This window comes from Silurus meridionalis, chromosome 1, assembly GCF_014805685.1.
Source record: "Silurus meridionalis isolate SWU-2019-XX chromosome 1, ASM1480568v1, whole genome shotgun sequence".
NCBI lineage: Eukaryota > Metazoa > Chordata > Actinopteri > Siluriformes > Siluridae > Silurus > Silurus meridionalis.
The window spans coordinates 17,784,648-17,928,274 of NC_060884.1; the positions used below are offsets into that span (position 1 = coordinate 17,784,648).

Below are 143,627 nucleotides of genomic sequence, written 5' to 3' on the forward strand. Positions count from 1 at the left end.
GGGAGGTAGGTTGTTACTGGTGTGTGACTATGTGATGTGAACTGCTCTTTTTAAATTGACCCAAAAAAAAAAAAGAAAAGAAAATTCCTATGCCTCCCAGGCAGCAAATAAGTACATCGTAATATAGGTCAATCAAGACAAAGTAAAAAAAACTCCCAAAGGTCCGTGCTTAAAAGTGAAAGATTTCTTCCTGAATGCATAAACAACAGCCTAAATATGTGTTCTAGTCTTGGCATAGGTATATCTCTTGTGGAAAAAATTATATAGATAGATAGATAGATAGATAGATAGATAGATAGATAGATAGATAGATAGATAGATAGATAGATAGATAGATAGATAGATAGGTGTGTGTGTGTGTGTGTGTGTGTGTGTGTGTGTGTGTGTGTGTGTGTATGAGAGAGCATGTGATTACAGATTGTTCAGTCTGCATTTAAGTTATAATTTCAAGAAGATTCCAAGCTACAGATGCAGATGAAGCAGTGTTACTTCTATATAATGTGTTAAGTGCCTTACCGTATACAGCATGGTCGATAAGTGGAAACCTAAGAAGTTCAGCAAGATCCTATGGATGAGGTATGTAAATCCAATCCAGAAGCTATGCATTTGGCCTACACTGCCGTTCCAACATGGATCTCAATGCACAATCTTATTCATATGTTTTTCCATTAAGAACAGAATCTTATGTCAAAAATAAAAATATATTAAGATCGGATCTTGGTTGCCTTAAAATCATCTACAATGATCAGCACCACAACAGCAATGTCCAGAATCTATTACTCTTATTCATTAATGGCATTTATTCATATTTTTTTTAATTCAACTGATTTATGAATAATCAATACTTGTGCAGTCTCAAGGAATGGATAGAAGAAAGAAACGGAGCCAAGAAGACACTTAAGAAGGCTGTACGTTATGGCGCTTTAAGGCATGCATCTTGTTTAAAAAAAAAAAAACATAAATAAGCAGTAAAGGTGCCTAAGGAATATTGGGTCCCGAGTAAGTAAGTAAATAAATAAATAAATCTAACACAACAAGTGAGCTAGTGGAGTAAAAGACAATGATTAAACAGCATGCCTGATACATGACCTCTTGTTTAACAAAAAAAAAAAAATGGAAAAAAGACGAGCTGTAAACATGATCATAAATACCCGTGCGTTTTTTTTTTTTGTTTTTTTTTTTACTGGTTTATAGGACCTGTCTAAACCAAGAAATAGCTTCCTCTTAAAATGCACGCCCACTTCCTCATACGCTGGCAGAATACATCCCGTAAACAAGGGCAGTAAAAAAACACCTTCCGTCACTCGATTGCTCTTTACTTTATTTGCTGTTTACCTGGAGCCTGTTACCTGCGCAATCGCGCCATGGGATTGGCTGTGAGCACCAGAGGGCGGGACTAACCAGGGGACATGTCCCTACTAGGAAAGGGAGCCGTCACTACAACAACCTGTCCGCCTGCCGACAGACCATTATAGACGTTCATTTCTATTCATATATACCTACATACTGTAATCGAGGACTGTGACAAAGGTAAGAATAACTTAAAAAACGATTTTCTTTATGCATCAATTATTTACATGTGCAACACTTCGCACACGACTGCTGTAAAGGAAGTGTCAGACACAAGAAAGAGAAAGACACAAGTGGACACTTGACACTTGACTTTGTAAGAATATTAGACAGGGTGTAAAATATTGCAAACTACAGAAAATGTGTTCAAATATATGTTGTGGAATATGATAAATATGACTACACTCCTGAAAGTAATATATATTTCTTTTCTTTCTTTTTTTTTAATATAGCTAAAATCACTATGGTATCCATGGTGTCTCAAATGGAGCAGAATGCACAGCCCAGGCCCCAAGTGCTGCTTGTGGGAGCCAAAGACAGCAAAAGGCTGCTGGAAATGTATGTGAAGAGAAGCCTGAGCCTTAATGATGGCTCACACTTTCCAGCTCGAAGGGAACGGAGAACCCACAAATGGGTCACACCTGCTGAGCGAGATAAGCGAGAGCGTAAACATTCCAGTGAGATCATTCTTTCTCATAATTCCTTGGGTGCAGAGGACGACATCGAAGACGAGGCATTCTCAGACCTAGAAACAGACCAAAAGGACCAGTTAGAAAGCGATTCCACAGAAAACAGATCAAAAGAACTGGTAAAAAAAATCATTCACAGGAGAAATGACGGATCCTCTGCCTCTGACGGGAAGGCCCAGAAATCACGTGTGCATGCTGATAAAGATAATCCTGATGAAAGGGAACAAAATTCAAAACCCGTTCCTCACTCTCAACCTTTAGCCTCAGAGGTCGATATTAGTAAAGATAAAGAAGAAATAGAACCAGTAACAGAAAATGAAACCTTGGATAAAGTCAAACCTAGAAAGAAAAACTCTCTTGTCAGAAAGGATGGCTCATCTGCATCTCAGAATCCTAATGAAAAACACCGGAAATGGTTTTTAACTTTTGATAAAGAAAAGAAGGATGGTATGCTATCTGAAAAAGGCTTTAAACTTAACTTGGAAGAGCCAAGGACTGAAGACCATCTGCTAAATAGATCAACTGAGGTAAAGAAGACCAAAGAGGGCAAAAAGAATAAGAAGTCCTCAGTATGGAAGAGTTTTCTGGGATTGTTCTCCAGAGGAAACACTGACAAACAGGATGAGCATGATGATGAAGAGAGAACTGAAAAAGTGTTTCCCACTGAAGAACCTGCAACTCCACCGTTCTCCTGCCTGCCCCTCACTACCGGTGATGGCAGCGTCTCACGCAACACCAAAACCAACAAAAGAAGGCGATCTCAGAGGAGGATCTCGTTTAAATCTGGGCGGCCGTTTACTTTAGAACTATCTACTGATGCCCACAATTCACAGGTCCAATGTACGTATATTACATACATTTCAGGCTATACAATTTGACTCCCAAAGCTTATTTTAAAACAGAGTATGGAATATTGCCTGTAAGGTCACATTTTCAGCTAAACATAAATACTCACCAGTTTAAACTTTTACACACATATTTGCATTACAAACAACAATGGCCCACAAGGGCAAACATACAATATTACATATCAACTTTAGAAATATATACATTTCTACAGATATGTATGAGTAATCTCTCTATCATAATACCAAATATATTATCATTCTTTTAGTGAAGTGAATCAGTATATATGTTAATCATAACAGAATTTACTTATTGTGCAGTTTTCCTGTTTCATTTTCCTAATGGCATATTTGGAAATGTCTGTTTTATCCACTTTTATCCACTTTTTGCAGCAATTGAAGAGGTAGAGGCCACTACTTCTTATTATGAAAAAATGTCAGAAGAGCTCAAGAAGATCGTGAATGAGGTGAAAAACACTCCCACAGAAGAAAACAAAACTTTCATTGATTCAGTTCAACCTGCAGACACAGATGCCTCCAGTGAGTATTGCATAAACCAGTTATGCTGTGAATAAAATAGTTCACTTAAATATAAAATGTTAAAATATTTCTGAGTAAGCTCTTAACGTGAAATATTAGAAAAAACATTAAACAACTGTACCTGACTTGTAAATCCTATTATTTCTGCCTCTACCCCTGCAGAGTCTCAAGAGGAAATTATTAAAAGAATCATTGTTTTGATAAAACAGGAAGGTGATGCTATAAATGGCAAGGTAAGGATTTTCTAATACATTTTTACCAGTTTTATACAAAGAATTGAAAAAATGAAAACAAGGAACAAACTTGACCACATCTCTCTATTCCCTACAGCTAAAGGAGAATGCTACTATAAGTTCCTACCTCAACACAATCACCTATGGTTCCTTCGAGCAATTGGCAGACCAGTATGTTAAGTATGAAGTCCCACAACAAAAAACTCAGGGGTCTGTAGTAGCTCCAGAGCTGGTGAAGTTTGCCTTCACCCTAGACTTCACAGCAAGAGTGGCTGGTCTTTCTCGCTATGCTCCTGGACACATTCTTGGCTTTGGGAACCAGTACCTCATGGAGCGTTTTAGTTACATGTCTGAGAGTCACCCTTACCTCAGCGATGTAACCCTAGAGAAACAAGAGACAGTTCAGACACGGATAAATGGTGAGTTAAACACTTTCTAAAGTTAATCTTCAAATCAGTTGAGCACCTTAATTACATTTACTGTTTAATTTTTTTTTAAATCTGCTATACAAATTTATCATTGATTAGCAGATAGATTACTAACTAGTTGCAACATGATTTATGGGTTTTAAAATAATTATTTTTTCTTTCATCATAAGGTTCTGAAGACCATGCAGAGGGCAGCCACCTCCTGAACCAGATAGACCAAAACATTACTTGAACGCTATACAGGCTACAAGTTATTAGAAAATCTTTTTGTCAGTGCATTCAGTTGAATCCTGGATGTGTTGGAAACCTAAACCACATCTTTCTGATCAAGCTGATCAGGGAGGAATATGCAATAACAGCATACATTAAAAGCTCTGTAGTGTAGCTAAAGAAATACTGTGACATTTATAATACCTAGTGAAGTTTTTTTTTTTATTAATAGAGCTATGAACCTGATTTCAATATGCTGTAAATGTGTATGCAGGCATACACCATGTAATTTAAATATTTAAATAAAATAAAAAAAATTGCTAAATTATTCCCTAAGTGTGATGATTTCATAGTGATAAAATCTCTACATTTGGTTCTTCATATCAAAGCAAACAACAACAAAAAAAAGCCGCCAAAAGAAAAATGCGGGGAAACTGGTGACACACAGATTGCATCTGAACAAAAGATCCTAACAGAGTATGTTGTTGCTGGATGTCTAAAAACAGTGGGTCTGAAGCTGCCACATGTCCAAGAATAGGTGCTTACAGGACTTACCTGTTTAACAAGTCTTTTCATCTGGGTCACCAAAACTTTGAGCAACACAACTAAACATTTTCCAGACACTTTATATCATTCAACTGAAGCACACTGGATAGCAAAAATGGGAAAAAAAAAAATAAACACTGAACTAAACATTTAAACAAATACATTTTAAGGTTTGGCCTACACACACAATGTGTTTTCTACCTGCAGTCACATAGATCAAGGTCCATTACAGTTCTGAAGGCTAATATCTCATATGTCAGAAGGTGCTTATTAATTAAGTAACAGCAGCTGACAGTAGGGCTGGGTTTAAAGTAAATCACTACAGAAGACCAAGAATGCCATATATATATATATATATATATATATACACATATATATATATATATATATATATATATATATATATATATATATATACATACATACATACATACATACATACATACATGCACTATAGTTCCAAAAGTATTGGATCACCTGGTCATAAGTTTGGTATGTGATTTTTGAGCTTTGCATTCCAAATTTAGTCCCAATTTGCTCTTATAATTCACTTGACTCTTCTAGAAAACTGTTCCACTAGATTTTGGAGTGTGGTTATGGATATTTGTGTTCAAAGGATATTACAAAAGGATCAGCCACAAGCATATTACAAAAGGCAGGTACTGATGTAGGTGCAGAGGTCTGGGGTGCAGTCAGCGTTCAAATTCATCCCAAAGGTGTTTAGTAGGTATGAGATCAGAGCTTTATAGCAGGCCACTCAAGATCCTTCTTCCTCTCCAAAGCATGTACACCAGATCTGCAAGGAGCTCACTTTGTGCACAGGAGCATTGCCATGCTGGAACACGTTTGGGTTTCCAAGTTTAAGTGAATGCAAAATTGTATTTTGGCACATCTAAAGACGTCCTAAACAATTGAGTGCCTCCAGCTTTGTGGTAAGAAGAACCAGATGTAGCAGGAAAGGTCAGGTGACCAAATACTTTAGAAAATATAGTGTATATAAACGTGATCATTCTTGTCATGAGAAAAATATCTCGTGAAGAAATACGTCTGTCATCTCGAATGATCACACAGAGATGACAAATGCTTACAAATAACTCGTGGAATTTTTGGACAAAATATTTGGAGGGATATTCCAGAATGTCAATTACTAAATACTAAAAACAAATATCACTACATAAAGTACCATATATGAGCAAAAGTGTGTGGACACCTGACAATCATACGCATATCTGGGCCTTCCCAAATGATGTTAGAGCACCACAAGTGACCTGAAAAACATTGTTTAAAGAAATTGCCTAAAGCTCGTCAGCACATGATTTTAGGAATGCTAGGTGCACAATGGGGAAATCACATCGCATGTTTATGCTCACAGCCCTCTTGCTCAGCTATTCTAGGTAAGTGCAAAAGTAAACTATAAAGCAGCTTCATTTCCGCCTCCGACACAGTGATTGTTATGACTGATTTATAGCGTAGACGTCATGAATCTTTCAGACTTGCACGTGATGTGAGGGGCAAATCCCACAGCAGAACCGACTGAACTTGAAACTGACAAGTTCCAGGTTTCACACCAGGAAAAAAAACAGAAGGTGATACTGGGTATACACGAAAATGTGCAGGAGGAAATAAACATGAAGTAAAAAAAAAAAAAGTGGTTAACATGACTCAGTTTGTGCATTTGGAGTACCCCCAACAAAATGGTCTTTTAAGTAGTGTTTAATAATCACAAAGTTGCTGTTTAACTGTGGTTTCATAGACACTTAAAATATAGTAAGTAAAATACCCAAACTTTTACATCACACTCTTGATGTCACTCAAATGAGGATGGTTTCCCCTTTTGAGTCTGGTTCCTCTCAAGGTTTCTTCCTCATAACATCTAAGGGAGTTTTTTCTTGCCACAGGCACAATGGCTGCTCACCCGGTATAAAATGCACATTATTCACCTTAACTGTTGATTTCTGTAAAGCTGCTTTGAGACAATGTCTGTTGTGAAAAGCGCTATGGAAATAAACCTGACTTGACTGATGTAATATATCCAGTAGAAAGGATCACAACTTTTATTAAAAGATCTTTTTTTTTCTGTAGTGGTTCCGCTCTTTTAAATGTGATACTTTCAGTGCATAATCTAGCCTACAGTTGGGAAGGAAAAAAACAAAAAAAAACCCACCTTGTTTACACCTTAGTAAACAACATGATACCAAATTGAGCAATACTAATCTGAATTCTAAGGCATCAAAACAATTAAGGGTACAGTACAGAACACACCTCAGTGCTCCCCCGGGACCCACAGCACTGCAAACACACTTCACCGCACCACACAAAGACGCATTAATACAGAACTACATATAAACCAGGTTTTACATTATAACCAATAGATAATTAAAGTTCCAATGTATTTGGGACTATTTAATGTATTATAGAATTCAGACATATAGATGTCTGAGGAAAATCTAATCCCAGACAGAAGTAAACCTGTATAAAACTTACAAATGGATGAAAGAAAGACAATATAGAAATAAGCCAAAGTTGTTTTTGAACATTTTTCATTTTTATTGTTAAGGAAAACAAGAAAGATTAATCAAAGAGGCCAAAGCCCATGTCTTCATCAGACTCTTCAGATTCTTCTTTCTTTTCCTCCTTTTTCTCTTCCGCTAAAGAGGAAAGAAATAAATAATTTGATGTTTAAAGAAATACTGCATTAAAATATTTACACATATAAACAACAAGCTGCAGTTAAAAATTTAAGCAAGTGGTTTACCTGCAGGTGCTGCTCCAGCTGCAGGAGCCCCACCACCAGGCGCAGCAGCAGAGACTGCCACAGCACCACCTGCTGGCACGGAGGCTAACTTGGACAGGCCTACAAAAATAATATTTGCTTGTAACTATTTTTCACTCAGAGATATTAGAGGCTACAGTTCACACTAAAATTGCCTCAGAAGAAGCCCAAATAAAATGAACAAAAAAACCTACCTGCATTCATAACTTCATTGATGTCCTTGCCATTTAATTCACTGACCACCTATCAGAATTAAAACAATCAATACATAAGAACGACATGCAAAAAAGAAAATGTCTTCAAAGTAGCTTCACTACTGCACTTCCAGTAATATCCTTCATAATCACATGTTCCAATGTAAAAAAAGATTGTACATGCTTGCAATGTGGTAAAATTAAAGCAGGTGTAGTACTTTATTGAGTCGTTCATCGTCGGCCTCAATTCCTACACTCCCCAGGATGTTCTTGATATCCTTGGCGGAGGGGCTGGTGTTACCACCCAGCACAGCCAATAGGTAAGCGGCCACGTAACGCATTCTGAAAAGAAAAGAAAAAAAAAACATCCAGACCTTTCGTTAAATACTGGCACCAAAAAAAATCTAAATACAATTGCTTTAGCTCAAAAATTCATCTCAACCGGATGTGTGCATCTCTGCTGATTTCGTTGCTTTATTTAAGACTTGGCGCAAAACAAATGTTTAGTGATTTAAAAAAAAAAAAAGTTATTTTTTTTTTATATCTGAATGAAGAAAGGACATCATGACTAAATGTGTGTTGATGGTCTAATTTCACCTCTTCTATATTTATGTATGTATATTTTTAATACAAATTGTTAAAACAGAAATATGCACTATATTTAGAAAAAATTTTAATTAAAAAAACACCAAAATGCTGACAGCAAAACTGGTCTTTTGTGATCCCCATATAAGACATGTAACATTGCCTTTGTGATTTTTAAATAGTAACAATATAATAAAAAAGAGATTTAAAATGCCAACTTGATACCAAAAACTGAGAAAAACACTGATTTAGAAAAATGTATAACAGCAAACACATTACAAAGGAAAGTAATGAAGAATGCCAATCACTTTAATTAATAAAATATAAGTGACTAAACATTCTCGTTTAAAATCACATTTTATTCATTAAAGCATACGTGAGTAAACATTCTAGTTATGTCCTCATGTTGCAGAAAAGTCACAGACGAATTCAACTATACTTTTTATTTCATTTAGACAAAAATTGCTGCGTGTCAGTGAAACAGCAGTTTATAGAAACCGTGCCAACAGTGGAAACAGTTTTTATATATTTATTAGGTTAATGTAGAGTATTTATCTGTGTATGAACCATCAGTATAAAAACCGTGCATTTAATATGCCATAGAAACTTAACTACAGTCTGAACTGAACAATCAGACCTGAGGCATTGATTGAGACTCACTGTGCTTTAAAACAGGAGTGACTCAGTCTACACAATGTTGTGCTCTGTAAAATATTTACACTTTTAAATAGTTTACACGATAATTGCGGGGTTTTAAAAGTGTGACTCCTGGCAAATCGATTTATCTACTGAGCTCGCTGGTGTCTTTATTTAGCTCAGGCCTTGTATGGCCAAGACAACATACTTCTTCTAAACTACCGCTGAAAACTCCAGACTAATAGTAAATTGTACAATAATAGTTGCAAATACCAAACGTGTCATAATAATCTAAGGATTTGTCGCCAAATGGCACAAAATATCTATTCCGAGCTGTAATACTTTGTAACAAAATGGAGTAAAGCACGGCATGGTCACCAGGCCTACTTAGAAACAGCATGCCGAGCTGTTTACAAGGTTTTCTGGGAATTTAAAAAAAAACAGGCTACTTTATCTGTACAACGTAAACATGCCCACTGTTCATAATTATATTTAGGTAAAAACGACAGTGTTACAATGAAAATAGCTTACTTTAAGTCTGTTAAAGACCCGAAACGTTGGACACGCTGCACTTTCCGGAAAGAGAAGAAAGAAGACAGGAAGATATTGTCGGTATGAAGCCGCTTCCTGCAAGCTGATTGGTTTATCTAAGTGTCTCGTCAATTTTGCAGCTTGTGATTGGCCAGAAAACAATTAGGCAAAAAATCCCCTTATTCCTGTAAGTGACTACATACAGACGTGCTTTAAATATATTGTATCTTTAAATCAGTAATACAAGAAACAAAAGAAAATATGGGAAAACAAAAATTCCTCGTGATTAATCAACTTAAGTGTAAATTTGTATCTGTTTTAAATGTACCTTAAATTAATACTTTATTACTTGAATAATTAAGTTTTTAATACTCTAGTCAACATGGCCATGGACAAATATGGATGCAAATATATGTTTATTATTAGTAAAACCAGACTTAACAGCATGAGCATGAAGACAAAATATTATTGTAAATGTTTTAAAGGAATTATGGTGTTTTATATTATTAAAATCATCAGGACACCTAACAGAATTTTTGCTGTTTCCAAAGGGACAGTTTTAATTGCCGGACATGTGCATCTCTGCTGATTTTGGTGCTTGATTTGAGATTTGGCACAAAACAAAAGTTTAGTGATTAAAAATAATTTTTATGTAGAGTTTATATATATTTGTAAATCCGAGTGAAGAAAGGACGTTGTGACCGAATGTGTGTTGCGTTGAAGGTTTAATTTCGCCATTTATATATTTATGTATATTTTGAATAAACATTTTCAAACAGAAATATGCGCTGCATTAATCATGCTTTAATAAAATTTACAGCCCAATGTGCCTCATGGTAGGAGAGGAATAATCTAACTATCTCTCTCTCTCTCTCTCTCTCTCTCTCTCTCTACATTTATATACAGTGAGGAAAATAAGTATTTGAACACCCTGCTATTTTGCAAGTTCTCCCACTTAGAAATCATGGAGGGGTCTGAAATTGTCATCGTAGGTGCATGTCCACTGTGAGAGACATAATCTAAAAAAAATAAATAAATCCAGAAATCACAATATATGATTTTTTAACTATTTATTTGTATGATACAGCTGCAAATAAGTATTTGAACACCTGTCTATCAGCTAGAATTCTGACCCTCAAAGACCTGTTAGTCTGCCTTTAAAATGTCCTCCTCCACTACATTTATTATCCTAAATTAGATGCACCTGTTTGAGGTCGTTAGCTGCATAAAGACACCTGTCCACCCTATACAATCAGTAAGAATCCAACTACTAACATGGCCAAGACCATATATATATATATATATATATATATATATATATATATATATATATATATATATATATATATATATATATATATATACCAAGAAAAACATATAATGTATTAAATTTCAATATAGCAAACTGATTGCATTATATATTTTTTCCTTGACTTAATTTATATCAGGACATACAGGAATATATATAATGATCCAAATAATTTCTGAATGTTAATCAAGTATTGAATTGTAAAAAATATGATTCAATTACTTGGTCTACTGTGTGTTATATCAAAATATTTCTGGTATTGAAATATCAATTCAATTAAATAATGCGCTATTCATAGAGGCCTACACTAATTTACAAAGTAAAATGTAATTAAAAAGTTTTTAACCTGTTCATGACCAAGGAGTCCATGTTTAGATGATTTTTAAAAATGGGAAAATTAGGAAATAAATAATAATAATAAAAAAAAAAACTCAGACGTTGGAAATTCCAAACATGTATCTATTTATATACATATACAATTAGTACTTAAAATGTGTTGAAACAACTCCATTTTAAAGTGATAAAACACATAATGATTTATTAATGTATGGCAGATACAGTTCAGTTTATATTTCCAGTAATCACAAATTATCTGTGTCATGTAGTTACTGTTAAAAGGAACATGCAACAATTTTTCAGGCAAAACATACAGGTAAACAATCAACTATTCACAATTCAAGCAATTCTTCCTCCTTCTCTTGCAAAAAAAGGTAGGAGACAGAGTCAAGTATAATCAACAAAATCTTTCTCCAGTTGGTAACATACCAAATTTTATATGCTGCCTCTGAAAGTACAAACAGGGTGAAAATGGCAAGGAAAACTAAAAATGTCCGATCCAGGTGATGCATCAGCTTCTCCTTGAATGTGCGTTGTTCCCAGGGTAGGCCAGCTCGGGCCTCACTGTATCGGCCGAAGTGCAGCAGAGCCTCCTCTTCACTCATCACTTCTTGTGCCTCCATCTCCCTCTCCTCCGCAGCTTCATGACGATCAGCCATTTTAATTAGAGCTCCAGAATGTGTAGGAGAAATGGAAAGACTGGCCACAGGAAAGAAAATTCTTCTTTTGATACTTTTCTTTTCAGCTGCCTCAAAACACAGCAGTATATCAGGACAACCAGATCTTGTTTGTGCTTTCTTCTTACAATTTTAAGAAAGCAATTCTTCTTTGATGAAAGATCGTGCTCGATCCAACAAAACTGATCAGCTAGACGTTGCAGTTTACTCCGAATGCACATCTGACAGGGAAAGAAAACGCTGGTGCTTAAGACACCTCATAAAGAGGATCAAGGAGATTTAGTGGCCCTTCAGCAGTTTCAAATCCAACATGTAGGTTAAACAGATGGCTAAACAATGCTCTGACAACAATGGCTTCTAAATCTGAGCTAGCGACTAAGGGTGCTAATAAATGCACAGGATGTCTGCTCTTAAAAGTTCAAAGTGGTATTAAGCAAGGATTCCAGTCCGGGTGTTAATTACACTTACACTGGCGATCAAAATTAGAGAACAATTTATAAACAATTGAACAATTCTGAAATAATGTCATCTTCACTGCTCAACAGTTGAAGGAGTTTTTGTCCTGTCTATACCATGCTACCAGAACATCTTTTTTCACAAATGAACTAAGGCATTTTTAAAAAATAAACATAATTTTGCAGAAAACACACTGATCAAAATTAGAGAACACTTTCAGATACCTCCCAGTTATTGGTGTTATTCTGGTACCTGGTGCTAATTTCCTTGATTTTCTGTCAACCCCTATTTAACTGGCAGCCTAACTTCCAGTTTCACTGACTCTGCAAGATGGTGGGCCGTTCTAAAGTGAATGAAAGCCTCCGGCAGCAGGTTGTCCAGATGAAGGCCAAAGGGATGACCCTATCAGCCATAGCAAGATAAGTTGGTCGTTCCAAATCTGTGATTTCAAGAATATTGAATCTTTACATCATCACAAACTCATTCAAGTCCGCCAAGAAGGCTGGTCGTCCACGGAAGACAAATACAAGAGAGGACAGGATACTGCGGAAGATCTCAATGGGCAATCGTTTCCACACTGCAGCTGGAATTTCTCACCAGTTCAGCGCTGAACAGGGTAAGGATCTGTCTCACCATACATTGTCTCTACGTTTAAGAGCATTTGGACTGAAAGCCCACTCTGCAGTGACCAAACCTCTCATTACAGAAAGAATCAAAAGACTAGACTAAACATGTTGTGTGGACAGAGGAGAACTGGTCCAAAGTTCACTTCAGTGATGAAAGCAATTTTAATTTATTTGGGTCAGATGGGAAACATTATGTTCGGCGACAAACTGAAAAAAGACTGAACCCAAAGTGTGTAAAGAAGTCAGTGAAAAGTGGAGGAGGAAGTGTCATGGTTTGGGGCATGTTTTCTGCAGCAGGAGTTGGGCCTCTTATACAGCAACATGGCAGAGTGAATGCAAATGTTTATCAGAACCTTCTTCAACAACATATGGTTCCTTCCCTGCGTTTATCACCCAATCAGCCCACAGTGTTCATGCAGGACAACGCTGTCACACAGCAAAACGGGTAAAGCAGTTCCTTGAAACTGAAAACATTGAAATAATGACATGGCCTGCCCAGAGTCCTGATCTCAACCCAATAGAGAACCTCTGGAAAATCCTTGGCGACAAAGTTATGGCCAAGAAACCCACTACAGTCACCGAACTGTGGAGGAGACTGGAAGAAGAGTGGACCAAAATCACACCAGAGCAGTGTGAGAGACTAGTGCTGTCCTGTGGCCGCAGATGTGCTGAAGTCATTCAGAGCAGAGGCCTGTACACTTCCTACTAATTGCTGACTGTTGTAACCTTCAGAAAATTTTGTTGTAATCTTTTTCCATGCTACAGTCATTGTTGTTCTCTAATTTTGATCAGTGTGTTTTCTGCAATATAATGTTTTTTTTAAATGCCTTAGTTATTTTGTGGAAAAGGTGTTCTGGTAGCATGGTATAGACAGGACAAAAACTCCTTCAACTGTTGAGCAGTGAAGATGACTGAAGATGATTTCAGAATTGTTCAATTGTTTATAAATTGTTCTCTAATTTTGATCGCCAGTGTACAGCTCCACAAAAAAAAATCCATGTCAGGATTTTATTTGATATAGAAAGACGTTTTCCCAAAAACCTGAATTTAAATTTTTTTTTTTTTTTTTTTAAGGCTTTTGATCAACTTTGAATCATTCACTTAATTCACGATTTAGTCAATGACTCATTTTAATGAATAACAAAAAATATTTTATATAATAAGTCCTTTTAGCATTTAAAAAAACAATAGGGGAGGTAACATTGTCTAAACCTGTGTAAACACTACAAAGCAAACTATCCCTAATAAGGCATTTGTAAGCCAAACGAGATTGGAAAAAACTACTCATACAAGACAGTGATCCTCATCAAATTATTTTATTTCATTGCACATTTACATGTACAATTTTTTGACTCATTCTTTACATAGGCTTAGGAGGAGCTCTGGGGGGAGCACCCTGCAAAAAAACAACAAAAAATGTGTTTAGTTTGTGCACAAATTGTGTTTAAAAATCATATAGTTGTTATTAAGATAATCAGATGCTTACGCTAGGCCTAAAGCGTGGAGGTGGTGTCCTGTCCTTTCGGGCCTCCCGAGAGCGGTTCCTCACCACCTTACTGTGGATGGCACAGCTCACGCAATAATGCAGTTTGACATAGAGCTTGGGCAGCACATAGGCTATGTGAGGGAAAGAACAGAACAATTGCAGACACAAATTACTGACAATAAATCCGAAAAGCAGTATTTACATATTTTACCAAATGCACATTGATTATTACTACAAATAATTTCACATTATTTTATAAGGCCTCTTATGGGGCTTAAAAAGTAAACATGGATGACTTACAGTCAAATACACTAGCCTCCGAGATGTCCCTCACGGCTGCAGCCTCAACGATGTTCCTGATCACAAACTTTTTGATGGCCTTGTCTTTGGGTACACACCGAGCACAGTTAGTGCAGCGTATAGGCTGAACATGCCCACGGCCCTTCTTGGCGCGTCCGTTATTCCTTCTCTTCTTAGTCTGTTTTTTTTTTTTTTTTTTTTTTTTTTTAAACAAAAAATAAAAAATTAATACATAAAAAAAAAAAGATGCAAATTTAAAACAGTATTCACATGAGAATTATGTTTTAGAAATTTGCCAAACTGGGTAATATGAGCGATTTTATTTTTGCTAAAATATAGCAGTACAATCACAAAGCAGTCAGAAGTCAAAATCACAGAAATCTGACACACTGATGTACAAAAAGCCCAGCTCTCCAAGTAAAGAGTAAAAAAAAAATTCCCATTAGCATTCCGCCTTTTCATTCATATTTATGATACAGATTTGCCAATGACCTTTCAGCATTTTATATATATATTGAATCTAATTTTATTTGTCACATACATACAGAGTATGACATGCAGTAAAATGCTTTATACAACTGTCTGGCATTAGGGAATATGATGGGGAGAAAAATATAAAGAAAAAGAAGGCAGATAAATAAAGTGTGTGTGTGTACATTATATACACATATACACACTTTAAATCATTCACTTAATTCACAATTTAGACCATGACATATATATAAATTCTGCCAACTTTTAAAACATTATGAATTAATTTGGCTGATTATGTAGCTGTTTATCTACGACTAGATGAGTATTTGTATGATGCTGAAGTAATGCAGGGAAATAGAAAATCAACAGAAACGTTCAAATAAGTATGACAGCTGAAAAATGTAAATAAATAATAAAAAAATAAGTAAACAAGTAACAAAACATTGATTGCCATACAGGTCATTAACAAGACATTACCAACAGGAGTGGTGTATGAAATGTTCATATCTGTTGCTTATACACTGTCATACATAACTATACAACGTATAGATAAGAATAAATGTGTGTATAAAACAGATGTACACACTAGTTAACAGCTAAAATATAAATGATTCCTGACCCTATACAAGTGATGGACGTGATTTTGCTCATTAGATGATTTTTCCTCAGTCTCAAACAGTTGATTTGGTATTGTTACTTGTATAAGCTTATGTTATAGCTAACAATACTTTATCAAATGAGCATTTTATCTGTAATTAAGTTATGAAAACATTAACAGCTGGTAATTTAAAAGTATATTAATCCAATACGGATTACAAAACTCCCAAATTAAAAATTACATGGAATCATAATATGGAAATAACTATTCATTGTTAGTCATATCCTCATAACTGCACGTCCATATGTTAAAATCCTACCAGCTAGAAAATATATTTAATTACTAAACTTATTTTCTCTCAGTAATAACGCAGTAATACCTCAGTTCAGGCTGCACACTGCGGCCTGCTGCTAACATGAGGAGCGGCGCATGGTGTTACTCTGCCGCACTCTATTACTCTCCTCTCAAAATACACCACATACAGCACTTATTATTTATATCGAGTTCACTCAGGACATTAATACAACAACCAAACTTCACCACAGCACACTTTCTCTACCACAGCACCGACATATGTAGAGTTTATTCACATTCACGGAGCTCGTCAACACGTTTCACTACTCACCATCTTGGAAAGGAGGCAGGAAAGAGGACCGGAAAAGGCGGACCGGAACTGTAATACGTTCTTCCGCCGCAAAACGTTCCGCGTATTTTAACACCAGAAATGTAACAATGATTTTAAAATAAATAGATAATGTATTAAGTAACATAAATATGTTTTGAAAGTAATAATCTGGTCAACTCGTGATCAAAATGTGGCAATTTCTTCTGAGCTCGAGCTACTTCGTGGCGGAAGGATATCGTGCTGTTGTCATTATGTGATGAGTCCCGAGTTCTTTGTGAAGAACAATTACGTCTTAGACGGGCAATCTTGGAATAAAAAAATAATCAGTGCAAAAAAAGTGATTATTAAATGTTATTATTATTATTATTATTATTATTATTATTATTTTAGACTGTCGACACATCAGATTGTCTTAAGCATTTTGAAGCTGCTCCCTTTGCTATTATAACATCCTTTAATCGTCTGGAAAGTCTTTTCACCAGATTTGTGTGGTTTTTTTTGTGTTTTTTTGTATCAAATAGTGATATTAGGCACAGAGGCCTTGTGCATATTTGATGTTCCAGTCACTCTCCATGGAGATGAGATCGCAGCGGAGCCTGGGCAGTGGTTAAATTACATCTGCATACAGTCTGTTTCAATAATTTATGTTTTTTTTTTTTTTTTGACTCTTGTTTATTGGTCAATGCGAATTTAGGAAGTGGTTTAATTTTTAATGCTTTGTGCATTTCAGTTTACTAGTAACTCGACCGGATGTAGGAAACAGCTTGTAGTTGCCTAGCAACATTCAACAGAACAGGAGAGCAGTAGTATTCGGTAAGAACTGGACTACAGGGCCGAGTTTAATTCATTATTCAGGTTAGACATTACATCTTGGTTTGTTTGTTATATAAACTTGTGTTTCACTTGTAATTTATCCGTGCATTAATCTTCTTTAACTGCTATGTGCATGTTACTTGTCATAGTTTTCTCTGGCTCTCTGCTGTTCTGGGGGATCTCTTTATGTGTTTATACAGGATTAGATGATGTGTATTTGTTAAAATAATGCAGGAAACAGGAAATCATAAATAATAAGTGTTTCAATGAAGCATGACAGCTAATCTCAGGTATTGTTTCAAACCTAGCCAATATAAAATAAGTCATAAATAACATTCTCAAAATGTTTATACATTACTGTTATAAACATCTAAAAAAGAAAAAAAGAAAAAAAAACATGACCCTGTATAAATGATCCACACGAGTCTGTCTGCAGAATGAGTTGATTCCTCTCAGTCTGAAATAGTAGCTTTAGTATATTTACTATATATCTTTTACTTCAGTTTATTTCCTTGGCACTGTTCATGTTCTCAAGTCTCTGTGATTCTAGTTTCCCTGTTACCTTTCAAGTGTTGCCATCTGTCTTCTTCTGTCATGCTGTTTATAAGTGAGTTTCGCATTTGATCATTAAAAGCAATAACAACTGCATACAACAACTGTTCTTGAAGTCATGTAATCTATGTACACCAATCAGACATAACATTAGGACCACTGACTGGTAAATGAATAATACAATATAATCATCATGGCACCTGTTAGTGGGTGTGGGATATATTAGGCAGCAAGTGAACATTTTGTCCTCAAAGTTGGTGTGTTAGAAGCAGGAAAAATTTGCAAGCGTAAAGATTTGAGCGAGTTTGACAAGGGCCAAATTGTGATGTCTAGACGACTGGGTCAGAGCATCTCCAAAACTGCATCCTATCAAAAGTGGACCAAGGAACGAACAGTGGTTAAACCAGATGGGTGGCTAAGGCTCATTGATGCACATGGGGAGCGAAGGCTGGCCCGTGTGGTCCGATCCAAACAGGCTAGCTACTGAAGAAGTTAATACTGTTAATGCTCGAAAAGTCAGGGCTGTTTTGGAAGCTAAAGGGGGACCAACACAATATTAGGCAGGTGGTCATGTTATGCCTGATTGGAGCATACTGTCTTAACAGCGCTTCAGTGGTTCTTGGAGGAATAGAGCAGTTATGCCGAAGAAAGGAGGAAAGAAGGGTACAGAGGAGGAGAGAATGCTGAAGGCCAAGGCTGAAGAAGAAAGTGGCAAAATAAAAGAAGATGTGCTCACACAGTTCCTTAAGGTGTGTGTTTAATTACAAAATTTAAATATAAATATAATATTGGTCCACAGACTTGCTGGTGCTGTAGGTTTAACATCAGATCAGGCCTAATGCTGTTTCATCATGTTTTGGTAGGATAAACTACAAAAGGAAGAGCGGAACAGCAAAGTCAACCTGCACAAGTTGAACCAGCTGTGGCGTGTGAACCTGCGCCAGACTCGAGCAGCAGAGCTGCGTAATGATTTTGCGATACTCAGCCAAACCTTCGAGAGAGTTGTGGACTGCAAGGACAATGTCATCAAGGTGGGAAAGTCCAGACGTTGCAGATAAAGTGGCAAATCTGTTTGAAGAATGTCAATCTAAGCACTAAATGCTTCTAACAGGTGTGTAAATGTTGCAGTTATTGGTGTGTGATCTGAATGAAGCAGAGCAGCAGTCAGCACTGGCTCACCGGTCTCATCTTCAGTGTGTAGATCGTCTTCTTGATGTACAGAAAAGCAGAATAGCAACAATTGAATCACACTGGAACACCAGTATTAAGGAACTCAGTACTGAGTGCAACACAGATAGGTATTCAGACTCTTTTTCTATTTACACACATACATTATAAATGGTTTTGTATATCACAGTCGTAGCACTGTAGGAAGTACAAACCTGACATTATAAGTAAAGCAGATCTTTATTGTCACAGTGTTCAGTGAGATAAAATAACATATTTCTTAATCACAAGGTCCAAGGTACTATACTATCTATAACATATACAGTGCTGGCAGGACATGAAGTGCAACAGGAATAGGAAGCAAGGTAGGGATATAGGAACAATATGTAAAAAAAAAAAAAAAAAACACATCCAGTACTTAGAGTGAATACATTTTTTTTTTACAGGGAACACATTTTGAATCAGCATCAGCAGGATATTGAATACCTGGAAGCAGGCACCTTTGCCATAGAACAGCATTACACTGAAATTGAAAGTGAAGCCCGACAGGACTATCAGAGTTCACGTGATGACATCAAAAACCGGGTACTGTTTTACTATTGGCTTCATTGAGAGCAAAACCAGACTACGTTCTAACAACATTTGCGATATTTACAATTTAGTTATTATATGTGTAGAATGAATTATCTTGATTCAGGTTTGGTCTGTGTTTGTGCAGGACATTGAGGAAAAGCACACACTGCGCATCCAGATGGAAGGCAAAGTGGATAAGTTGTGGCAGCAGTTTCAAGAGGAACAGCAGAAGTACACTGAAGCCACTGAGGATCGACAGATTGCTTTTAATTCACTCCGTGCCACAGACCAGCTCAATGCTCAAGAAGCAGACCTGCAGATGAGGCACATGCAGAAATTGCAGGTCAGAGAATAAAACATTTCTGAAACCATACTTATTTTTACATCCAATGTATGTAAATTAATCTTTACAGAGATTAGGTTACAAATTTGTTTTGTGTAGCTGCAGCTTATGTCTTCTGCGTTTCATACAGGCAACAATTAATGCTCTACGTTCTCATCTGAGCTCCAGTCAGAGGGAGTATGAGGCATCTGCAAATGACCTTCGTCTAGAATGCGAGGACGTTGGAGAGAAAGTCCAACAGCTCAGAGCTAAGCTCAGCTCTGCCCAAGCAGCTGACAGAACACAACTAGCTAACCACACTATGTACAGCAATAACACAATTAAAAAACTACAGGATATTATTGGAAAGGTACACACACTTTTACACACTCGCACACTGCTGGTCATAAAGCATAAACAGTAAAAAAAAAACGAAAAAAAAAAACATAGCAAGCTGGATATTTGGCAGATTTTCAACATGTTCAACCCCTTTGTTTCTTTTCTTCAGGGAGAGATGTTGTTACGTGTGGCTGATGTGTGTCGTAAGCTTGAAACGGAGCACGAGAAGGTGCTTCCCTTTTACACGTCATCTTTAACTGCCGAGGAACTGAGTCAGGAGAAGGCACATGCTATGGAGGCGATGTCTGAAGAGTTAGCACAGGTAAAATGCACATTTTCACAAATCACTTCAGTTATTATCATGTTATACCTCAGACATCACACTCCTTAACCACATCACTCACCGACTTCCAAAACACACCGAACTTTAAGAAACTAAACAGTAGCACTTTTGAAACATTAATAATGAAGACTTCATTTTTTTCCATCTCTTTCTTGATTTTTTTTTTATACATTTGACCCCTTACTTCCTCTCTACTTTTAGACAATGATGGATTATACAGATCTAGAAAAGTTCTGGCAACGTTACAACAAGGTTCGACTGGAACGTTTGTGTTTAGAACGGGAGAAGAAGGTCCTAAGATGGGAGAACCAGCAGCTAAGGATTCTTCTTAAGCAATACCTGGATGGAATCTCTGTCAGTGACGAGATACTAAAGCAGCAGAACTCGCTGCTGATGTTGTCCAGCCCATTACTCCAAACCTCTCCCCCTTTAAAAACTCAAACACACACAGACAAGACAGTCATAGAGGCGGCTTATGTAGGGCAGCAGACACTTCAGAGAAGACACACATAAACACATATGTCTAGACACAAATCTTGATCCAAAAAAGAGTCAGACATGCATGATAGATGACAAACATGTGAATCAATATCAAAAGAAAACAGGCACAATTCAGGCAAGTAACACGCATGTTTTAACACATTCTTCGAGAATATTTTGGTATTACACTGTATATACCTGACAGCAACATGATTATAGTTCATAATTATTCATATAGTTCATATCTTTATAAAAATACTTAGACAGAAATAAGATGCAAATTTCATTTTGGATTGTTTTGATAAATCTGTGATACAAATCAAACAAGAAAAACGACAAACACCAATAAAACTAGAAAGATGGCACTCCAGACATTTTTTTCCCCAGATTTTCAAATTTTTTATTTAAATAGTTTATTGTTCCTTTTATATCCTTTTTTTTTATTTCTTCTTGCTCTTCTTGTCCTTGCTCTTCTTCTTGCCTTGAGGTTGTGCGTTGGCCTTCTTGTAAAGGTAGAAACCCACCAATACCAGTAAAGTGGGAACTAGCGCCAGACACACAAGAGGAAAGACATCATTTACCAGCTTCTGCCAGGGTGTCTGCTGCACCAGGGAGATCACCTCTACCTCGAACTCCAGAGTTGAGTCACCTGCAGAGAGAGAAGTAAAACATTCTAGATGGCAAATATTGATTTTATTCTCTTGTTTAAGCTTGAAGATTAGTTCTTACTCATTAATCACATTTATACAGTATTGTAGGAAAATGCTAATTATCTAAATGAACATTATCATGTTAGCTATCCCCTTCTCTACCCTCCCCATGGTTCACTTCTGTGCTAAATAAGGAAAAATATATAAAATGCAATTAATTTCTCCTTTTACCTTGTGGCTCCATAACATCTGTTACTAAATTACGTTTATTGCATTTTCTGAGCTTCTAGGCTATCCTTATAGAAGGACTCATTGCTATTTCTTAATCTTATATAATAGAAATCTCACTTATTTATATTCCCTACATTTTTTTGTTACATAGTTAGCCTGGCTTGTGATCATGATTTTTTTATTATCATTATTATTATTATTATTATTATTATTATCAGTTGAATTTATGCCAATTCATAGCACTGGTCTTGTCAGCAGTTACCAGATTTAAGTACCTAAAACACATCATACACCTGAAACACACCTCTAGCACATCATTGCTGTATTATTTAGATCTATCACACACTATCAAAACCCAAGTCATTTCTATAGATAATTAGGAAATATTTCATACTTTTATGCACATTTCAAACATGAATTTTTGTCAACTTTTACTTCACTACATTTTCAAAAGTAGATACTGTCACTACAATACTGTAGCTTTAATTATTAATGGATGGTAATCATAAACTTGAAAAAAGTCTAATAAAAGAATACTTGCTTTGTCTGTACAACATATCTGGGTTATTGCTGTGCTGCTTTCACTTCATTTGATGACTAAATTATTATTTTACTGTATTTATTTGACTATTCAATTGTGTTATATTATCATGAATTATCGTATAATATCAGTTAGCTGTCCAGAAATGTACATACACCGCTTCAGTCAGTGGGTCACTGAGCTAAATTAGATCGCCCTAGAGTCCTTTTATGACTCATGCTGAATGGATGGTTTGAGCTACTTGTTATTTCATCCTTAAAATATCTGCCAAACTCTGAACTGTTTTTGTCCACACACAAGTAAAATAATCTGAAAATTAAATTAAAAGCTCTTGGAAAAAGCTTTTGACAATATTTATATATATCTATATATAAAGCATAAGAACATGAGTGAGATTTTCAAATATTTTGTCAGTACAGTAGTACTAGTTATATTAATGCATCTACTTGAATAGTTAAATTAGATATGACAATATTTTAAATAGTCATTTATCAGTGAGGAACTTTAATTTGACTTTGTGTACTGTACTTTATAATGGTTTCCAAGGCAAGATCTTAATTACCTTTTACTATATAATCTGTTGCTAAAGACTGAGCAAAAAATACTTCTCCAATACTTTTTTCATTAATCTAACACACACATATGCAATATATATATATATATATATATATATATATATATATATATATATATATATATATATATATATATAAATCCCCCATTTATCGCAGTGGTAACGTTCAAAAACCGCCCACGATAAACATAAAAAACATTACTGTATACAGTACTGTACTGTATTAATATTTTACTTCATTTTATAATTAATAATTATATTTATTGTTATACATTTCATTATTTTAACATAAAACTCCATAAAAAACAATTCTCTATAAGTTTTTTGGTCTATTGTGCTATCCGTGAGAGACTGGGAAAATCAGCGAAACAAATATGTGTCAAATGCAATTTTATATATATATATATATATATATATATATATATATATATATATATATATATATATATATATATATATATATACACACACACACACATACACACACACACGTATATATATACTTGCACATCTCAGCACTGTATGTAGATCAGTGAAGCGTAACCTTTACCTAATTGTTTATGTTTAAATGTACAGTAAGCTATAATATACAATATAATATGTTAAAATTATTGGAAAAGTTTCCAGAAAAATATATATATTCATAAAAAAATTTAAATAAATGTATTATGTGATGGCATCAATTCAGGAAACCAAGTGTTGCCATGTTACCTGGGATAGTTGGAGGGTATCCTTTTTTTCCGTATGCCAGATGTGCAGGAATTGTGGCCTTGAATTTTTGTCTGAGTAAAAAGAAAAGACACAATGATTGTGTTAATGGGCGAGCCAAGAAATATCACCTTGTACCAGATTTAGCACAAGCATATAAGTACACTTTTATACATTTTCATATCTAAAATATATTAATGATATGAGCTTTTGAAGTTTAACCTTTTATCAAATGCTGGAAAGAAGCTTTCCCTTAAATAGGTCTGAGTGCTTTTAAATAATTACATGAATCACATGCAAAGTCTAACAACAACTTCAGACATTTTGCATTAAAGCACTTGACACATACCCTTCACAAACACCAATCAGGGCTTGTTCTAGACCTGTGGGATAAAGAAGAAGAGATGATAATGTTGTTCCAGAACTAATCTTTGTTTCTCATTACTGAATACTGCGATACTATATGGAATTAGCATTAGAACCCTTATAGTAGTAGACAATTATTCATTCAGTATCTCCTTTATCCTTAAAGTCACAATGTTCTGGAAAACTGGGTTTAAGACAGGAACACACCTTGAATGTGACACCAGTTCATTGCATAGTCCCATACACACATTCTCACACACTCATTCATAGCTAGGGCCATTTTTGCTGAAGCCAACCCACCAATGAGAATGATTTTGGCAGGGGTAAGCAATTATATTAGAAGTGGGTCATTGCGGAGAGACATTTATAACCTGCAAATGCTAGAGTCAGAATAATAAAAAACAAGATAATGACATAAACAAATATTTTGAGTATTTTAAGAAGGTTTGGATGTTTGTTGAATGCAACCTTCAAATTCAAGTTTTTCTATTGCAGCTTCCTTTTGTTTGTATATGCTACTTATCTTTCTGCAAGAAGTGTTTATTTGTTTCTAGCTCGGATGTTTAATATCGCTGTATACTCATTGCACTTTTTTTCTATGTGGAAGAAAGCCAGAAAAGGTTTCCAGGTCAGAGGAAACTCATTAAGACACAGATAGAGAATTCACAGAAACTTCACACGGACCATAACCCAAGCATATAATAGAACCAGGGATTGTGGAGCTGCAGGAAATGAAGGGTACAAGCTTTAACATTGTTATGTGTACTATTTTATTTAGCTATTTATTATTCATTTGCAAAGAACTTTCAAACAAATTTTCATTGTGCAAGAAAGGTGTGCGTTAGACAGTAAGGTAGAGTGTGATGGCTCAGTATTAAAATACTTCATTCATTTTACATAACACATACCTGAGATGACAGTTCGCTTGCCAAGTTCGACCACCAGTGGATCACGGGACAGAGAGGAGTCTATCACCTTGCCATCCAAAAGCCGCCCCTATATACACAGTACAGCCGCTTGTTGAAATTTCTAGTAAAAATCAATCACATCAGGATTAAATGTTGTATCCCAGAGCACTAGGTGTGAGTAGAGTGGATTCTCTTGATCTAGTGCGCACAGTTGTGTGTTTGGACTGCTGCCAGCCTGAGCTGGAGTGCTGACGTGTTGTTCCTCCTCCTGGAGCCCAATGTTCCTCATAGTGTAGACTCCACACTCGTCACACAGAGAATAGGATTTCTAGGCCAGGTCACGTTTTCATGCTGACACATCACTATTCCGGTCTATTCTATGGATTTGATTCGGAGCTCGCGAAAGCACACGTCACCGTTTTAGAGCTGATCGTGGCCAAGGCTCGGCTGATCTACTCTCTCATTTAGAATCCACACTCTACAATGAAGCTTCTCAGACTAACGCGAAAACCACCACATGCGGAACGCAACATCTGGATTTCATCATGTGAAATTATTAAGCACTCTCTATATTGTTCAGCACTCTTTATTGTAGTTTGATCTGCTTTTTTCTTTAAAGAAGCAAAGTCCACTGGGCGGTGCCTAATCTTTTTGTTTCACCCATTTCCAAAAAAAAATACATTTGCTTTGCAAAAGAATCTGCTGTCTTACCGTGTAATGGATATGAAGCGTGTCCCCCATCACTGATGCAACTGTGCATGTTTCCGGCTTGGCCTAAAAAAAGCACATCCACATATGATTATGTGCATACGTGTAAGTGGAAAATTCACTGCTCACTGCATGTGCTACTGGAAAGCAAGCCAGATGTTCAAATGCAGTGCAGAATGTGCTGGGTTTTGCTGCATTAGAGGATGAAATGAGGTAATCATGATCCGACAGAACAAACTGTCCGCACTAATCATTAAAAGAAAGAAAGAAAGAAAGAAAGAAAGAAAGAAAGAAAGAAAGAAAGAAAGAAAGAAAGAAAGAAAGAAAAAAAAAAACTTCACGCAACTCACCAGCGTTTCCACCTCCAACTCCGCAACATTACTCTCCGTCTCACTGTCATCAGCTGCAGCCAAAACCAAGCCAGCGAGCAACACGAACAAAATACCACGCCTCAGCAACATTATATATATATTTCAATTTAAAAAATCTTTCAAAAATACTCGTGGAGCTTCTTAACTTCCGTAAAATAAATGATCCTCACTGCGTAGAGAATGAAAGGCGACGGCTTTGCACCGATGATGACTCTTCCTGTCTGTCTCTCTCACACACACTCTCACACTACTTAAATAGCGTGAGGCCCGATGCCAGTTAAGGCTGATGTGTTATTATACTGCAATGATAAAAGCAAAGCAGAACCGCGATCCTCGTCCTAACACCTGGTTATACGGAGCCCCGCCTCCAGCATTCCTCCAGCATCCCAGAAGTCTCTGCACGCCTCTGTTACTGGCGGCGCAGTTCCTGCTACAATCACCAAGTGGCGACAGAGAGGCGTACCAGCTCAAGATCCGGTCTTTAACACTAGACTGTTTAATACACGAGTTCCGTTTGAAACGTGTAGGTCTAGTATTTCCGGCAGATTTGTTTGCATTCGTGGATCAGACTAGAACAGCAGCATGTCCTTCAGGTTTCTCTAATAATTAATGATCCTTTATTTCAACAGTGACAGGGCGTCAGGGACAGCAAGTCCTTCAATGCTGGCTTAATCTATCAGAGTCACTAATTTAAATTTTTTATATTTTTTTATTCATGAATATGTATTAAATTATGCCCAATGGTATATTTATTTCATAGCGTTTCTCTCAGATGTGCTGCTTCTAGGAGTGTCTGTTTACGTTAAATTAGATTTCAGCCTTCACATCACCAAGCATCCAAGCCTTCAGAATTAAGAGTGAGGGAATGTTGCTTGAAGCTGTTGTGTTAACCAATCAGATTGCGAGTTGGCAGCATTGGGGTCCTCTAGAAGGCATCCAATCATGTTTATAGTCCTGTGATTGGATGGCCAGAGAGCGCACTAATCCTAGCTCGCTAATCGCATCTGTAGCAAGCTGCACAAGCTCAAATATATTTGTGTGTGTTTAATAGCTGTTTTTTTTTTTTATTCCTTAATGGCTGACAAAGGAGAAGAAAATGATTTGATCACATTTCTTTCCTGTATCTAAGAGCATGTGACACTTCACCAAACACAAGCTAAACGTTGTTTACATTGTATGGCCACATTTTTCTGCTAAGAAAGTGATTTTAAACATCCAGGCTACAAGTCTTTACCATTACTACTACTTCTCTCGTGTAGACCCACTCGGTCTCAACCAGATAGTAATACACGTCTGGATATGGTACTTTAGGTAAGCGTGTAATGTTATGAGTGATAAGTTGTTGCTTCATTGTCTGATTTAAGGAGCCTGGTAATTTAAAATCATTATCTTCTTTTTTTTTTCTTTTTTTTTTTCTTTTTACAAAAATACCTGTTCTGTTTTAGCTAAACTTTAAAAGTATGTGTAAGTCATTTTGCTGTGACATGTCCGTGCTTTATGACCAGACATGTGCAGTATCATCACAACGCATTTGTTATTGTTTGCATCATCGAAATGGTCTATATTCTGTAACATATAATTTAATTCATTGTTAGCCTGCTGTCAAAAACTAGGCTAGCTCACATTATTTCTGGGGAAAATATAACTAAAGTTGTGCTTTTATAATAAATAGCCTAAGATAAATGAGTAGATTTTAAAAACTGTTAAAGATGTGATTCAAAACTTCCTTCATTATATTTACAGTTGGCATTTAGATTTGGGGCTTTTAATAAACTGCACATGCATCTTTTCTACATATTAATGTGTATCAGTATCACGCAAACACTTGATATACATTGCGGATGCTTTTGCAGATTGCAGATCTTGCACTTGACAGGTCTCTAATAAAGTTAAAACATCTTAGATGGATTGAAATGTGTTTTGAAATGAAAGTATACTTGTGTAGTTGTCTTTCTCATGAGGCGTTAACAAAATATTTCAATGACACTTATGGAAAACAATAAGCCTACATACTGTGCATAACCTAATTATAACTGTGCACATACTGGTCAAAACCGCCCAACGCATCACTGGCACCCAACTACCTGCCATTAAACACCTTAATCACAGAAGATGTCTGCACAGAGCTCACAACATTATCAAGGACTCTTCACATCCCAGTCATAATCTGTTTAACCTCCTTCCATCAAGAAGGAGATACAGGAACTTATGCACCAGAACCAGCAGGTTCAGGGACAGCTTTTTTCCATCCACCATCACACTACTGAACTCTACACTACACCGCTAAATCACTACAAAACAAAACACTGTATATAACCTCTGAACAATATATGTACATGTTACAAACTATATCTTTTTTACTCCTCAGTACATCTGCACTATTTTATCTATACGTATCTTTATCATTACTGAACATTCTGCCCTACATTTCACATTCATTTATGTGTATATAACGTATATATATATATATATATATATATATATATATATATATATATATATAGACTGTTTATTCAGCTTGCTAACTCCTTAAATGCAATAATCTTGTAATCTTGTAACCTTTCACTTCTGCACATTCCTCTTCAATGCTATAGCCTTAGAACCATTTCTGTAATTCTGTAATTCTTAATGACCTCATCCACCCTTTACCCTCAGCACTGGAGCTCCCCAGGGTTGTGTTCTGAGCCCCCTGCTGTACTCGCTGTACACATATGACTGTGTGGCCACATCCAACTCCACCACCATTATCAAGTTTGCTGACGACACTGTTGTGGTGGGCCTGATCAACAACAATGATGAGACGGCCTACCTACAGGAGGTTAAAAACTTGGAGAGATGGTGCCAGGAGAACAACCTTCTCCTGAACGTCAACAAAACGAAGGAGTTGATCGTGCACTTCAGCACAAAGCGGGAGCGGTCATACCAACCGCTAAACATCTGCGGGACTCCAGTGGAAAGAGTGGACAGTTTCCGGTACTTGGGTGTTCACATCACACAGGATCTGTCTTGGTCCTGTCACACTAACACCCTGGTGAAGAAGGCCCGTCTGTACCATCTGAGACGCTTAAGGGACTTTAAACTACCCTCTCAGGTGCTTAAGACTTTCTACACTTGCACCATTGAGAGCGTCCTGATGGGTAGCATCACTTCCTGGTTCGGGAACAGCACCATGCAGGACAGGCGAGCCCTCCAGAGGGTGGTGCGTTCAGCTGAACGTACCATCCACACCAAGCTCCCTGACCTGAAGGACATCTACAGCACGCGGTGCAGGACCAGAGCCAGGAAGATTGTGAAGGACCTCAGCCATCCCAACAATGGACTCTTTTCTTTGTTGCGTTTAGGGAAACACTTCTGCTCCCTGAAAGCGAACACAGAGAGATTGAGGAGGAGCTTCTTCCCACAGGCCATTCGGTGTTTAAACCAGGAAACACCCAGGATCTAAAAGCTGGTCCACTCTCTCCATCATCACACTTCTTCTCTGTACAGATCTCACCTTTCGCACCATGACACTTAAAACTCTGGACTTGCACAGCAAAGTGCACTTTATATTTATTTATTTTATACCACACCATTCTGCACACGGACACTTTACACCACACCATACCGCACACGGACACTTAATGGACACTGTACACCACACCATACCGCACACAGACACTTACGGACCCTTACACCACACCATACTGCACACGGACACTTTATGGACAACCCACCACTAAAATTGTCTATTGTTAACACTTTTTTACACATTGTTTACTGTTTCACTGTCTACTGCCATAAGAATTTTTTTGTATATACATTTTTCTCTTTGTTTCACATACATATCTTTATATATCCTTTATATCTTATATTCTTATATTTTATTTTATATAGTTTTTATACTTTATACTTTATTTATCTGCTTATTTTCTCCCCACCCTATTCCCCTCATGCCAGACCGTCGTATAAAGCATTTCACTGCATGTCGTACCCTGTATGTATGTGTATGCGATGAATAAAATTTGATTTGATTTGATTTGATTTGATTTGATTTGATTTGATTTGATATCTATCTATCTATCTATCTATCTATCTATCTATCTATCTATCTATCTACCTAGTTATACTGATTCTATCTTACCTGTTGAAAAGATGTGTATATATACAAGTAAAACTACAAACATTTTCAAGGGACAAACGTTAAAGAGCCTCCAGGACAGTGTAAACAAGGAGAGACTTGCTTAGAATAATGTGGTATGTCACTTTAAAATGTTATTTTACTAGAACATATCCTTATCCACTAAGCTCATGCTTTAGCACATAAATGCCTACATTATTTTTTTCTCATAAACACATTACTGAATTTGGCATTATTATATATACTAATTACCATGCATATGGTCAACATAAATGTATGCTTTATATCAGTAGAATATCAGCAGAAGAGAGAGGCCTTCATAATGCAGGCTTACAAATTTAAAAAAAAAAGAGAGAGATAGAGAGAGAGAGAAAAAAAAAAGAGAGACCAAATTTAACAATTATTCAAAATGCTGAGAGAAGCATCGCGTCTTCTGTAAGCATGACTGGAATTGTAAGGCATGAGGAGCACTCCACTGACTTATCGCGAGAAAAGTTGAATTCTCAGCAGGCCTACAGCGAGATTTCCTCCTACTTCTCCTTATGCGAAATCGGCTGGTGTCATCTCCGAAACAGGTAAGGTAGGAAATTAGATTATTTTAATTGCCTTCTAATGAATTCATTTGTAGTCGTTGACAGTACACGTGATACACGGGAAAAGCAGTTCCTGAGTTAATTGCATTTATTTAAAGGCTTTTGGAGAAAGATGAGGCGGGCGAGGGGCGTTTCAGCACCCCGGCTCTCCGGCTAGCGCCTCAATGTCGCTAAATGAATGAAGACACCGACCCGCGACTTCGCCATTGCGGCTTCTATTCCTCTTTCTATTTTTTTTATCTAATGCATTGTTTCATACCATGGCTTTGACATTGTCGTTGTGTTTCTATCTGTCTAGCCAGGCATCACTGCGTCCAGTGAAGCGTGGAGACATTTGAGGAAAAACCTAATCGCAGGCTTTTTTTCCCCTCTGTAGCCTGTGATAAAGCCCACGCCGACATTCCGTGATGCCTCATTGTAGCCCGTAGTTTGCATTTTGTTGATCTAGTAAAGCCGGTAAAGCAGGCCTATACTGAGACTATTTGCGTCAGTCAGTTGTTCAGGCTTTGCGTTTAAATAATTGTGAGGTCTTGATGCTGTTTGTCTGTGACACGCGAGAAGAGCGTGTAGGTCACGAGCTTCTCATTAATCCGACAGTGGTCCATCATCTTGGTTGCAAGATGGTGTTTATTGTCCATCATATGCTCTCTCATTGCGTTAAAGGTACAGAAAAGCTTTCATATGGCCTGGTGTAAAGCAGGGGAGGGCGGAGGTGTAGCTCAGCACCACAGCCTGCCTCCTATAGTGTCCTGTATGTCTCAACCATATTAATCACTATCAGATATTAATCACTGATATAATCACGACACAAAGCGTATATTAGGCACATTTGTTAATCAGAAGAGCAGATGGAATGTAGGGCAGTGTTCACAAGCTGGATGTTTGGTTCACTGTAGGGGTGAGTGATTTAGTCTGTGGTTATTATTTATATATTTTTTAAGGTACTACTAAGTTTTATGGTTTTTATATGTAGTATATGAAAATGTTCCATATACAACACTTTTAATACTGAATGAATTAACATTGTTGTATTTGGAACATTTTCTGTATGGGAAATCCTTCGTGTTGGGGTTCAGTATAAAATCTTTAACAGTCCCCTAAAAACTGAAAATCATTTTAGAGTAATAAATAAAATGTTTTGGAAAGTGTATCATAAAAGATGCTGTTTTCAGTCTAATAGTAATATTTTTAAAGACGTTTCATGAGTTCCAGATCCACTAAGCCAGTTACTGATAATGAATGTATGAATGTTTGAGAGCAGGTTATTTGCTAACATGTTTACTAGGGGATGAGCACAAACACAATGAGTAGAAAATCAGTGTGTGGGCATTTTGCAAATGAAATGACCTGTGAAAGATTCAGTGTGTCTGAGAGATACTGTATGTGTGAACAAAGAAGAGAAGATCAAACAGAATGGAGTGCAGCTCGAAGGAATGGCAAGCTCACATCTTATGTGTGTGTGGTGTATATGAAAATTCAGTTCATGGTAGTTTTACTTATAGCTTTGAGTCTGTACAGTATTCTTTTATTCAATAATTCAATAATTGTGTATATTTACCTTTCTGCTTTTGTTTTAATACACTGCACATCGACAGATTGCTATTCTGAAGAAGCTTACTGCTGAATCATGGGGAATATTTTTGGTAATCTGCTGAAGAGCCTGATAGGGAAGAAGGAGATGAGGATTTTGATGGTTGGATTGGATGCAGCTGGTAAAACAACCATCCTGTACAAACTCAAGCTGGGGGAGATTGTTACCACCATTCCCACAATTGGTAAGAGCTATTTTATTAATGTATTATAACTTAGAGTAAAGCAAAGTCTGAACCAGCACGTTGTACGTTTTTCAGCTTTTACTGTGTTTGATGGGACAGGGTGTGGCCCAATGATATTAAACAAATGTATTCATTGTAAACAACAAGTGACTAAGATAAAAAAAAAAAAGACTGGATTGCCTTACAATCCAATATGCATGCTGTATATAACTAAATAAATGTTTGTAGTTGACTTTCATGCTTTAATATTAGGATTCTTTCTACAGTTTCCCCAAAATAAATAAATACACATTTTTTTCTCTTTCTACTTCCCTGGTGGTCTAGTGGTTAGGATGCGGCCCTCTCACCGCTGCGGCTCAGGTTCGATCCCTGGTCGGGGAACCAACCCCAGCCACTCTTAGTGCCGGTCCCAAGCCCGGATAAATAGGGAGGGTTGCGTTAGGAAGGGCATTCAGCGTAAAAACATGTGCCAAATCAAACATGCGGATGATCCGCTGTGGGGACCCCTAATGGGAGAAGCCGAAAGAAAGTCTTTCTCTTTCTACTCCATTCTCTCTCCTTCCCTACCTATTATTTTAATAACAGGTTACACCACCTGACTTGGCCCCTTTCTCTTTCCACCACATTTTCCATAAAAACTTTCTTTCGGCTTCTCCCGTTAGGGGTCGCCACAACACTGGATGCCCTTCCTAACACAACTCTCCCCAATTTATCTGGGCTTGGGACCGGCACTGAGAGTGGCTGGGGATGGTTCCTTGACCGGGGATCGAACCCGGGTCGCAGCGGTGAGAGCGACGCATCCTAACCACTAGACCACCAGGGGTCATTTCCACCACATTTTCCATAATACAGAAAATTTATGAAGAATAATATACAGTAAAATACAGAAGTGAATCAACCAAAAGCTTACATTAAATATGAAATAGACACAGGAAAACAACTGAAGTGGTTTGTGCAAAGTAAATGTTTTTGTATAATTCGTGTTTCTCAACTTTTACAATATATTATATATATATATATATATATATATATATATATATATATATATATATATATATATATATATTGTTTACAGGATATTGTATATATGTTTTTTTTTTTATAATTTAGGAACTTCAGCTAGTATAGTAATAGATACAATATAGCAGGCTAGAACTGTTCAATAATATTCAAGTAGTCAAAAACTTGAATGTGTTTTTTGGCCCCAAAATGATACATTTAGTATTTTTTTCCAGGCTTTAATGTAGAGACAGTGGAGTATAAGAACATCAGTTTCACTGTGTGGGACGTTGGTGGCCAGGATAAGATTCGACCTCTCTGGAGACACTACTTTCAAAACACACAGGGTAAATTCACTAGCCAGTCTTCTTTACAGACTCACTCTCTCACACACACACACACACACACACACACACACACACACACACACACACACACTTTTCTAGTATAGTTTCTTCTGCCTCATTCAGTTTTTCGCACACCAGGATAAGAAAGCAAGCCCTTTTGATAAGACAGACTTACTTCAACAAATCTGGTTAATTTCTATCAGATTTGCTTACAGGGCATATGCTTTTGGTAAAATCCTGCATGATTTGATTTTTAGCTTAATGAACTCGATTGGCTCAGGCTTCTGCTTTCATAGTCAAGCAGAAACAACACTAAGGAACAATTGTTCTGCTATAGTGAAGTTGAAGGCAGTATAAAAATATATTTCTCTCTCTCTCTCTCTCTCTCTCTCTCTCTCTCTCTCTCTCTCTCTCTCTCTCTCTCTCTCTCTCTTTTCTCAATGAACTGAAAGCAAAAAAGAAAAAGAATCCAAAACAATAACAACAGCACATTGTGACCCGCAAGCAAAACATGACATGTAAAAGCACTCGATGTGCTGGGAACAATGACATGTACCAAGAGAGGGAATTCCTGACAGTGAGTTTTATTTGCTTGCAGGTCTGATCTTTGTGGTGGACAGTAATGATCGAGAGCGAGTGAATGAAGCCAGGGAGGAGCTAATGAGGATGCTGGCAGAAGATGAGTTGCGTGATGCTGTTCTCCTTGTTTTTGCCAACAAACAGGTTCGCCCTTGTTCTCTCCATTTACTGCACCTGGAAACTATCTTTAGGATGAATGCTTTAAATGAAAATGCAATCTAAAAGTGCTTTGGGTTAATCATTTGTTCTCACTGTAACACTGTGCTCTGTCTTCACCTTGTAACAGGACCTGCCTAATGCAATGAATGCAGCTGAGATCACAGACAAGCTGGGCCTCCACTCGCTGCGTCACCGCAACTGGTACATCCAGGCTACCTGCGCAACCAGTGGCGATGGCCTGTATGAAGGCCTTGACTGGTTGGCCAATCAGCTAAAGAATAAGAAGTGAGGGGTCTCAGGCAGGTGTAGAGAGCTTATTTAGGGCAAGGGGCGGGTTTACTTGGGGTTATCGTATTATTTGGTTTGGTTTCGTTTGTTTACATTATTTTTTATTTCTTTTGCAAAAGTGTGGTTATTAGAGCCTTCAGATGGTCTGTGTAAATGGACTTGTCACACACGTTCACACATCAAAAATATATATGGACACACGGACACACGTGCACCTCGGCAAACACATAAGCACACAGCACATTAATGTCTCTGCTCTTTTTGGCGGTTTCTCTGTATTCGGTGTAAAATGGACCCGGAAACACACTCTCAGTCAAGTAAACAGTATAATATAACACCCCAGAATAGTCATTATCTATCCAGGCACTGTTTTCTCTGACACTTGGTTTCTCTGTATTAAATTTTTTCACACATTTTCTCTTAAATATCAAGTTGAAGCAATTTCATCTGTTCGATGTTTCAATTAGATTTTCTATGGAGTATGTTCAGTTTGTCTCAAACACACACACACACACACTCATACATACACACACTAACATTAAGCAGCTGTCTCCTTCTCCTGCTGGTTAGTAACTGTGTTAGTCAGAGTTGAGTACACTTTGTAAACATGCTCCCCACTGTGTCCTCCTGCATGGCTTTCTCATTCACTGTGGCTCATATAGTCGGTGTTGTGGCTCGGTAGACAGTAGATTGCATGTATGTGTGTTGTAGAGGTATAGATCTGCTCGGTGTTGCATGCTGCTTTGACGTGATTTGCAGTGTTAGTAGGCTGGTATCATGAATGGCTGATCATTTAGATGTTAACGATAAAATTTATAAGCAAGTGGAGTAGCAGAAACGGTGGAATACCAATAACACGGTTCGCTTTTTGGTATTGTTAGCTGCTGAAGCATTGAAGCAGCACAGCATGATACAGTTCCATTAGAATCTTGAGGCTGTGTTGTTTTACGTGGGTAGAGTGTCGGGGAAAAGAAACAGGGCGTAAGATTGTAGTGTTATTTGTTCACATGAAGCTGTTGTCTGCATGGCATGCATGCTGCCCAGATAGATAGATAGATAGATAGATAGATAGATAGATAGATAGATAGATAGATAGATAGATAGATAGATAGATAGATAGATAGATAGATAGATAGATAGATAGATAGATAGATAGATAGATAGATAGATAGATAGATAGATAGATAGATAGATAGATAGATAGATAGATAGATTGATCATTGTTGTACATGTTGCATGTGAATGTTTGTTTATTAAATTACAGGTGATGTCATTTAATGTGATTTTTGTGAATGTTAGTTTATTGAATTACAGGTGATGTCATTTAATGTGATTCGCTGTTGCATTTAATGCTGTGAGAAGCTGAATAATGTTAGTAAATAAAAGAGCAAACTACTAGTGCACACACACACACACACACACACACACACACACACACACACACACACACACGTACACACTGTATTGTTTTATTTCTTGCTATTTCCCTCTGTTGCCTGTTAGTCTTCTGCTTGTAATATTCGATGTAAGGATTTTTAACATATCACTCCCACTGAATGTGAATTCTGTGTGTTTTTTGTTTTGTTGCTAATATTGTGTCACATGGTCTTTATTTATTGTATGTATTTGAATATTGTCTTCAAGTAGAAACAGAATGATTATTTGAATATTTATGCAGCAGGGTTGTTTTTCGCCGAAGGTTTGTTAAATCAGTTTTCATACAGTACGTATCCATTTCACACAGTGCTGAAACTCTGTGTAAAATAAAAATATCGTGTTTACCAAGGCATCCAGACGAATAGTAATGCATGGTCTTTTGATAGCAGACTTACTACATTAGGCTGCAGATGCTGTGCTAAAGTAAATTTTGCTATAATACTCAGACTATATTACTGTAACATAAACGCTGCTGTTCTGAACTCAATTCTATGCTACAGAAAAACATTCATAGTACTAATACCACTGTGAGTCATGTGCACATTTTCAAATCCTATAGATTCTCAATAAACAGCTGTTAGACCAAGTAAATCTGTTGAAGGCGAGGACTTAATCTGAACTTTACACTTATCCATGTCTATCTGACTGAAGTGCAAAGTGTTCACAGCTATAAGACTTTCTTTTACTTTCACTGTATTGTAACTCAAATAACCTCCTCTTCTACATGCACACACTTTTTAATACAGATGCTTTTTAGCATTTTGACAGTATATCTATATCTATATCTATATCTATATATATATATATATATATATATATATATATATATATATATATATATAACAATGCTGGTGCTTTACAGTACTGTGTAACTGAAGATGTTCCAGATCAGTGGAAATAAAGTCATAGTGCAAGCAAAGGATTGCTGTTCATCCATTTTACTATTTTTGATTTTTAGTACCATTTACACAAACTATCTAAAAGTCTAATTCTACATTAGATCATGTGTCTGTGCTATCCACACATACTGTAATGTGTGATCCACATCGTATGTGCCCAGTTTTTTGTGGCCTTATATGATGTATTACTTAAAGAAAAAAAAATAAATACTCATATAAGTTATTGATTTTGTGAATTAATAAATAGATTTTTTTGTGGGTGGAAAATAATTGGGAACAAATCTTAGCTGTGAGTTTTAATAAAGTTTAAATTGAAAAATAAATCTTAATGTCAGTAAGTTGTTTTGTGTTTGTAGTTGCACCAGACACACTGTAATGTCATTTATAAATTTGATGTCTTTTTACCTGTTTCTGTTATTATTAGAGAAGTGGTTTTTTATTTGTTTTGTTTTATTTAAAAAAATAAAATACTTTCTTTTTTTTTAAAGATTAATGATCTGAAAGAAAATCTAGGTAAAATAGACCCTACATGATACACTGACTGTACTTTGAACCCAAACTGAACTTGTAAATTGAACTTTTTTTATTGTCTGGTTGTGGCAACCAGCAATCACTTTTCCATGGCCTTTTTCTGGACAATCAATAATTTTTCAATATTGGTATGTAAATTGTATATTATTTATTTACCTTTGTGTTTTATGTGAAGAAAATTCATAAAGAATGTCTCAAAATAGTGCAAGCTTCTATTTTTGTTTTTCACTTGTTGCTGCAATGATGAAAGCTCTGATGATGTACGTTTATTCTTCATTAAAGCCTGAAGAGGGCGCCAGATTCCCACAAGGAAATAAGTACATAACCAGGTCTGACTGTCATTTATAAAACAGCAAAGTTAAACCAAAATAAATCTTGGAAGAATGGGATTTGGGTTTGTATCCTCACTACTTTATTAAAATCCTAACTTAATCTTTAAGTTTCTGGTGCATATTTACCCATCCCACCCATACTTTAATCTCCAAGATTTTCATTTCATAAGGTGTTTTTTGTTTTTTAAGTTGAGTTTCTCATGCATGCAATAAAATGTTGACTGTTTCTTTGCAGCACGACAGCAATGTTCTGCACGCGCGTTCAAGGTAACGTGCCCGGCGCTCGGCGCGTTCCCGCAAGAACATTTAATGACCAGTAGACGCCGATGTTTGCATTTACGCTGTTTATGTAGTGAACTTCTCTATACGATCTATTTTAAGCTGCATTTTATATGCCCTCTATGGTCACAACATACGATGGTCACAGATTCTGGCGTTACACCGGCCCGCGAGATGATTTTATATAGATCTATTATTGTTATTAATGGCCTGGCGCTGATAACACTAACTACAGATCCCATAATGCAGCGCTTCAGCTGCCTTACCGAACGCTAGACTACCTGGGAACATTCCAGCGTCAATCAAGTTGAGCTTCTGTTGATGTATTTAACCCTATTGAACAGTTATTGTGAAACAGCGCCTCACAGTGGCGAAGAAAAAAAGTTGATTCTGAAAACAGAGCCTTTCAAAACCGATGGGATTCTGAGTGTATGTTTACTGACACTGGCATTATTAAGATACAGAAAGTAGAAGAGTTAAAGAAGAATCTGACATTTCAGCAGATGTTTTTCACCAGAGCAAAATCACAAAGTGAAGCTGGTGTGAAAACAGAGGAGAAATCAGAGTCCCATCAGCTGGTTATTTACTGAGGGAGAGTTTCTGAAGAGCTGCATGATGAAGCTGTGAGGCGTCTGGTGTTTGACAGGAGATATTTTTATGGAGAGCAAAATATTTTAAGTTATTTAAAGTTTAAGTTTATTTATTCTGTAATAATATTCCTGTCTGTTTTAATTCATATTTATGTTAAAAAAACATTGTTTTAGTGTGTTCAATAAATGTTTATCCTGTTCGGCCCACAACCTAAAGTGTGCTTTGAGTTTTGGCCCCCTGTGCAGTTGAGTTTGACTCCCTGATATAGATGAATATCATTAATTATTAATAATAACATATAATTAAAGGTAAATTGAGGAAATTTGTTATTTTAGAAGTGTGTATCAAACTGGTAGCCCTTCACATTAGTCGGTACCCAAGAAGTAGCTCTCGGTGTCAAAAAGGTTGGTGACCCCTGTAATAAACCTAGAGGCACCACAGTTACAATATGTTGCAACTTACTGTAAAAACCTAACCCTGACACCCTGAAGGATTCACATGAGAGGTAAGACTTGGACAACTGGAGTGAGGTTCCAAAGACACGAACAATCAGGTGGATAACTGTTCCAAAAGCCGCAAACAAATCCAGCAAAACGAACACAGATGACTTAAAAATTGCTGGAGTCACAGAGCCTTAATAACCAAGAGCAGGACAGTCTTAGTTGAGTTTGGAAACCAGACTAGTACAGGAGGTTGCTCTGTGTGAGCAAGCACAGTTTCAACATGACATTCATTAAATGAATACAATTGTCTGCTGCAGTGTTTTATTGATAAAATGTTAGTTTTTTAATATAAAAAATACAATATACTTCAAGAACTTTTTTTTTAATTCACGACCCATAGTACATGTACTCATGGTCCCAGTTTACCCACAAAAGTAATGTAAATTTAATGTAATATTAGTTATTATACCTTGACTTTAATACCGGTTCCAAAAAGTTCAAACTTTTCTACCCTTTGATGCCTCGCCACAGCCAATCACAGCACTTGATTCAGGCACATCAAGCATCCTGCATGTTGAAGTGTTACATTTGGTATCAAACAACAAGACATTTTGGTTTCAAAGCAATTGGGTCAGTGCCTAAGTAGTATTGAAAACGATCCCCAGCCCTACTCTAAGCCCTCCCCCTTATGACCCATGCATAAAGATTAAACTATTACTACAAATAATAACAACAATAAAAAAGTGGATTTGTGCTACACACCTTTGGCATGCTTTTCTGCTGTAGAGCTCCACAGTTTTTCCACACGATCTAAAACCAAGAACAATATTTATGACTTTGTATTGCAGTAACACATTACATACATATGTTCCACTGAGACAATGATCCAAAATCTAAGCTGGAAAGGTTCACATACATTTATATAACTTACTGTGACTTAGCTGCTTCATTGTATTACAGAGGGTTGTTACTGTCTAGAACTGTCTAAGATTCTAGCACATTTTCACAATCCAAACGATTTAATATGTAATGAGAGTTTACTTATCCAGCCAAGATGTACTCTCATTCAGAGTTTTGCCCTGACGCTGTCGTCATGTGACTGTATAAAATACTGAATATAATACTGCACGTTTTAACTTCAAAACTACATTTAACAACAGAAATGTGCAGTCACTATAAAATGTGCTTCACATGTTTTGAAACACGTACCTTAGTCAGCTTGATGTCTTCTGTAGTATCCTCAGATTCTTGTAGTTATTATCTTAAACATTTCCCAGAGGAACAGCCTGAAACTAATTCAAACCTTTGTAGGTGGAGCTAATTCGGCGGCCAGCATTACGAAAATGGCATGCATTAATAAACAAAACAGAAAATGACAGATGATCAGTTAAACTGTGTACACCCATCTTAGTAAGATGAAAGCATCTCTAACATCTGTCAACAAATATATGTTTTCTAGACCCTAGGAGGATGATATGAGCAGCGTTGGTGTAGGAGACCAGGAGAACCCGTGGAAGGAATCCAAAAAGAGTTTTTTATTGGTTGGCACTATTGATGTTTTTAAGTGCAGGTTGCAGGTTGTTTTTTTTTATTTTATTGCTTTTATTTATTTGATGATTTTTTAAAAGAAGCTAATTATTTTGAGTTCTTTACTGTTCTTTACTGTTTAAAAATGTTAACATGTAAGTTTTTTTTTTTCAGTCCATACTGGACCAATGACTTATTTTTAAATAAAAAAAAATAAGTTTGTAGTATTTCAGATTTGAGTTCTGTGTAATTTTTTAAACACTAAATTGTATTATATTTGATTAAATTTTTGGATATTGTAGGAATTGTTACTGAAAAAATATAAACCACAAAAACCAAAATTATTAACTTTTTGTTTACTGGGACATGGGCAAATACCACATTTAAATTTTTATATAAATGTAGGGTGAAAAACAGAAATAACATGTCTTTATGAATGATATATGTAGTTAGGACCTATGGAAAAAATGTAATGCCAAATAATTGTTAATAGAAGCATTTATTTGCAAGACAAGCTTAAAAAAAAAAAACAATGCATAATTTTACTGTATGTAAAAATACTATTATTTGACATTAATAACTTCGCTTTAACCTTCATATGATTAACTGTCTTTAATGGTAATAAAAACACTGACTTAATGATTACAAGAATAATCTGTAAATATTAGATATCATTCTATGTAAAAATACAAATTACTCTGTGAAAATACAGCTAATTTCTATTTTAAAAAAAAACAGAAAATTTCTAAAATATCAAAATACAATCAATTTTTGATGAAATTTAATGAAGGAACGTTAAAATACAGAAAATATATGTAAAATAACAGCCATTTTGTTGTAAATTGAAAAAAAAGGTTCATTTCTATAAAATAAATACAGACATTTAACTGTAAAAAGACTTTTTTTAAACAGTGTATATATATATATATATATATATATATATATATATATATATATATATATATATATATAGCAATGCTGGTGCTTTACAGTACTGTGTAACTGAAGATGTTCCAGATCAGTGGAAATAAAGTCATAGTGCAAGCAAAGGATTGCTGTTCATCCATTTTACTATTTTTGATTTTTAGTACCATTTACACAAACTATCTAAAAGTCTAATTCTACATTAGATCATGTGTCTGTGCTATCCACACATACTGTAATGTGTGATCCACATCGTATGTGCCCAGTTTTTTGTGGCCTTATATGCTGTATTACTAAAAGAAAAAAGAAATATTGATATAAGTTATTGATTTTGTGAATTTTTTTTGTTCTGTGAATAAGTTATTGATTTTGTGAAATGTATTTATTGTTATTGATAAGTTATTGTTTTGTGAATAAGTTATTGATTTTGTGATTTTTTTGTGGGTGGAAAATAATTGGGAACAAATCTAAGCTGTGAGTTTTAATAAAGTTTAAATAAAAAAAAAAATCATAATGTCAGAAAGTTGTTTCGTGTTTGTAGTTGCACCAGACACACTGTAATGTCATTTATAAATTTGATGTTTTTTTACAATCACTTTTCCATTACCTTTTTCTGGACAATCAATAATTGTTTAATATTGGTATGTAAATTGTATATTATTTATTCACCTTTGTGTTTTATGTGAGAAAAATTCATAAAGAATGTCTTCCAATAGTGCAAGCTTCTATTTTTGTTTGTTACTTGTTACTTAGTCCGCTGTGGCGACCCCTAATGGGAGAAGCCAAAAGAAAGTTTACTTGTTGCTGCAATGATGAAAGCTCTGATGATGTACGTTTATTCTTCATTAAAGCCTGAAGAGGGCGCCAGATTCCCACAAGGAAATAAGTACCTAAGCGCCAGGTCTGACTGTCATTTATAAAACAGCAAAGTTAAACCAAAATAAATCTTGGAGAATAGGATTTGGGTTTGTATCCTCACTACTTGATCAAAATCCTAACTTAATCTTTAAGATTCTAGTGCTTATTTACCCATCCCACCCACTCAACTATGTTCTTTAAGGATTGGATCATGTTTCAGTTAACATTCAGCCACTTCCATAGAAAAACCTTCAATAAACATTAAAGATAAAGTGAGAAAGAGGTACATGCTGAGTTTATTATTTATAGGTGAGATATTAACTTATCAGGTATATACTTCAATCTCCAAGATTTTCATTTCTTATCTGTCATTAAGCTTTGAGTTTGTCATTTAGCATTTTTTCCTCAAGTTACTACACATTTTCAAACTAGTTAGAACAAATATTTATGCTTTTATTATTGTTGGCAGAAAATGATTTCATTATTTATTTTGAGTAGTTTGGCACTTTGTCACTATAAGTAGTAACACCTTTGTCAGCAATGTGTTTTTTTGTTTTTCAAGTTGAGTTACTCATGCATGTATGACGACATTTGTCTTGTTTATATGATGTTAACAGATTTCTGTTTAAAAAAACGAGTCATCCGTGTGTGTGTGTTTGTGTGTGTGTGTGTGTGTGTGTGTGTGTGTGTGTGTGTGTGTGTGTGTGTGTGTGTGTGTGTGTTGTTTTTCAATCAGTGCTTTTCTAAAAAAAATAATAAAACCGGTGATGCAGGAAGTGCCAGTGTTTGTGAACCCGTTTATCCACTTTTGCACTCACATGTGGCTTCTGTTTAACAAGAACTCAAGCAGCATCTAAACAAAAGGCCAGTTACAGTGGTGTGTGTACCCAGTTACCAAAGCAATGATGACCCTAAGTTTAAACTACAACATGTTGATGATGAAACTTTTATTTTATGTATTTTAACAAAACTTCACTGATGAGGAAAAACAGCTATGTAATACAAACAAAAAAATGTGGGTTGTTGGGGTGCACAAAAAAAACAGCAAGTGGTGCAAGAATGATCATCTTCATCTCTTTCTTTTTGTCTTTCTTTAAAAAATGAAAAGGTGAAATTTAACATCCTTAAGTGAGAATAAGTTCTGTCTTACTGTTCTCACTGATGAAAGCTACAGACTAATCATGGAAGAGTTCAAATTGGTAGTGAACTAACATGGTTTAATTACATAAAAATATATACATTGAAAGAAGCTTTAATACAGTTTGATTAGCAGATAGTTAAAAAATATGGAATATTAAATATACTCTGTGGTTGTATCGATACAACCACAGATACAAGATTCAAGATGCATTTGCATCAGTGCAGATAAGTTGTGCCGTTTGTGTCAAATAAGTAGCAAGGTATATGTTATGTACATTATATTGTAAAGGTTTATTTGAGATGCAAAATAGTTTGAATAACAATGAATTTTCATAGATTCTTATAGATTTTGGGGTCATTTAAAATAAATTCAATTTTATTTTAATATAGATTATATATTAGATCATTAACAAAGAGGCCAAATGTTCATTTGAATGAACTGACTGTAGACCAAACAATCTGATGTTCATACATGATGAAAGAAAATATTTTTGAAGAAATGTTTAATTATTTATATAATGACTCACAATGAAAAAGAAAATGAGTCAGAAAGAGATAGGATTGTATCACACCATGAGAAGTAGGACAAATTCTCAAAAGTTTTTCAAAAGTCATTCACTGAAAAGAATCATGAATATTAATGTCCATGAAGTTAATGGTGACATTATTTGGATAAATGTCCCAGCTTGTGTGTGTGTGTGTGTGTGTGTGTGTGTGTGTGTGTTGATAAAATATGCTGATCAAATAAAATAGACTATGTCTGTGTTTGCTGTTAACTGGGGGGCGAAACTTTTCAACAATGTAGTTATTCAATTTAAGTTCATATTTTTTTCATCTACAGCATTCACACTAGGAACTGCCTGAGTATGCTTAATGTTTGGACATAATATATTTTGTTACTTATATGGACCCTTTTACTACTTTGACTCCAAGATGAATGACTTTTGTGTTTGAGTGACGCACAGCAGATTTTTTGACAATGTCTCTGTACAATGTGGCCTTTCTAAAAGTCCAGGGCTTTCAGAAAAAAAAACAGCACACACAATGACGCAGTTCACTTCCAGCGTTTCTCCCTCATCATTTACCACTGCTAATCTGCAAGGACAGGAGAAAGAGAGAAAGAGAGAGAGAGAGAGAGAGAGAGAGAGAGAGAGAGAGAGAGTGTAAATGCATTATTTCTCCTCACTCTTTGCTATTCCCCGATGTCTAGTAACCTGTTCACCAAGGTGCATCAGTGCAAGGTTCACTACATAGTAATGGCATTTCGACGCTCGCGATTCTGATTGGTCCATTGATCAGACAGGGAGCCAATGGGCTTTCAGAGCATTGATACACACACCGCAGTAAACAGGTAGGCATATTTACCACGAAAGTGAACCGAACAACATCAACTCTGTCTCTGTCCTGAGGATTCTTTTGTGTTTTTGTTTCATTTTTTAGCCTTGTTCAATACAATTTTTGAAAGGTTTATTATATGAGAAAGGAGTGACGACACCTGGGTTTTACCGCACGGGCGCGCCGGCTGAATCACGGCACGACGAGTGAGGGTTGAGGAGCAGCAGGTCGGACGCGCGAGATTATTCCGCAGGAGTTAAAGAACATTAAAGCCCTGGGTTATGCTCTTACTCAGAGACTGTAGTAGATGTATGTGAGAGACCGGAAACTGTGTGTGTTTTTCTCTGGGATATGAGGACCTGAGTGCGGGATGTGTGTGGAGCGCAGAGTGAGGAGGAGGATGAGCGCGTGGACTGTGCAGGTGCTCGCGCTGTGCGTGGCGCTGCCCTGCTTGTGTCTCAGTACACCTGCGCGCGCGCAGTCTCCCGATAACAAACAAGGTGCGTGACTCCTGACACACATACAAACACATGAATACATTTAAATATATATTCTTTTGGTTAGTTGATGGTGTTTTTTTCTGGTATTTATATATTCAGTGTGTGTGTGTGGCTGTGATTTCGGCATGCTTTTCGGCATGCCTCAAAATCAGTGCTCGCCTCTGGCAAGTGCATAAACCAGTCAAACCTGTCTTAAGATTGCACGAGCTCCACAACTAATGATAGACTGTCGCGTGTGCGTGTGTGTGTGTGTGTGTGTGTGTGTACGTGCACAATTTTACAACTTGGTGGAGCCAAAATTTTGTATCCTTGGAGGATAGTAATTTATTTGACATAGTGCATGCAAAGAATTTTTTTTTTTTTTTTTTTTACCAAAAATGCAGGTTGTATTTAAAATAAAAAATAATGGATGATACGTGGAAGGTCCTTATGAGACTAATAAGGCAAATGTATGTGGGTGCATTAAGTGCAAAAAGGACAATTACTTCATTTGAAAAAGAAAATCTTTCCATGCATTAAGTGCAATGCACTATTTGACACTTTTTTGTTATTAAACATTTTTTTAAAGCAGTGGATATAGAGGAAAATGTTTGCTTTTTCATCTGCTGATTGAGGAAGAGGGAGAAGGAAAAAATATATGAAGTGGCGCATGATCTTTGGCCCGTAGATTATGTTCATTAAGCAGGGTGGAGCAGCACAGGTACTACAACAACAACAGGTGTAGCCCTGTTGATGTCACTTACTCACACACACACACACACACACACACACACACACACACACACACATAAACACACACATAAACACATAAACACACACACACACACACACACACACACACACACGTGACACTGCTGGCAGGGCTGGTAACAGGTTCCCAAAACTACTACATAGTGACCTTTGAATATTTGGGGTTGTTCTATTTTATTTCTATTTATTATTACGATGCATTTGCCTTTAGAAACTGACCTAATTTATTTAACAAGATAACTATGGCTCACGTGTTTTGTTTTTGTTGTTGTTTTTTGTTTGGTACATTATGTTTGCCAAAATATGTATTGTTTCTTTACACATATAAATGCATTAATAAATATATTAGCAAGGATTTTTCTTAAAGCAATAAAAATTTAGATCAGTTCTACACTCAATTTCTGAACAATGAGTAAAACTGTGTGTGTGTGTGTGTGTGTGTGTGTGTGTGTGTGTGTGTGTGTGTGTGTGTGTAGTAACTATAGCATTCTAGGTCCAATGTAGGTCCACTGTACATCCACTCTGTCTGCATTACAGAGGTATTGTTCCGTATTAATTTATACAACTCAAAACCAAATCATATCTGCTTGTCTGTCAGTGGATAGGTCAAGAATAAAAATACTTATGACTAATAAAAACTGGACTGGATTGTTTTCAGTTTTGAATGTCTGGAATGTATTTTGCTGTTAAAGGAGTCACTGGGTACAGAGGGTTTAAAACATGTTGCTCTAACAATTGTAATCCTTTTCTATGTTGTTATATGTTATATACTTTGTATTATGCAAAATATCGATTTCTTAGCCTTCTTATTCTTCCTTTGTGAAGTAAAGCAATTTTCTCTCAGTAAAACATTCCACTGCCAAGAGCACTTGAGTACTTTTAAATTCCTATTACCAACAGCTAGGTGAAAAAAACAAGAAGCCGTACTGACATAAACCTAAGTATCATAATTATGGAATTAAAACTGAAAGACCTTTGGTTAATGTTATTATAAGAGGTAGCATGCAAATAATAAACATGGGAGGACAAAGGATTAGTCTGACTTTGTGTTTGTGTTTGCCAGTGGTAACAAAAGTGGGAATACAAATAAGATAAGATCTAAAACAGGCAGGAGCCAATTCTCTATTGCCAATACTTATAGGGCAGGAAATGGTTTACTGAGAAAGCATAATTTTAATAATGCACCAGCTATGAAAACTGAACTTTAATGTTGCCAAGCAGTTGTTGTTAACCAAGTTGTGAGATTGTTAAGGTACAACACTTTAGGCAGTAAAGGAATCGAGATGGGTTGATACATTTCCAGTCAAACAGGATCGTGGCCAGTTTTCCTAAAACCGGTGTTGACAGCAGAATTTGCAGTAGCATTTAGTGTCAGAGATGAATAAGAGAATGAACTGACAGATGGGGCCAAGATGTCAAAAAGACATTTCATGAGAAGTTGTCTGGGGGGCAGAGAGCTAATTATGAAAAGGATTTAGGGCTTAGTTCAGTAAAGAAAAAAATAGTTCTCCAGCAGCAGTTTCAAAGATTTATCAAGGGCACTTAGTGCGGTGGAGTAAAAGAGTAAAGGAGAGGGTAATCCTAATCTATGAAAATGAATTAAATGCTTTTTTTCATACATTTTCTGAGTTTGTTAATGATAGTAAAATGAGGTTTGGGGTTACGACAAGGTCTCTTATTGAGGTGCATGTGTGTGGTCTGAACAGTAAGATCTGATGTAGGCACTCAAAATTCCGAGTGCTGTGTTCAATGCCTGGAGATCATGAGTAAATAATGGAAAAGAACAGTAATATGAATGTCGTAATTACAGAAACAGAGCAGAGGGGATCAACTCCCACACATGACTATGAGAAAATATATAAGGCATAAACAAAAATGCAGGTGAGACAATAGTTTAGATGGATATACCACAAGCCTGGGTATAGCACTATAGTTGGCTGATGTGAGTGATTCAGTTCCAGCTTAGAGTTGATTCAGCTGAACAATACATGTTGCCTTGAATTCAAATTTTATTACATTTTGGAAATCACAGTGGCTTGTTTTTTTTTTCTTCTTGGGTTTAGATATAACTAAATAATGGGGGGAAAAATGGATGGCTGTTTTCTGTAGGTGATCATTTTGTGCTTGGCTCATACTAAAGGTTTTATTTACATTTAAATCAACAAAATCTGACTTCGCTAAACCTTAAAACTTTTCATACGCAACATTTTCGTGTTTAAACTCTTACCTGCTTTGAAAGATCGCTCTAAGACAAAGTGGTGACAGAGTGTGTCGTAAGCAAGCATTCTTATGCTGTTTTGACTTTGAGAACAATGAAGACATGACTGAACTTTTTGTGCCATAGCTGTTATATACACAGATATGTTCAGTTGCCAGTGGTCTTTGTGAACATGGTTCTGAGTCAAAGCATTGTGTGTCAGAAACTCCCACTCAATGTTAATGCCATGCCATGTATCATGTCAGGGAAGACGGCATGTACTGTGTAAGCCTTCTCATTTGCCTTCAGACTAAATGGTCATTGTATTAAAAAACATTTTATACACGGCCATAATAAAGACTAACAGGATTTTTTTCTTTCATTCTTTATTTGTTTGTAGAATCCTTGTGGTTTTTTTTATTTACCTTTATTTATTTACTTCACTTTAAAGATTGTTGTTTTCCTCATTCTGAGCATTAATATATTTTGCATTCATTCCACAGGCACTTGGCAGAATTAGAATAAAGTACTGGTAAAGAGTAAAGAGTGTGTGTGTGTGTGTGTGCGTGTGTGTGTGTGTGTGTGTGTGTGTGTGTGTGTGTGTGTGTGTGCAGCGAATCACTGCAAGAATCTTTATGATGTTGTTTAACTAGATAAGTTTTGAGTCACAGCAGTTATAGCTGACAGAGACTAACTGATCCTGACTAACTTCAATCCGACTGAAAACTACGTTGAAATAAATTAGGTTACGTGATTTGCTAATAGAAAAAGCTATATATAGCTTAAAAAAAAGCCATGTTTGTGCCTGTGGCTCTGGGCAGTTTTAGGGGTTAAATCTGATAGTGTGCTTCTTGTGCATTTTTTTCTGTCAGCAGCAAGAAACAGAAAAAGACAACGTCAGCTATATGGAATCGAACCCAGTTACCCAGTACAACAAACACACACACGCCCCAGCATGAATGCATGCATGCATTCGGTCACACACACATGCATACTCACACATATGCATACACAAACACACACCTGATAAATCAGGAGGTATTTGACCACACCTATCCTTGCACTAGGAACAGAGTGACCTGTGAACTGTCTCCTGAGTACAAAACAAAGTAATCAAACAAAGTGTCTGTGCTTGTGTGTGTTTGTGTGTTAATGTTTTTTTTGTTTTGTGTTTTTGAAGTTTCTTTGGACGGAAGACAAGTTTCTGTTTACCATTGTTATCGTTCCTGTTTTATTTAACTTGTTTGTCCCATGTGCTTTTTTGTCTATTATTCTTTTCTTCTTACACCAGTCTTTTCCCTTCTCTCTCTCTCTCTCTCTCTCTCTCTCTCTCTCTCTCTCTCTCTCTCTCTCTCTCTCTTTATCTCTCTGACTCTTGTTTTGTTTTTTGGTTATTTTTCTGCTTTTGTATGTTTGTGCATGTGCTCAAATGGTGTATTCTGGACTATGGAATAAAGCAAAGCAAAGCTCTCTTTTGAGAGAGAGAGAGAGAGAGAGAGAGAGAGAGAGAGAGAGAGAGAGAGATTAGGCAGGCGAGTTGTGGAGGACATTTGGGCGGGTTTCTATACTTGTTTTCGCGCTCTTTTAAAATGAATTCATTGTGTTTTCTCTCTTCAGCCACACACACACACACACACACACACACACACACTTACAGTACATACTGACCTCTCAGAGATAAGCCTGACCTGCTTTAGTGAGCAATTGAGTCGCTATATAATGCTCCAGGTTAATATTTATATTTATATGTTTAAGATAATCATTTACAGACTGCAAACCTGCGAATGTAATAACGACCAATATTTCTGATCTGACTAATTCCATATGTTCAGTAATAGTTTTTCTATGTTTATCTTAATGTAATATAATCAGTCTAAAGGATGAATATGTGTTTTGTGAACCGTGTTATTACATTTTTTTTTTAAATATTATCATTATTAAAATTATTATTTTCTTGAAAGGCTGCTGTTTTTAAAAAAAAAAGAAAAGGCAGCAGAGCTCAAAATGAAGACCAAGTGTGATTTTTCTGTTAGTAGATTGTTTGATTCCCATTGAATTTCTATGAAAATGTAAATTTGAATAGCAAAGTAGAATTGCCTACCTATTCAATCTCTCTCTCTCTCTCTCTCTCTCTCTCTCTCTCTCTCTCTCTCTCTTTCTCATGCACAACTCTAGTGCTATCACTTTAGATGCCCATGCCAATAAATTCCTCTCTCTTTCTCTGTACAGTCATATGCTCAGGCACTCAGAACATGTTGAGTGTGACAGGGTCTTCATATTTGCAGTACCAGCGGATGAAAGAAATGTACACCGGCTGTCAGATCGTCATGGGCAACCTTGAGGTCACTTATATGGAACACAATCGTGATTTCTCCTTCCTAAAGGTAGGGAAAGTGGTGTGTGTGTGTGTGTGTGTGTGTGTGTGTGTGTGTGTGTGTGTGTGTGTGTGTGTGTGTGTGTGTGTGTGTGTCACAAACTCACTAATCATTCAATGGTGAGCTGATTCTATTATAAAGCCTCACATTTGTATTACTTTTTTTCTGCCCGTTCTTCTGTTTCTCTGCTTCCCTGTATCTCTCTCTCTTTCTCTCTCTCTTCTTCTAGTCAATTCGTGAGGTTACAGGTTATGTTTTAATAGCGATAAACCAGTTCAAATACCTGCCTTTGGAGCAGTTACGAGTGATCAGAGGAACATCACTGTATGAAAAGCACTTTGCTCTCGCAGTCTTCATTAACTACCAGAAGGATGGAGAGTATGGGATGAAGGAGCTTGGCCTTACACATCTGACAGGTACACACACACACACACACACACACACACACACACACACACTCACTCACTCACTCACTCACTTACACATAGATTCTATCAGTGTACCTATTTTTTTCTGTGCCCCAAATAGTTACAAATTAACACATTTTGTAACTGCTTCCTTCTCCACTTTCCACTTGGAGACAGGTGTGGCACTAAGTAAGAACAGACAAAGCCAATAAATGTATTTTCATTAATGTTCTATAATTTGGACAACCAGACCAGCAACCTCATTAGGAGATTCTTACGTAACTCTGAATTTTTTTTACTGAAAATGTACTATAATATAAATAATAGTTGTTCAACAAATAATGCACTTTATTTTTACTGGGTTATACTAAATAATTTAATTTCAATACCAAATTCTTGAAAAAACATTATTTTTTGTTTTTTAAAAAATTATGCAAAATGCACAGACAGTAACCTAAACTCAGGATCATACCAGGCAACCTGGAGCTGTGAGGTGGCATCACTACCCACTTCACTGCAGTGCCACCCAAAAACTGAGGGTGTGAGAAAAAGAGCAACCACACAAGTAAAAACGACACTAGAGAGGATTAAGTCAATAATACAACAGTAATATAAAAAACATCCAGTTTAAAAAAAACAAAGTTTGTGTACCTATACAAAATGTATATTCGCTCTCAGTTCAGAAACCAGATGCCCTACATTGTTATGGATTGGACCGTGAATGCATCACGACACAAACACCTATGAAACAAACCAAATCTTACAAGAAATTCCAGTTTTTTTGTTTATCGTGAAATCTGACCTATAATGTAATGTATACCTTATTTTAAGTTCTACAGTAGGTGTGTGTTTTCAGTGTGACTGTTAACTGTCACACAGATAGTTTCAGGGACAAGCCCATGCCTGCTCCAGTCAGGCATCTACTGCAACTAGGAAGGTTTTTGTTACATACTGCATATGCGGGAGTTTGTAAGGGTGAGTGCATTGGTGTATCTGGGGGAGTAGGGCATCCTGCTAATGTGTGTGTGTGTGTGTGTGTGTGTGTGTGGTTTGGTATGGTGTGACATAAAAACTGGTGCTCTATGTTTATCAGTTTACCAGGTCCAACATAGATAAAAGAGTAGTTAATATATTTTCCCCCTCACTCTGCATTGCAGCAACTTGTCTAAAATTTGACATTTGCTCCTGCAGAAATAATCCTTGTTCAACTCTTACCCTTTTCTTTTCATTTCATCTTTCAACTCAACTATACTGCAGTATTATGCGATGTGAACTTGCAAGAAGAATGCATCTGTAGTTTCTGTAGTTTTTTTCTATATTTATTTAATTTTTACAAATATCCAGTTGTGTGACAATATTGAGCATACACAACTACAACAGGTAACAGATAGTGTTGTTATGCAAAACAAGATTGCACAACATTCCATTGCTATGTTTACAGACTAAAGATTCTGACGAGCTTTGTTTCCTGGAGTCTTGGTTGTGTATGTATTAGTGTTATTAGAAAACCCTGTCAAATGTTTTTTTTCGATTGTTCTAGATCGTGTGTGCTGTTTATTTGAAGGACATCATTTCTTTGCCTTGGCCAATGCGAAGGCTATTTTGAGCATTGTGCTGTTGACGTGTTGACCTCCTCACAGAATAATGACTTATAACACTGTAATAGCGAGTTTAATAACCGTCATACTTACGGGTTCTGTCATTGGATAACACAGTATTTACTGTGCTAAACACATCACTAGCAATTATAGTGTCAGTGTGAAGGGGTAGCTCAGGGGTTAAAATGTTGTACTTTTGCTCAGAAGGTTGTGAGTTCGAATCACAGAAACGCCCAGCTGCTACTGCTGGGCTGTTTAATGAGGCCTTTAACCATGTGTGTATTTTGTAAAAATTAATTATTTGTAAATCCCACTGAATAAGGGCGTCTGCTAAATAATGTAGTTGCTGTATGTGTAGACATGCTCAATGTGTTTTTACATTCATTTTTTGTGTGTGCGTAGAAATTTTGGAGGGGGGCGTACAGATCATCCAGAATGAGTTCCTGAGCTATGCGCCACAGATCAACTGGCTGGATATCGTAAAGGACAGCAAAGCTAAGATCATCATTCAGGACAATGGACCAGAGCGTAAGCAACATTTATAGCAGTATACGGCCCTATGATGTCAAAGTCACATTAGAGTGTTCATTTGGATGATAAAATGACCTTCATGTCAGTGCAGGCATGACATAACTTTGCCGCATTACTACTTTAGTTAGGCGTTAACCACGTTTTGCCCGTAGGCACTCAGTTAAGTATTTTAGGGTCAGAAATAATTATGTATGCACAGTTGTGTGTTAAGTGTCGTAGATGGCATGCGAGATTTACTTAGTCTAAAATTTCTATCCGATTTTCCTTCTCTGTTATGTGGATGTGCACTCGTTTTGCCGAACCACTTCAATGTACATGGAAATATACATTTTCTTTATTCAAAAATAAGCCTTAATAAAAGCCTTATTCATAGCAAATAAGAAACATCAAGATCCAGAGCTGTGACTCCCCAAAAGGAAATCAGACTTAAAGTAATTATTGCCATTGAGGTTTATACATGTCCGTCAACACCTACACAAAAGCACACAAAAATGAGTTTTGTGGAAACTTCTGTCTGCTCAAAATAGACAAATTAGATCGAATTGTATATCATTATGAAAGTTTTACTGAACTGCTTACTCACATTCACAATTTTTTCACATCACATTTTTTTCCCAACACTTGTTACTACTTTCTGTTTACTGCTACAATCTTATGTTTTTCCTGCTTGTGCCATGATCAGGAAATAGTGGCTAACAAAGTTCATACTATATCATACTAATACTAATATCATACATACATACTAATATCTGGACCATGAAATTTTAAGATTTTCTCTGACAATTCTGTGTTTTTTAATTCTCTTTTCCTGTTTAGTTCCATGTCATGAATCTTGTGATGGACACTGCTGGGGATCAAGCAGAGACAGCTGTCAGACTCGTGAGTTTTAACATCTCTACCTTCACTTCCACATCTTTGTTCTGTCTTCTGTCAGTATGTGTTTCTGCAACTCATATATAACATTTACACTCAGCCATTCTCTCTCTCAGTGACTAAACTGGTGTGTGCACCCCAATGTAATGGCCGCTGTTTTGGCCGAAGTCCCAGCGAATGTTGCCACATGGAGTGTGCAGGAGGCTGCACGGGGTCACAAGATACTGATTGCTTTGTAAGTTAAAACACACGCATCCACACACTCATAGTTTCATAACCTGTAGCTTATAAACGTCATTTTCAGATAAATTATGGGAGCTATCAGCATTGTTATCAAAGCCCCCACATACATCTGTAAATAGCAAATAACCCTAATTATGAGCTGAATCCAGTACAAAGTTTATAAATCAAAGCTGAACTTTTTTTTGTCATGTTTGTGCATATGTGCAGGCCTGCAGGAGTTTCAATGACTCAGGCTCCTGCGTGCCCCTGTGTCCCCAGGGCGTGATATACAATAAAGTAACATTTAAACTGGAGCCGAACCCGAATGAGAAATATCAGTATGGATCAGTCTGCATAGCCCAGTGTCCCCGTAAGTTACACTTCTCCTGATTTAATCATTTCTGCTTCATAAGTTTTTAAACTCATTAAAAGAAACGATTTCAATCTCATTTAAACCAGAGTTTACTTAAGTTAAAGTAAAAAAGAAATTAATAATAATTGAATTATAATAATTGAATTATGAAAAGCAGCAAAGCAATTAATACATTGATTATACATACTAGAATATCATGCCCTGAAAGTAATGGTTTAATTACATGAACTGCCTGTTATGTCTTTCCACAATTTTTTTAGCTAACTTTGTGGTAGATGGAGGTTCATGTGTTAGCAGCTGCCCTTCGAATAAAATGGAGGTTGACAAGAAAGGAGTGAGAAGGTGTGAACCATGTGGTGACATTTGTCCAAAAGGTAGCATACAAACACACAGAGACAGACACACATAGACCCAGACACATACACATACACACATACACACACATACACACACACACACACACACACACACACACATTTACGCATACCCACACCCACCCCAACAGCAAACAGTGAACCTATTCATAATGCAGACAGATTAATACAATCTCACATGCTTTCAAGTTCATGAACTCAAATATGACATCTCTCTCTCTCTCTCTCTCTCTCTCTCTCTCACTCTTGCACACTGTTTTTGTGTCTAGTGTGTGAAGGTACTGGCTCACCCACCAGGCAAACAGTGGATTCTCAAAACATAGACAGTTTCATAAACTGCACTAAAATTCAGGGCAGCCTCCATTTCTTTTTCACTGGCATTAATGGGTGAGTAGTGCTAAAGGTTGCCAGAAGCAACTGCAACTGCACAAACATAATTGCTGTAGGATGAGAATGCAGGCATGTGTCTGTAACCTGTTGCCTGTGTTTTTCTCAGTGATCCATATAACAACATCTCTGCTCTGGACCCCAAGAAACTAAAAAACTTCAACACTGTTAGAGAAATCACAGGTTTGTGGGTGTGTATGCGTGCGTGTACATGTATGTACAGGTAGTCGTCGACTTACGACCTATGCAACTTACGACCATTCGACCACAATCCCTAGCCGTGGCATACAACAGTGCGTACCAGCTTCCAGCATAATTTCACAGTACTGTACATATAGCCTACTCTATGTACGACCAAATCAAAGTGTTACGTAACCGGTCTGTCGGTCCCAATCGTGGTCGTAAGTCGACGACTACCTGTTGTATATATACAGTAAAACCCTATTGTAAGAGCAAATTTCGGATATTTCGCTCGGTCGCTCTCGTTGTTCAGTGCAGCAAAAATGTAACTTTTTTTAGTGTTATATTTTTATTTCACTAGAAATCTTGAAAAATGTCTACCAAGAAAATCAGTGATGGTGCTGGGAAAAAGAAAGTAAATAAAATTACCATTAAAACCAAGAAGGAAATAGTCGAAAAGTACGAGCGTGGTGTGTGTACACGTGACCTATGTCAGCAGTATGGGGTGTCTAGCTCTACCATAAGCATCATAGTGAAAAATAAAGAGAAGGTAAAGAGAAGGAGATTCTCCTTCCAAAAACGAACTTCCTCTCTTACCATCCACCACCATCTCACACTTGCAATCAACCACTACCACATGGGTAAGTGTTAAATTATGTTTACCGTACGGTACTGTATTTTTATTCATTTATCTTTATTTATTATTACAGTATTTTATTCTCTTATTATTAATAATGTATTTCTTTATGTCAATACAGTAATTTGCGGTGTATTTGTTTGTTAAAATAGGCTACAAATACTTTTTAAGTGCAGAAATAAGCGATCAAATGAGGTCTCAGAACGGATTAAATCGCTTTTACATTAATTCTTATGGGCAAAATTAGTAACTTACGAGCAAATGGACCTACGAGCAATTTTCACGAACGAATTATGCTCATCCAACGGGGTTTTACTGTATATTTATATATTTTTATATATATATATATATATATATATAATCATTTCTGGCACTAATGCATGACCCTTGTCATGGTTTGCTTGCCAGATTATCTGAGTATTCAGTCATGGCCTAAGGAGATGGAAGATCTGTCAGTGTTCTCCAATCTGGCAACTATACAAGGCCGAAGTCACTACAAGTAAGACCAAGCACAGTTGCACCACACCTGTGTTTATCTGTGCGCATGTCATCTTTCTTCTCTTTTATATGGCAAAAACTTTTAAGGCAACATCATCTGTATACAACAACCAGGCATAGTTTTAGGGCCACAAATCAGGCAAAACATTATGACCACCTGCCTAATATTGTGTTGGTCTCTCTTTTGCTGCCAAAACAGTCCTGAGCTTCCAATCATTAACAGCATTAACTTTTTCAGCAATTTGAACTACAGTAACTCGTGTGTTGTATCGGAACACACGAGCCAGCCTTCGCTCCCCATGTGCATCAATGTGCATTTCCTTCATTAGACCACGTCTAGCCATCACTATTTGTCCCATGTCAAACAATTCAAATCTTTACACTTACCCATTTTTCCTGTTTCGAACACATCAGCTTTGAGGACAGAATATTCACTTGCTGCCTGATATCCCACCCGCTAACAGGTGGCATGATGAAAAGATAATCAGTGTATTCACTCAACAGTCTTAATTTTCTAATGTCATAATGTTATGCCTGGTCAGTATAAGTAAACATAATAGTAAAAGATTTTGTGATACATTTATTACCATAATTTTTTTCAATCTATCTATTGCTACCTTGTTAGAATTGTTTTGATTCCAATTCTGGAATTGTTATGGAATTGTTTATCATAAATTATATTCAAATGGTATGCAAGGGTATCACTGCAAATAACCCATTTTGGAAATAATATGGTTAATGTGTCAAACATGGAAGGATTTTTATCTTGCTGATCTATTGTGAAATAGATGCAGTGTTTTAAAGATATATTTTACCATGTGTTTCACATGCTAAATCCTCCTCCACTTTTTATTTGATCATTCTTTCCTTGACAGAGGAGTAAGGATCAAGAGGTAAGATTCCTTGATTTGACTAACGTTCTTCACCTTCTGCCTGACCAAGCAGAAACCTTAAACTTGTCTGTTTTTCATTGGGTGATCAAATGACTGGATCATATTCTCTTTGTCACTGTCTGGTTCTCATTTCGCATATAGTGCATGGTTTTCATCTGGTTATTTCATTGCTTTCACTGAATATGAACATTTCACATACTTCATTACAAATACTATTTACTTTTAAACAAAGATGGGAATTAATGATGTACAAACACTTTGTTACTTCATTTAAGTAGATTTTTCTGGTATCAGTACTTTACGTCACAATTTGTTTTAGACACCTTTTTGCTTTCACTGATTACAATTTTACACAAATATCTGTATTTTCTACTCCTTACATTTTCAAACTAGGCTCGCTGTTTTAGTTTTCATCTATTTGGTCACGTGCACCATTGTCAGCCCATCAACCTATTTCTTGTCATTGCGCAGCTTTTTCAATCTACCACTGATGTATCATTCCCTGGCTCATGCACACCACAGATGTAGGCTAGTTTATGAAGAAAAAAAAACAAGCAAGAGAGAAGTCAACAAGAAATATGGTTAACGTGGATGAGACCGAGGGAGTCAGTGATGTAAACATGACTGAAAACAGACATTCCTGATTACCTGATCATAATAAACTTTGCTCCGATTGTGTTCTATATGGTGGTTGTTCAGCCTGGACACATTCATTAGAAAACAACATTTTAGGTTATTTTGTATTAATATTTTAATATGATGTGAGGTCTAGTTTCTGGCATGACACTAAAACAGATAGGAGTAATAGCTCATTTTTACTTAAGTACATGTCAGAATTCAAACTTCTTTACTTTAACTTGAGTGAAAAAGTATAGTCAGTACTTTAACTTTTACCAGATTTTTTATACAGTGAAAAAACATGAGTTTCTGTACTTCTACTTGAGTGAAATATGTGTGTACTTTTGCCATCTCTGCTTTTAAATGCAATCCTTTTGAAAGTGGTGGTGCAATTTCATACTTATTATCTATTTTGTATGTCTCACTGATGTGCTTATACTGTGGTCATGATTGCTTTTTGGTGGTGGTGCAAAATCTTGGGGTGGTGGATAACCATGGGGTCTTTTAAATCATGAAGCCTAATATAGAAAAAAATGCACCGTCCTGAAAAAATCACTTTTGTCTTTGACACTAGGGGCTACTCTCTGCTGGTGATGCAAATCAAAACACTAAAATCGTTGGGTTTGCGCTCTCTGAAGAGGATCAACGATGGTGGCATCTACATTGCAGACAACTCCAATCTGTGCTACCAAGAAACTGTCAACTGGACAGGCTTGTTTGGCCTACGTGCCCAGCGTCAGCAGAAAACCCTTGATATCAGAGATAACCAGTCTCAAGATAAGTGTAGTAAGTGTGTGCATATATATACTCTTCAACAGATCTAAGGCTAGACAACGCATAAACAGTATTCCATTAGAGCTTGTTTTAATTTGCAATTTTCACAAGGATACAAATTGCAAATTAATAATCCTGAACATGTTATTTAGATTAGAAGAAATTCCACAAATATACTGTACTATAATAATGTCTATTATATAATCTGAAACAGCTACTCACATACAATGATGTATAGCAGGCTGTGGAAAATGTGGAAAAGATGTGGAAAGTGTGCAAATTTATTAGACAGTGACAGTGTGCATTGTGTATGTGTGTGTTCCTGATAAACAGTCAGTGAGGGTCATGTGTGTGACCCACTGTGTTCCTCCAATGGCTGTTGGGGTCCTGGGCCGGATCAGTGTCTCTCTTGTAAGAACTACAGCAGGGGAGGAACCTGTGTACCGAACTGCAACTTTTTAGAAGGGTGAGTCCTTCTAGTTCATGTGTGTTTATTCTAGCTTAGTTTTGAAAATATATGTGTAGTTTAATGCAATTCATTTTATTTAATTTAATTTAATTTAATGCAATATATACATATGCATTTTTCATGACAGGAACAAAAGGGAGTTTGCTGGGCCAAATGATGAGTGTATGCCATGCCACTCTGAGTGTGCAGTGCAGGAGAACAGACACACCTGTAGAGGACCGGTACTATTGCTGCTTATTTTGACAGTCACTTTTTCTTGCATTTCTCACTTTTCTGCCATTCACATTACATTGGAAGAACATTCACACATTGCTGAGTATAAATGCAAATGCAAAGTTATCATTTAAAATCAACATACTGATATATTACTTCTTGGTAAGTCATTCCCCCCCTCCCCCCTCTCTCTCTCTTTTTCTCTCTCACTCTCTTTCTCTGTGTCTGTTGTACTCTAGGGGGCAGATCAGTGTTTGATGTGTGCCAATCTGCAAGATGGGCCCCACTGTGTCTCTTCATGCCCACAGGGTGTTATGGGAGAAAAACGGGTTGTTGTTTATAAATTCCACGACACTCAAAGCAAATGCCAGCCCTGTCATGCCAACTGCACCCATGGGTGAGGTCATAGTGTGAATTATACTCTGAGATCATTTATAGTGTGTGAAAAACATCGAACACAGATACATGTTTTTGTGCTTTGCTCAGGCTTCTTATCATGTCATTTCTCAGCGCTGTTTTTGCTCATTAATATAAATTCAGTACTTTTAATTATCATGTTTTACTAAACCAAGAAAAATCCATGGACATAAATAAGGTATTCGATGGAAATGTGTTTTATATATACTCACTGACCCTACAACGTATCTCCTAAATGTAACATTATATAAATAATAGTGTTTAAAAAGGTTTTCAGCAATTTTTGCAGTTCTTCAGGGCTATTAGGTTGAAAAAACTAGACACACTTCCTTTAATACAGAAAAAACGGACACCTTAAAATTACATCCATTATAGGGTAAAGATTATGAAACATCTTATCTTGTCAGCAAAAAGAATGTCATGAAAGAGTTGTTTGTGCTTGCCATAAGGTATGATTCATTCAAAGACAGCATGTAGGTGCTACCTGTAATTCATGCTGCATTGTTTATCAACTCCACCCCTAATTGCTGCCAGACCTGCTGCCATATACTGTCATAATTAAAACAAGTAAAGATTTAAAAGCTTTACTTTAATACAGTGGATTAATTCTTATGACTATGGGTTTCAGGTGCACAGGACCAAGTTTGAGAGACTGTATGGGGTCACCCAAAAGAGCATCATCTGGGTATGTGTTTTTTTCTGCTGGTCAAAAGCACTATTACATTCTGTTTTTGTATTGCACTTTTAGTTCAGATTAATAGTCTTTAACTGACGTGTGTGTGTGTGTGTGTGTGTGTGTGTATACAGGGTTCCAGTGACTGCCATTGTGTTGGGTGCTATAGCCTGTGTGCTTTTGGTATTATTTGTGTTTGTGATGGCTGCTCTCTATCGCCGCAGTCTGGCCATCCGACGCAAACGCGCTATGAGGCGATATCTTGAAAGTGAAGAGGTTTGTATGTGTTGCTTGACTTAAAAACATAAGCATGTAATTGAAGGGAGGTAAAAACAGCAAAGGTGTAATTCTTATAGCTTGCTGAAACTTGTAGAAACTAAAATAAAAATAAATAAATAAATAAAAAATTATATACAGTATATAATATATATATATATATATATATATATATATATATATATATATATATATAGATATTTTTAATATATTTTTATATATATTTTAGTTTCTACAAGTTTCAGCAAGCTATAAGAATTACACCTTTGCTGTTTTTACCTCCTTCAATGACATGCTTATGTCTATATATATATATATATATATATATATATATATATATATATATATATATATACACACACGTATGTTCTATAGCAGTACAGATTTACTGTTCTCTGAAAATAACTCAACATAAAACCATTATTGTCTAAATAGCTAACAACTAAAGTGAGTACACCCTAAATCATAACAGCTGTAATACAAATTATACAACTATAAAACTTTGTGTATCTTGTATTAAAGCAGTTAAAATTTGGTGCTTTGATTACAATTCTCTCATTCTAAACACTGGATGTTCAAAATGGCAACTCGTGGCAAAGAACTTTCTAAAGATATAGAGAATTTTAATTGTTGCTATGTATATAATATCGGTAGAAGAATGCGGAAAAAAGGAAGGCCAAGAGGTTTGTGGATGTAGTGAAGGAAGACATACAGATAGTATGGAGACAGATGAGCCGCTGTAGCCACCCCTAATGGGAGCACCCGAAAGAATATATATATATATATATATATATATATATATATATATATATATATATATATATATATATATATATATATATATATATATATGTGTTTATTCCTTTGTATTTTTGCAGAGTTTTGAGCCATTGGATCCTGGGGAGAAAGGGACAAAAGTCTACACTCGCATTTTGAAACCGTCTGAACTACGAAAGCTTAAACCCTTGGGTACAGGAGTGTTTGGTAGTGTCCACAAGGTATTTACCCCTAAATAAATAAATCTAATATAATTCTATCTTAAAACGCTAATATCAAACAGCTCTTTCAAAAATAATTCACAAATATGTCTCTTATCTTCAGGGTGTGTGGATTCCGGAAGGAGACACAGTAAAGATTCCTGTGGCCATAAAGACTATTCAGGATCGCACAGGTCGACAGACTTTCCAGGAAGTTACTGATGTAAGACACTCACTTACTGATACATACACACACATACTCACACATTCAATACCCTTCCAAAGTTTTGGTGAGTGAGCAAGTCCAATTCTATTGTTTTTGCTACACACAGACATTTATTCAAAACACGAATATGAGGATAGATTATTATTATGTTATACAACAGAACAGTGTTTCTGTCTGAACCAATATTTTTTTTAAGTGATACAAAATATTGGATTTTGTGACTGACAGGTGCTTCTTTATTAAACAGGTAATAGCTTTGAATGTCTAATTTTGGGTTGAGCGCTGGGTTTCACCTGTGAAAGACTGCATTTCTTGTTACATTGATCTGAGCCATTGCACAATCATTGGGAATAGCCAAAGTCAACATTTAAAAATGTTGAATTTGTAGAAGGTTTTAAACTGACTCAGTCAGTAGTTATGTGTAATCAAATATTAACTGTTATTAACATTAACTATCTGTTCCAAATCTTTTTGCTCACCAAAGAATTAGGTGGTCTGCCACCAAAGGTGCAATGTTCCTAGTGGTTTAACACCTCTGCATAACAATGTCAAGCAACTTATGCTGAAATTCCAATCTATTTTGAGCTCAAATCCAAGTTTCTTCAGTGTATAACAAAAACCAAAAGAAATGGCACTGAATTTTCAATTCTTTTACAGGAACTTGATGTATCCTGAAATAATTGCTAAGCAACAGACAAATATGGACTCTTCATTGTCTTAAAAATCAGCCAGTCAACCAGTAATTTCTTTTGTCTCATAGCACATGCTGGTGATGGGCAGTTTGGACCACCCATACATTGTGCGTCTCTTAGGCATCTGTCCAGGCTCCTGTTTGGAGCTGGTCACTCAGTACATGCCACAGGGTTCCTTACTGGAACATATCAGGCAACGTAAGGACAATCTCAACCCACAGAGGCTGCTCAACTGGTGTGTGCAGATCGCCAAGGTGAGCAGTCTGCGTGTTTGCATTTTTGTATGTGTATTATTTAATGTATGTAATACACTATTTTAATGATTAATTATTTTTACATGTACTGTTTTTTAACTTGATGGTTTATTCCTCTGAGACATTGTCATGTTATAGAGAGCACAGAAAAATTGCTCTGTCCTAAAGATTCTTTTGTAGCTGAAAACACAAAGCATTAAAAATCTTCTGACATTAGATATCGAAATAAATATTACAGAAAAATCTCCCCATAGGCAGAAATATAGTCTATGTACTATTCTTTCTCCTCTTTTCCTTTGGACCTCATTGTCTCATATCTGCTTTTACTCTATCTCAGGGTATGTATTATCTTGAGGAGCAGAGGATTGTCCATCGGAACCTAGCTGCCCGGAACATCCTTCTCAAGAGTGATTTTATGGTCCAAATTGCCGACTATGGAATTGCTGACCTGTTTTACCCTGACAACAAGAAATGTTTCTACGAGGTGAAGGTGAACCAGACACCAATCAAATGGATGGCCCTTGAGAGTATTTTGTTCCGCAGATATTCACACCAGAGTGATGTGTGGAGCTATGGTGAGTGTGTGTGTGTGTGTGTGTGTGTGTGTGTGTGTGTGTGTGTGTGTGTGTGTCTGTGTATGAGTACAAGAGAGACATTAAAAAAAAACAAGTCTTATGAGTGTTTAATGAGACATTTATTGTCATCATCCCCCTTGTGTAGGTGTAACTGTCTGGGAGATGATGTCATATGGGGCAGAGCCTTATGCTGCAATGAAACCACAGGAAGTTCCAGACCTGTTGCAGAAGGGAGAGCGTCTGTCTCAACCTCAGATCTGCACGATTGAGGTTTATATGGTTATGGTCAAATGTAAGTCCCCTCAATCTCTTCACCTATGACATTATAAAACATAGAATGCAACATTATTAACTAAAGTTTTTAAAAAGGAATATTATGTGAACATATAAAACGTTTTCTAGAAAACAGTGCGTAATGAACAACCCCAAACACACAATTTAACAGTTAGTACAATCAGTATTTTAGATGGTTTAACTGTATTGTGTCTGCATTTTCAGGAGTGGTTGTGTTGAAATGCATGTACAGTATAACTATAAATGCAGTCACAGTGATTTTTAATAAAACTCCAGTGAATTAAATACACTTTTAATGAAAACAATAATATATAATAATAATTAATTAATAATAATTATAATAATAATACTTATTATTATTATTTAAATATTAATGCCTATATATTTTAAATACTGTAGTGATTGGATGTGGTAAGTGTGGTAATGTGGTATTGATAAACTCCAAACACTGCTGATGTGTTTGTTTTAATGAAAAAGCACTACAAGTGGTTTCTTGTGTAGAAAAACACAATAAAGCTGTTTTGATTTATTTTTCATAGCTTTAATAACAGAATCATGGTATTACTTGCTTTAGTTTTTGACTGTATTGCTGATTTTATAATGAAACATTACTGTAAAACTGAACATATTTGACTCTCCCGGCAGGCTGGATGATTGACGAGAATGTTCGACCGAGTTTCAAAGAGTTGGCCAGTGAGTTCAGCCGTATGGCCCGAGACCCACCTCGATACCTTGTCATTAAAGTAAGGCATCCAAATAATCTGACAGAACACTTTAAAACAAATTATATCAAACTATAAATATTTAACTGTTTACACAACTATAGCGATGATAGCAGGCATATGACACTGTACATTCTATTTTGTTAGGGAGAGTGCACTGCTCCTGACCCTGTCTCTGATGAGCCATATCATCGTGGCACTCAAGTGGACATTCTAGGTGTGGGGCTGGAGGGCCAAGAGGATGAGGCACTGGACGACGGCATGACCACGCCTCCTGTGTACCTCACACCATCAAGAAGCCTCTCTAGATTGCGTGTGGATACCAACAGGGTAAGAAACTCATAAGAAACCCCAAAAAATTTTTATAAAAATCATATTCTAAAGTGAGCGTCCAATAAAAATTAATTCGTGTAAACTGAATCTTTTTGACTATGCTTATTCATAATATTATTAATATATATTTTAATATTTTTCACAGGCTAGCTTTACCGCTGCTGGTTACCTGCCAATGACCCCCAGTGTAGAAGGCTCTATGCCGGTATGTCTGAATGTGGTACACTGCCTACTGTGAATGAATGCTTTCTTGGCACTCTGATGTCATGTTATATGACACACAATGCTCCTTGTTTTGCTGTAGACCGTATGGCCATCGCGTTCACGCCTCAACTCAGCACGCACTATTTCTGAAGGTTCTGAGGGGCATGGCACCCTGGTAGAGCTGGAGATGAATGAAGACGCACTGCTAGCTGGCAACCTAAGAGGCGTGCAGCGTCGAGAGGACAGTGCCTATATTTCGGACAGCCTATCGGGCCCTCCGGACACACCCATTCCTGACACACCATCTCCATGTAACGAGGGAGAGGAGGACCAGAATGGATACGTATTGCCAGGACTAAGTGACAATTCAGACAGAGGTTTGTGAGAATAACCTTACTGTTGCATTTGTCTTATTGTGTCTCACTGTTCATTTGAATTATTTATTAACCACAGGCATACAGTCATAATAATATTGTCTAACAGCAGCTTTCACCCTTTTCTGTTTAGAAACGATGTGTTCGATACCTTCTCGTGTGACACTCTCTAATGGAAGGATATCTTCTGGTCATTCCCGTGAACTATTAGAGGAGCATGACAGTGGAGAGGAAGAATATGAGTACATGAACAATCAAAACCTCCCCCTTAGACACCTGAAAGGCTGGAGCCAAAACTGCTGTCAGCTCACAAATCGCAATTTCAGCATACACAAACCTCCAGGTAACAATAGTAGGTTATCCATGGAAGGCACCGAAAGCAGTGGAGGTCTCTCTCAGTCCTCCTTGGATGAAAGAAGTCATAGCAATGCTGACCTTCCATTTAGCGAAGCAGAGTATGCAGAGGCAGACCTGGACCAGGACCTTCAGTATGAATACATGGACATTCGTAGTGGCCCGGGAGTCACTGCACCAAATATTAACCACAGAATGGACATCCTAAGACAAGGAAGCCATATTTCTTCCAAGAAATCTCTTGAGAAAGAAGAGTGTGAAGATGATGAGTATCAGTATACAAACTGCCAACCACGGTTGAGGCGCTCACTCCTGGTTCAAGGCTTGATGGAGGGGGAGGCAGAGGTGTATGAATATGAAGAAATGGACTCTCAGGTTGCAGGGGTACACTCAGGGGCTGAATACGAGAATCTCCACGAAGCAGGAGAAGGAGAGGAGGCCCAGGGACAGCCCCAGCACGGAGATGGGCAATATGTTAAAGTACATACAGGGAGGAAAAAGGGCAAGGATGGGGCAGACAGATGTTTCGACAATCCTGACTACTGGAATAGCCGATTGTTTTCCAAAGCAAATGCAGTGCATACTTAGAATGGGAGAGCAATCATGAACTTCTAAATACAGTAGTGAGATGGAACTGAGTATAAAGAGTATAAAATGCTATCAGCAACAAAGTATAACCAAAGTAGCAATCAGTAAAGCACGTATTGTTTTCTTTCTGTTTTCTTGACCAAATTAGACTTGGCGATAAAGAATGATTGTATGTTTAACCAGCGAAAACCTCTGAAATTACTATCACACATACAGTACGTAAAATTTGGATTTATTAAAAAAAAACTTTTTTGCTAAAATGTAGAAAGAATTACATTAGCCAACTTTTACAAACAGTACATCGATCATTACATACAAACGTATAAACCTCAGTCAATACTGAACAGCCACCAGACCTCAGGATGCAGATCAGGCTTTATTTTTTACCTTCCACTGATGGATGCAGGTATTGATTCTATGTAGATAGTTTTTTTTGTTTTTTGTTTTTTAACAATTCAGTATGTCTGTTACAGGTGTTTATTCAGTCTTCACATTCATCATGGCAGCTTGCATTGAATCACATGACCATATTAACAGTGAGTCAGAGATGAATGCTTTTGAATTCTTATTTTGTACAGAATGTATACCAATGTATATTGTAGTTGTACCACTATGTAGCCATTTGAAATAGCAGTATCAACAACATTGCTTCAAGCACTTAAAGAACACAGACACAACTGTGTATTTTTCTTTGGGGCTTTTTGTGTTGGAAAGTTTTATATCACATGAAAGGAACATTTGATCATATTTTCAAGGAAACTGTCATGTATTGTTTTATGTTTCACAAGAATTTATTTCTGTGAAGATTTTTTTTTTAATTATTTTTACCTGATGATTTGTGGTGTCATTTTATACATACAGTGTGTCAGAAATCTGTACTTCATATATGAAATAAATGTTATATTGTTATAAGTTGTACTAGTCTACAACCCTCTGTCATATAATATTAATGCTATATGTAATTGATGTAACATGTGGCAGGCTGTGCATTTCATACCTAGGCCTTTAGTGGTGTCCTTCCTGGATCAGTCCACATCTTAATACCATCATTATGGCACCATGGATAAAGAAACCATCAATAGTATAGGGAAAAGCCGTAGAAAAGAGTGCTGCATTAAAGACAGGCCAAATAACACAATTCAACAAGTCTCCTTTCAGTGCAGCCACAGCTGCACTACCTGCATACATCATCTTTAGCAATCATTGATATTAATCTCATGACCCCCTGGGGTTTTCATGCATTTCTGTAGTACTTTAAAAGTAATTTGATCATGGAAAAAATTATGGTTTTCCTGGAGATTTGAAATTAAAGCAAATTGTGTGAGTTTGTGCACATTCTACAGGAAAGAAAACACAAAAGTATAAATGGCTCTTGGAAAAACTTTACATATATTTAAATTTTTTTTGGGTGAAGTCTGTCTTGAAAATGGACTTGTAAGTATATCTGTGACCAAATCGATTTCTTCTTATCTACAGATCCGAAATCTGATTGTTAAAGATTGTTGGTTAAAGCAACAGTTTTACTGTCATGTACTTGAATGTACATGTACTAGAATGGTGAGAGAGGGACGATTGAGGTGGTTTGGTCATGTGCAGAGGAATGATATGGGTTATATCTGTAAAATAATAATGCTGAGGATGGAGACGGCAGGCACTAGAAAAGAGGAAGGCCAAGGAGGAGGTTTATGGAAATGGTGAGGAAAGACATGTAGGTGGTTGGTTTGAAAGAGGCAGATGGAGAGTACAGAGTGGAATGATCCTCTGTGGTGACCCCCAGCTAAAAGAAGAAACGTGAGGATTACAGCAGCGCCACAGAGAGAAACCCTAGGGAATGAAAAGAGTAGACTATTGGGAAGTGTTGAAGAGAGCAGAGAAGGCCTTGCTGGCCCTGACGGCCTGCCACTGTAAATGATTAATATCAAAACCTATAAAATCAAATTTTACATATATATATATATATATATATATATATATATATATATATATATATATATATATATATATATATATATAATAAACTTTCTTATAGTCAATAAACTGACATTTTTTTGACGTTTTACTCAGACTGGTGTTCAGCCTGTATTTTGGCGGTTGGTTGTTCTGTGCCGTTGGGTGACGTATGCGTGTAGTGGGCGTGGTCTGGGCGGGGCTAAGAGAACGAAGCGCGGTGGCGGTGAGCGGCTCGGTGCTCTGGATGATCTTGCTGCTCCACTGATCGGATCGGGATTCGGCGAGAGATACGCTACAAAGATGTCCGACGACGAACAGCAAGAGCAGACCATTGCCGAGGACTTGGTTGTGACCAAGTATAAGATGGGCGGTGACATTGCTAACCGTAAGTTGTTTCGTGGAGACTGGTGATGAGGTTCATGGACAGTGTGTGACCTGCTGCTGGAGAACGTGACGGCCTGTGTGAAGAGCCGCTCCATGCGCCATGTGGCCAGCACGAACACGCAGCTCAGCCTCACTGGAACTCAGGGCTGATCCGTAGCGAAACATGACCAGTGGGGTGTATTTTATTAGTATTTCACGTGCTTGTTCGTTTTGATCTCTGATGAATTCCCAGATCTCCATTAACACCAGTCACTAAGAGCTAGCAAGCTAATTTAGAGTCAGCGTAAATGACCCATGTACTGCATATGACCTGCACTGTAGAGTAGGCGTTTGGGATGGTCGCCTTATGGACTTCTGCTGAACATTCGTTTATTGATCTTACATCATGAGGTTCTCCATATTTATCTGTTCTGCCATTGTGGACATTTAACACCATTACTCTGTGTACTCTAATGCTAACGTTCCAGCTAACTAGAAGGCACGCGCTTTCATTCCTGTACTCATATTCAGAAAAGTCCCGCCCCTCGCGCTGTGATTGGCTGGTCGATCGTTCCCCGGGCTACAAGTACAGATCTGCAGAAGAACTAATATGATGATATAATATTTTTAATAGTTGATTACTAGTGGGACAATACATTGTACCTTGTATCAGGCATTGGACCTTGTATCGGAAGGTCATGAGTTTAAATCCCAACACCACCAAGCTACTACTGCTGGGTCCTTGAGCAAAGTTCTTACCCCTCAAGCTCATTTGTTAGTCGCTTTGGATAAGGGCGTCTGCCAAAGGCCACATTTGTAAATGTAAAGTAGTGATTTAACTATTAAAATAAGATTTAAACAAGTTCAACTTAGTGAGTATCAAAGAGCTGATAGACATTGTAAGGGGTTGTAGAAAGCAGCAGGTGCATCAGTGGGACCCCGGAAGCACGGTCTCTTCAGCATTACACTGCAGTGTGTACTGCAATCACCACAGCGCAGCGGTCCCTTTCAAAAGCATTACATCATCAAATGTTATAACGTTACACACAACGTAGTTTCCTAACATCATCTGGCAGATGGTTGTTTTGGTGCACTACATCTCAGTATCATCAGTGTCATGTCTCTATTAGCTTAATTACCTCTTTTCTATATTTCCATGTATTTTCATTAGTTGTCGTTTTTTTCTCTCTCTCTCTTTTTCTGTTGCACTTCTATAGAGGCACTACGTGTAGTCATCGATGCGGCCAAGTCCGGTGTGTCCGTCCTCAGTTTGTGTGAGAAAGGAGATGCGTACATTATGGCAGAGACCGGGAAGGTCTTCAAGAAGGAGAAGGACATAAAGAAAGGTAAGTGGGAAAAAGTGAACGTCTTATTGCTTGTGTGTGATTCCTGGAGTGAATAGGACGGTGGGTAGAACCGACCTTTTTGGCGTGTTTTCATTTAGCATTTCGTGCATATTCGCAGGGGTGGACAACTCGTACGTTTATTAGCTAGCCCTCTGGACAAGTGAAATGTGGTAGCCACCATGATTTATTAAGCTGTCACAAGCTTGTTTGCTAGTTAAGTGCATTATTACCACATAAGAGGAAAAAACACTGAGACTAAAAGTTTCTAATTTGTCACCCTGTTCGCAACAAAACGTTAATAGCAACCGTTTTGGTTATGAGTTGTTGTGTTGCCTTTCACCTACATGTTCCTTTTTATTTATTTATTTTTTACATTCAGTCATGTGTACATGCTAATTAAACTAGTAGATTATCTCTGGTATCTGGGCTACTGATTTATCCACCCCCGAAATGTTCGACAGGTGGTTATTAGGGATGCTCCGATGCTACTAATCATTTTAGGAACTGATTTGTCTTTGCAAGCTTCATTTGCTACATTTTGCAAAATGCCAGAGGACTTTGTATTGAGGACTGGTGATTGTTTTCTTGCAGGCATTGCGTTTCCAACCAGCGTGTCAGTCAATAACTGTGTATGCCACTTCTCTCCCTTGAAGAGCGACCCTGACTACACGCTTAAAGACGGAGACTTGGTCAAAATGTAGGCAACATCACCTTCAGACAAGTTGCAAGCCTGTGTCTAGTCGTCTTTCTTCCCTGCCTTTTCTCCCTCCCCTGCATTATTTTGTCTTGTGTGTGGTTCCCCCCCCACTGTTTTTCTCAGTGATGATGTAATTTTGTCTTGTCTTTCTTGCTGATCCCTTGCTGTTTTTCACCTTTCCTGTCATCTGTATAAACTGTGCAACAGTTGTGTAGGAATTATGTGTCAGATGAAGTCTTTGTGGTTGTGTTTGAAATCATTTGAGTTCCTATATGCTTATCCATGATCATAATGTTAACACAGTGGTATTTGAATGTGTGGTAAGGAGAACACCCACAACCCATGTGATATCTGCTGTATTTCTGTACAGCCCCATTACATGAGCATATATAATTATTAATATATTGAAAGAGATCAATAAGTGAAACAAATGTGTACTTTGAGTACAAATGTGTATTTTGAGAAATAGATTTAGAAAAATCATCTTACAAACTTTTCCTTCCAGCAGTTCTCCTGCAGCACAGTTTGAATAACACAGCTCTGATAACATGAAGCCATTTGTTTTGTTTAAAGGGAGTACTTTAATCTATTGATTGTCAGAAAACTGATTATTGGTGGTTTGGGTAACCTGGGTTTTGCATGCTGTCTTTACCCACCTTCTTCTTGTGCAGTGACCTGGGAGTACATGTGGATGGATTTATCTCCAATGTGGCACACAGCTTTGTTGTTGGGGCCAGTAAGGTGTGTATAAAATGTATATATTATTATTGTACTTGTTCTTATTAATGTCCTCCATGTGTGATGTCATTTTTTTCTCACTGCTTGTTCCAGGAGGCACTTGTGACAGGCAGGAAAGCCGATGTCATTAAAGCGGCCTACTTGTGTGCAGAAGCAGCACTGCGTCTTGTAAAACCTGGCAACCAAGTAAGTGCAAGTGATTTATAGGCCAGTCGGACCAGCCAGTTCTCCATATACTGCAGACAATCAGTGCTGAAAAAGTCTAATTAAATGGATAAAGACCACTGGTGGAAATATGCAAATAAGGAACAAGGTTGGATATAAGTCTGGGCTGTATACAGAGGATGGAATTGTATTCATGTCTCTCTTCCTGTTTGTCTCTGTTCTCTCTCCAACACCTCCTCAAAGAACACGCAGGTGACTGAGGCGTGGAACAAGATCGCCCACTCTTTCAAATGCAATCCAATTGAAGGTGAGCATCTGTGAAATTCGGATCTCCTATTTGACAGGCTCTTAGTTTGCCAGCAAGACTGGATTCCCAACCACGTTCAGACCTGCATCTAAATATAACAAACAGCTTGCTTATGTAATGCTTATTTGAGGATAGAAATCTCAGCAGTGATCTGGAAAGGTTATGTTGCCTGATGTGATTCTTGGTGTTCTCCGCTGCCTCTTTGTAGGTATGCTGTCCCACCAGTTAAAGCAACACATTATCGATGGGGAGAAGACGATCATTCAAAACCCCTCAGACCAGCAAAAGTAGGATACACACCTTCGTATTCTGGCTGGCTTTAAATATGATGGGTCCCAAACATTGTTAATGTTTTTTATTTATGAAGTGAAATATGAATGTGTTTGTTTTGTGTTTCCTTAAAGGAAGGACCATGAGAAAGTGGAGTTTGAGGTCCATGAGGTGTATGCTGTAGATGTACTGATCAGTACTGGAGAAGGAAAGGTAATAATGTCTTTGGTGTGACTGATTACATGATGCACTAATAGCAATAAATGTCATGTAGAGATTGATAAGGAAACCTGCTAAACCTACTTACTGTTAACCTAATGCTGGTCCTGCTGTTAGCATCTGCTTGTGCCTTGTCTTCAGAACCTCAGAGCTTGATAACGTGTTTCACATCCTATCTGCTGATGTGTCTTTAACAGATGTGATATTTAGATCATGAGCTAAATCACACTGTGGGGTTTTTCCTCTAAAGAATTCTGACAGTTATAGTTAGAAACCACCTACTGTATTAATCTCATTTTCTCTTTTAGACAAGAGACGGAGGACAGAGGACCACCATCTACAAGCGAGACCCCAGTAAGCAATATGGGCTGAAAATGAAGACCTCAAGAATGTTCTTCAGCGAGGTAGAAAGACGCTTTGACGCCATGCCCTTCACTCTCAGGTAGCAAATACTGCTCGGCCACCTAGACAAATACTGATTACAATTAATTTGTTTACCAAAAAAATGGTAGTGAATAAATAATTTCCATCCACTAGGAACACCTTTACATTTTAGATATTATTAAATCCTGTGAAGAAAATTATGCAGAAGCAGTTCAGGTGCTTCAGTTAATGCTCACGTCCAAAATGGGGGTGTGGGGGGATGCAATATGATTAGACCGATCAAACTCACTGATCATGTTTGGTATCAGATTGGTAGGTTTGTGTATTACAGAAACTGCTGAGATCTTTATGCACAGCAGTCTATATTGGGCCTCACCAAAAGCAGACAAAGGGTAAAATCTGTCCAGTTTCAGTAGTCTATAAGTTCCTTATTTTGGCTTAGAGGAGTTAAGGCTGATGTGGTTTTCTTGCGTTGTAACTTCTCTGCCCCAAGGTGAGTTGTGCTTTCTGAGATGCTTTTCTGCTTGCCACAGTTGAAAAGAGTGTATGCGAATTACTGCATCAGCTTGAACCAATCTCCTCTGACGTCTCTCGTTAAAACATGGTTCTGCCTGCAGAACTGGCAATCACTTCATTTATTTTGTTGTATAATCTAAACTCTTTGTATGAAATACCCAGAACAGTATTTGTTGAGCATAAAATGCTCAAAAAAGCCAGTCTGGTATCAACATGTAAAGGTCAGAATGAGTGAGATTATGTTCCTGCAACCTACTACTTGATGTAAACAATAAAGTGATGACTTTGTACTGCTGCCATATCATTGGTTGATTAGATAACTGCATGAATGTGCAGGTGTTCCTATTAAAGTGGCTAGTGATGGTATAAGCTATGTTCATTTATTACTCTGTTCTGTTCTTAATTTCAGTTACACTACAAAAGTAATGATACAATTTAATATAATTCATATAAATATATGTATCATTTACACATGTATAACTTGTACCGTGTATGTATTAGTAAAAGTATTAGGCATTATAAAGGTAGTTGCAGAGATCATGAGTATGTTTTCTTCCTGCAGGGCATTTGAAGATGAGGGAAAGGCCCGCTTGGGAGTAGTTGAATGTGCCAAACATGAGCTGCTGCAGCCCTTCAGTGTACTCAGTGAAAAAGAGGGTAAAAATCTGTGATTCACTCACATTTTACATACAGACGCTTCCCACCTTCAGGACGAGTTACGTTCCGAACGACCGTTCGTAGCATGACCATGTTCATTATTGACTGCGCATATCTCCTAATGATGAGAGCTATAAATACTATCAAACAATTAAATATACTAAAACAAATCAAATTAATTGAAATACTGTATACAATATTTTGTATTAAGTAATTATTATTATTATTTTTAATAATAAAAAATGCATTCCAGTGTGCATCATGTAAACTCGCTGCGGGCGGCGACTCTCCGCCGTTTAGATTTTTTTCCGACGCCGAACAAATTTCACTTTGAGGACAGGTTTGTTCTGCCATAAAATTAAATTAAATCTGATTCTTCTTTCTCTAGGAGAGTTTGTGGCTCAGTTTAAGTTCACAGTATTGCTGATGGCAAACGGTCCTCTAAGAATCACCAGTGGACCATTTGACCCTGAGCTCTACAAATCTGAGCATGATGTTCAGGATCCCGAGCTGAAGGTATTCAACATTAACAGATAGCTGTTCAAACAACTCGTGTACCACCGGGTTGAATTTTTTTCAGTTCTAGAATTGAGAGTTGCTATTACAAACATTTTGTTTCTCTCATTTCTCTACCAGTCCCTGATACAGAGCTCCGCAAGTCGTAAAGCGCAGAAGAAGAAGAAAAAGAAGGTGAGGCCTTTAGTTAGTGACTGACACGATACACTGTAACAACTTTGTGATGCCACTTGAGGCAAGTCAAAAGCTTTGAAATAGGACTTCTTAATTGCTTTCTTTTTATTCTGTTCTTTTCTTCTTCTTTTTTACCCACAGGCTTCCAAGAATGCAGAAAATGCTACAGGACAGCAAGCAGAGAATGAAGTTGCAGCTGAATAATTCCCATACACTCCAGAAAATTGACACATTCTCTGACACAAATTTCTTTCTTAGAAATTTGAAGACCTAAATTTAAAACCTTTAATTTTCCCATAACCTGTTGTCCATTGAAACCTGTGACAAAAAAAAAGCCATCCACTAGTTAGTGTGATTTGCAAATAGAAGAAATTGAAATTGTCAGGACAATGACTTTGTATTGATTTGTACTGATCTATTGGCACTTATCTTTTTTGAAGCACTAGGTTTACACTGAACTGGAACATGACACCTTTTGGAAATGGATTAAAAAACAGCAATTCTTTTGTAGTATTAAAGTTTCCATTGTGTTAATCTTCCCAATTAAATAAAAAATGGTGGTCCTTGTAAGCTGTTGAAACTGTGCTAGGTTAATATCGAGGGGAGGTCTGTTTTAGCCTTTTAAGTATTTGGGAAAGTTTCCAAATCCTCCTCATTCCTCAGGGCTGAGGTTTCTAAGCAGAGCCTCCCACTTTTTAAGGACTCACAGGTCTATAAATTGGATTTAGAACCCTTCCATAGAGTATTGAAATGCTTATTTTGGGTGCACAGGATTATTATACTGTCACGTTCCTTTTGAAACGGGGACATATTTGGAACTATGGTACACTTATTATTAGTAACTGCCATCCGTGTTTCCCTTCTAATCTAACAGGGATTTAAACCAGAAGATAGTCAGAGAAATGTATCACTGAGTTTCCTTCTCTTTACAAGATCATTTTTGTGTGTCTCATTTTACATTTTCTACTGAATTTATTCCAGTTCAAACTGGACATACATTTAAAGTACTGGATATCTAGTAAGCGCAACAGGTCTACATTGTTTTTGAGCGCTTTTTATTATTATTTTGTGTGCATTTTTTTCCAGACCATATAACCCACTTCCCCCACCAATAATGCCTATTAAATATTATTGTACTGGAAATCTTGCAAATGTACTCCAAAGTCAAACCAGAGCAGTGAGGGGATACTAAAGGACTGCCGTAGTTAACATAATTATATGAAATGGGAGGATTATATTTCTCAAAGTCTGTGTTGGCCTAGGACCAGTTCTGCCCAGGTTCAAATGCATTCTGATATTTTATAATAGAATAAAAAAAACAGGACCTCTATTTAAAGCTATTGCTAGTTGAATCAACTTGTTCAACAGTAAAGTAATTGTGCTTTGGTTCTGGATTAAAGCGACTGGGCAGAACAGGTTGAATATGGAGTGATGTTACTCTGTTGAGCTTGTCTTTAGTTACACTCCCAGATCTTCCTCCTCAGCAGGCCTGTGTTTCTGAGGACAGTCCAGATTCATACTATTCTGTGGATTTTAACAGGAAAAACTAGTATATGGAACTATTTTACATCTACTGAAATAAAACAAGACTTTGAATATTTTTCTTCTTTAAATTCATCGTGTCATTTTGAAAGATCTCACTAGCTCTAAAGGCTGGTATAGTATAGGAACCACACAATGTTCAACTTTCTGACTTGGACAATAATTTTTTATTTTTTTAAGACTAAATATTAGATGTGTATGAAAATATTGATACACATGAGTATCGTGATAATCTGTGGTGATACTTTTCTAAATCTCAAAAATGCAACAGAAATTTTATTTTTTAATTCGTACAAGATCCATGGCAGTTGTTTTGCTTTGAGTTTATATCCCAGCTGCTAGATATATAGTAGTCTTCTTATTTCTGAACTTAAACAGTGACAGGAAGTACTAGCATAAGTGCACCCCTCTAATGTGGTGTGAAATTGGACTCTACTTAATGTCTGCTACAATGATCCAGGACTACAGCTACGTGCATTTGAGCACTACACACCTCAACAATGTTTAGCAGTAATAAATAGAAATTCTGTTCCACCCAGTTGAGAATGAGTTCCCTCTTGAGTCCGGTTTCTCTCAAGGTTTCTTCCTTATGCCATCTCGGGGAGTTTTTCCTCGCCACATTCACCAAAGGCTCGCTCATTAGGGACAAACTTACGATTAAAAAGAACAATCTTATTCTTTATTGCCACATTATCTGTATGAAGCTGCTTTGAGACTATATTGTAAAAAGCACTATACAAATAAAAATGAATGCTTTGTTTATGTGCAGTTGCTTTTAAGGTGGGAATATGTTAAAATGACATTCAAAAGCTCAGGAACAACGTGCTGTTTGTAGCACTTTTAACCAGATGTAATTGAATTGAATTAATTTGTGGTTTAAAGAACAGTGTTCAAACTTAAAGTTAGTTTGGACTGTATTTGAGAGAGTGCATGCCTGTCTTTCCTTGTCTGACTGCATTCTCTTCCGTTATAGAAGAAATAATACTTTCTTAAACTTTATTTTCTTAACTCCCAAGGACTGTAGCATTCAAATGTAGTGCTCAGATCATGCTTCAACTACTAGCCTAATAATAATAATAATATAATACAATAATCATCATCAATCCCACTTCGTATTAGTTGTCTTGAACGACTATGTGCATATGATAAAAAATAATTAACATGTTGTATACAATGACACTAATCGTGTTCACACTTGATGCTAAAACTCAACCCCAGCAAAACCGAACTGCTGGTCATCCCAGATGATTCATCTGCTCAGGATCTCAGAATAACTCTTCAAAACTCTCTGCTCAGCCACTGCTCGTAACCTTGGGGTAACAGTGGACAAGCAACTGTCCTCCTCACATGTTGCTCATGTGGCTCGTTCTTTTCAATTCCTTTTCTACAACATCCAAAGGATTCGACTATTTCTGTCCACACAGGCTGCCCAGGTGCTTGTTTAATCTTTTGTCATTTTGAGACTGGTCTACTGCATCTCTCTGCTGGCAGGTCTTTCTCTGAACAATATTCATCCACTGCAAACGATCCAAAAAACACAGCTGCGAAGTTCTTTCACACCACCCCACTGCTGCGCTCATTTACATTTATATTTGACATTTCCGGCATTTAGAGGACACCCTTGTCCAGAGCGTCATACAAAAGTGCTTTGAGTGTCCACTGGCTTCCGTATCAGATTCAAAACACTGATGCTTGCCTACAAGGCCAAAAATGGACCAGCACCATCTTACCTCAGAGACCTCATCACACCTCGCATTGCACCACGCACAGCACTTTCCAAGTTGGTTTTGTTTAAAAAAAAAAAAAACCTCAACAGAGTTGTAGACTGAATTATCTTAAGTTGTAATCTGGCGTACCAGTGTATATTTATTCATTGATAGAGACTCAAAGCACTTTTGTAAGCTAAATGCCGCAAATGTAAATGTAAATGTAATACCACTGTGGTGTGATACAGACACAGATCCCTCTGTGTTCTAGTTAAAAAGTTTGCATATGGAACTATGTTCTTAATATCAGCTTTAGCAAAATTATATCCTATTGCTAAAAAATCCCAATTAATCGCCCTGCTTAAAGTATCGCAATGGAGCGCAAAATATCGTATCGCAGCTCCTGTACCGTGATACGTATTGTATTGCTAGTTTCTTGCCGACACAAAGCCCTAATTAATATGTTTGTCTATTTATTAAACATAACGAGATAATAACGATATGGCAAATGATTATGTGGTATTTATTTACAGACACATGTTCGCTAGGGGTGAAACTGAACGACGGCATTTTTAACTGACCTGCAACCATTACGTAATTTCCGGTTGAAGCTCCGGGCTGAGCTGAGGTGAGTCCGGTAGCAGGAGTGTGTTTAGAAGAAACAGCAGCCCCTGTATGGACCATGGAGTGTGTGAGTATCTTCTGAAGTAGCCTCTTTTTGTATTGGTCAGGATGAGCAAATGAACATGAAGACCGTTTTCCATTATTATCTAACCCAAATAAATATAATCCTCTCTCTTTGCGTTTAAGAGTTTAATCCAGTTGGGGAACTAGCCGTGTGTTAGCCTGAATGAAAAAGTAGCTAGCTAGCAAAGATTACAGTCGCCTGGCCTGTACACTGAATAGTTTTAGAAACTAGAAAACGGGTTGTTACACCAACAGCAATTATCATGTGCTTCTGACTAGAAAGAAAAAAGCATATTGTCAGATTCTGCTAATAAACAATCTGGTTAGCTACTGTTTTCAGGCACCTGACTGACTGATGGTTTCCAGCCGCACTGTAACATGAAACGTTTTGAAGTTCGAGCATTTTCATTGTCTATTTTGTCTGGAAACAAAAAACAAATCCTATGTGTATCCATGCATCCATGTAGTTTAGCTCATCTTAACACCAAATCCTGAAGAGATCCCATTTACCGAATCTTTAGTTGATTATCTTTGTTTGTTTACCGGTGAGGACTTCACATAGGGAGGAGGAAGAGGAAGAGGAGGATGTGTCTGGATGTCGCCAACATTCTGTGTCATTTGCAGTAACATGATAGATTGCTCAATAAACCACTCCAACGTACTGTTTTAACTTCCTGCCATGAACTAGTGCTTCCTCTAAGTCTTCCTCCGTGTGGAGGAGTTCGTGGGTCATGATTGTGAAATGCTGTGTGTGTTTAAGTGATTTTTTGTTGTTGTTGTTTAAAAACAAACATACGAACTAAAAGGAAATTAATAAACGAGGCCAATTCTACTACAGATAATGAGTTCAGAGAGTTGTAATGACATTGGGTTAGTGCTCAATACATATTGGCATCAAGTCACATGACTCATAGAGCTACTTGTCTAAGTTTCCTCCTGCTCCACACACCTCATCCACAAATTAGCTCAGTGTGTGTGTGAGTGTGGGAAGGAAAGATAGAAAACTTGATTCCTTCTTTCTAACTTTTACCAATTAGTGTATAATCATTTCCAAAAACCCTCGTGATCACAGTGCAGGTGTATTTGTGAGAACAGTGGGTCAGATATGTACCATATGAATGTATTCAAAGCATCAACACTTTCCATTCATTCAGATTTTAAAAAACACCAGATCATATTGTTTTGTTTTAATGACCTGTTTTATTGCATTTTAGATGTGTTTTCATTTTCAGTGACTGCAGTTAATCTCACAACTATGAGATGAAAAATAACATTTGCAACCTTGATATTATTTGATAAAAACATTTACTATTATTGTGTGGTTTTAAAAAAAAAAAAAAAAAACTTTCCATCTCATACATTCACCACTTTGAGCACAGTAGGTCAAGATAAGTGATGTAGATAACGGGCAAATCTGGCCAGCAATGAAATAATATGACTAATGTTTTATGCACAAATACATCTCAGGGCATCCAATTGCTGCTGACGTTGCTTTCCAGTGTGCTTTCCTTTGGTTTTGAAAAAAAAAACAAAACAAAAAAAAAAAAAACCACAATTGCTGATTAATGCAGGCCACATATAATACAGACCAAACATCATCTCAAATTCGTCACATTTCTGGATTTAGGTTTAAGTTGTTAATCGACTCAAAATAAGACAGCTTGTTTAGTATTGTTTAATTTTTGTAATAAAATAAAGGCAAAAAGAGCAATGATTTGCATACAGTTTTATAACTCCCTCACAAAGGAAATAGGTCAAGAACTGGAGCAAAAAAGACCATCCAACAAAGTGCTTTTGGTTTATTTACACACTGTAGTCTGCAAGAGAGAGGGAGTTAGAGTGTGTGTGTGCGCGCGTGTGTGTGTTGAACAAATAGAGGTTGATTTGTTTGTGTTATTTAATTATTTATGACTTGGGTTTCGTTTTTTTCAGGTTCCCGCTATTGTTGATGAATTTGAGTATAAAAAGGAGACACACATAGATGGTAAGAAACTCTATACTACATTGTGATTGATGCTAAGATTAACAAACCTTGATTTATTATTATTTTTTTATTTCATTTAGATCCTGAACACAATGTATACACTCGCTTTATGAAGTCCCACCGCTGCTATGATCTGGTGCCAACAAGCTCCAAATTGGTGGTGTTTGACACTTCTCTGCAGGTCAGTCAGTGGTGTCCCACCATGGATTAGGGTTTGGCAGACATTGTTCCAGCTTTCAGTTTTGCAACAAACAGAAAACACTTGCACAATAATAGTGTTTAATAGTGTGGGTTCCCTCTACAGTAAAACATATAAAAGATTTATTTTGTGTGTGTATCTATTGATTGAAAATCTACATTTGATTTGCTCACCTCTTTGGACACAGATCACCCTTAAGTGAAGATAGAAAAAGAATTGCAGTCTAGAAAAGCTGTATTATGAGAAAGTTATTGGTAAGAGTATAAATGTTTTTGTAGCACAGTGGGAGACGTGAGAGACTGGGGCTTGTGTTTGCTTGTCTAAATGATTTGTTTCAATTCCTGTACCAGGTGAAGAAGGCTTTCTTTGCTCTTGTCTCCAATGGAGTGAGAGCTGCTCCACTCTGGGACAGCAAGAAGCAGTGCTTTGTTGGTAAGTGGGAGATGCAGTATGTACATTTAACCATAGTATGTGTTTTCCTTTGTGCTGCATTTTAATAATACATCTTTTATAGGTATGTTAACCATAACGGACTTCATCAACATACTTCATCGCTACTACAAGTCACCAATGGTAAATAATCTCCAATAATGAGCAAAATGGAGTTTCACATCGTGCCTTGAGTTACTAAGCGTAAATTGAGTGTTGTAGAGAAATTATCAAGATCATATTAATGCACTGAATGCAAATCTGAACATTACAGATTAACTGTAAATGACTGATGATTTATCTGTGATTTATGGTTTAGGTTCAGATATATGAATTGGAAGAACATAAAATAGAGACGTGGAGAGGTAAGAAAATCTTTTGGTTTAAAAAATAAAATAAAAAGTTATATACAATTAATGTAATATTGATTAATATGTGTTTATCTTTATGTCCCTTATTAGAGGTCTATCTACAGGACTCCTCTAAACCTCTTGTTAGCATATCACCTAATGCCAGGTACCGTACATTACATTATTTATGTATGTATTATTTATTTATTTATTTTTATTTAATAAATTTTTTCCTTAGGAAAATGTGAATAGATGTATTTATTTTCTCTCTTCTATTTCTCCCCATCTCTTCAAGTCTGTATGATGCAGTTTCCACTCTACTAAAGCACAAGATTCACAGGTTGCCAGTAATCGATCCTCTGACGGGGAACACGCTGTACATCCTTACCCACAAGAGGATCCTCAAGTTCCTCAAACTGTTTGTAAGTACAGACTTCGGATGCCAGTCTCCAAACTTAGTTCTCAACACCAATAATGCACACAAAGTACACAAGTGAGCAGAGCTCTATCACTTATGCTTCCAAAGCTTCATTTCAGCTGCTGTTTGCGTGAGTGGATTCGGTTTGTATTGTAGCATTCTTTCGGGAGGAAGTAGAAGGTGCAGTGTCGCTGTTACAACATTACTGGGGCTGTTTTCCTGGTTGTTGTTTTCCATCATATTGATCGTCTCTTCCTGTCATTGTTACTGCCGGAATTAAAATTGGTGGCTTTTTTTTTTTCTTTTCTGATGACAAGTCACCAGATACTGCTACTGTGTTTATTTTTAGAATTTCTCCAACCACGTTTGTCATGCTGGCCCACAGTTTTATTTGACTGTGCTAAAGAAACCTTAATGCCATTAGCCTTATGTAAGCTGACAGGGATATAAATAGTATATCCTTCAAACCATGGGTGTTAGACTCTGGTCCTGGAGCACCACAGCTGCAGAGACTGCCATTTTACCTCTGCACTACCAGCGGCATGAGGTGGTTTTGAGGGGCTGTAAGCAGAGTGTTTTCAGGTTTGACGCTTCTGCTTCTGCGGAATAGGTGTGTGGTAGATGTGCACGTTATAGCTGTTACTGGGCGGAAAATGGTTTATCAGTGAACTGAGCAACTTTTTCTCACAGCTCTTCTTATTTATAGAACATGATATTATCATGTGTTTTTATCTGTTCTGAATGTACATTAAATGAATACTTTTCAAGTTTTTAATAGTCTAATCAACATGGCCATGGACAAATATGGATGTTTTATGCAAATGTATGTTTATTATTAGTGAAAACATACTCAACATAGAGCATGACCACAAATTATTCTCTTGTAAATGTTTAAATGTTAATATGGTGTTTTTAAACTACTTAAAATCATCAGGAAACCAAACAGTACTTTTGCCGTGTTTCCACATGGACGGTTTTAATTGCGTTTTGTTTTTTTAGTCTGGGGCATAGGGATATCAGGCTCTGATCCATTACCACAGTAGATGGAGGTAATGCTCTACTTAAGAATGCAAACTATCAATAAAGAAGAAAAAGAATCATGAATGATTTTGGTGATTGATTTGAGACTTGGTGCGTCAGTAAAACAAATGTTCAGAGATTAAAAAAATCACTAAACTGGAGTATATTTAATAATTATTTTTATATCTTAGTAAAGAAAGGACATTGTGAATAAAAGTGTGTTGTGCTGAAGGTTTTAATTTCGTCTCTCTTATATTTATTTATTAATATTTTTAATAAAAAGGGTCAAACTGAATTGTGCTGTGTTAATCGCGTATTAATAAAATTAGTGCCGTTAAAATGAGTGTGCGTGTGTGTGTGTGTATATGTATATGTATATATATATATATATATATATATATATATATATATATATATATATATATATATATATATATATATATATATATATATATATATATATATATAAAATATATAAAATTATATTTTGTGTGTGTGTGTGTGTGTGTGTGTGTATACACTTTGTTACACTTTGTTTCAAGTCAAACCAGGACTTTTGATTTGAAAGAATTTAAAAAATAATGTGTGGAAAGTGCATTATTTTTCGCCATTCTCCCCTGTTATATTTATACACTTATCCCAACATTTATCTACTGCCTGGAAAGATTCAGCATAGAAAGATTTGTCAGTGTGCCTGAACCATCTTTCACTTTATCAGGGAACCACCAGGACAGGGATCATCATTGACGAATGTATGGCCATGTTTAAAACGTTTACACAATTCAAATGTCTTATTGCCACTGAGCGTCTCAGTATCGTACTGTGCTTGTATGATGTATATGAGATTTGGACCAATTAAATACATTGAGAGATCTCAGAACTAAATATGCATTGGATTTGTGCGCCCACAGCAGATTGTGAACTCAAAGCACCTCATCTTTCTAGCGCAAATGAAATCTTTTCTTCTCTTTGAAATATACAGCCAACTTGTTTCAGCTAGTACCCAGACCACCATGGTGTGAATTTAGCGTGTTGGAAGAGGGAGAATATAAAAATCTTTAATGTGGAGATCGGAGTTTGTGGATTATTGCACAGCCCAAAGACACCATATTTAACAATATCAACATTTAAAGTATTATTTTAGCTTCCTCCATGTGTTGTGTGTGTGTGTGTGTGTGTGTGTGTGTGTGTGTGTGTGTGTGTGTGTGTGTGTGTGTGTGTGTGTGTGTGTGTGTGTGTGTGTGTGTGTGTGTGTGTAAGGCACACTGAACCTCACAGTGTTTAAGACCCTCATTTTAAGCTGATTTTTTAATTCCTTGACTGTGGCTGTTTTTTAGATTTCAGAGATGCCCAAACCAGCCTTCTTATCAAAGTCTCTAGAAGACCTGAACATCGGAACATTCAAGAACATTGCCATGGTCCACACTGACACACCCCTCTATAGTGCACTGGGAATCTTCGTCGAGCAGAGGGTGTCTGCCCTGCCAGTAATCGATGATAATGGTAAGAGCAGAGAGCTGGGGTGGAAATGTTAAACTTTATATCAGGTTCTTTGATGGCAGTTAATATATATTTTTTTCCCTTCTGCCCCCTCCACCCACTTTTCTCAACACAGGAAGGGTGGTTGATATATACTCCAAGTTTGACGTCATAGTAAGTTTCCAAATATTACTTGTGTACGGGGGATTTTGACCACAGAAAATTATAATATACATTTTTGAAAGTGTTTTGGTTGTAATGTTTTGACTAGAATTAGCACACACATGGGAGGTGGAATGCAGTGCACTGCTCACTTGAGTTAGCACACAGAGAGAGATTTGATTTGGGTCATTTAAATGAACAACTAATACTCTAACTGGGTAACACCTGCATCATCGCAGACTGTTGTTAACACTTTAATGGTCTGACTTCTTTGGAATATTAATTGAATACCCGAAAATATACATTTTTGCACTTTTTTTGCTTGTGTGTTGTCAGTGAGCAGTGCAGGTGTCAGTCAGGACAGATGAACTGACATTGAATCATGTGTGTGGCGAAAGTGCTGTCAATGTCATCTACTGGTGTCTGTTTAAAGCCTCGGGCTTAGTTATTGATCAGTCAGGCAGAGTTCACCACCACCTCCATTTATGTCCTCGTTGCTTCTGACTCTGTTCACACTAATAGAACCTGGCTGCGGAAAAGACGTACAACAACCTGGATATTACTGTCACGAAGGCTCTTCAGCATCGCTCTCAATACTTCGAGGGGGTTCTCACCTGTAAAGCAAACGAGACACTGGAGGCCATCATCAACAGACTGGTGGAGGCAGAGGTGAAACACGAGTACACCCTTTTTTCCGCCTAGTAATATGATTGTATTGCGTGATACCTTTTTGCCATCGTGACTTCTTTTTCCTGCTTTAATCAGTTAATTATCATTTATTTAAAGCATAAATCATTCTTTCAGGTGCACAGATTAGTGATCGTAGACGATCACGAGGTGGTGAAAGGCATCGTTTCTCTCTCAGATATTCTCCAGGCTCTGGTGCTCACCAATGGAGACAATGGTAATTGCATCTTAATCATTTAATGCCTGCCCCGAAACAAATACTGTAATGTTCATTATTAATTAAAATCATGTTTTGACACTAACCTTAACCTTTCATCTAGGGTCGGCATAAGAGGAGCAAGAAGGAGGGGGGGGCGGCTACTTCTGAGAAATTAGAGCTTACGAAGCGAGTCAGCCGATTGACCTTCGAAGGCCAATCACACAAAAAAAGGAACCGGGAAGAGGAGTCCTCTAATCTTGACTTGTAGAGTAAAAACAAACATGTCCCACATATACCTCTTCTCTTTTGGTAATGAAGATTTTATAATTTAAGTTGATGTGAAACTGAAGTAATTGAACAGAAATTGTTTTATGCCTAGAGCTCTAAAGCTCTCCCTATTTTTCTTTCTCTTGGAGAATACATGTGGAAAAACAGAGCAATATATTGGACATGTAAGGGGTGAAGCACAACTGCAATCCTAGCAAAGCACACACCAAAATCCTCTTACTGTCAAACCTGGAGCAGCTGTAAAGCCCACTGAAACCTGCAGCTTTTCACCTGTGAGCTTTTTGTTTATTTATTACCTGCACACACAATGTAGGGAAGACTGATAAAGGAAGACTGATGTCTTAAAGGCAGGTCAAACCATAATATCAGGTAGGACGAATATAAAGACATTTACTTTAAATGTCCCGTTTAGACTAATCATGAAATATAGGACATTACCTATTGAAGTTCTCCTCTATATACAGCATACAGGTGTTTAAAGCATATGAGTCTTCGCAATTTGCTACTGATTGTGTAGTTTAGTGACCTGAGCTCTAGTATCCAATCCACTTAGTCTACTTCTTTATGTCCTAAGAACCAGACTGACCCTTTCCCCCCAAGGGCATTGCTTCCACCTCACAGTCCAGAAAAGCTGGAACTTTCCAATTCAACATGGGGGAAAAAACCCTGATAAGAATCATGTTATTGCTTTGTGTGTTTTTATCATCACATATTTTCTCTCATCATATTTGACTATATGGTTGAAGTGATGCTTTTTTGTGTTTTTTTATTTTATTTTCTTTTTTGCTTTTGTACAATACAGTGCCGCATATTCATTCTGTAGGTATTTTAGTATGTCTATGAACTTGAAGTGTGCGAGCAAAGGAGCAGTGGAGCGTTCTAGTTTTCCATGAAATACATTGAATCATGATTGAACTACAGTGAAAGGACATTCGGTGTCACCCTGATGAGGACGGGTTCCCTATTGGGTCTGTGGAGGCTCAGTGGTTTAGGCTCTTGGTTACCGATTGGAAGGTCAGGGGTTTTAGCCCCAGTATTGCCAAGCTGGCACTCTTGCGGCCCTTGAGCAAGGCCCTTAACGCTCTGCGGTCTCTGACCCCAGCTTCCGAACATCGCTGGGATATGTGAAGAAAGAATTTTACTGTGCTGTAACTGTGACAAGAAAAAAGCACCTTTAGGTTCCTCTCAAGGTTTCTTCCTCTTGCCATCTCAGGGAGATTTTCCTTGCCACTGTTATTACAGGCTTGTTCCTTAGGGCATAACTTATAAGGACTGATTTATACATTTGAAAGTTATATTTGTAATCTGTTTAATACTGTAAAGCTGCTTTTGGGATACTGTTTATTGTTAAAAGCACTTTTACAAATAAAATTCTACTATTAGAATTATTAGAACTATGAGAGTTTTTAAGGCTGATGCTCTTCTCATAATGGCTTCGGTATAAATTCTTCAGATCCACATTCAGGATCAATGCCCAGTTATTTGTGATATTAGATTTGGACCAGGAGCTCTAAGGGCGAGTGAGTGAGGATGATTGATCCGTTTACTAAACATTGCCGGCTTTTTCTCGAGGTTTGATGTCATGGTGGGCTTCTGTCCAAACTGTAGGAAAGGTAAATGACCATTCCACTGTTTTACCAAGTTTGTTTTTTAATTCATAATCGTTGGTTGATTTTATTCATAATTAATGAAATGTGTATACAATGTGTATATAAATATTTACTTTTTCTATTTTGTCAGTTTATAATGCATGAGCGAAATAAACATTTTCTTTAAAACATGTCTTGGGTTTTGTTGGTTTATTGATATTATATTTATATTATCATTTTAAATGACTAGAGGAGTATGGTTCTAACAAGTTACTTATAGAGTAATACTTCTGTACTCATCACGTTATGACAACAGAAAAATGCTTTGGTGTTCACGGCATGTCGGAACAAGACACCAACTCCTGCGATGAAATTCATGAGCGATTCAGATTTGCAGTTAAAAAGAAAAAACGAGTCTCATGTTAGGACACGAACAGAAGCCATGGCGTTCTCTTGTGTTCTTTCTGTGCATTTTAAGAAAAAATCATGGGTCCTAAAGTGGTTAAAAAGCTACCACCTACTTGTTCGGCACTCAATCGTCACAAAAATCTTACATCTCTTATGCTTTGTGCTTCAAAACCAATCCTGGTGCCATTAGAAGTCCTAGAACAGGGATCACCAACGCGGTGCCCGCGGGCAGCAGGTCGCCCGCAAGGACCACATGAGTAGCCCACGGGCCTTTTCTAAAAATATCTGTTTCCTACTTTAAATTATTGTTAATAATTATTATGAGAAATCATTAACATGATCAGTGTCTTCACATAGATGAATATCATTAATGATTAATAACATAATAAAAGGTAAACTGAGCAAATTTGTTATTTCAAATCAAGCTGAAAACTGTGTGTATCAAACTGGTAGCCCTTCACATTAATGTTACCCAAGAAGTAGCTCTCAGTTTCAAAAAGGCTGGTGACCCCTGGTCTAAGAAGATTTTTTTACACAAATATCTATACTTTTTCAAACCAGGCTCATTACTCTAGTTTTAATCTATTTGGATTTTAATTTTTTTATTCTCACCGTTTTCAGTCCATCAAATAATTTTTGTGTGTGCGCTTTTGGCATTTCTGGTAAAGGCTGATGTGTTACTTTCAAGACACTGAACTGTAATAATGCAAATGATGCACCACTACACGTGTGTACAGTAAGCGTGTCCACCACTTAAACCAGTTCTCAGACATTTCAAAAACACTTTAAAGAACACAAAGGAGGTCAGATTGTAGGAAAATGTCTTTTATTACTGTATATTACTTATGTACATGATTGGAAACAATTCCTGAAAAGAGCGATTTGGGTTTAAGGAGCTCACTGAGATTATACTCAGCAGGGTCAAATATCAGTGTTACATTTACACACCTTTCCTTATAGTAATACGTAGGAACAGAGGCTCGTATCCAGCCCGTGTATTAGAATAACGACGAGGCATTTCAGGCATCATAGCTACACAGGTCTCTTCTGAATTAGAAGCATAACAGGAGCCGACCTAAATTCATAAATATTAGAACCCTGACTATGCTCATGCCTCCAAAACACAGCAGCAGCAGAAACGTCGTCAGGAAGCTATAAATATATGTACATACACTTTCAGCTGGAGAGGTGAACCCAAAGTGAAAGAAAAAAAAAAAGAAAACACCACTACGTAAGAGAAATGAAATCAAACAGACACAAAAAAAATTAAGACACCATGAAGAATCTTATCTGTACCTAAAATATGAAAAATATGAATTTTCACGACTGGCTGACTGCACCGTGTGCGCAGTTTCAGGATCAGCAGAGCACAGACAGTAGTGTGTGTGTGTGTGTGTGTGTGTGTGTGTGTGTGTGTGTGTGTGTGTGTGTGTGTGTGTTTTGCGTTTAGTACTGTAGTGTATTCAGTAGTGTCAAAATCCAGTGTAATAAACACAATACGGGGTTTCCCCCCAGTCACAACAGTCTTTATAAGAACATAAAAACCCACATAAAAAGACAAGCGACTCTCCATAAATATTATTTTTGGCTTTCACATGCTAAGAGAGGTTTCGAATTTCCTTTAACATGACTACGCGTCCTATTTATACAGTAAGTATCTGTATACGGATCGTTAAGACGGAATATTGTACAGAGAGGAGCTATTAGAGATCAGTAGTACCTGTCAGTGTGCACTCGACACCAAAATCAAGTTCATCACAAAAATACAGCAAGCTTCAAGAATTGTAAATAGGACCCCCCCCCCAACAACAACAACAACAACAACAATCCGAAGGAAAAAGATGTATACATACAAACTATTTACATCTTGCATATAAAGAAGAGTAAGGCTGCAGACACAGTAGACCTTCAGCAGTCCACATTTCTTCAGAGACCTGCTGGAATACGGCAGCAACCGGATATGACGTCGTACGGTCGCGACGCGACGTCGCAAAACCAGGCGGCTTTTTGTGTTGTTTTAAAGCAGCGGTGTGAGCTCGAGAGTGTCGCTATAATACTTTCTTCCTCTTGTGTTTTCACGAGAGGCCACACCATGATGTTCTACCAATCGCTCGTGTTCACGATCCAGAATTGACCGAAATGCAAAAAAACGTCTTCGCAGCGAGCGATTTTTGGTTTTGAGTGTGAATGGACGCCGCAAAAAGTGTAGTGTGACCGCAGCCTGAGGGAGAGGGGAGCGGGAGTAGGAGCAGGGCAGTAGTACTGATTAAATAAAAGGTTATTGTGTGGTAAAGTAGTCAAAACGCCAGTGTCAGAAGAGTGAAGGACAGGACTAACAGCTCGTCCCGTCTCCACATGCACACTGCACCAGTGTACTCAGAAAAGCACTAACGCTTTATCAACTTTTTTTTTTCTACCACGACTTCCGAGTTCTACTCAAACCCCAGCGCACTCCCTGGGTATATTGCATAAGCCTTTTGTAGCTTTTTCCTCCACACTTCCAGCGCTTTCACGGTTTCAGAGGCATATTGCCGGATAGATACTGTTAAAGTGGTCGTACTTTTGCTACAGGATGCTACAGTGATCGGTGACGATGAGGAACCAGCGTTAACTTAGCGTCGAATTAACCTAAAAACAAAAGAGAATGAGATCTACACGACTGTACCTTCCGAGAAATACACTGTATATATACGGCTAGCTTTAAGTTATGGAGGAAAAATGACACTAAAGCAAGAAAAAGAGCAAATGGAGAATGCTAAATCTGAAATAAATACGCCATGTGCGCATCGTTCACCAAGCAACATTTCACAGAGACAGTCACTCACTCACTCACTCACTCACACACACACACACACACACCGTCCATGAATGAATGCAGTAATAAATGAAGAATCAACAAGTTAATTCATGTCTCTTGGGAAAAAATTTGTAGTCACAGTCGAACTTTCAGGAAGTCCCTCCAATAAATTATATATATATATATATATATATATATATATATATATATATATATATATATATATATATATATATATCCAAATATTTGTCAGCTTTCCCTGGAGTGACCAAACTAATCTGTCCTTTACTAAACCTTAACTTTAAAATCTGAGGTTGGGGTAAAATTATTTGCACCCTGATTATACCAATAATAAAAAATAAAAGCTAAAGCTTAAAATAGCACCTGCATTCAACTAAAATACTCTGCTAACGTTTAACACGGACGTTCCTATGAGAGCGAGACAGATGGAGTGCGGTAAGATCTGTACAAACCTTCTTGACACACTAACAGCCCGATGTAGTGACTCGCGCTGGGAGTTCACGCGTTACACGTGTTAAGCGTGATCTCCGCTCCCAGCTGCTGATATGGGGCTCATTCAAATATCTGGGGAAAAGAAACTATTAATGCCATGATATTTATAGCTATGGGCTGTTATAGGGGCAGTAGTGTTCGCTGTAGATCAGTAGGATCAGAACTTGCAGTCTGTGGCCATACATTAAGAAGAGCTAGAGGAGGAGAAGAGCTCGAGAATATAGAATGCAATACGATTTTGTGAGTAGTTTTGGCTTTGTGGGTGAGGTAGGCCGTGTCGCAGCTCAACTTACGGCGGTACATTTTCTCAAACTGGCAGGAGAGTTTGGAGCAGTAGTAATTTTGTACACTTTCTTTTGTTAGTGATCTCTGACCGTCGCTCTGCTCAGGCTTCTTTTACATCTTGATGTCCTCGTCCACGCTGAGTTGAGACAGGGTCTTTTTGATGCGCAGGGCGGTCAGTCGAGCGGCACCGTTGGCATACCAGCACTCCCTCATAATCTTCCCCATCACACGCAAAGCCTGAGAGACAGGAAGAAGGTGGACAATGAGAGGGAGTGACATTTATATCCCACGATGGAGATGTGTTTAGCCGAGCCTACCCAGAAGTCTTAAAGAATGGTGATCAGTATGAGGTAGTATACTGTGATTTGTTGATAATGTAATAAATTATAGTACATAATTGAGCAAAATGGAGCAATTTACATCACCTTACTGCCATAAATGTACAGTAGATAATGTACGTGGAAGCGGGCATGTGGACGTGTGGTCAGTCACGTTTACATCACTGACTCCCTCTGTCTCATCCACGTTAACCCCATATTTCTTGTTCCCTTCTGCCTCACAATTGTGAGCTTCGTAAACTAGCCTACGTCAGTGGTGTTAAAGAATTAACAGATTTTATGGCACATAACTTTGTTATTAAATTCTGATAGGAGAGATTTTGCTCATCGGCCCAAAAACCAGTAAACAGAAGCTCCAGCAATTCAACCTGCATTTAGAAGGATGTACTGAAACTACTAGTTCAACAGTAAAACATTTGGGAGTTCTTTTAGACAGCAACTTGTCTTTTGAAAATCATATCATCCACATTACAAAAACGGGCAAATTTCACCTTAGAAATATTGCTACGCTTAGTAACGTCTATATCTGATGCAGAAAGTCTCGTCCATGCATTCATGACCTCCAGACTGGACTATTGTAATGCATTAAGTCAAGTCAAGTCTATTTCTATAGCGCTTTCCACAATGAAAATTGTCTCAAAGCATCTTTACAGAATTTGAGAGTTAAGGCATTACTAGGTGGTTGTCCTGCTTCATTAATATACAAGCTACATTTAGTCCAGAATGCAGCAGCCAGAGTTCTCACAAGGTCGAGAAAATATGACCATATAACCCCAATCTTATCATCCCAACACTGGCTACCTGTTAAACTTCGAATTGACTACAAACTACTGCTACTTACCTACAAAACCCTAAATGGTTTAGCTCCCATGTATCTCTCCAGTCTTCAAACATGCTACAATCCGTCACACTCTTTAAGATCTCAAAAACTCTGGACTTCTAGTAGTTCCTAGAATAGCAAAGTCCACTAAAGGTGGTAGAGCATTCTCACATTTAGCTCCTAAACTTTAGAATAGTCTTCCTGACAGTGTTCGGGGCTCAGACACACACTCCCAGTTTAAGTGCAGATTAAAGACATATCTTTATAGCGAGTCCTACAAATAACACACATCACATATCATAACCTTGTGCTCCAGTACATCTGATCACATGCACATTATCAACTTGTGCTTGTTAATATCATGAACAACAGCTGGAACAACAACAAGTTGCGCCAGCTCCAGTCACCTCATGAAGATTGTGGACCCCGCAAACATCCTGAACCATCTAGAGACGTACCAGCGCCATTTGGATCCCACTTCATGTGGAGTTTGGACATTGGACCTGTTTGAGTGTTTAAAGGCTCTGGCATGGAGAAGATGGTGTTGGATTTGTGATGATCTCAAATGTTGAGCCATTTTCTGAGTTGCTCAGTAGCTCCTGGTTCCATAAATTCAAATGACTATAAGACTGTGGAAAGAACAGTACTCATAATCTTACATTCCAGTGCTCATGTTAGTTCTCACTCTCCAGTGTTCTGTAATGTTTAAAGACTATAATCACACTCTTGATATCACCCAAATGAGGATGGGTTCCCCTTTTGAGTCTGGTTCCTCTCAAGGTTTCTTCCTCATAATATCTGAGGGAGTTTTTTCTTGCCACAGTTGCCATGGCTGCTCATCAGGGATAAATACACCATTCACCTTAACTCTTAAATTCTGTCAAAAATCTTTGAGACAATGTCCATTGTTAAAAACGCTATAGAAATAAACTTGAACTTGAACTTGAGTGATAGCCAGGAAATCATACACCAACCTACACAACAGGTTGCTGTGCTGAAAACAGCACGCAATTAAAAGAAAAAATAGTGATCATGTCACCAACTAAAGTAACGAGCCTGATTTGAAAATGTACAAATATTTGTGTGAAACATTTAATAAGTCTGAGTAAAAATTTGGTTGAAAAATAAATAGTAAAGTACTGATACCAGAAAAATCGACAAAAGTACAGTAACAAAGTATATGTATGCCCATTTTTTCTCATCGCCATCGTCGTCATAACACCAAAAAGGCGTAAGTTGAACCATCGTAACTCGGGGACCATCCCTATTTATGTATATTTATAAACGTGTGTGTGTTGTATATATACCTCATAGCTCTGCCACCAGTTTGGAACATTGGGTCGTAACCTCTGGTCACACACCACCTTTCTCATCTCCTCTATGGAAGGGTCAGAGGGCACGAGGTCATAGTAGGGGAGCTGGTATTCCTCATGGATACCTGACACACACACAGAAAAAATATTATGCCACCTGAAAGCATTTCTGAGAAACATTATATGCGTCATGATATGCAGGTAGACACAACTCCTCCCAATAGCTGTCAAATCTAAGAAGTGAGTATTATAGTGTCATATCTGATGACATGGACAATATTCAGACTAGCGCAGCTACAGCTGTTGAATTTTTGGTTCAGATGGATAGGAAGGTGTTAATAACATTTCTGTAAAGCTTCACACAGTATAGTGCTCTATAAGGAGACGTTTATTTAGCAATTTTTGGAGTGTCCAGTGTATCGGCGTTGTATGAAGCTTTAATAAGACATATTCCAAGACAAGAATGTCTACAAGACTGTGATGTTTGTAGTTTATTACCTTGTTTGTCTAATTAACAAAATGAGGCGAGTGAAAGACGTAAGTGATAACAGGTACAAACTTGAATGTGATGATAAATAGCAGACCTAAGAATCATGATAATGGAGTGCAAACTGCTGTGGTATAAGTAGAATAAGACACTCTGGAATGTAAAGGTAAATAAAAGTGCTTTGTACTTGTCACATGTACTTTACAGCAAAGAGAAATTCTTTCTTTGAATATCCCAACTATGTTAGAAAGCTGGGGTTAAAGCGCAGGATCAGCCATGATACAGCGACCATGGAGTACAGAGGCTTAAGTGCCTTGCTCAAGGGCCCCAAGAGTGGCAGCTTAGTGATACCCAAACTTGAACCCCCATTCTTCCGAGCAGTGAGCTACCGCCTCCCTATGTGCTATTATTAGAAAACTATTAAATATAGGGGTGGAATTTAGACGCATGCGTGGCATCAGACACCACTAATTTGATCATTCATTTGCTATAACATTATGGCCATGTTTTATTCCTTATAAATGAATTTTATTCTTTTATCATGTATTCCTTATGAATATAATAAAACAAATACAAGTTTTTCACTCTCTAATGTAGCATCTATTTCAATAATAATAAAAAAAAAAAGTTAAATCCATCTGTCTGCTTGTTTCCCTGGATCTCTGCCTCTTCTTTCCATCAAACGGTTCACATTTTTATTTTCACCCAAGTCCCTTTAGAGCAAACTATTCTGTCGTGTTGCTCCGGTTGCATTTAGAAAAATGATGATTCTGCTCGCCTGTCGCGCAGGTGTTTTAAAAAAGGGAGCTAAAAGCCTTCTCTCTCAGGCTGGTCTCACCTCCGGCATTGCAGCGGCGTGCGATCTCCCAGTACACCAGCCCCAGAGCGTAGATGTCAGCACATTTAAAGGAGTCAAAGTGGCACATGTTGATAGTCTCATCCAACACCTCAGGAGCCATGTACCTGAAAGACACACATCAAACCGTTTAGATAGAAACACAACCAGTGTATACTGCAACACTTGGTGGGATCTGGCTGACATTTATGTGACAGATTGTTTAAATGTGTGGGTGGGATTTGTGTGTGTGTGTGTTTGTGTGTGTGTGTGAGTGTGTGTGTGTGTGTGTGGTAGAGTCGCGCTACCTCTTGGTGCCTACGCGCTGGTTGGGGGCGATGTCAATGGTATCTGTCACAGACTCATGGCGTACTGCGAGGCCCAGATCAGCGATGGCACACGTGAGATTTTTCTTTACCAAGATGTTCTTTGATTTCAGGTCACGGTGAGCAATACCAGGCTTACCTGAGTGACAGCAGAAAGAATCCTTTTAGATTACAGCATTTAAATAACATTTTCACCCGATCTGTCTAAATGATGGAATGCTATTTATAATGTTTACTAATAAAAAACAAATGCAACTGGATTATATAGACATGTGGCACCAGACAGCCCTCTCCAGCCCTACCTCTTAAAGGAAGGGCAAAATGTTTAGGAACATTTCCAAATCTCACACCCGTTTACACATACCCTGAGTGCCCAGGATCTCCATATGCAGGTGTGCCAAGCCACTGGCAGCAGAAAGAGCCAGTTTGATCATGATCTCGATGGTGACGGAGTATCGGTTCAGATAATCAAACAGAGAGCCGTGCTCATGATAATCAGAAACCAGCCACAACTGAGTCCATGTGCCATTATCTAGAAGAGACAAACAGAGTGATGAACTGAACTGCATGTTAGCCAGTGTTACATTAGGGTATCTATATCTAGTTAAAAAGCTTTCTAGTATTAGAAAATCATGGTGTATTATAATTTATAGTTTGCTTACACAGTGGCTCATAATAAAATACATACCATGACACCATGACCCATACACTTCCTCATGCAATTCAAAATGCAAAATCAAAATGCAATGCGAAATCAGCCCATCATGTGGCAGCAGCACAATGCAGAAAACCATACAAATATGAGTAATATAACAGATCACACATCATAATTCCATTGTCAGTGAATTTGACAGTGGAATAATTGGTTCCAGAGTATTTCAGTAACTGCTAATATTTTAGGATTTTTACACTACAGTCTCTAGAGTTTACTCAGAGTGGTGCAATAAAAAAAAGAAACCAGTGAGTCAAATCTGTTTGATGGGAAACACTGTGGGTGAGGTCAACCAAGAAAGGTCAGGCTGGTTCAATGACGGAAAGGGTACAGTAACTCATAACCATTCTGATGAGCAGAAAAACTAAAAAAATCTAAAAAACCTGGACAGTTGAAGACAGGTCTGATGAAGCTTGATTTCACACAGATGGTATGGCCAGAATTTGGCAGCGAAAGCATGAATCCAAATGGTCTTGTGTGCCATAGCCTGTTCAAGCATTGTCGCTGACTATGTGCAATCCTACAAGGCCACAATTTACCATCTTCTAATGGCTCCTTCGAGCATAATAATGCAACATTACACAAAGAAAAAAAGTCTGGATAACAACAAACATGACAACAAGTTCAATGTTCTTCATTCCTAACAGATGAACAGATCTGAAGCTAAGTCAATCAAATATGGAATGTGGACCAATGGGAGATCCACAGCATAAAAGTGCAACTGAAAAATCTGCAAGAACGGTATGAAGTAATCATCTCATCATTTTGGGGAATCATTGCCATGAAAGATCTGTAGGACCATACCAATATCAGTACAGTGTTCCTAAAGTTCCTATATCGTGGTAATTATATGTCAGTGTAGTATTTTGATAGAACAGATGAAGGGCTGGTATACACCTTTGCATTAATTGCCCTTCTGGTTACATAACCTTGTTACATTAATACTACATGAAATGTCTTGAGGAGATCTCTGATCATTCAGTCACAAAGTAGCTTAAGAAACGGTAAAGTCAGGTAGTGATCTACGATGAGGAGGCCTGGGGTGCAATCAGCATTTCAATTTATCCCAAAGGTGTACAATATGGTTGAGGTCAGAGCTCTAAAGCAGACCATTCAAGATCTCCCACTCTAACGCATGTAAGCCATATCTACATAGAGCTTGCTTTGTTCATAGGGACACTGTCATGCTGAAACAGGTTTGGGTCTCTACTGGAGGGAAAGTTTAATACTAATGTATCCAAATACATTTAATATACCGTAATTTCCAAACTATTAAGCACACCCAAATATAAGCCGCACCCACTGAATTTTACAAAGATTTTTATTTTGAACATAAATACGCCGCACCTGTCTATAAGCCTACACTGAAACTAATGAACTTTACACAGGCTTTAATGAAAGACAGTGACTGTTACACAACTTGTATCTAAACAGTAGCCCACCAAGAAAGTCATTGTTCACTGTCTTACTCCTTCCTTTCACAACAATTTTTCTCAGGAGTTTTTCTTTTGGCATCGTCGTGTGTTTAAAAATCACCATTGGTGAAGCTTTTCTCCCGATGCCGTGCAGCTCAGAACACAGGTGAAGTGCGTTTTTTCATGCCTGGTTGTTTTCAGCGTGACAAATGATTCGCATTTCCTGTAGACAGTACGAGTGAGCGGCAGGCCACTTTTCCCCCAAGCGTGAAAAAAGTAGTGGCTTATAGTCCGGAAAATACAGTAATTGTGTGCCTCCAATTTTGTGGTAAAAGTTTGGGGACCAGACACATACGGCTGAAAAAAAGCAGGTGTCCCAATACATGTGGTGTCTACTTGGTGAAATTACTCTTAGTTTGCCCTTAGACAGAGATCACGGAGATGGCGGAATTTGAATTCCAACAATATCACAGCATTATGTCTGTTGTCTGATTTAAAGGGGTGGCAAAAAAAAAAAAAAAAAAAAAACATAAATATGTAATTTTAAATCATTTTGTGTCCATCACAATGCATATGCACAAAGAGAGTGGTCTATATACATATGGGTTTTTTTCCACACATCCCACAAACGACAACCGAATCTTGTTCATTAGTAAAGTATACGTCATGTTTCTGCTAAACTTGTGCTTTATTTGCATCCTAGGACTGAGTGGTCTCACTTAAAACCAAACTAGAGATGTAGTTCAGTGTAACAGCTAAAAGTGTATTTGGGTATTCATGTGCGTGCGTGTTTTAGCACTGCAGTTCTCCACAAACGTCCTGAACTGTACAGCAGTCACTCTGCTCTGGGCACATCATGGGGTTTGAGAAGTGCTTTTATTTTCTTGGGGTTTTTTTTGCAGCTATTTGTGACGTGTTCTTGCAGGAAGCTCACATTTCAATAATTAATTAATAATTACTACTTCTTGCATAGCTTGTAATTTACATTGCCCAAGATAGCCAGGTAAGTTTGCTAGTAGCTCTCTCCATTTCATGTTCTGTGTTATTGGTATTGGTTGCTACAGGGCCTGAGAGATGCTTAGCCTGAGCTGCCAAAAATGTAGGCATTTGCAGCCCTTTAACAAAGCTCCATCAGCTGTGCAATAAACTTATAGATTTTGACCACTTACAGGACGCAGCTGGCGGCTCATAGGTCCCCTGCACCCGATGTAAAGCTAAGCCTATGCAAATTCATTGTCAGCAGCTAGAAAAAGCAGGTCTAGACCTTGATTCTAAGGCTTCCCACAACCTGACCAGGCAGCAAAATGGTAAAAGTGAAACAAAACCGTGGATACATCCACTTTACAATAAATAAATATGAATAAATATAATAAATTTAGCCATTTATTACCAGATATTATTCACACACACACACACACACACACACACACACACACACACACACACACACATATAGGCTCTACAACAAGTGATTCTTGAGTGTCACATTGCTGGGACAAGCATACCAGTTCAAATGTCTCTCCTTTAGGGGCTCTAACCCCTCTGATAATCAGAAGAGACCAAGTTTTTTAAAACTTAGACAACTGTGTGTTCAACCGAGAACTGTTTCTTTTTGCAAGACACATACAGGTTTCACACAAATCTAGGATCTCATCTTCAGATTAAATTCTCAGTAGAGTTCATCAACACTTAGGAATGTCACTTATTTTACTGGCAAACAGCTGAATTTAGTAAGAACGATACATTTTCCCATTCAGCCCATTCACCCGCGTCACACACCAGCAAGCTGCGACTGGGCCACTCTTTTCCAATGTCAATTTCTAAAAATGCCCGGCCTACTGACCGCAGTTGCAGCATTGTTGCCTTTGGGGCTGCTAGTACCAGCTTTTTAAATCTGGGTTACCAGCCTGCTGGAGACATATGACCTTCCTCACAAGAGGGGTATCTTTTGAATCTCTCTGCCAATGGCAAGTTTAATAATGACCACAGATCTTTAAAAAAAAAAATATATATAAAAACCCTCCCACAATGCATTAACCCACAACTGGTCTCCCACACTGCAGTATGCATTTCCACCTGGGCTTTCTTTTAGTTTACCTTTGTTGTCGGCTGCAATGAAGCCCAGGATGTTCTCATGTCGTAGCATAATGGTCTGATAGATCTCAGCTTCGCGAAACCAGGAGCGTTCTTCTCGAGAGGAGAAAATCTTCACGGCCACGTCTCCTCCTCTCCACTTTCCCCTCCACACCTCTCCAAAGCGGCCTTTCCCTATGATCTCCTGCAGCACAATAGTCCGGGCTACTGTTCTCTGCACAAACAGAGGTAGACCTGTCCAGAGAGGGAAAAAAAACAAATGGGGAAAGAAAAAGAGAGAACACAAGACTAGTTTAGATCTTTATGCAGTTACTTGGTGCAGAGAACACCACTTTAGTCCGCTTGTGTACTTGCAAAACTCCAATGAACATAAAAGGTCTAATATCTTTGTTATACATGTGATATTAAACACAAGGTCATTAGTGTTTGACTAACAGAAGTGAACAAATGATACACGTATTATTTAGCTTACCAAGTAAATAAAAGCTCCATCATGTTTCCCAAACCCATGTTTTGATTGGAAACTGACTGATGATGTTAAAAGGTGGCATACAATGTATTATACCTTGTGGTGAGCTAATCAGAAAACTAATACAAACAAACAAGTGTATAATCTTCATTCTCTTCTAAATATTTTTTATCAAATATGTGCTATATTAAATAAGTCAGAAATTCAGTGGTGAATATGACTGCTTTGTGTTACACTTTATCTTGACTGGAATTTTTGTCAGTATTTCTACATGCACCCTGAGGTGCGTTGTTCCACCATAAAACAGATGGAAAAAAGTTGGTTGAACTTAAGCTAATGCTGACCTGAACCAGAGCCAGATGTGGACAGGTCGTAGATCAGGTCCTGTAGAGTTTTATCCTTAGCCAGGTACAGGTGCTCAGTGCTGGGATCCTCCACCTCCAGTCTCTGTCTGTGGCCATAGGCTCTCTGGTGGTGTTGGAAAAGGAAGAGGCCCAGCAGCACCAGTAGAAACAGTGCAAACAGGGGACCTGCAACCACGGCGACCAGCTCCACCGGCCCCCAGCCACCCATCATGGCCGAAGAGTTAGGCTGGACAGTCACTAAAAAAGCATGGCAAGTCAAAAACCATTAATCAAATCCTAACACCAATATAGTATTAATATTTCTATCACTAAAATTATTCTCTATTTTAGTAGGCATTGAACAATGGTCCTGACTGCATGGTGTTCTTTCATGTACTCATTGCAGCACTTTTATAGTACGTGCACGAAAATATAGTTGGCGATTGCTTCACGTGAACTGCTTTTTTCTGTGTATAATTCAGCTTAATGGTGAATGTTTTCTGTTTATTTTAACATTTTTGGAAGAAGCTTAGCAATCATCTGAGCTAAAACATTTTTAGCTTTAAGATAAAGAAACGATATAGACTGCTGACAGAATGACAGCTGTTTAATAACAATAATAAATTGAAGTGTTTCACGTATGTTACATAACATTAAACATGACTATAAATGGATAAAACAATTTTTTTATTTTTTTTTTAAGTATGAAAGGACATTCTTGAAGTTTTCTTTCAAAATTGCTGTGGTGTAAGTGAGTGCAGATTTTAGAGCAAAATCAACTTTACGATGGTATCATGACTCCCTGCGTGGCTCGCATGACACCTACCCAAGTGCACCTTGAGATCGAGACTGTTGCAGTAGTCTGTATAGCAGCAGTGGATGTTGAGCAGCCCCTCGGCACTCAAGCAGAAGAAGGGTTGCCCAGGAGGGACCAGCTTATCTTTATCGATGCAGATTCGAACATGCTGCTCCTGGCCATCAATAAGAGAAGTCGAAGCCATGCAGGCTCCCGTTGTCTCACAGCGGTAGCCATTCTTTTCACACTGAGACGTAGTGCAGTTACACAACAGACCTAGAGAGAGAACGAGAGAGACACAGACCTGTGAAAAAACACTTTTCAAAAATCTAATGCTGCTCACAATCTCTTCATGGAACAGGGAGTACAGAGATTTCAGCACACTGCTGCATCGCTTTCAACCACCACCTGACATTTTATCCATCGCACATTTAAAAACATGAACTCAGCTAATGGCACTTGGGATCGTGTCTGGATTTGATTTCTAAATAACTTCCCCAAACGAACAGCCATAATGAATACAAAAACATTTCTCGTGCAACCATGCAATTGATAACACCAACAATGGACAAATTAAGTGAATTAGCAATAAATTTAAACCCCCTGAATAATATGATTCAAAATACCAAGAAAAACAAACGTATAAAAGATTAGTTTTGCTGCATTTGTTCCATAGAAATCAATGTTTTTTTTCCCTGGAAAAACAGAACAGCACACCATCTCTCTAGACATCAACAGGTTCAAGTTAGAAAAAAGATGAAACATATAGAAGTGAACCAGCGCCAAAAATAACCGTAGTTTTCGGTCAACTGTGAAAATGTTCTCAAAAAAACAGGATACAGAGCAAAAGGACAAGTATACTGTACATGAGGATCAGACAGTGTCAGCTCATGAAATGTTTTGACTGAATAAGAACAAAGTCAAACCATGTGTCCATGTTCCTTGGCCAGACTGCACAATCTAGTGCCAAATCTAGGATGTCTGTGTTGTGGCTCTTAAAAAAAAAAACCAAAGGAAAAAAAAAAGTAATTTATCTTCTCTGACAGAATGGTGCAGCCTGGAACATTTGGTCTGTGTTCAATTGATTTAAATAGAGGCACAAAATAACTACACCAACATCGGGTCGTTTTCATGAATCTCTGTTATTTAATTTGACAAAGAAATACACCAGAGACGGAAAAATCAAGTACTATTACAAAGGCAATGCCCACATGAACAGGCTGAAGAGGCACAAAGCTGATTTCCTGTCTTAATGTGGCACAAAAATCTTTTCATACTTCAATTGCTTTCATATATGGTCTTGGATCAGATACAGAGTGGATATGTTGCTATTTGACAATAATGAGAATGGCCAAGTTTGAAACTTCTGTGACTGCACTATATGGACAAAGGTTTGTAGACACCTGACCACTAGAATCGTATGCGCTTTTTGAACATTCCATTCCACATTTAGTCTTCATTTACAATTCTAATTCATTCTATACAACTATGTATTTGTGGTAACACTTTTTGGAAAGAGCCACAAATTACCAGAGAGGACATGTGTCCCCGTAACATATAGTGTTTATTCAATGGACATGAGTATTGATTTATTCGACAGGTATTTGGGAACTCATTTCAAGTAAATCTGAAACAACTGGCTAAGAAACACATTCATGAGAGAACTTCCTGTTAGACAGGAGCATTTAAATTAAAAGGCACAGGTGAGTCAATTGTGGTTTCATACATAAACCAGCAATATAGGTTAAACCAATCTAAGCAAAAAATCTTATTGTACAACCAAACTTGGGAGAATCGGTTACACTGTCCTATAACTGTGCAATTACTAGAGCTCATATCCTGACTCAAAACCAACATTTTAAGAAAACGCTTATTCAATTCTGCTGGAATTAAAAAATTGAACATCTGTGTGTGTATTTGAGTGTGGTTAAGGCATTGGACTTTAGATCGAAAAGTCACAAGTTTAAATCCCACCAACACCACCAAGCTGCCACTGCTGGGCCCTTGAGCAAGGCCCTTAACCCTCCTCTGCTCAGTCGCTATGCCGTAAATGTGTGTTCGCATTAATCTGCGTACTTTATCTACATACACTTCCTGGAAACTGAGGACTAAATAATTAAAAGCAAGTAAATAAGCTCTGTTTTACGGTTTCAGGTTTTTGCGTCACATTTTGTTTGGTCGTACAGCGAAAGAAGTGTTTGGTCACTTTACATTCTTTGACATGCTCTGCTCCCTAGTCCCCTTGTGCTTCACAACTTTCTGCCACTGTTGGTTTGAAAACTGCAGGTACTTGGACACAATGCTTTTAATAACTGTAGCATTTAATTTTTATATTCAAAAGACACAGACGCACTTTGGTATTTCCCCACATTCACAGTCATACTCATACTTTTTTATGAGAGCGCACACACACACACACACACACACACACCTGTCAGTATGGCCTGCAGGACAGTTTGCTGTAATAAACAGCGCTGATTGTTGTTTAAGGAAATGGCTGACACATAACATAAAGTCACAAAGAAAGACACACATTCTATATACAGGAATGTTAACATTTACAATTCACAAAAGGCAAATTTTAACTGGACACACAAACACACAATTAAATCTTGACTGATTAGTGCATATTTTATAGATCATGAGACAATATTTTCTTTCTCCACACTTTGGCCTATTAAGCACTTTGGTAGAGAACTTGGATCCTTAAATTCATTTGAGAACTCCAATCTGCATATTGTTGTCTCGATGTTTCTTCTCCCAAAGTCTTCTTAGAATGGTGGAGTATGGTAGATTGTAGCTGTTGTTGAGGAGGTCTCTGCCTGTTGCTTTTAGCTTTTTCTTCACAGTTTTCACAATGTTTCTGTCACAAACTGTTGTTTATTTTCTTGATCATGTGCAGTTACTGGTAGTTAGTACATCAGTGATTCCTTTTCAGGACGCTTCAAATTGTTGCACTGGCCATGTGCAAGAGTTGTGCACCGGTTGTACTAAGGTTCTAATAGATTTTCTCTCTTAGCTCGGGTTTTAAATGACTTGCTTCTCTCCCATAGACATCTTTCTAGTCTTTAAGTTGGTTTATTATTTTTAACAAATGCAGTATTCGCAGGAGAAACTCAGGGTCCAAACTAAGCCAACTTAAAGACTAGAAAGATGTAGCCAGTCGGAGCTATTAACTGTTAAAAGATCGGTCACACAGAACACACCTGGGCAACAAGAAACACCTGAGAGTCACATGTTCCAATATTTTTGAATACTTAAAAAAAAGGGTGGGTGCATGCAAACATCCAGATGGAATTATCGAGAAATAAAAGCTGAAATTTTGATCTATTCTTTCATTCATCTTGATCTCAAACCTACGTCTTTTATGTATAGCAAAAACAAAAAAAAATATATTGGACTTGTTGTTCCAATATTGTCCTTGTGAATAATGGAGGCAGCCTCCATTGTAGGCAAATGCCTGGAAATTGTATACACTGAGGACTAACTTCCTTTGGTGCACATTGAACAGCCTATTTAAGAGACAGTGTGATGCAAAAATAGGACACTTGGATTGCTAAATAAGCCTTTATACTTCACCTGTGTGTGTGTGTGTGTGTGTGTGTGTGTGTGTGTGTGTTTATATGTGTGTCTCCTCACATATCTGAACCAGCGTCGCCACCCTTATTCCCAGCTCTGCTCTGTCAGCAATCTTTAAAAGTTCAGAGACAGAGGATCGAGCCGGTAAATGCACACCTATACACTACAAAGAAAGCCGGCCTGTTAGAATTTTTCAACATCAACCACAGACTCGAGATGTCAGAACCCTTCTGTGAGCGTGTGTGTGCTTGAAAACTGAAGTCGGGTTGTTCGGTCGTGTGTGTAGGAAGGAATGTTTTCATATGTACGAGCATGCCTTCGCCCCTTTATTTTCTCCTACACTCCAGGAAAAAAAAACGAGCATTGTATTAGTGTTACAGCCACACATTAAAGGAATTAGAGGAATGTTCCTATTCTTTACCATAACCTTTATCTGCTGCATGTGGATCATGTGTAATCACATAGATAGGAATTGAGTCTCAGTACTGAGTAAAAGCAAAAAAAAACGGATTCAGAGAAACTTTTATATAATGGAGTTTCTATCGAGTGTGTAGTTTACCACTTTCGTCCATTATTCACTCAAAAATAATGTCAATTAAGCGATAAGTCTGCATTCATTATTCTTTCACAGATAGGTGTTTAAGGGACCCATTTCTCCCCATGTGTTATGAATATTTCAATGTTGAAAGTTGGATTAAACTACACAAGAACTTTGGCAAAACATTCCATCACGTCAGTCTCCTGTCCTCCCATTATAAGCCCTGAATTGTTCAACTGTAAGAGCTATCATATTGAATTTTCTAAACATCTAAACATCTACACACACACAGTAATTTTTTAATTGCTTCCTGAGAAATTTCCCATAGTCTTCTCAGGAAGAATACAGGTGTTTCACATAGAGTGACTCGTCCAGCTTACTCATGGAGAAACTACATACAAGCCAGTCACAAGGTGGCCGTGATCCAAATGATCTACACGCCACTGGGTTGTGACAAATGTTAATTAATTTGCTATGGCGATAGTAAACAAAACCTCTCTGAAGTTTCGGCTACTGACTGAAACCATCACATCCCTCGATGTGTTAAAAACCCTATTCACCTTTGGATTCATTTTTACTCATTCATAAAATTTGATTAGTCATTGTTCATTATTTATAATAATAACCATTTCATTCATTTTGTAATTATTCATTAAATATATCTGAGATAGTTATCTCATCCAAATCCAACACATTTCTTTCAAAAATCGAACAAGCTGACCAGCAAAGTAACTCCATATACAGTTCAAATTTGATCTATCAGTAAAGATGTTCTTACTGGGAACATTTTTCTGCACCTATTCTTCAGTGTGATGGTACTTAATACTGGACAATACCGGTCTAAACTACAAACATTTAAGAGATTATACGTAAGCAATCAAGCTCCGAGCGTAGGTCAAGGCTACAGATACTAATGATCCAGCTCAGCCAGCTTGGCCCCGAATGATGTTCCGGGTTTAATCAAAGTGAAACCAGTGCGTTTGCACTAAATGAGGTGTCTAGAGTACACAGGAATTGCTATTGTCACAAGCATGTTCACATTGTTAAGACAATCCCAGCTCGCTTGGGCACCTGTTTCAATCACATCCTAATGACACCGAATGTGGTCAGACAAAATTACTCACCTGGGAGGATCTTCACGTACTACACACAACCCCTGGAGTAGATTTTCAAGGGTCTTACTATGCTATAAACGTGTGCACAGTAACAAGGCTAAAAACTCGCTACTCCCCCTGTACCTGTCTACTCAGGTGCTTTACTGATGTCAGCCCCAAACCACAAAAATGTGTAGAATGTATAAAGGCTTTCAGTGAGAGAAGACGAACGCATCATAATATGCTCATTAACCCTAAACACTGCCATTTTACTCTCACCAGCATTTTTCAGCTGTGTGTGTGTGTGTGTGTGTGGCTTTGAACAAGAATCAATGTTAATAGAGAAATGATGAGAAAACACTCAGAGTAAGACTTACACCATGAAGCAAACCTTCTGCTATCCTGGCTATGTATTAGGGCAAATCTGAAGATCTCAGATTGTGTGTCAGTCTGTATGTAAACCAGCGTGAGCATGTGTGCTGCTGTTTTTACCTCTTTATATATGTATTTATGTCTGGTTCATTTTCCAGTTGAATTCACTACCGAGAGGGACGAAGGCTCGCTATACGTACTAGGTTACATACACTGGCATGTTCTTAGTCATGACAACAGAGGGAGAAGGGAGGAGGTGCAGGGGGAGAGTGTATTATTGACCGGGTGTAAGATGATGCTCTGATTTGCTGCGCCCACAACACAAGCCAGTATGGAACGAGAAAGAAAGGCAGGGGAGGGGAAGAGGAAATAAGCGAGAAAGAGAGAACGCAAAAGGAAGGGTGGGAGTGAGTGCGTGCGTGCAGGGGTTTGTGTCCATTTCAAACCCCCAACGCAGGATCCACGTTTTTTCAAGAAGCATTAAGAAATAGATATTAGTGATTGGTGAGGATCACGTGGTGATTTTGCCCTCATGTTCAAGTCCCAGCCCTCATCACAGGCTGTAACACAGTCCGGCTTGGATGTTATAGCCATCTCAAAGCGGATCATGTTTCTCAGGCAAACACACACACACACACACACACACACACACACACACACAGTGACCATGCGGACCTCAGGGCTCCATTGTGCTCCAGTACTAATGTGTTCACCAGGAAGCAGGGAGTGAAGAGTTTCATCTTCCAGTGCAAAGATACAGAGCCTGGGTGTCTGATCTCTGGGATTATATCGCAAAAACATGTCCTCCAAGTCCTTTTTTTAAAGACATTGTAAAGATCACACTATGAGGGACGAGTGTCAACGCAGAAAATGAACAAAAGTAATAAACAGTGGGATACATCCTGTGGTGTACAGGAGGGTCTTGAGGCATGTAGTAAAGATTTATAACACGAGTCTGAATATTGAGCTAGCACTGCTTCTATAAAGACGCTTCTACTGTTACACACGAGTAATAATAAAACAATAAAATATAAACACACAAACAGTCCGTTGCTCCACAGAGCTCGGTGTTAGCATGTGCTAACTCACTAGCCTCGGTTTTATCTCCTGAGATATCTCTGAGGAAGATTAGCTTTAAGAGAACGTCGACTAACATCGAGCAACCGAACAACACATGTTTATTAAGTACACATTTCCGAAACACAGCAGCTCCAGACCCCAAACCGGAAGAGAGAGAAGCCCTGTGTGCTAGCGGTTTAGCACCCGAGCTTCCGAATCCGAGGCGCGCCATGTTGTTGTAGCCGCTGCCAAATTCAGCGCGACCGAATAAATAAACACGGAACCCAAAATGTGTGCGAGGTGAAATCGTCCATCCAAACACTCACCGTCACACCGTGCTCCAAACAGCACCCACACCGCCAGGCACACGCTCAGGAGTCGGCCTTTATCCATCCTCAGAGTCCCATCGCATTACATTGGAGTGTTTAAAGTGCGATATTGACAGGAGAGAGCTCGAGCTTTAACCATCAAACACACACATACACATACACTCATATACACACACACGCGCACACACACATACGCACCGTCAGAGCCAGGCGGACTTAAAGGCATGGGCGATTTAAAGGGGAGTAATTGATGTTGTTAAGCCATGTGAGCCGATCAAATTTGAACCCCTCTTTAATAACAGTGCTGTTGATTTATTAGTAATAAACTGATTACTTTTTTATTAATGGTCTATAACATAAAAAGAAAATCTCAGGTTTATTAAGTAGAAACGAGGTCTAATGAACAGGGACTTATAATTTTTTTTTCTCAAAAAATTAAATTTAATTAAAATTTTAATTTGATTTAAATTTGATAAATCTGCATCTTACTATTATAATTGTTTCGTTTCGTTGGTGATTTATTATATACAAACAAAACAATAAATAGAAAACATGACTCTTAACTAAAGCTGTTTACTTTTCAAAGAAACTATAGTACAATGAAAAGCAATCCAAATTATTGTACAATAGAGTTCAGTGCCTAATACAGCTATTTGGTGTATTTATCTCTTATAAGAGACATGAAGTTTTTCCTTTTTATTATATTGTACAAGTTTTGCCAAATTGTATTTTTCCGCATTTTTCCCCTCCTTCTCACATATGACATTGCCAAATCAAAGGTCACCAAATGTGGCCCACAGGCTCGAGTTCTGGCATTTCTGCTCTAGTGATCTTATAGTCAATGAACAGATTGCAAAAAAAAAAATAATAATAATAATTAAAACATTTAATAAATTAATTAAAATACATAAATAACATTGATAGAAGGACTCGGCTAGTTTTCCACCTCAAAAATTATTTTTCTCTCAGACCTTCCACAAAATGAATGTCACCATAAAGGTTTAAGCCATGTGATATTCATTCATTAAATGTAATGTAATTAGTGGTACAAAAGGAATAAACTCTTCAGACATGCAGTTATTACACTGTAAAGCATGACATGGTTTGTATATAACACTACAGATTATACATTTTCAAATATGTTCAAAATCTTTTCATTGTCTTTAATTATGTGTACAATCTTTTAAATGGTAAACTTCATTCAATTTGGTTATGTTTTAAAGAAACAGGTAAACTTACAATGTGTTACAGTGCAGGAAAAACCCCACTTAATGCTGATAATGCATTTCACCACCTTATCAAGGGTTGCTTTTCTTATTAGTACAAGCTGAAAGTGCTGCCATTCCTTATTAAACTCAATGTTACATTTATTTCTATATTTAAGTAAATCTATGTGGTAATAGAAGGTAATGACTATGGAATTAAACAACAAGGAATCAGGGGTCTACATTCTTCACACCAACTCCAGACTAAGAGAACTTTCACTATTAAAGAGCACCTCCTAGTGCTTGGAGCAAAACAGCAAAATGTGAACAGGAACAGCTGTAGGAGCTTTTCCACCCTATATGGATTTATTTAAATTTATATATTTGGTAAATATTTCATTTCAAATGTAGGACTTGCAACATTTGATTATTTTGTTGTGTGAGTAGCATATGTTTATTATCCACTTTACTGGGAACACTTATACAGCAGAGCTGAAAATGTTGAGGTTTTCATTGGGAGTGACGAGGATGGACAGGATTAGAAATGAGTTTATTAGAGGGACAGCGCATGTAGGACGTTTTGGAGACAAGTTGAGGGAGGCGAGATTGAGATGGTTTGTACATGTGCAGAGGAGGGACATGGGGTATATCAGTAGGAGAATGCTGAGGATGGAGCCACCAGGAAAGAGGAAAAGAGGAAGGCCAAGGAGGAGGTTTATGGATGTGGTGAGGGAAGACATGCAGGTAGTTCGGTTGAAGGAGGCAGATTTAGAGGACAGAGGGGTATGGAGACGGATGATCCGCTGTGGCGACCCCTAATGGGAGCAGCCTGAAAGAAGAAGAAGAGGAAGACTGGGAACACTTACAGACGTACATTCATGCAGTTAACTAATGAGGAAATCATATGGCAGCAGACCTGTGCAAAAAAATCACGCAGATACAGGTCAAGAGGTTTAATTAACGATCACATCAAACATCAGAATTATAAGAGTGTTATCTCTGACACAAACACATGCATATACAACAAACACCCAAAAAATAAATTAAAAAAATTTTGTATCAAATAAAAAAAGAAAATCTAAAGCAAATGTTGTGAGTCAGCGGATATGTTTGTCGAAATAAACAACTTTTTGATCCCAGTAGCAGGTGAACTATGACAAAAATCCATACTAATATAAAAAGGAGAAAAAAAAACACTTGTATTGTGAATTATCCAAATATTCTACAAGTAATAAAACCATTATTTACCATAATTTTTGCTTTTATAATGTTTATTAAACAGTAAAATGTACCAGAAATGTAAGATTTATAATAATTACTGAATAGCAACACTCTTGTATACATAGCCTGTACTTTAGACAACACCTAGCCTATTATGACGTGGAGATTATGTTCATGATTGGCTAAGCTAAGAAGCAAGTTGTCTTCTGTAAAACTTCTCCCCAACTATCTATCTATCTATCTATCTAGAGCCAAACCTGAAAGTACAAAAAGACACGGCTAAGTACATTGGCTGTAACACGCCACAGGTGAGGATAATTACATATTACTTTCTGGGATTTTATGTGTGAAAAAATAAAATTGACATACACACTGAAGGCATATTCAATAACAGAACCAAGTCAAAACCAGAACAACAGAACCAGTCAAATTCATTTGAAAGGGTTATATTCATTGTTCATTAATTATGGGGATGGTAATAAAAGTTACAGTATATGCCTTTATTAAGCTCCGCTCTTTAGATGGATTAACAGTGGATGTTGATCGATGTTGTCGATGGCATCTACTCTCATTTATATTTAGCGTTTATATGGGAGGGATGAAATGCCATTTTCACATTATTAGATATATAGCAAGTTGTAAGTGTACCCTTTGCCACAAGAGGCTGTATAGGAACGGTTTTATTGACATAAAGTGAGCACACCCCTCACATTTCAGCAAGGATTTTCTTTTTTTAATATCTTCTCATGTTCTCATGAAATTATCCTCCTGGGCATTAAATTCACCAGAGCTGCACATGTTGTTGCTGGGATCCTCTTCTACTCCTCCATAATGACATCATGGAGTTGCTGGATGTTAGACACATGGCGCTTCTCCACCTTCCACTTGAGGATGCTCCACAGGTGCTCAATAGGGTTCAGGTCTGGAGACATACTTGGCCACTCCATTACCTCCTTCTTTAACTTCCTCAGCAAGGCAGTTGCCATCTTGGTGGTGTGTTTGGGGTCATTATTATCTTGGAAAACTGCCGTTTGGTCCAGTTTCTGAAGGGAGGGCATCATGTTCTGCTTCAGAATGTCACAGTACATGTTGGATTCCATGTTTCCCTTAATGTTTCCTTTATGCAGCCCAAGACCAAGATGCTATCACCTTCATGCTTGACTGTAGGCAAGACACAATTGTACAACTGTATGACCCTGGTCACTGTACTGTTACTGATGTTACTGATCTTATAGCCTCGGCCATATTTGTGGGGAGCAACTATTCTAATTCTCACATCCTTAGATTTGATCCTTTGCCATGAGGTTGCCATGTTGAACATCCAGTGGTTAGTATGAGAGAATTGTACTCAAAGCACCACATTTTAATTGCTTTAATAAAAGATACACACATTTGTATGGTCCTGTCGAACAGAAAAATTAATTAACATGATGAATAAGACGTGGTTTCGCATGGTTACACAACATACAGCTGTTATCACTTAGGGTGTACTCACTTTTGTTGCCAGCTATTTTAACAATAATGGCTGTATATTGAGTAATTTTCAGAGGACAGTAAATCTATACTGCTTTACAAACTGCACACTGACTACTCTAAAATATATCTATTTAATTATAATTTCTATAGTATTGTCCATTGAGAAGATCTACTAAAATGGTTGCTGAAATGTGAGGGGTGCACTGTAGCGTTTGGAAACCAAATGGGAAATTTTAAACATGTTCCTGCTGTAACTCACTCCTTTTAACTACTAATAAACAGTGCAGAAACTACTCTGTGTGTGTGTGTGTGTGTGTGTGTGTGTGTGTGTGTGTGTGTGTGTGTGTGTGTGTGTGTGTGTGTGTGTGTGTGTGTGTGTGTGTGTGTGTGTGTGTGTGTGTGTGTGTGTGAGAGAGAGAGAGAGAGAGACCTCATAAATGCTGTTTAGAAGGTCCTGCAGACAAGTGCAAAGTCCATACAGAATCATTCCAACTTACTTTATATGAAACTCAGCTCCTATGTGAATGGAAGACGTTTTCATTTTCATTGAAATGTCTGAAAATGGTTATATCCCTATACTGCGATTTGGTTAAAACATGAGAAATTGTGACCCGTGTTATTAAGTGCCAGTTTATATACTGTCCACGTTTTTGAGAAAATGCTCTGCAATCTGCACTGAAAAGTGTGTACTAAATGTGTCTACTTCTCCATTAAACTCTAGTAGTTTTTGTAATTGACTTGTTGCTGTACATAGTGTGAGTAGCTAGCCATGTTCTATGGACTGTTTGGGCAGAGCTGAACGAAGCTTTGAGCCGTTAGACTTTTTCCACTAACTTCCTCACTTTCTACACAAAGGCCACATGCAGATGCATCATACTCCCTCTGACTGAATCTCAGATAAGAGCATAGAGAATTAAAGGTTCCCTGCATGACACAAAGTAGACAAAAGCAGCAGCTACACAAACCAATTATGTAGCCTAATCTCCACTGAGTTTAATTTACATACATTGCATACACTGCATCACAAAGATATGTTGTACTCTGACCCTTACTTTTTTTATGAGTATCCTCTGCATCTTAAGTTACCGTAATTTCCAGACTATTAAACGCACTCAAATATAAGCCGCACCCACTGAATTTTACAAAGATTAGTATTTTAAACATAAATACGCCGCACCTGTCTATAAGCCGCACCTGTCTACACTGAAAATAATGAACTTTACACAGGCTTCAACGAAAGACAGTGACTGTTACACGGCTTGTATCTAAACAGTAGCCTACCAAGAAAGTCATTGTTCACTGTCTTACTCCTTCCTTTCACAACTATTTCTCTCAGGAGTTTTTCTTTTGGCATCGTCGTGTGTTTAAAAATCACCATTGGTGAAGCTTTTCTCCCGATGCCGTGCAGCTCAGAACACAACCGGTTGTTTTCACCGTGATTCGCATTTCCTGTAGACAGTCCGAGTGAGCGGCAGGTCAAACGTCAGAGGAACCTCATCCATATTTATGATGTGGTGCGGCCCGATTCAGTGGGAGCGCATCTGATTTAATATAAAGAGTTTCATTGGTTCACCTGAACCCATTCGGCAATTTCATTGGTCTAATGTTATAGGGCTTAGTTTTTTTATCATGAAGTTTGTGAAACCGGGAAAAACCCCAGAAAAATCCATAAATTAGCCACTTCATTGTTTAAGCCATGGGGTTTAAAAGCGTGTTGATCAGACCCCGGCCTGTGTCCCAGGAGCAATTGCCCACGGTTCTGCCCTCCTAATCCAAAGCCATCTAGTGGCTTTCTCTGTGGCTTCAGTTGTGGTTCTAATCGCCTTCTTCTTTGCCTCCCCAGTGATGCCTAGTACTGTTAGTACTTTGCAGAGTGAATGCCCTGCAAAACCTCTGCAACCCACCTTCAATGGCTCACAACGAGTATTCCAGCCCTGCCTTCTACACTCTTCAACTAGCTCTTGTTACTTAACCCGCTTCCTCTCATTGGCCTTTTATAAAATCCAATAAAATCAATTGCTTGGTGAAATCTGAGACAATGATCATGTCTGGACGAAGCTGTGTGGATGATATTCTGGTATAGATCTCCAGCCGTTAATTAAGATCCACCTTCATTTGCCAGTCTGTCGCAGAAGTCTAAAGACCAGACTTTACTCTGGATTGTGGGTGGGCCTTCTCTCCAGTTCTAAAAAAAAAACTTGGCTTGTGGCTAAAATATATCCAAGTTTTATTGATATAGTATTGTCCCTTAGAGAAGTATATATTCTTGCTGACTGTCTAATAGAGCTATTTCAAGCCTGTCCTAAACAACAACAACATACTAATACCTTATTTAACTGTTTGTATGTTCGATTCCAGAACATATAATACAGACATTATGATTTTAGTGTTTTAGTGAACTAACAACTGACTCTCTCTCTCTCTCTCTCTCTCTCTCTCTCTCTCTCTCTCCATATATATATATATATATATATATATATATATATATATATATATATATATATATATATATATATACATTTTTATTATAACAATTGTGCCAGTTTTGCCTGAAATAATAAAACTAATAAAACTAATTAGCAGCAACTCTGCACAATGCTTAATAATGTACTTTGTGAGAAAGCATCTCCCTGGTCACAGAACATAGTTTATGACTTTGTTGTTAGGCTCTGTGCAAATTATTTGATTATATTGCAGATTATTTAGAAGAATTGGAGCAGTAGCCATAGCATATGCACGTCCTGAGATTGTAAATATACACTTTGCCACAAGAGGGGGTATAAGACCTGATTTTTTTTTTCTGGATCTAGGGCAAATCACATACCAAATTTGAACAGGTTCCTGCTTTTTCACACCCATTTAACCCCAGGAGGTTGTGTTGTATTGCTGATTAGTTGAACCACACATGATGGAAGCCAAGAAAGCATTAAAATATGCAGTTAAAAGATTCTCAAGGATGACCGTTAGGAAACACTGTACTAGAAGTATTTAGAGCGGTATATATGCATGTGTTTTTGCCTCTTGTAGAAATTTGTGATCCCTGTAAGATTCTCAACAGGATATTGATGCTGTGAATTCACATAGTTCTGCTTCATTTGCTTTGAACCACATCTTCGTTTTTGGTCAAGTGGATTTAAATATGCTCTGTCATACAATCCTGATATTCTACCCGAATATACAAATTGTTTTCATATTGTATTTTTGCCCTCACAGAGCTTAAATTCTACTTAATATACAAAATAACTTGTTTGTCCTTCATATACATCAATGACAGTAAAACATTACTGTTTGTTCGCTGACTGTATTGCTTCCCCTCTGTGTGCTGCCAATGGCTTTATATGAAAAGGTGTGTATATGCATGGGGTGGGGGTGGTGTGTGTGTGTGTGTGTGTGTGTGTGTTTGGCCAAGTCTAGCTATATGAATGAAGTAGTGTCTGATGGTGCCTCATGAATGCTGTTTTGCAGGCCCAGCAGACAGGCCACCTCATTCAGACAACTTTCACCAACCCCCAACCCACTTTATATAAAACCCAGCCCCTATGACGATCAGTGTAAACTGGAGATTAAGTAAAAATAAGATGAGAAGCTGTATTAATTCTATCATCCCTGTCTGTCTTGATGTATCTTCCTGTTTTTTTTAACTACTCCCTCTAATTAGTGTGTGTGTGTGTGTGTGTGTGTGTGTGTGTGTGTGTGTGTGTGTGTGTGTGTGTGTGGTGCGGTGTGTGCTTTGATCACTGAGGCAACTAAGATTTGGGTGGGCTGAAGTAAATCCATAAAATGAGAATATCGAATGATCAAAATTTGCATAATAAACAATGTGCCTGCGTGTCTGATATAGAAAGGGTGAAGCGAAATTTATTTTAAGTAAGAATCCTTATTATTCCTTATTATTTGTACATTTTGATTAATTTAATTTATTCGTTTGTTATTACAGAGAAGCGTTTGTTTCATGTCATCGCGTTTCTGTAGGCTACATGTCGAGCACGCGCGTTACCGCTTTAAGAAACACCTTAAGTTTTCATTGAGGCGCTGAGGTGGGACCCACTGGTGTTCTTCTCGTCAATGGGGCTGAACGCATTGCCCCTTTAAGAGTTTCCCAGACTCGAGGGCAGCCCCTTTGAGGTGATTGTGTCCTATGAAACTCAGTGTGTGACTGGTAGAGAGTGTGTATGAGTGTGTGTGCTGCTGCTTTGCCGGTTCCATGTGAGAACCGGGTTTATGCATAGAAAACGCAACATCCTTTTTTAAAGCTTTCTTCTGCAGGCTCTTCCACATGTGAAGACTTTATCGAATGAGAAGAACTAGATATATATTTTTTCCAGACGGTCCAAATTGAACTCAACTCTTCCAGAGGAGGAATTCAGGGTAAAAACCTGGGGACGTGTGCGAGGATTTCAGAGCTCTAAACGCCCCTCAGACTGGATAAACTGTACACATTGACCCCAACTAAGTGTTCATACAGCCGGCGTTCTGCTGTTGAGTCTGAGCTGAAGCGGGGTAGACTGAGACCTGTCTCCTGAACAGCCCAGGTGAGTGAGTCTGGTTTATAAAAGCTTTAATTTATTCTTAGTTTTAGACATCAGACTGTGCGTGTGTGTGTGTGTGTGTGTGTGTGTGTGTGTGTGTGTGTGTGCGTGTGAGAGATTGCAATCAATATCTTTCCGAAATGCACTGACTGCCCTAGGCAACTTTTTTCACCTCTTTGAGGGTCATTTATCTCCAGTCCTATTTATAATAACTAGAATTCTTGTAAACAAGTGTCTTTTCCCCCATTAGGCATATATCATATACGCATTTAGCTTTAAAGTGTCTACTTTGATCAAGGAAGAAAAGAATAGTTGCCTTTATTACAAAGTCTAATAGACATTTTGTCCCTTCTGGTGAAGAACTTTGTCTAGACTCAGGTGTACAGGAACACAATGGTAACTCTGGGATAGTGTTTAAGTCGTGTTCTTTATGTTGTCAGTAGGACCAGATGACATATTTTATGGCCTAACTGGCAAACGGGAACACAATAAGATCAGCGCTTTATGGGCTGTTTGGAGCGAAGTTTCTGTGCACCTCCGTTAAGATGCGTCCATTTCCGGTGCCCCGCCCCTTCTGCTCTTTTAATAAACCAGGTGTGCTGACGTGTAGTGGGCGTGGCCAAGGCGATATAAAAGGGGTGTTGAAGGTTCGGGGTGCACTTTCTGTACAGGTGTTGATGTGGTTGTACATTTTAGAGGTTTAAGAGTTTTTATCTGAAAGAAGCATGGGATTAATCCCACGTTGCTATTTCATCCATGTACCCCTGGTTCTAAATCGTGTTGTTCACCAGAAAGAACAAAATGTCCATTAGACTTTGTAATAAAGGCGACTCTTCTCTTCTTATTTCATATAAAATATAAGGCACGAGAAAGCTAATTTCCAACAAGCTTATGGAGGAAATAATAATAATTATTATTATTGTTGTTGTTTCTTTGTGCGTAAGAATGAAATGTGCACAATTGCTGTACTGTGTTGTAAATCAGAATTTTTTACAAGACAAAAAAAAAACCTTTCCTGTTTACCGCTTCACTTAAAAACATGAGACGAAAAAAAGCCCATACTCGCATAGTGATACCCATATCAGTATTTATTTATACACTTCAGTGTTTTTTTTGTTTGTTTTTCTCATACAGGATATTTCTCTTTGCTGGCATGTTACAATACAGACACAATTACGAAACTGATTTTACTCGTCTAATCACTGCATAATAATAATTTTTTTGTGTGAATTGCCATGAACTGAATTCTACCAGAAAACGGGGTTTGGGGTGTAACCTGTTTTTCAATGACTCATTTGTATTGCTGTCATTTACACAAGTCAGTATGGAAGCACTTGACCCTGGTGTATCTTTGTCCTGATAAGGATCCATGTTTTTGGGCAGCTCAGTATTGCCTAGATACTGGTGGGAGAGGGGAAAGGAATTAGCATTATCACCAAGAGCTCCAGTGCTGCATGACTTCCAGCATGGGGTGTGTGAGAGTGTGATTTCGAGTGCATGGTGGGGGATGGTGTGTGTTTTTTTCCTACTGTGAAATTAGGCCTTTGGGGAGATTCACAAATGTGGAGTGGAGATAAAAAAAAAAAGAGGTTTGATTAATAATGACTTTAGAAAGAGTTCAGTGAGTATTACACTTTCTTCAACTGAATATTCTATCCGAGTGCATCAGGCAATGCATTTTTCATATATTGCAGATTTCTAATCCTGTAACCATCTGGTCCAGTGAAAATACACTTCCGTCCGTAATGGAATAAAATGAGAGCTCAGTGACACGCAAAGCCTTCAGCCAACTGTCTGATCAGGGTCTGTCAGAACTGCTGGCTTGTTCCTGGACAGAACTGGGTCATCGTTCGATTCAGCGATTCCCGTAGAGATTGTGAAATATGCCTGTTCCATATTTCACTTTCCAGATGAATGATTGAATAAATGGCCGCCTGGATTCTCGCATGCTCCTGTTCCATGCTTAGTTGAGTTAATGAAATTCACAAACATCTGGATTAAAGAAACGGTAACGGTGATATGAAGTGACGCTTTTGAAGTAATATTCGTCAATGCATTATAACTGCTATCTTTTGTATTCATTTTTACAGTTTAATGCTTCAAATATTCATTGGTATACCTGAAAAAGTGCAGTATTAATTTTTTTTAACTTTTTAATTAGAGGCTTAATTGTCCTCTGTGTATTATTATATGGTCAGAAATCATGTGAAAATAAATTAGGAAATATATTGATCCTGCAGATTTTTGGAACATGTGTTAAACTGAACACGTGTAAAGAATGATGTACTATTCAGGAGCAGAGAGTAAGGCTGAGGGTCATTTTCACAAATATCCACACAGTATGTGTGATTGTTCCCGAGGTTATATCTGTACTTGACTTCTCTGACTGACAGAGAGGTTTTTGTATTTACCTGGCAGCTCTGGATATTTAGGCTGTTGGGATTTATTTAAGGGGCAGGGTTTTAAATAGAGTTTTCAGTCAGTGGTGCCTGTGTCCTATACAAACTACAAATCCTGTGCAGGAAACACTTGGAAGTTCTGCGTCAAACCCTATGACAGTTTTTCCAGATCTGAAGGATTCCTAATTAAACCCCATTTACCAACTAAGAGCCATTTACTCATTTTTGTTTGGTGGGATTTTTTAAAATGTTTTTAAACCCTTTGTTTGTTTGTGCATACTTCATATAGTAATTGAAGCCTGTGTTTGTATGTGTGTGTGTGTGTGTGTGTGTGTGTGTGTGTGTGTGTGTGTGTGTGTATGTTTAGCTGTATCATTATGTTCAGCCTCAGTTTTGTTCACTTCTGACTCCTGGACAGTGTCTTCCTGTGAGAGTAGGAAAGCAAACTTGACTTGTAAAAATGAACTTTAACCCCCGGGTATAAATTGCACCATTATACTTTTCCCGTTTGACCTCTAATTGCTCGGCCTGTTCTGACCTCTGAACTGAACGTAAGCCTGTTAGACTGCCACAATGAAAAAAACTAAAGAAACAGGGGGACTGTTTCACTTTTCAGCTATGTCCAACCAGAAACAAGCACTAAAGGAGCTAAGAATAGTGTGTGTGTGTGTGTGTGTGTGTGTGTGTGTGTGTTCACCATGGCTATTAGCTGTAGTTAGTTATGCATCTCTCTGTAATTCCAGTAAAATCATTTGGTGTTTCTTTGTGTTAGAGAAAACCTCGCCACTAATCATGTCTCAGTGAAGTGGAGTTTCAGTTTGTCTTCAGCTTGAATATAAATATTTAGTTCTTTCAGGTCATTAGGTCAGAAGTATTGAAGCAAAACAAAGCTCAACGTTTTGTCTCGGTCAGTATGCAGTTTATTCTGCAGTGGAATTGTTAATAGTATGAATTTTTGATGTTGCTATAAATATCCACGAGTGTCTAATTGCGAACATGTGCATGTCAGATTGAGCACCATTTTTCATTGCCTGTGAACTGAAGCTCACTTGTTGAGGGCTGAATGAGCCTCTCGATTGCTCTCAATGCAAAAGGCAATGTGATGTGAATCCAAATGTTTTATCACTAAAAGGTGCCACAGGGAGAGAACGAGCTGCATTCAGGCTCGAGCGCGGCCGTGGCATTCTCAAGGATTGAGTCCAAAATATAAAAAAAAAAATCCAACCGGTTTGGATCGTCAGAGAGCAAATCTGGCGCGTATCTCATAGTAACTGAGATCCGTTTACCCATGCCTCTGGGTGTGTTCATGAAGCTGTGTGCATTCCGCATCACATGTTATATGTATAATGGCAATATACAGAAAATGATACACCTGTGTGTGTGTGTTCGACTGTAACATAGTCTGCCCTCTTCTTTCACACTCTGGCCTTGTTCACACTTCATTAACAACATTCACGGGTGATCGGATCGCAAGCAGACAGCACCAAGTACAGGTGTGACCGGGGTCACGTGATCCAATTACTCAGGCCACATTTCGGAGATGGGTTGGGACACACGCAGTCAAATTACATTCGTGGTGTGAGCGGCAACACGTCCAGATGCAGCTACTCTCCGGTGTTTCCCAGTTCACAGGTTCAAACGGAATCACTCTCAAACTTCCTGGCTCCCGTTTCCAGCTGTGACTGAAATGTTTTCGATTTTATCAAGGAAGAGAAAGTCTGAATGTTTGCATTTTGGGAGCTTGAGAATTTAACGAGATAACCTTCTTGTTGTATTTTTGTAATATCTCGTTAAATCAATTTAACGCCAACCAATGAAAATAAGCGACTACTGAAATTCCATAGGAAGGGAAGAATCTGTGTAGATAATGGGTCTTTTTTTTCAATAATATTTTTGATGGCTCCTTTACAGTAGTGTTTAGGATTTTACAACCTTTTACAGATTCATGATCGGTTCTAATCTGCAGCACGTAGCGTGTCCCTCCATTAGGAAATCAAAGGCAGCACCTGGAATGTTATGTTCGACGTTACACATGAAGAATCAAGTATCATCTTGCAAAAATCGACAGGATCAATAGGCTAGTAACCGCTTCCTCCGAAGCTTACTATTGACCTATTAATACCACCTCTAAACCTACAATGGCAACTATAAAAAAGGAAATATGTAATAATAGCCCAAACATGCAGTCTGCTTGTTTCGGGTTCCTGGACTTGTTCAGTCTTGTTAGATATTGACATTGTTTGAGTTTACATTCCTGCGCACTGTATTTGGTTTTGTGCAGGACTAATAATAAATCCTTAATTTATATGTCACTTGATTTGATTTATTTATCTTTCTTTGTAGCACTAAACACAGCATTTAGTCCATTTTGGTTCTGTGTTGAGAAGTTAACAGCTTGTACCCACACTCACAGGGTCACAGTCTGAGCACTGATGGAAAAGGAGAATGTTTTCCCATCTCCCTCTGCTTTTTCTTCTCTCATTAGTTTGTTGCTGCATCACAGTTGTGCACGCAGGAAGGTCTGCCTCAAAGAAGGGTATTGTGTTAGCGTTATGAAGCATGGTGGTTGTGAGCAGTTTTAATGAGGTTGTCCAGTTAACTCACAATTAAACCCGTTGTTTTGTATTACAGATTTGAAAAGTTGTGTGTCCAGCTCCAGTTTGGACAAGTTATCATATTTATACATCATGAAACCGGATTGTGGAATAGTGATCATTGCAGGGGAATCTGGACACACATTATAAGATGCTTTACAAGGCAATGTCGTATCGTCTCCCTACTGATCTTGTCCGTCCAATTTCATAAAACCTCTCTCGTAAATCCAATGGGCACTTGTTGCCGAATACCAGGGAAGAACGAAAGGTCCTGCTGTTTTGGGGTGGTTACCAGGGTAATTTGGCGAGCAGTAAAAAAAACCCTGCAAAGTGCAAAAAGCATTTTAACTGGACTGATGTGATCTTTTAAACTCGGGAATTTGCCCGAGTGAGAAGGGAAAAAAAAAAAAAAAAGAGATAAGAAAATGCCGTAATGAGAAACGAGTCTGCTGGGGGAAGAAAACAAGGAGGATTTAAGTGACAGGTTTATTTTCAAATTGACCTTACCGTCGTACCTCGGGTTCTGCTCCTGGCTGGGGCGGATCTGAAAGATTCTCACTGCTGTAGACTGCTGCTCATCTCGTCACAATGGAACGCACAATTCGAAACCGTAAGCCAGCTTTCCCAATGTTTCTGTTTTTGATATGATGCCGACCCGTAACGCTTGGTTCTGATTGTTAGCTGATACTGAGCCATCGACATGCTTTGCTTCTAAAGGTAGGTTGTATCTATCCAGATTAACAGTACGTAAAAAAAAGTATAGAAATTAACATGGAAAAGAAGATGAAGATAAAGTTTACTGTCCAATCAAAGAGAGACACCGTGCCATTAAAGTCCTGCTGATACGGGGGGGGGGTTTAAGAAAGAGATTCAGGATGTAACTGATCACAATATCAATTTTCATATTGTCGAATACTCTATACCTATTTCCAGAACACCTTGCTCGAAGTAATCCAATTGTATAATGATTAGCATGTGCACATGTATTGCAAAGTGCAACATACATAAAAAAACCACCACACAGGATGATCTGTAATAATAATAAAAAACAGAACAATTGAATATCTTTACATTTCCTCAGTAACTAAAGAAAACGGATGGATATCTCCAGTCTGAATATCATCACGGTCACAGACAATGGAGTCTAAGGGAGCAAACACTGATTCTTCACTCAGGGTGGGAGAAATGGTTTTCTCTCTCTTCTATCAATCAGACTGACATATTCTTCAATCATGAATAAGCTCATGTACTTCCTCACAGTAGGATTCCCTGCCCTGTGACACAGCTTCAGCAATAGTTTGAACAGATACGGTTGGCTGACATCCTGTGCCCCTCACCTGTACTGGTATATAATTTGAGACCACTTTTGGCTGAAGTTGGCCAGTACCTAAATTATGGCTAAAAATCAGGGGAAAATAAATATTCAACAAAAAGCTATTACGACCCGATTGATCATCAGTATTGATCACCCAGCCTGATGGCTGTTACCCCTGTGAGGGGTCTGGGTATTACATCCACAAGAAGTACATGGAGTGTGTGGGCTGTTAACACCTGAAACCACAAACACTGCAGCACCTTGTGCAACATTTGACCCTTAAAGCTTCACACTTTGTATCCCCTGTTCTCAGCTTGAATGTGTGTGTGTGTGAAAGAGAGAGCGGGGATGAGTTAAAAGCTTCAGAATAGCACCTTGGGTCTCTCGGGGTGTTCGGACAGACTGTGCGCCATCTCCGCCCCTTTCTTCACTCTCTCCCGTTTCTCATTTAGACCTCATAGATTTCTTCAGGACTCTGGGCGTGTGCTCGTGTCGCTGTGTGCACGCCTGCATGTTCGTACTCGCAGTGCGTGACGCTCCTAGTGCAGAACGGCTTGCAGGACACAGTGTGTGTTACTCCCTCCTAGGCAGCCCCGCTCAGCAGGGGGCAGAGAAAAAAGAGCCATCCAGTCCCTTTTGTGTTCTTGTTGGAGTGGAGGGTGAAAAGGGCAGCAAATAAGAAAAGGGAAAGATAGAGAGAGTGAGTAAGAGAGAGAGAGAGAGAGAGAGTATGGGGAGGAAGGTAGAGGAAGAGGAGGGAGGATGATTGTAGAGCTCTGCTGGCAGACAGTGGGAGCCTAGCTCTTGCTGAATGTAAGTTTTGTGTGAGAGAGGAAGGTACACTGGATTATGCAGACGTGGTGAGGTTGTGGGAACTCAAGGTCTCTTTGGTTCTCAGCTTTTGGATAGAGTTTGCATGTACTTAAGAAGCCAGTTAGGTCTTCTGATCATGTTTTTCGGTCTTACCTGTTGCGCATGATGCCTAATCACATAACAGTTGGATTTAATGGATCAGCCACACGGACATGTTTTAACAGGTGCCACGTTGTGGTTTTGTAAAAAACCTCATTTTGGTCTGTCTGTTACAAGGAAAAGGTTCCACTGAAGGTTCACTGACTCCTCTTATAAGGTAATGCACTTTCTGTAATTGTTTTTTGTGGTTTTTTTCCGCATTTGCTTCTTCACTGTCCGTCTTTTGCTCGTGCAATCTTGCATATTGTACACATACACACTCTCACACACCTTTTTCTTCATCAATTGTGGTGTGCGTTTTTTTCACTACTCGCTTGTTTAGCAGCACCCAGTTACTGTGAACCTCCTTTCCCTTCCCCCCCACATCTTACCCTTTCTTATTCACACACACACACACACACACACACACACACACACACACACACACGCCCCCAGGGTCCCTGTGTCCTGGGAAAAGGAGTTTCCATAGAGAGGAAAGGATGAATGTACGACCAGACTGCTAAAAAGTTTCTTGCTTTCCTTTCAGGCCATACAAGCTCTTTATATATGCATTCTCTCTCTCTCTCTCTCTCTCTCTCTCTCTCTCTCTCTCTCTCTCTATCTCTCTCTCTATCTATATTGCTGTCAATTGATTAAAAAATTTTACTTAATGTTTTTGTAATCAACTTAATCACACATTTGTATCTGTTCTAAATGCACCTTAAATGAATTTCATTTTTAATACTTAAATCAACATGGCCATTGACAAATATGGATGCTTTATGCAAACGTATGTTTATTATTAGTGAAACCAGACTTCACATAGAGCATGAAGACAACATATTGTCTATAAATGTTTTAAAGTAATGATGGTGTTTATATTATGTAAATCATCAGGAAACCTAACAAGAACTTTTGCTGTTTCCACACGGAAGGTTTTAGTTGCCGGATTTGTGCATCATGGTGGATTTTGGTGCTCGATTTGAAATATTTTTTACGATGGAGGTTTTTAAAATAGTGTTATATCCAAGTAATGAAAGGATATCGTGAATAAATGTGTGTTGCGTCGAAGGTTTTAATTTGGGCATTTCTATATTTATTTCTATATATTTAAAAAAAAAATCGTCAAACATTGTCATGTCATACTGCATTAATCACACGTTAATAAAATTGTAAAACCACAAAAGTACTTTATTCCTGGGCAGTATTGCCACAGCAGAAAGCTTTCCTAGAACTCAAACTATTAGATGTTTTCCACCTCGACCAAACACGAAAATACCAAATAGTCTTACACAAGTTCAGACATGATTCAAAAAGAGTCAGGTTTATAAGTGTAAAGGAAGCAGGTGTTCTTTTTTTATGCATCACCGAACCAGATGTGAAAATGTTATCATGATGTTGAGTTCCCTAACAGAAAATATTGACGATATGTAAGCTTGGTGCTCTGATTACAGCTGGAGATTGCCTCTGGTGCGAGATGAGTTTGACTTGGTTGCACGCAGTAGAGCAGATTGGATCATTTACAAGAGGGATGTACTCCATTATAGAGCATGCACACTTTTTAATCTGATGTGTGTTGGCTCTGCACAATGCCATCGGGTTGACAGTTGGTGCTTGTCTTGGTGTGTGTGTGTGTGTGTGCGCTTGTGGAGGTTTTTGTTTCATCTTTCTCAATTCGAATTTCATGCAAGTCTGATGGTTAACCCTTTTTTAATGATGATAGTCTTTGATATTTGTTTTATTCCATGCTGTAAGGTCCATGGGGAATTAAAGCTCACTTTGTGTGTGTGTGTGTGTGTATGTGAGAAAGAGAAGGACTCCATGTAGTTAGGGGTTTCCTAGCAACCCTTTTGCCACTTGTTGCCAAGCTTTGGTGGGACGCTAGTTGGCCGGGGAGCCATCTCGTGCTGTGAGGGCCTCTGTTCACTTCTCTTGCCTTTAGTGGAAAGATTTAGAGAGCGCACACATGCACGCATACACACACACACACACACACACACAAACACACACACAAAACCCTGCTAAATAATCTAGGTGTGTCTTAGAAATGCCTCAGCATTTTAATCCACATCGCTATAACAAAATGTATCTTTTTTTTTTCGAAAGAATGTTTAAATTGTTCTTCTAATATATTGTCTCTCTTTGAATTTTTTTTTCATCCTAATGCTTCCACACGACCAGCTTTCTACATACATTAAACAGATATTCCAGTGATTAAGAGAAGCCAAGGAAGGGGTGACTCCCCATTTCACCACCAGGGGTACAGCGAAAGGTAGCACATGCTTTCTTTGTGATATATGAAGGCAGCCTCTGGATCTTTTTTGTCCTTCTTGTTGTGATGTGCCACAGGGCAGTGAAACTATCTGTCCTATTGTACATACACGAGCACACAGGAGGTCCAGATTGAGCCCCAACCCACCCCACCCGGATAGAGGACTCTCCTTCTCCTTCAACTTATGACCAGACTTTTGCTAGTTTGTAAATTCTGTTGTGGAAACTTTATGAACCAGAGTGAACACTATATGGACAAAAGTATTGGGACGCCTGACTTTCAACGCCTAATGTGGTTCTTTCCCAAACTTTTATCGAAAAGCTGAAGGCACACAATTGTACAGCGTGTCTTTGGATGTAGTAAAATGCAATTTTCTTTTTACTTGAACCAGGAGACCAAAACCTGTTCCAGCATGACAATACCCCTGTGCACAGAGCAAACTCCATGAGAAAATGCTTTGCATGGGTTGGAACATCTGCTATAGAGTTCTGATTTCAACCCCACTACACAACTTTGGGATGAATCTGAATGCTGACTGCACCCCAGGCCTCTTCACCTCACCTACAGTAAATCAGTACCTGATATTACCAACACTCCTGTGTCTGAATGAGCACAAGGATGCTCAAAATGCACATGCCATGCTTATGACCGAGTGTCCGCAAACTTTTGCCATTATAGTGTACTAATGTATTGTATTATATTAACATTTATTTAAAACAGTCTGTCTTGCTTTACACGTTGCAATGCCCAGATTCAATGACCTCTTAAACCTCATTGTCACGTGCTCTGTCTTTTCTCACGTTGACTACGCGTCGGATTGACATGGATACATTAATTGTTGCTCTGTCCTGGTTCCTGAAGTTCTCAATAAACGCCGATTTCATGCAGTATTTCTGACAGTGGAATGCGCACGTACCCACTTACTAAAAGAAATGAGAAGCAGCAGTGGTCTGAAGAAACAGGGATTCGTCTTCGCTCCTCAGGGAACGATCGATCTGACGATCTGCGATGGTGTCTGTCAACTGATCCACCTTAAGCATGAGGATAAATTACAGTGCATTTCCATCATACAGTGCAGCGAAATGGTGGGATCGTGGGTAATGCGTTGTGCTGCTCCATATAGTGGAAAAGCAGCATTAGTGCTGATGAGCGGTTTTACAGTAATAACAGCTGAGATGCGATAAAGGCGTACACTGATGTATGACACGGGGTCGGAGATATATGAATGTTATGATTGTTAATAATTTCTCATTATACTTACTTTGTCCATTAGCGCATAGCGAGCAGCTTACATCATTGCCGTGTGCTCTAATGCGATGAATTAGAGCTTCATTATTTATTTACTGTGCAGTATTGCAGTAAAAGTGATACCTAATAACTTTTTAGTTGCTTTTTTTCCCTCTTGTTTTCACTTTTTAAGCCTCATTAGTCTGAGCTCTCAGCACTAGTTATCTGACTGCCTATTAACATTCCTTCCATGACACTTCAACTATTTGTGTGTGTGTGTGTGTGTGTGTGTGTGTGTGTGTGTGTGTGTGTGTGTGTGTGCGCGCGTGTGTGTGTGGGGTAGAGGGTCAAGAAAGACTGTCCTAAGGCTAGCAGGTGTCCTTGATCCTCTCTTTGCTTATGCACACACCACACCACATACACACATGCCCCCAGGAGGTAACTACGGGTGGGACCCCATGCTGCTTTATTCGGCAGTGATTTTTTTTTTCTTCTTCACTGACTCGTTGTGAAGTTGAATGGATCCTTTGGGAAGCCAAGCATTCGAACGCCGGTATTAAACCACAGTAGACTAGTGTAAAGCTGCAGCTCTTAAACAATAAACGTTTTTTAATTTTTTTTTTTTTAACAGACAGATTTTTCTTTTCCTCCTGAAATACCCTGAAGGGGGTATATTATTATCAGTTTTGCAGACAGGGACTGTGGATATCACAACAACTCACCTGGATTGTGTAGTGTTTTTGAGTGAGTTTATAGTACTGTGGAAATACACTATATGGACAAACGTACTGGGATACCATTTTTTTCCCCGCCATATGTGGTTCTTCTGCAAACTGTTACCACAAAGTTGGAGGCATGACACAAAGCGAACTAAATAAAGATATGGTTTGCATGGACTGGAGTGGAAGATTTTGAGTGGCCTTCTCTGGAGCTCCGACCTCATTCCTATTAAACACCTCTGGCGTGAATTGAAACTCTGAATGCCCATCTACCCCCCACCCCCCCAGGCCTTTTCACCCTACATCAATCCCTGACTTTATTAACACCCTTGTGTCTGAATGAGCAGAAACCCCCCACAAGCACACTACAAAATCTAGTGGAACATCATCCCAGAAGAGCAACGGTTATTCTAACAGCATATGAGGATTAAATGTGGAATGCGATGCTGAAAAAGCACATATATGGATTTGTGGTTAGGTTCCCCCACAAATGCTGGTCCACATGGCTGACATGTTGGATTTTGATGCTGCCTGATGTAAGTGTTTGATCAGGAGAGTCCTCAAAAAAAAGCTCAAAGACTGTCATCAACATTAAGTTTTGATGCTTCATTGAACATGCTAAATAAATACATAAATAGCATAGGTTTTCCAATGTTAATAAATGAACACAAAAATCGAGTGAAATGGAGCGGGGCAAGAGCATGCGGGATAAGGGAAGATGGTTGGGACAGGAAGTGTCACTTAACATCAGAGATTTCTAAACAGCTGCACAAATCATTTCAGATTTATATGCCAGTTGGTTGGTTTTCTTATTTTATTGCAAAACCCCTGCTGGTGTGTTGTATTTATGATTGATTACTCATACGCTGATTCATCGAGGCTCAGATCCGCAAACACATAACACCAAGCGTTTTCTTTCGGTTACCAATGAGCAATATACACCAAGCACGACTCTGATCAGAGATTGGCTGACTATGACAAATAGGTGCAGTATGGTCTGGGTTTTTCTTCGCAGCGGACGTCCTTTTCATAAGGAGCAGCCCATTGTGGTGTTTGAGTAGCTACATAAGATGACCTGCCTGCCGGGAATACGGAGGTTATGCTGGTCTGGATCCGCAGCCCTGCTCTTTGGCTCTTTGCCATCTGTTGCTTTTATGAAGCTGTCACTCGTCTCCGTGTCGCTGTGTGTGGAGGGCGGACGGCTCCGGGTGCAACCTTCCCTCTGCACCGCTTTGCTTGCTGCTGTATTTTGTACTCAATTTGAAACACAGCTATTTTTGTGACTCAGAAAATAAAGTTAATCTTCCGTCCTCTTTGATAGTTACGCAAGAGTGAAAGGGGAAGTTTATAGGACTGTGGTGAGACCTGCGATGTTGTATGGTTTAGAGACAGGAGGTGGAGCTGGAGGTAGCAGAGCTGAAGATGTTGAGGTTTTTATTGGGAGTGACGAGGATGGACAGGATTAGAAACGAGTTTATTAGAGGGACAGCGCATGTAGGACGTTTTGGAGACAAGGTGAGGGAGGAGAGATTGAGATGGTTGGGACATGGGGTATATTGGTAGGAGAATGCTGAGGATGGAGCTGCCAGGAAGGAGGAAAAGAGGAAGACCAGGGAGTAGGTTTATGGATGTGGTGATGGAAGACATGCAGGTAGTTGGGTTAAAAGAGGCAGATGTAGAGGACAGGGGGATATGGAGACGGATGATCTGCTGTGGCGACCCCTAATGGGAGCTTCCGAAAGAAGAAGTCTTCTTTAATAGTAACACGAATTTGTTTGTTAAAACGGTAATGTAATTATATATAATTTCATTGGTTGGTTGTTTTGGAAAATTTAAACGCGTTTGCTTTCGCCTAGTTGCAGCGTCTGGTTTGGTAGGAAATAAAATCTGTTTTAATCCACAGGACCACTGCAGTATCTAGAATTGTAAACGGTTGTTCATTCATAATGGCACCCATAAAAGGCCATGTGTAAAACACTAGCAGCAGTAGTCTACTTAGAGACACGTGTGTGTGTGTGTGTGTGTGTGTGTGTGTGTGTGTGTGTGTGTGTGTGTGTGTGTGTGTGTGTGTGTGTGTGTGCGTATACACAGAAAGGAGCACCGAGGATGTGTAAAACACTGATGACTTGATGTGAACCAGCTGTAAGAATTACAGCAAAATCCACCCCAGGACACACACAGTTATGTTGTAGGTGAAGTGAAGCCTGTGTAAGCAGAAAAAAAAGTCATTCCTGTTCCACCACTTGCACAATTATTATTTTTTTCTTTGTTTATTCCCTAATGTTCTATTTCTCCCAACCCGTCTAAAGCAGAGCGTTTCCCTTCTCTTTCATATCCCCAGTGTCTCTCAGGCTCTGTGTCTTGTTAATTCTTTGATATGTGCAGGCATGCGTGGTCAGTGTGTGGTTTTGGTGCATTCCTCCAGTTCAGGGGTTAACCCAAAAATGTTAAGCAGTGGCTTCCAGATATAAAAACACACACACACACAGGCCACTGGCAGTTATATTACTTTTCTATTGCAGTCTCTGCACTTTCATTTCATATTTCTTCGAAACAAGCCCTTTCTTGTTTACACGAGGATCGGTGGATTTGCCGGTTTCTCATTAAACTGGAATATACTCGATCCGTTTCTGTTTATAGTGGATGAAAGGTAGAACATCAGTGCGCTCTCGGGCATGGATCATATTCTTTTTTTTTTTGTTTGTCTGATTGATGGTGGCGTTAACATTTGTAGCATGTAAGCCTAGATTACAACCCTGTTAAACACCTCAAATGAATTAGAACGCTGACTGCACCCCAGGCCTCCTCACCCTACATCAGTACCTCACTTTACTAACACCCGTGTGGCTGAACGAGCACAAATCTCCATAAGCGCACTCCGAAATCTAGTGGAACATCGTCTCAGAAGAGTTGAGGTTATTCGAACAGCAAATGGGGAATACATTTGTTTCAAAAGCACATAGAATCCAGTGCTCATGTGTTCACAAACTTTTGTCCACATAGTTTCGAATGCTCTAAAGTTCAAACATGCAATGCTTCTATAACTGGCAGTCACTGTACTGTGAACTAATTTACTACTGGTTGTCATAGTAAATGTTAGCAATCAGTGGAGCAACTAGTGTTCCAATTTTGACAACAACGCAGATCACATGCGCTTCACTCGCTTCACTCCTATTGGTCATTGCTGGACATATTTGCATAAAGTCACACACTTTAAAGGTATAAGTCGCTCGATATTTGCATGAAACTAAACTTTTCTCAGCCTTGGACACGCCCACATTTAGTTGCCAACAGTCTCTGGACACTTCTCTGAGTTTGAGTCAGTGTGTGTGGAAATGTAGCTCAATTGTTTAAATATTAGAGATGATGCTGTTCAAAAACATGTTTAATTGGGTCATTTTTGGAACAGGCTCATTCTTCATCATGTTTAATACCTTTGATGTATGCGTGCCTTTTGATGTATTCCCTCTACAGGAACCATGATCACGAGGTAAAAAAAGTAGACCAATTAGAAACATGGGATCTGCACGTTCTCCGACTGTAAAGAAAGCTGCACATTATGGAGCGAGTCAAGTCAAGAAGCTTTTATCCATATAAAGCTGCTGCAGTACACAGTGAAATGAGATGTTTCTCCAGGACCCCAGTGCTACATAATACAACATAGAGTTACATCACACTACATAGAGCCACATCACACTACATAGAGCCACATCACCCTACATAGAGCAACATTACCCTACATAGAGCCACATCACCCATCACCCTACATAGAGCCACATCACCCTACATAGAGCCACATCACCCTACATAGAGCAACATTACCCTACATAGAGCAACATTACCCTACATAGAGCCACATCACCCATCACCCTACATAGAGCCACATCACCCATCACCCTACATAGAGCCACATCACCCTACATAGAGCAACATTACCCTACATAGAGCCACATCACCCATCACCTACATAGAGCCACATCACACTACATAGAGCCACATCACCACTACATAGAGCAACATTACCCTACATAGAGCAACATTACCCTACATAGAGCCACATCACCCATCACCCTACATAGAGCCACATCACTACATAGAGCCACATCACTACATAGAGCCACATCACCCTACATGAGCAACATTACCCTACATAGAGCCACATCACCCATCACCCTACATGAGCCACATCACCCTACATGAGCCACATCACCCTACATAGAGCCACATCACCCTACATAGAGCCACATCACCCTACATAGAGCAACATCACCCTACATAGAGCAACATTACCTACATAGAGCCACATCACCTACATAGAGCCACATCACCCATCACCCTACATAGAGCCACATCACCCATCACCCTACATAGAGCCACATCACCCTACATAGAGCCGCATCACCCTACATAGAGCCGCATCACCCTGCATAGAGCCACATCACCCTGCATAGAGCCACATCACCCTGCATAGAGCCACATCACCCTACATAGAGCCACATCACCCTACATAGAGCCACATCACACTACATAGAGCTACGGAGCAGGAACCACTTCACTTCTGTGATTGTCACCAAAAACCCTCTCAATCCTTTAGTCCAGAATGATCTGATTTTATAATCTAGACCACAAAGGGAGTAAATCTGTACTTATTGATCTCTTTGGTTTACTGATTGATCAATACAGCAGCATGTCCCAGATAATTGACTGGAGCAGATCTCTGTGCACTTTCCTCTGGTCAGCGATATGGGAGAAAAAGGACTGATGTAACTTCAGTGATATTAGAGTAAAGGGAATGATTTCCTTTCCCCTTTTATATTGCTACTTCTCTTTTATTAATATAGAGGTTTTTAAAAAATTGTTAAATAGCGTTATTGCGTCAAAACGAATATGAGCTCATTACAATAATTCACAAGCAGCTGTAGGAATGAATGTTTGTGTTTCAACAGAATGTAACAGCAGAAAATGCATTAAAACCCCCCTAAAAACGTTGGCAGTTCTGTTAAATGATAGAATATTCAGTACGAATGATGAGGATGCCAGATTGCTAGAGGAAAAGGACTTCGACAGCAATCTGGACCGTTCTACTAAACGATTACGAGACGAATTTTAATAAAAATGTTCGACTTAAAGCAGCTGAATTGCTTGTTATGAGCTGCAAAATACTAAAACCAAAGTATTAAGGCTCACGAGACCCCTTTACACAGAAAACGAGTGCAAAGAAAGGCGTAAACATGTTAATCATTCAAGCTGAATTTCTTGTGTTTATAGTGTGATAACGTTGATAAGAAGTTGAAAGCGTGTGCTAGAAACTGATGTGCTAATGCTAGTCTATTTGCGCATAGGTGGAAATATCCCACCTGATCTTGCCTAATGCCCCTCTGAATATGATAAGGAAGAAACAGTTTGGTCTCTGTTTCTCGGTCGAATTGTCATTTAATCACCAAACTGAATGGAGGATTTGGTGAAGTTTATTTATTTTGCTGCAGTTCAAATGAAATCTCTACTGATGTTTGGTTTCGATTAGACATGATACCAGACATGATGCCACTGTGCTGTTAGAAGATAACAAACTGCCAAATCAAGGTCGTGACTAATTCATCGTCGTGCAGCGCAGCGACATTTTGCCTCTGTCTCAGCGAGTGAATCTGCTGGAATTGGCGCTCCAACCTACCATTCTAGCGCTTTCCATGAGGACTGATGAGTCGTGGAATTGGAGCGAGCAGTGTCATCATGCCTCCCGGGTTTGTTTTTGTTCAACCACACAGAAAATACATCAGTGCTCCTCCTCCTCCTCCTCCTCCTCCTTTTTTTTCCTTTATGGACTTTGTAATTAAAAACAGCGCTTTGCCCAGGACAGGATGGTTTTTGGGCCGAAATACTTTTTAGTTTTAGGAGTTTGGTTGTGTGGTAAACCTACTAAAAACGTCTTCATGTGAAAAGACATTATTTTGTCTGCTGTGCTGAATAAAGTGTGTTAACAGGTTGTGAATGGAAATCAATGTGGTATTGTACAGTGTCACAATGTGAAACTGAATTCTGTGTCGGGTTCTCTGAGCTGCGAGGACGATGCTTTGTGGCGCAGGGAAAGTGTTTGTTTTAGACGATGCCCGGCCGTGACACGTTTGTTCACTTATTTTTATTCGTTCTCATTCCTTCCTTAGTTGCTCACACACTCGCATGTATAGACACACACACACGATGATTCTTTGATGTCTTTACCGGAAGGGTGTGCACAGGAATTGACCTAAAACTCAGATCTTGCACAAATTCACACACACGCAGACTTTTTATTTTGCGATTTTGTGCAGAAGTGTGCTTGTGTCTTGAAGTGTACATCCGTACGTTGTGGGAAGTGAACTCTTTCATTTCTCGCTTGGCTTTTTTTTTGTTTTTTGATTTTTTAAGCTGCACAAAATAAAACAAAGGTATAACCTGATATGCACAATGTCATGTCACATACATGCACTTACCTGTTATACCTGTTATAGAGCAGTATAAATGTTATTGTAGTATTATAATTATATTGTAAGATATTGATGTTTTTTTGAGGGGGACTTCCTAATATCAATTTGGCTTCAATATTTCAATATAGCTGATTATAATAGATTGTAATGCAAATGATTAGTCATTTGTTCCAACTCGAACGCTTTGTTGGTGGTGATTTAGTGTTGGGAATTAGTCAGTATTCATCTAAGAATTAGTCAGCAGGCTTTATGTGAGTGTGCGGAGGTCGTAGAACACAACCTTTTAGCCTGCAGGCATCAAGGTCTATAAGTGCATAAAATTGGTTGAATAATGAATATCAATATGAGAATTGCCATTGAGTTGCTCAGTTACTCTTCAGTTACGCTTTTTTTATTTTATTTTTATTGTTGCAACAGAAAGTTGAGAACACAACCATCGGCTGATATTTTCTCTAATAAGAGTGTGCGAGTGCAATAAGGAAGCAATTAAATTGGTATCAGTAGGAGCTGCAACATGCCGAGAGGTTTGGCCTGGGTGTCCATACACACAGGATATTCCAGAGTTAAAGTTAAACACAGAGTGGCAGCGTGTGTGTGTGTGTGTGTGTGTGTGTGTGTGTGTGTGTGTGTGTGTGTGTGAGAGAGAGAGAGAGAGAGAAAGAACCAACAAAACCAAGAGTTTTCTTCATAGGATAAGTATAGCTCACTGTGGCTATTCAAACACTGGCATGACCCAACTAGACGCCGTAGCTTTCAGGGATTTGTTTCGCGACCTGACGACAGCACGTGTTGTTTTTGTTTGTTTTTATGGTTTTTGATGCTGTTTGTTAAAGTCTGCTTGCACATAAATACAAGCTTAAAGATAAGCAGAAAGCCAACCATGCTGACTTTGGTCATCAGATTTTCATTTCAAATGCAATGAAGCAATACCAAGCTACTTTCAATTCTTTTTTTTCTTTTTTTTCCGTCAGCTGAAAAAGATTATTCCTCTTTGTGGAGGCATGAGTGTGCAAAAAAAAAAAACAAGGGAAATGCTGGCACCTGTTAAGGTTTCTTTACTGTAAGATTCAAGATAATAATCGGATTATAGTTGTAGATGTAAATCAAGAACACCAGACAAGCAGTAACAAGCACTTCCTTCGAGTGTCCTTTTTTTTTTTTTTTTTTTTTTTTTTTTAAATAAGTGAGCTTCGGGAGCTAGTATTTCCAAACTGTTTTGGTCAGAAGGTTGTTTTTTGTTTTGAGACTTCGGATTCTATTTATATATTTATTTATTTTTATCTAGTCAGCGTCTTGGTTTTGATTGCTTTGAGGGTTCAAGGTTTTTCGGGTGGGTTTCGTGTTCAAGGTCTGTAGCAAAAAAAGAACCAGATCACCTTAGAGAAAGCCAGAAGGGGACGAAGTGGCATGGGATGGGGTGTGTTGCGTGACATTGTGAGCATTACGCTGCATTCAAGTTGTAAGAACCAAAAAAAAAAAAGAAAAAAAAAAAAGAAAAAGGTTCTCAACTTGAAATTCTGTACCTGTAGTAATGGTTTTCTGAAATGGTTTTGTATGTTTCCGTTGATTTTTTTGCTTGTACAGGGGTTGTTTACTGTTTTTCTCCCAGCCTCTTTTATTCGCACAGAAATGGTGCAACGGTGAAGTACAACCAGGCATTCATTAAGGGTTGTGACATAATCCAGGCTTCATCACCCACTGCCAAAAGAGAACATGGCTGCTACTGTGTGTGCGTCCAGTCACGCCCGCTATTACATGATTGAGCTTTATAGCCTCTGATGGCCCTAAATGTTCCCCCAGGCTGTACTCTACACTGGCTGAATGCTACCAGAGGGGATTTTTTACTTTCTGGACAAGAAAGAACAGGTTCATTTAGGAGAGAATAAGAGACGGAAAGAGAGATAGGTGTTAGACCGTGCTCTCTGTAGGGAGGAGGTATTGGGAGAGGACAGGAATGACTCAGTACTCTGACATAGTTTTTCCCGCTTTTAGTATCTCTTTTATACATCCCTCTTTCCCAATAACCGTATACACCATCAAGCGTCTTCAACTTACACTGTTACTTTCTTACCAAAAATGGATTTCTGGTTTCTCTCTTTTACCTTCATTTCAGAGCTCATTAGTGAAAAGGAAAGTTTATAGGACTGTGGTGAGACCTGAGATGTTGTATGGTTTAGAGACGGTGGCATTGAGTAAAAGACAGGAGGTGGAGCTGGAGGTAGCAGAGCTGAAGATGTTGAGGTTTTCATTGGGAGTGACGAGGATGGACAGGATTAGAAATGAGTTTATTAGAGGGACAGCACATGTAGGACGTTTTGGAGGCATGGCGAGGGAAGTGAGATTGAGATGGTTTGGACATGTGCAGAGGAGGGACATGGGGTATATCAGTAGGAGAAATTTGAGGATGGAGACGTTAGGAAGGAGGAAAAGAGGAAGGTCAAGGAGGAGGTTTCTGGATGTGGTGAGGGAAGACATGCAGGTAGTTGGTTTGAAAGAGGCAGATGTAGAGGACAGAGGGGTATGGAGACGGATGATCCACTGTGGTGATCCCTAATGGAAGAAGCTGGAAGAAGAAGAAGATATGTGATGATAAATTTGGGTCCAATATTAACATACTTAAGAATTCTTCTGTGGATATTATGGTGGCTCAGCTGTGCTAGATAAAGGACATCTGGGAGGTTTTTCTGCCAGGCTTAACTCTTGTAGCATCTATTAACATGTCTGGAGGTACCTGAGTGAGCTGCCAGACATCAGTTTTTATGTAGAAGGACAAAATAACTGTTGGAGGAACTTACTTCAGGAATGGGTGGGATTCGAATAAAAAAATAGCCCATCTTGTGTGATATGAAAAAGCTAAGAACACTTTTTACATTGTTGTGTTCACTTCATGTGTGCTCTCCTGGGTATAAAATTGGGAAGCCTAAAATGGGAAGCATTCTTGAATCTGTTTTGTCACCATTTGCTCCTTTACCTTTGTTTTTGGCACATCGGTCCACACTATGGAGAAAATCTTATATCTTATAAAAGCTTGTATCTCTTAATTTTTTATTTTTTTTTTCTAACGAACTTTATCCAAGACTTTCATTCTTCCTAATCCCACCTGTGCAAACACAATGAGTAACAGAGAAGGAATTACCGGGAGGGAAAATACTTTGCACCTTTGTCTCGCAACAGCGTAAAGCTCTGAGCTGCGAGGTTATTCAAGGTCAAATTCCCGGCATGTTATTATCCCTATGACTGTTAATAAGAAGCACAAAGCCTAAAGCGTAACTAAACTGGCTTTATTCAGATTTTTCAAGCTTGATTTCAGGGGTTTTACCTGCATAAGGGATGAAGTCTAAAACATCATGTCAGATTTCGCAACGGTTTTTCGGTGTTCGTGTAAAAACGCGTAACGACACGATGATGTGCAGACTGTGAAAGTGACTGGTAACCTTTATAACTTTGACGGCCTGAGTCACTAACAGTGTCGCGTTCTGCAACCGGAGCTAGCGCGGTGAGAACGTATGGACGTGAACATTTGTAAGCGAGTCATTCTTAAGCTTCTGTGTCCTTTAGACAGGTTCAGATACGCAGATACGCCTAGCACCTGATCACAAGGCAGCCGAAAAAGAACTGAGAGCAGCAGAGGCAGGTTCACATCTGACCCTTTTGTTTTGTGTTGCGTTGTTTTCTTCATTGTTATTATATCGCACCGAGGTTTGAAAAGGAATGCAGACGTTTTTGTGTTGAAGATTTCAGTTTCTGAAACATATCAGACTTCTTGAAAGCACATTCCGGTCGGCTTCAAAATATTTTTCCCTTCACGAACGTTGTGTCATTTTAGTCTGAAACTGGTCTCCGTCTTTAAGCTATCTGCACACCAGCACACATTCTTAAGAGACACGCGCACACTGATGCGCACATACACACCACACGGTCGCACACAAGCCCACTGGCCGTGTGCCTTAACACGACACTTATGACAAATGCATTTCCGAAACCTCAACCCGCACTTTTTCAGCACTGTTCCTAGTGTTAAGGTCTGCTTTCATTTATCCTGCAGAGAGGGCATGGGGCGGTCTTCCAACAGTAGCATTTGTCCATTTGTTTTCATATTTCTGTTCCTTTGGTTTGCTTTTCTCCTCCTCCCCCCTCTTCTGTGCCATCATCATGCTTTAATCTAGGCCTGAGCTTCTGTGCCTTTCTTACTGACCGTGGTTATGAAAACTGCTGCTGTCTCTTTTTGCCTTATTGCAATTTTTCTCTCTTCTCATTAAAAATTACACACACACACACACACACACTTTAACTTTTCTCCAATCTGATTGCCTTGTTCCTGTGTTTTTACTGCTACTTGAATCTTTTTTATGAATTTATCACACCCACAGGCTTTATTCATTCTTGTCTTGTTCAGGCAGATCCGTCAGCTCCTGTTCAGTTGTAAACAGAAGTGTGACCCTGAGCCACGAAACTAACCAGCTCTAGTTCTGATTATGAAGGTGAGAGTAACTAAGTGCGCCAGATACAGACGGTCCCCGAGTTACGGAGGTTCGACTTACGATTTTTCCGATCTTACGATGACGATAGCGATACGACATAATTGTACAAATATTAATTTCGGTCACGTACGATACGTTGGACAAGCAGCTGGGTATGAGCGTATCTCTCGCCCTGTGAGATGCCCCACTCTCGCTGGCGCTCGAAGCAGTCAAATTGTCCCAGTGTGTGTTTTTCGGTTTCAAACAGCAATTTTAGTGATAAAAGCGCCCAAGTATGTCTCCTGCTGGCAGTGAAAATAAAAGAAGAGGCAAGTCATCAGTTTTAGCAGAAAATGAAAAATTATAAATCAGCATGAAGCAGGAAAGACTGTCATAGTCATAGTACTATCTTCAACAATATCTTTGACTTACGATGGGGTCGCCATAACGTATCTCCGTCGTAAGTAGAGGACTTCCTGTAGTTATATGAGCGCTGTGATATTTGTGTGTTCAAACATCTCGTTCACTTCAAATGTTAGAGGGATGCAGAGACAATATAGACAGAACACTAGTTTTGACCACACAGCTTTTCCACCGATGGCAGTGTTTGTGCGCATGAATCTAAAAGGTACGTGACTTCGACTGTGCTGATTTGTACAGGAGTTACTGTATATCAGGAGGTTTCTGTAAACTGAGGCCAGTCCATTTGCCTTGTGTCTGTGTGTTTACTCAGCTGCTCTCACTCGAACAAAAACATGAGCGCGCACCCACATGCACACATTTGTTCATCAAAATATATTGCTGCACTCACCCACCTATCTTCTTTGTGCACCGCAAAACTTACACAGTAGAGATTAGCTTCAGCAGACAGGCATTAAATTACACAGCGATCAGGGACCACAGAGTGAATAGTGTGTGTCTGTGTTTGTACTTTGGGATATAAATCTGTACTGTTGGATATAAATGAATTTTTATCTGCGGAAGAGGAAGTCTGTCCTCCTTAATCCGTTAATCAACACTTCAGAGAAATGTGACAGGCTGTAATGTGATCACCAGTACCCACATCCAGTGCACTTTACCTCTATACACGGCTGTGCCGCATGTTAAACGATGCCATCACCCACAGGTAGATGATAATGTCAAAAAATCTAATCACAGTATCTGATGTTTGCAATACAATTTGAACAGCATGTATTTTCTGGTACGGTCTTTTTTTTTTTTGGTTTTGGACCAACGTTTGTAGACACCTGGCCATTAGTTTCATATGGGCTTTTCACCTCAACTCTTTTGGGAAGATGTTCCACTAGATATCTATAGTGTGCTTGTGGAAATTTGTGCTCATTCAGCAACAAGCTAAAGTCATGTACTGGTGTAGGGTGAGGGTGCAATCAGCAGTCCATTTCATTCATGTTCAATAAGGTTCAGATTAGAGCTCTGTAGAAGACCACTTAAGCCCTTCCATTCTAACCCATGTAAACCATATCTTAATGGAGCTGGCTTTGTGCACAGGGGGAACAGGCTTCTATGTGGGAACAGGTTTGGGTCTTCTATTTCAAGTGAAGGGAAAATTAAATGCTACCGCATCCAAAAACACAATTGTGTGCCTCCAACATGTGAAGAAGCACATGTGACTGGAAAAGTCAGGAGTCCCAATACTTTTGTCCATATATTGTGTGTGTGTATATGCAGACAATGTAAGTAGATGTACAGGAGATTTGTCTACATACAGACACACCTTCCACACACACACACACACACACACACACACACAGTGGGTTAAAAAGGGTGTGCGAGTAGCTGCTTCCTTAATCGAATTAGTTTCTTGTATAATCAGTGGAATCAAAGCTCTGCAGTTATTGACTCTGCCAAGCATGCATGTACTTGTGCCGAACCCCAGCGAGAGATCAGGATTCTTTTCTCCTTCACCTCACACTTGTTGTTCCACGGGCCACACCTCTCCTTCTGTGGCTGTCGTTCTCTATTCCCGTTACCCTTTTCTCATGGTTCCGCTTTTCGTCCCCGTCGTCCTGTCTGCTTTTTTATTTTCATCCGTAAATCCAAGGTGACCTCGCGGGAGAAGGATGACTGTTATTGGAATAAGCAGACGTGAGTAATCGAATCAGCTCATCTATCATCCTCTTGTCCTGTGCTTCCTTTCAGTTGAACGTGGCCTGGATACTGTCCGATCTGTGCAAATGGAGAGAGAGACAGAATAATGGACGTGTGGGGTTTTCAGAGTTGTAGAGAGAGAGAAAGAGAGAGAGAGAGAGAGAGAGAGAGATATAATCTGACAGGGAAACAGTTTCTCCTTGTCGTCTTATGTCTAATGTACCATGTTCGTTGCAATGTCACCCCCATCTTTCTTTCACTCCCTCTTTTTTATTACTTTGATGTCTGGTATCACAGTCATTGTCCTGAATTATAATGAGTTCAAAGAGCATTTATACAAACACACACACACTGTTTTGTTTAATTCATGCGTTCATTCTGTTTGATTCACATGCAGGTGTATTTTGTAGCAGACTCTCAAGGACTGTGTGTGTGTGTGTGTGTGTGTGTGTGAGAATACCTGAGCTATTATAAGATGCGTATAAAGAAAGTATTTGCACGTACAGTATTTACTGCTGTTCTATTTAACTGTTTGTTTCACACCGTCAAGGGTTGAAGATGAGAATAAACGTCATAATTCTCCAATTGTAATAACAAAAAAGTGGCAGCGTGGGTCAGAAAACTGTCAGGTGAATAAGCACTGGGTTTCTGAGTTATCTATCTCAGCGTTTTACAGTCTTTTGAGGCACAGAATATTTTTTTACATTAAAAAAATCCCACAGTACACCACCAACCCAAAATTGTACAAAAAACACTGTAGTCTGAAACAGTATATAGAATGACAATTTGATCTGTTTTGGTTTAGCCAGTGTGAAGATCTCTCTCATTCACTGTCGTGTGTTTTTTTTTTTTCCCCCAGTATGCTCATGCAGGTGTACAAAATAGTCTGCCTTCTTGTTTTAAAGTGACTGGTGTTTTGTTTGGAGATGGTGTTTAACCTTTCTTGGGACCATTGCACCGTTTGATAGTTTTTCCCCCACACACCAAGCAGAACAGAGTTGGACCACCATGAGATGAGGCAGGGCACCATTGACAACATGTGCACAGACACACACACACACACACACACACACACACACACACACACACACATATTCACCAGGTTTTTTTCAAATTGGAGAACAGAAGAAGAACATAGAAAACCTTCACATAGGAACCTGAATGTTCTCTGAACGTTCTAGTACATTTGTAGTGTAATGTTGGATGAACGTTCTGACGTTTTTCAATCCTGAGATCAACACAGTTGTTGGGGCTGATGTTCAGGCCATCAACATCATGAAATGGAAAAGCATTTCACATTTATTGGTTATTTGTTTTGTTAAGTTTTTTTCTAGTTGCTCTCTTTTGTTCTTGTGTCTTGATTTTATTCTGTATATGCTTTTGTCTTGCTCTAGATTCGTCTTTGTTTAGAATGCAGGGCTGATGCAGGCTGTGTTGTTAAATCCACTAACAGACACGGGTCTGATGTGTTCGGCGATGCTGTCAGGTGTGTTTGTGTTTATGTTAGGTTGTGCACGCGTGACAGATCCATCTCCCAGAGGATTAGGGAAGCGTCTGGCCGCTCCCCCCTCAACCTCTCGACCCTGACGGGCTCAAAGCCGAGCTGACGAATCGGGAGCCGTCTTCTCACCTCAGGATTCTGACTGCA

The 143,627-nt window shown here is 38.2% G+C and overlaps 11 protein-coding genes across 13 annotated transcripts in view; 7 read left to right on the forward strand and 4 right to left on the reverse strand.

Moving 5' to 3' along the window:
• Window positions 1–1,197: 1,197 nt before the first annotated feature.
• LOC124391502 lies at window positions 1,198–4,620 on the forward strand. Its single transcript, XM_046858148.1, has 6 exons — window positions 1,198–1,530; window positions 1,803–2,879; window positions 3,278–3,424; window positions 3,587–3,657; window positions 3,755–4,076; window positions 4,256–4,620. The coding sequence occupies exons 2-6, from the start codon at window positions 1,814–1,816 to the stop codon at window positions 4,315–4,317; spliced, it is 1,668 nt and encodes a 555-aa protein (XP_046714104.1). The 5' UTR covers window positions 1,198–1,530; window positions 1,803–1,813; the 3' UTR covers window positions 4,318–4,620.
• Window positions 4,621–7,364: 2,744 nt separating this feature from the next.
• Window positions 7,365–9,717, reverse strand: rplp2 (ribosomal protein, large P2). The gene is made up of 5 exons (XM_046856114.1): window positions 9,561–9,717; window positions 8,027–8,150; window positions 7,809–7,857; window positions 7,597–7,695; window positions 7,365–7,489 (listed from the first exon to the last, which is right to left on the reverse strand). The coding sequence occupies exons 2-5, from the start codon at window positions 8,147–8,149 to the stop codon at window positions 7,413–7,415; spliced, it is 348 nt and encodes a 115-aa protein (XP_046712070.1). The 5' UTR covers window position 8,150; window positions 9,561–9,717; the 3' UTR covers window positions 7,365–7,412.
• A 4,547-nt stretch (window positions 9,718–14,264) lies between these two features.
• rps26l (ribosomal protein S26, like) lies at window positions 14,265–16,586 on the reverse strand. The gene is made up of 4 exons (XM_046846498.1): window positions 16,448–16,586; window positions 14,751–14,928; window positions 14,451–14,581; window positions 14,265–14,360 (listed from the first exon to the last, which is right to left on the reverse strand). Exons 1-4 carry the CDS (start codon window positions 16,448–16,450, stop codon window positions 14,325–14,327), a joined length of 348 nt encoding a protein of 115 aa, XP_046702454.1. The 5' UTR covers window positions 16,451–16,586; the 3' UTR covers window positions 14,265–14,324.
• Window positions 16,587–16,653: 67 nt separating this feature from the next.
• Window positions 16,654–21,355, forward strand: ccdc65 (coiled-coil domain containing 65). 2 transcript variants are annotated; one of them, XM_046846451.1, is made up of 11 exons: window positions 16,654–16,784; window positions 16,969–17,074; window positions 17,178–17,302; window positions 18,418–18,561; window positions 18,676–18,843; window positions 18,941–19,110; window positions 19,426–19,564; window positions 19,698–19,895; window positions 20,026–20,244; window positions 20,383–20,535; window positions 20,758–21,355. In XM_046846451.1, the coding sequence occupies exons 4-11, from the start codon at window positions 18,451–18,453 to the stop codon at window positions 21,067–21,069; spliced, it is 1,470 nt and encodes a 489-aa protein (XP_046702407.1). In that variant the 5' UTR covers window positions 16,654–16,784; window positions 16,969–17,074; window positions 17,178–17,302; window positions 18,418–18,450; the 3' UTR covers window positions 21,070–21,355. The 2 variants fall into 2 exon arrangements, with proteins under 2 accessions (XP_046702407.1, XP_046702400.1); XM_046846444.1 differs by lacking the exon at window positions 16,654–16,784 and having other exon boundaries at window positions 16,813–17,074; window positions 17,178–17,260.
• Window positions 21,329–26,479, reverse strand: fkbp11 (FKBP prolyl isomerase 11). Its single transcript, XM_046846464.1, has 6 exons — window positions 26,073–26,479; window positions 25,726–25,788; window positions 25,015–25,102; window positions 24,090–24,123; window positions 23,744–23,814; window positions 21,329–21,685 (listed from the first exon to the last, which is right to left on the reverse strand). The coding sequence occupies exons 1-6, from the start codon at window positions 26,181–26,183 to the stop codon at window positions 21,477–21,479; spliced, it is 576 nt and encodes a 191-aa protein (XP_046702420.1). The 5' UTR covers window positions 26,184–26,479; the 3' UTR covers window positions 21,329–21,476.
• A 4,161-nt stretch (window positions 26,480–30,640) lies between these two features.
• arf3b (ADP-ribosylation factor 3b) lies at window positions 30,641–38,019 on the forward strand. 2 transcript variants are annotated; one of them, XM_046846476.1, is made up of 5 exons: window positions 30,641–30,785; window positions 32,399–32,578; window positions 33,814–33,924; window positions 34,523–34,647; window positions 34,790–38,019. In XM_046846476.1, the coding sequence occupies exons 2-5, from the start codon at window positions 32,431–32,433 to the stop codon at window positions 34,949–34,951; spliced, it is 546 nt and encodes a 181-aa protein (XP_046702432.1). In that variant the 5' UTR covers window positions 30,641–30,785; window positions 32,399–32,430; the 3' UTR covers window positions 34,952–38,019. The 2 variants fall into 2 exon arrangements, with proteins under 2 accessions (XP_046702432.1, XP_046702441.1); XM_046846485.1 differs by having other exon boundaries at window positions 30,713–30,790.
• A 7,242-nt stretch (window positions 38,020–45,261) lies between these two features.
• Window positions 45,262–67,983, forward strand: erbb3a (erb-b2 receptor tyrosine kinase 3a). The gene is made up of 28 exons (XM_046850044.1): window positions 45,262–45,746; window positions 50,923–51,077; window positions 51,298–51,484; window positions 53,476–53,601; window positions 54,421–54,483; window positions 54,594–54,712; window positions 54,928–55,069; window positions 55,333–55,446; window positions 55,716–55,833; window positions 55,943–56,016; window positions 57,059–57,149; window positions 58,024–58,041; window positions 59,234–59,445; window positions 59,767–59,899; window positions 60,030–60,123; window positions 60,355–60,512; window positions 61,161–61,217; window positions 61,340–61,481; window positions 62,360–62,479; window positions 62,583–62,681; window positions 63,445–63,630; window positions 63,968–64,205; window positions 64,351–64,497; window positions 65,145–65,242; window positions 65,369–65,551; window positions 65,700–65,759; window positions 65,859–66,135; window positions 66,266–67,983. Exons 1-28 carry the CDS (start codon window positions 45,617–45,619, stop codon window positions 67,072–67,074), a joined length of 4,350 nt encoding a protein of 1,449 aa, XP_046706000.1. The 5' UTR covers window positions 45,262–45,616; the 3' UTR covers window positions 67,075–67,983.
• Window positions 67,984–69,215: 1,232 nt separating this feature from the next.
• On the forward strand, window positions 69,216–75,946 carry pa2g4a (proliferation-associated 2G4, a). The gene is made up of 13 exons (XM_046859247.1): window positions 69,216–69,409; window positions 70,605–70,733; window positions 71,325–71,430; window positions 72,102–72,171; window positions 72,262–72,354; window positions 72,577–72,640; window positions 72,849–72,927; window positions 73,045–73,123; window positions 73,438–73,571; window positions 74,592–74,686; window positions 75,075–75,202; window positions 75,323–75,376; window positions 75,518–75,946. The coding sequence occupies exons 1-13, from the start codon at window positions 69,325–69,327 to the stop codon at window positions 75,578–75,580; spliced, it is 1,179 nt and encodes a 392-aa protein (XP_046715203.1). The 5' UTR covers window positions 69,216–69,324; the 3' UTR covers window positions 75,581–75,946.
• A 3,226-nt stretch (window positions 75,947–79,172) lies between these two features.
• Window positions 79,173–88,306, forward strand: prkag1 (protein kinase, AMP-activated, gamma 1 non-catalytic subunit). Its single transcript, XM_046859260.1, has 13 exons — window positions 79,173–79,315; window positions 81,244–81,295; window positions 81,376–81,476; window positions 81,845–81,926; window positions 82,009–82,067; window positions 82,243–82,288; window positions 82,385–82,439; window positions 82,569–82,695; window positions 85,049–85,214; window positions 85,327–85,364; window positions 85,875–86,021; window positions 86,157–86,256; window positions 86,360–88,306. Exons 1-13 carry the CDS (start codon window positions 79,307–79,309, stop codon window positions 86,368–86,370), a joined length of 993 nt encoding a protein of 330 aa, XP_046715216.1. The 5' UTR covers window positions 79,173–79,306; the 3' UTR covers window positions 86,371–88,306.
• Window positions 88,307–91,539: 3,233 nt separating this feature from the next.
• On the reverse strand, window positions 91,540–109,237 carry acvr1bb (activin A receptor type 1Bb). The gene is made up of 9 exons (XM_046859232.1): window positions 109,036–109,237; window positions 102,098–102,343; window positions 101,272–101,529; window positions 100,462–100,692; window positions 96,602–96,769; window positions 96,220–96,376; window positions 95,915–96,039; window positions 94,584–94,714; window positions 91,540–92,355 (listed from the first exon to the last, which is right to left on the reverse strand). Exons 1-9 carry the CDS (start codon window positions 109,100–109,102, stop codon window positions 92,230–92,232), a joined length of 1,509 nt encoding a protein of 502 aa, XP_046715188.1. The 5' UTR covers window positions 109,103–109,237; the 3' UTR covers window positions 91,540–92,229.
• A 7,869-nt stretch (window positions 109,238–117,106) lies between these two features.
• plxnb1b (plexin b1b) overlaps window positions 117,107–143,627 on the forward strand; it is a 67,472-nt gene continuing 40,951 nt past the window's right edge. The window contains exon 1 of the mRNA XM_046848657.1: window positions 117,107–117,472. The gene's annotated coding sequence lies outside the window, so the exon portion shown is untranslated. The remainder of the gene's footprint in view (window positions 117,473–143,627) is intronic.

Coding starts and splice junctions, on each gene's coding strand:
- LOC124391502 (XM_046858148.1), top strand. CDS start 1,814: ATGGTATCCATGGTGTCTCAAATGGAGCAGAATGCACAGCCCAGGCCC. Junction 2,880..3,277: donor CCACAATTCACAGGTCCAAT/GTACGTATATTA, acceptor CACTTTTTGCAG/CAATTGAAGAGGTAGAGGCC. Junction 3,658..3,754: donor GTGATGCTATAAATGGCAAG/GTAAGGATTTTC, acceptor TATTCCCTACAG/CTAAAGGAGAATGCTACTAT.
- rplp2 (XM_046856114.1), bottom strand. CDS start 8,149: ATGCGTTACGTGGCCGCTTACCTATTGGCTGTGCTGGGTGGTAACACC. Junction 7,858..8,026: donor ACGATGAACGACTCAATAAA/GTACTACACCTG, acceptor TAATTCTGATAG/GTGGTCAGTGAATTAAATGG. Junction 7,696..7,808: donor CAATGAAGTTATGAATGCAG/GTAGGTTTTTTT, acceptor TTATTTTTGTAG/GCCTGTCCAAGTTAGCCTCC.
- rps26l (XM_046846498.1), bottom strand. Junction 14,582..14,750: donor GGAGGCTAGTGTATTTGACT/GTAAGTCATCCA, acceptor TCCCTCACATAG/CCTATGTGCTGCCCAAGCTC. Junction 14,361..14,450: donor CTCCACGCTTTAGGCCTAGC/GTAAGCATCTGA, acceptor GTTTTTTTGCAG/GGTGCTCCCCCCAGAGCTCC.
- ccdc65 (XM_046846451.1), top strand. CDS start 18,451: ATGCCGAAGAAAGGAGGAAAGAAGGGTACAGAGGAGGAGAGAATGCTG. Junction 19,111..19,425: donor ACTGAGTGCAACACAGATAG/GTATTCAGACTC, acceptor TTTTTTTTACAG/GGAACACATTTTGAATCAGC. Junction 20,245..20,382: donor TACAGGATATTATTGGAAAG/GTACACACACTT, acceptor TCTTTTCTTCAG/GGAGAGATGTTGTTACGTGT.
- fkbp11 (XM_046846464.1), bottom strand. CDS start 26,183: ATGTTGCTGAGGCGTGGTATTTTGTTCGTGTTGCTCGCTGGCTTGGTT. Junction 25,103..25,725: donor CGCTTCATATCCATTACACG/GTAAGACAGCAG, acceptor CTGTGTATATAG/GGGCGGCTTTTGGATGGCAA. Junction 23,815..24,089: donor CTGATTGGTGTTTGTGAAGG/GTATGTGTCAAG, acceptor CTTTTTACTCAG/ACAAAAATTCAAGGCCACAA.
- arf3b (XM_046846476.1), top strand. CDS start 32,431: ATGGGGAATATTTTTGGTAATCTGCTGAAGAGCCTGATAGGGAAGAAG. Junction 32,579..33,813: donor TACCACCATTCCCACAATTG/GTAAGAGCTATT, acceptor ATTTTTTTCCAG/GCTTTAATGTAGAGACAGTG. Junction 34,648..34,789: donor TTGTTTTTGCCAACAAACAG/GTTCGCCCTTGT, acceptor ACCTTGTAACAG/GACCTGCCTAATGCAATGAA.
- erbb3a (XM_046850044.1), top strand. CDS start 45,617: ATGTGTGTGGAGCGCAGAGTGAGGAGGAGGATGAGCGCGTGGACTGTG. Junction 54,713..54,927: donor CACAAGATACTGATTGCTTT/GTAAGTTAAAAC, acceptor GCATATGTGCAG/GCCTGCAGGAGTTTCAATGA. Junction 55,070..55,332: donor CTGCATAGCCCAGTGTCCCC/GTAAGTTACACT, acceptor CAATTTTTTTAG/CTAACTTTGTGGTAGATGGA.
- pa2g4a (XM_046859247.1), top strand. CDS start 69,325: ATGTCCGACGACGAACAGCAAGAGCAGACCATTGCCGAGGACTTGGTT. Junction 69,410..70,604: donor GGGCGGTGACATTGCTAACC/GTAAGTTGTTTC, acceptor GCACTTCTATAG/AGGCACTACGTGTAGTCATC. Junction 74,687..75,074: donor TGTACTCAGTGAAAAAGAGG/GTAAAAATCTGT, acceptor TTCTTTCTCTAG/GAGAGTTTGTGGCTCAGTTT.
- prkag1 (XM_046859260.1), top strand. Junction 81,296..81,375: donor AAAGGAGACACACATAGATG/GTAAGAAACTCT, acceptor TATTTCATTTAG/ATCCTGAACACAATGTATAC. Junction 82,440..82,568: donor AGCATATCACCTAATGCCAG/GTACCGTACATT, acceptor CATCTCTTCAAG/TCTGTATGATGCAGTTTCCA.
- acvr1bb (XM_046859232.1), bottom strand. CDS start 109,102: ATGGATAAAGGCCGACTCCTGAGCGTGTGCCTGGCGGTGTGGGTGCTG. Junction 101,530..102,097: donor CGATCTCAAGGTGCACTTGG/GTAGGTGTCATG, acceptor ATGCTTTTTTAG/TGACTGTCCAGCCTAACTCT. Junction 100,693..101,271: donor CACATCTGGCTCTGGTTCAG/GTCAGCATTAGC, acceptor CTCTCTGGACAG/GTCTACCTCTGTTTGTGCAG.